At 39.9% G+C, this 144,179-nt stretch overlaps 3 protein-coding genes across 8 annotated transcripts; 1 reads left to right on the plus strand and 2 right to left on the minus strand.

Moving 5' to 3' along the window:
- Positions 1–10,323: 10,323 nt before the first annotated feature.
- On the minus strand, positions 10,324–60,638 carry LOC124407628 (homeobox protein extradenticle). Of its 5 annotated transcripts, none has more exons than XM_046883926.1 (8): positions 59,026–60,638; positions 58,293–58,366; positions 23,010–23,263; positions 18,835–19,025; positions 18,444–18,579; positions 17,524–17,620; positions 16,423–16,610; positions 10,324–13,023 (listed from the first exon to the last, which is right to left on the minus strand). In XM_046883926.1, exons 1-8 carry the CDS (start codon positions 59,256–59,258, stop codon positions 12,895–12,897), a joined length of 1,302 nt encoding a protein of 433 aa, XP_046739882.1. In that variant the 5' UTR covers positions 59,259–60,638; the 3' UTR covers positions 10,324–12,894. The 5 variants fall into 5 exon arrangements, with proteins under 5 accessions (XP_046739882.1, XP_046739886.1, XP_046739887.1 ...); XM_046883930.1 differs by having other exon boundaries at positions 10,324–11,410; positions 59,026–60,637; XM_046883931.1 differs by having other exon boundaries at positions 10,324–14,511; positions 59,026–59,843.
- A 1,217-nt stretch (positions 60,639–61,855) lies between these two features.
- On the plus strand, positions 61,856–63,266 carry LOC124407629 (surfeit locus protein 6 homolog). Its single transcript, XM_046883933.1, has 3 exons — positions 61,856–62,157; positions 62,253–62,303; positions 62,494–63,266. Exons 1-3 carry the CDS (start codon positions 62,022–62,024, stop codon positions 63,213–63,215), a joined length of 909 nt encoding a protein of 302 aa, XP_046739889.1. The 5' UTR covers positions 61,856–62,021; the 3' UTR covers positions 63,216–63,266.
- Positions 63,267–67,140: 3,874 nt separating this feature from the next.
- LOC124407630 lies at positions 67,141–111,917 on the minus strand. 2 transcript variants are annotated; one of them, XM_046883934.1, is made up of 5 exons: positions 111,609–111,917; positions 79,309–79,417; positions 71,584–71,769; positions 68,280–68,451; positions 67,141–67,430 (listed from the first exon to the last, which is right to left on the minus strand). In XM_046883934.1, exons 2-4 carry the CDS (start codon positions 79,391–79,393, stop codon positions 68,306–68,308), a joined length of 417 nt encoding a protein of 138 aa, XP_046739890.1. In that variant the 5' UTR covers positions 79,394–79,417; positions 111,609–111,917; the 3' UTR covers positions 67,141–67,430; positions 68,280–68,305. The 2 variants fall into 2 exon arrangements, with proteins under 2 accessions (XP_046739890.1, XP_046739891.1); XM_046883935.1 differs by having other exon boundaries at positions 68,260–68,451.
- Between the last annotated feature and the right edge of the window lie 32,262 nt (positions 111,918–144,179).

The raw sequence follows: 144,179 nt of genomic DNA on the forward strand, positions 1-144,179 counted from the left end.
AAAACAGGGACTGACTGATTGACTGGGTGTGATATCGATGCTGTGTGTCTAAACACATGCCTGCTTGCTTGAAAGAGCTCGTGATCGCTTGCTTACATGATACGTCGACTTAGAATAAGGCTAATCGGAGAAATTTTGGCGTAAAATTACTCCTGGTATCAGGAGAACATCTCGGCCGAGGAGGTCGATCAAAAACAGGGACTGACTGATTGAATGCTTGTAATGTCGATGCTGTGTGTCTAAACACATGCCTGCTTGCTTAAGAGGGCTTGTGATCGCTTGCCTACATGATACGTCGACTTAGAATAAGGCTCATCGGAGAAATTTTAGCGTGAAATTACTCCTGGTATCAGGAGAACATCTCAGCCGAGGAGGTCGATCAAAAACAGGGACTGACTGATTGACTGCTTGTGATCTCGATGCTGTGTGTCTGAACACATGCCTGCTTGCTTAAGAGGGCTTGTGATCGCTTGCCTACATGATACGTCGACTTAGAATAAGGCACATCGGAGAAATTTTAGCGTAAAATTACTCCTGGTATCAGGAGAACATCTCAGCCGAGGAGGTCGATCAAAAACAGGGACTGACTGATTGAATGCTTGTAATGTCGATGCTGTGTGTCTAAACACATGCCTGCTTGCTTAAGAGGGCTTGTGATCGCTTGCCTACATGATACGTCGACTTAGAATAAGGCTCATCGGAGAAATTTTAGCGTAAAATTACTCCTGGTATCAGGAGAACATCTCAGCCGAGGAGGTCGATCTAAAACAGGGACCGACTGATTGACTGCGTGTGATATCGATGCTGTGTGTCTGAACACATGCCTGCTTGCTTGAAAGAGCTCGTGATCGCTTGCTTACATGATACGTCGACTTAGAATAAGGCTAGTCGGAGAAATTTCTGCGTAAAATTACTCCTGGTATCAGGAGAACATCTCAGCCGAGGAGGTCGATCAAAAACAGGGACTGACTGATTGACTGCGTGTGATATCGATGCTGTGTGTCTAAACACATGCCTGCTTGCTTGAAAGAGCTCGTGATCGCTTGCTTACATGATACGTCGACTTAGAATAAGGCTAATCGGAGAAATTTTGGCGTAAAATTACTCCTGGTATCAGGAGAACATCTCGGCCGAGGAGGTCGATCAAAAACAGGGACTGACTGATTGAATGCTTGTAATGTCGATGCTGTGTGTCTAAACACATGCCTGCTTGCTTAAGAGGGCTTGTGATCGCTTGCCTACATGATACGTCGACTTAGAATAAGGCTCATCGGAGAAATTTTGGCGTGAAATTACTCCTGGTATCAGGAGAACATCTCAGCCGAGGAGGTCGATCAAAAACAGGGACTGACTGATTGACTGCTTGTGATATCGATGCTGTGTGTCTAAACACATGCCTGCTTGCTTGAAAGAGCTCGTGATCGCTTGCTTACATGTTACGTCGACTTAGAATAAGGCTAATCGGAGAAATTTCTGCGTAAAATTACTCCTGGTATCAGGAGAACATCTCAGCCGAGGAGGTCGATCAAAAACAGGGACTGACTGATTGACTGCTTGTGATATCGATACTGTGTGTCTAAACACATGCCTGCTTGCTTGAAAGAGCTCGTGATCGCTTGCTTACATGTTACGTCGACTTAGAATAAGGCTAATCGGAGAAATTTCTGCGTAAAATTACTCCTGGTATCAGGAGAACATCTCAGCCGAGGAGGTCGATCAAAAACAGGGACTGACTGATTGACTGCTTGTGATATCGATGCTGTGTGTCTAAACACATGCCTGCTTGCTTGAAAGAGCTCGTGATCGCTTGCTTACATGATACGTCGACTTAGAATAAGGCTCATCGGAGAAATTTCTGCGTAAAACTACTCCTGGTATCAGGAGAACATCTCAGCCGAGGAGGTCGATCAAAAACAGGGACTGACTGATTGACTGCTTGTGATATCGATGCTGTGTGTCTAAACACATGCCTGCTTGCTTGAAAGAGCTCGTGATCGCTTGCTTACATGTTACGTCGACTTAGAATAAGGCTCATCGGAGAAATTTTAGCGTGAAATTACTCCTGGTATCAGGAAAACATCCAGCCGAGGAGGTCGATCAAAAACAGGGACTGACTGATTGACTGCTTGTGATATCGATGCTGTGTGTCTAAACACATGCCTGCTTGCTTGAAAGAGCTCGTGATCGCTTGCTTACATGATACGTCGACTTAGAATAAGGCTGGTCGGAGAAATTTCTGCGTAAAATTACTCCTGGTATCAGGAGAACATTTCAGCCGAGGAGGTCGATCAAAAACAGGGACTGACTGATCGACTGCTTGTGATGTCGATGCTGTGTGTCTAAACACATGCCTGCTTGCTTCAGAGGGCTTGTGATCGCTTGCTTACATGATACGTCGACTTAGAATAAGGCTAATCGGAGAAATTTCAGCGTAAAATTACTCCTGGTATCAGGAGAACATCTCAGCCGAGGAGGTCGATCAAAAACAGGGACTGACTGATTGACTGCGTGTGATATCGATGCTGTGTGTCTAAATACATGCCTGCTTGCTTGAAAGAGCTCGTGATCGCTTGCTTACATGTTACGTCGACTCAGAATAAGGCTAATCGGAGAAATTTTGGCGTAAAACTACTCCTGGTATCAGGAGAACATCTCAGCCGAAGAGGTCGATCAAAAACAGGGACTGACTGATTGACTGCGTGTGATATCGATGCTGTGTGTCTCAACACATGCCTGCTTGCTTGAAAGAGCTCGTGATCGCTTGCTTACATGTTACGTCGACTTAGAATAAGGCTCATCCGAGAAATTTTAGCGTGAAATTACTCCTGGTATCAGGAGAACATCCAGCCGAGGAGGTCGATCAAAAACAGGGACTGACTGATTGACTGCTTGTGATATCGATGCTGTGTGTCTAAACACATGCCTGCTTGCTTGAAAGAGCTCGTGATCGCTTGCTTACATGATACGTCGACTTAGAATAAGGCTGGTCGGAGAAATTTCTGCGTAAAATTACTCCTGGTATCAGGAGATCATCTCAGCCGAGGAGGTCGATCAAAAACAGGGACTGACTGATCGACTGCTTGTGATGTCGATGCTGTGTGTCTAAACACATGCCTGCTTGCTTCAGAGGGCTTGTGATCGCTTGCTTACATGATACGTCGACTTAGAATAAGGCTAATCGGAGAAATTTCAGCGTAAAATTACTCCTGGTATCAGGAGAACATCTCAGCCGAGGAGGTCGATCAAAAACAGGGACTGACTGATTGACTGCGTGTGATATCGATGCTGTGTGTCTAAATACATGCCTGCTTGCTTGAAAGAGCTCGTGATCGCTTGCTTACATGTTACGTCGACTCAGAATAAGGCTAATCGGAGAAATTTTGGCGTAAAATTACTCCTGGTATCAGGAGAACATCTCAGCCGAGGAGGTCGATCAAAAACAGGGACTGACTGATTGACTGCGTGTGATATCGATGCTGTGTGTCTAAACACATGCCTGCTTGCTTGAAAGAGCTCGTGATCGCTTGCTTACATGTTACGTCGACTTAGAATAAGGCTAATCGGAGGAATTTTGGCGTAAAATTACTCCTGGTATCAGGAGAACATCTCAGCCGAGGAGGTCGATCAAAAACAGGGACTGACTGATTGACTGTGTGTGATATCGATGCTGTGTGTCTAAACACATGCCTGCTTGCTTGAAAGAGCTCGTGATCGCTTGCTTACATGATACGTCGACTTAGAATAAGGCTAATCGGAGGAATTTTGGCGTAAAATTACTCCTGGTATCAGGAGAACATCTCAGCCGAGGAGGTCGATCAAAAACAGGGACTGACTGATTGACTGCGTGTGATATCGATGCTGTGTGTCTAAACACATGCCTGCTTGCTTGAAAGAGCTCGTGATCGCTTGCTTACATGTTACGTCGACTTAGAATAAGGCTAATCGGAGGAATTTTGGCGTAAAATTACTCCTGGTATCAGGAGAACATCTCAGCCGAGGAGGTCGATCAAAAACAGGGACTGACTGATTGACTGCGTGTGATATCGATGCTGTGTGTCTAAACACATGCCTGCTTGCTTGAAAGAGCTCGTGATCGCTTGCTTACATGATACGTCGACTTAGAATAAGGCTAATCGGAGAAATTTTGGCGTAAAATTACTCCTGGTATCAGGAGAACATCTCAGCCGAGGAGGTCGATCAAAAACAGGGACCGACTGATTGACTGCGTGTGATATCGATGCTGTGTGTCTGAACACATGCCTGCTTGCTTGAAAGAGCTCGTGATCGCTTGCTTACATGATACGTCGACTTAGAATAAGGCTAATCGGAGAAATTTTGGCGTAAAATTACTCCTGGTATCAGGAGAACATCTCAGCCGAGGAGGTCGATCAAAAACAGGGACTGACTGATTGACTGCGTGTGATATCGATGCTGTGTGTCTAAACACATGCCTGCTTGCTTGAAAGAGCTCGTGATCGCTTGCTTACATGTTACGTCGACTTAGAATAAGGCTAATCGGAGAAATTTCTGCGTAAAATTACTCCTGGTATCAGGAGAACATCTCAGCCGAGGAGGTCGATCAAAAACAGGGACTGACTGATTGACTGCTTGTGATATCGATACTGTGTGTCTAAACACATGCCTGCTTGCTTGAAAGAGCTCGTGATCGCTTGCTTACATGTTACGTCGACTTAGAATAAGGCTAATCGGAGAAATTTCTGCGTAAAATTACTCCTGGTATCAGGAGAACATCTCAGCCGAGGAGGTCGATCAAAAACAGGGACTGACTGATTGACTGCTTGTGATATCGATGCTGTGTGTCTAAACACATGCCTGCTTGCTCAAGAGGGCTTGTGATCGCTTGCCTACATGATACGTCGACTTAGAATAAGGCTCATCGGAGAAATTTTAGCGTAAAACTACTCCTGGTATCAGGAGAACATCTCAGCCGAGGAGGTCGATCAAAAACAGGGACTGACTGATTGACTGCTTGTGATATCGATGCTGTGTGTCTAAACACATGCCTGCTTGCTTGAAAGAGCTCGTGATCGCTTGCTTACATGATACGTCGACTTAGAATAAGGCTGGTCGGAGAAATTTCCGCGTAAAACTACTCCTGGTATCAGGAGAACATCTCAGCCGAGGAGGTCGATCAAAAACAGGGACTGACTGATTGACTGCTTGTGATATCGATGCTGTGTGTCTAAACACATGCCTGCTTGCTTGAAAGAGCTCGTGATCGCTTGCTTACATGTTACGTCGACTTAGAATAAGGCTCATCGGAGAAATTTTAGCGTGAAATTACTCCTGGTATCAGGAGAACATCCAGCCGAGGAGGTCGATCAAAAACAGGGACTGACTGATTGACTGCTTGTGATATCGATGCTGTGTGTCTAAACACATGCCTGCTTGCTTGAAAGAGCTCGTGATCGCTTGCTTACATGATACGTCGACTTAGAATAAGGCTGGTCGGAGAAATTTCTGCGTAAAATTACTCCTGGTATCAGGAGAACATCTCAGCCGAGGAGGTCGATCAAAAACAGGGACTGACTGATCGACTGCTTGTGATGTCGATGCTGTGTGTCTAAACACATGCCTGCTTGCTTCAGAGGGCTTGTGATCGCTTGCTTACATGATACGTCGACTTAGAATAAGGCTAATCGGAGAAATTTCAGCGTAAAATTACTCCTGGTATCAGGAGAACATCTCAGCCGAGGAGGTCGATCAAAAACAGGGACTGACTGATTGACTGCGTGTGATATCGATGCTGTGTGTCTAAATACATGCCTGCTTGCTTGAAAGAGCTCGTGATCGCTTGCTTACATGTTACGTCGACTCAGAATAAGGCTAATCGGAGAAATTTTGGCGTAAAATTACTCCTGGTATCAGGAGAACATCTCAGCCGAGGAGGTCGATCAAAAACAGGGACTGACTGATTGACTGCGTGTGATATCGATGCTGTGTGTCTAAACACATGCCTGCTTGCTTGAAAGAGCTCGTGATCGCTTGCTTACATGTTACGTCGACTTAGAATAAGGCTAATCGGAGGAATTTTGGCGTAAAATTACTCCTGGTATCAGGAGAACATCTCAGCCGAGGAGGTCGATCAAAAACAGGGACTGACTGATTGACTGTGTGTGATATCGATGCTGTGTGTCTAAACACATGCCTGCTTGCTTGAAAGAGCTCGTGATCGCTTGCTTACATGATACGTCGACTTAGAATAAGGCTAATCGGAGGAATTTTGGCGTAAAATTACTCCTGGTATCAGGAGAACATCTCAGCCGAGGAGGTCGATCAAAAACAGGGACTGACTGATTGACTGCGTGTGATATCGATGCTGTGTGTCTAAACACATGCCTGCTTGCTTGAAAGAGCTCGTGATCGCTTGCTTACATGTTACGTCGACTTAGAATAAGGCTAATCGGAGGAATTTTGGCGTAAAATTACTCCTGGTATCAGGAGAACATCTCAGCCGAGGAGGTCGATCAAAAACAGGGACCGACTGATTGACTGCGTGTGATATCGATGCTGTGTGTCTGAACACATGCCTGCTTGCTTGAAAGAGCTCGTGAGCGCTTGCTTACATGATACGTCGACTTAGAATAAGGCTAATCGGAGAAATTTTGGCGTAAAATTACTCCTGGTATCAGGAGAACATCTCAGCCGAGGAGGTCGATCAAAAACAGGGACTGACTGATTGACTGCGTGTGATATCGATGCTGTGTGTCTAAACACATGCCTGCTTGCTTGAAAGAGCTCGTGATCGCTTGCTTACATGATACGTCGACTTAGAATAAGGCTAATCGGAGAAATTTTGGCGTAAAATTACTCCTGGTATCAGGAGAACATCTTAGCCGAGGAGGTCGATCAAAAACAGGGACTGACTGATTGACTGCGTGTGATATCGATGCTGTGTGTCTAAACACATGCCTGCTTGCTTGAAAGAGCTCGTGATCGCTTGCTTACATGTTACGTCGACTTAGAATAAGGCTAATCGGAGGAATTTTGGCGTAAAATTACTCCTGGTATCAGGAGAACATCTCAGCCGAGTAGGTCGATCAAAAACAGGGACTGACTGATTGACTGCTTGTGATGTCGATGCTGTGTGTCTGAACACATGCCTGCTTGCTTAAAAGAGCTCGTGATCGCTTGCTTACATGATACGTCGACTTAGAATAAGGCTAATCGGAGAAATTTTGGCGTAAAATTACTCCTGGTATCAGGAGAACATCTCAGCCGAGGAGGTCGATCAAAAACAGGGACTGACTGATTGACTGTGTGTGATATCGATGCTGTGTGTCTGAACACATGCCTGCTTGCTTGAAAGAGCTCGTGATCGCTTGCTTACATGATACGTCGACTTAGAATAAGGCTAATCGGAGAAATTTTGGCGTAAAATTACTCCTGGTATCAGGAAAACATCTCAGCCGAGGAGGTCGATCAAAAACAGGGACTGACTGATTGACTGCGTGTGATATCGATGCTGTGTGTCTAAACACATGCCTGCTTGCTTGAAAGAGCTCGTGATCGCTTGCTTACATGATACGTCGACTTAGAATAAGGCTAATCGGAGAAATTTTGGCGTAAAATTACTCCTGGTATCAGGAGAACATCTCAGCCGAGGAGGTCGATCAAAAACAGGGACCGACTGATTGACTGCGTGTGATATCGATGCTGTGTGTCTGAACACATGCCTGCTTGCTTGAAAGAGCTCGTGATCGCTTGCTTACATGATACGTCGACTTAGAATAAGGCTAATCGGAGAAATTTTGGCGTAAAATTACTCCTGGTATCAGGAGAACATCTCAGCCGAGGAGGTCGATCAAAAACAGGGACTGACTGATTGACTGCGTGTGATATCGATGCTGTGTGTCTAAACACATGCCTGCTTGCTTGAAAGAGCTCGTGATCGCTTGCTTACATGATACGTCGACTTAGAATAAGGCTAATCGGAGAAATTTTGGCGTAAAATTACTCCTGGTATCAGGAGAACATCTCAGCCGAGGAGGTCGATCAAAAACAGGGACTGACTGATTGACTGCTTGTGATGTCGATGCTGTGTGTCTGAACACATGCCTGCTTGCTTGAAAGAGCTCGTGATCGCTTGCTTACATGATACGTCGACTTAGAATAAGGCTTAGCGGAGAAAATTACTCCTGGTATCAGGAGAGCATCAGAGTCGAAGAGGTTGCTTGAAAACAGGGATCGACAGATGAATTGCGAGCTATGTTGATTCTGTATGTCTGCTTGCATGCATGCGTGCTTGCTTTAGCGAGCCACGGATCAAAAGTAACGGCTGAAAAGAATAAACTTTGCTCCAACCGTTCAAAGAGGAGGGGAATATAAATCATACACTCACATGTCGAAAATTTCAGTTTTAGTTTAATCAATATGCCTTAGTCGTAGTACAAGTGTTCTGGTGTCAGTGCAGAGTATTTCAACAAGTTGCAAACAAGTATTCTGGTGGTAGTAAAAAATAAATGCATAAGAATCATCAACCTTCACCTGAGAAATCTCACTATTCTATTGCAACATAAGCTACATATCCTAGAACCCAGAATAAAATCTAACTGTTATATTATATGACAAGGAAGAAGTGTAACATACATCACCTTAGGCAGAATATGAAATTTGTTTTACGAGATAGTTATTATTGTAGTTTGTAAGTAGAGTTCAAGCTCCCTCGTGTAAGCAGATGCAATGGCTTTCTGCGTGAAACGATATGCATGATATTGTGTTGTTAATATTTGATGTAACCTTTTTTTGAAATAACTCAATGAATTAAACGATTCTGTCTTCTCTTCTAAGCTGTTGCTGCCACGAATTTGAAATTCCGTCATTTATATTCTCGGGGTTGACTTGGTCTAAAGAGTGTACTTTGGTTCGATTTAAAGGCAAATTGTTCCTGAAAATTTGGATGATTTTGAAACATGCGAGGAATCAATTGCTCACAATCTGAATACGCTGCGAGCAACGCATCGAGTTACAGCCAAAAGACTAAAAACGTAATTTCGTCATTTCTCTGCTGCTTGTCTTTCCTTTGTAGTTTCTCTGCTGTTGGTCCTGTGCACTTCTTCGCGCGTTTTTTGCGTTCCTGACGGTCTTATTAGTTAAGATGGGGTCATACAAATCGATTCTGGGATGAGAGATTTTCGCTGAAAAAATCGCAAAAAATCAAAACTAACCTTTTGAATCTTTTACGAAATATTTCGTTCGTTTTTAAAAAACGCTCGATTCGATTTATATGAGCGCTATCCCGGCGTAATTTTGCGCGAGAAATCAACTATGCATATCTTCAAATTGCTGGTATCAGCGAACCGAAACATTTAGTCGAGAAATTAAAAACACTCGATCTGTGTTTCCAGCTATGGATGCTATAAAGTAATGCCAAACGGCCCGAGTTGAATGTTCATCTCTTCTTTTTGAAAAATCAGACTGAGAAGAATGTGTGTAGAATAGATCCTAATAAATACGGACTTAAGAAAACAATATGTTACGAATCAGTGAATCCTTAAACGGGATTCAATCATATCAACAATGAGTATGTATGCCCAAAGACCTGCAATATGTTACATCTGAAGTAACATCCGATCTCATATTTTTCCTATGCTGCGTTTTTTTTCCCTCGAGGATTATAATACGTAAAGAAAGCAATCGTGAACTTGCTCTACAGGAAGCTTTTTAAGAATCAGGCATTCATGTCAAGCTGATTAGAAGTATTTTTCTGCGCGGAATCAATTCACATATTGCAGTTACATTTAGCGAACTGTCTATAACGTTTCTCAAGTCCCATATAGTTTGTGCGAGGATTTCTTTTAGGTTCGATCAGTCATATTAACTGAACTCATAGTTTACAATCAGAAATTGTTACATGCGTAGAACCAACGGTTATTTTGTCAATGTTTTTATTTAGATTTATCGTAATGATTTTAATTGATACAATGTTTTTCTGGTATACCGTTGTGTTGTTTGCTACCATTCCAAGGTCCAGAGTTGAGAATTAGCACATTAAAATTCTCTGTAAATAGGTTTCCTTCAAAAACAACTTCCACCACCCTAACTTATATTGTCTGTGCGCTATATCACATTAGTAAATTCCACCATTATGTATGTACATTCAACACAGATTTCGAAAAGGTGTCTATTTTCAATAGGTCGTAGTATCACTTCGTATTCCAGTACAATCATAATTCTTTACGCCATTAATATAATTGAATGAAAAAAAATAGTCAACCAACTTGTCATTTTACACTCAAGGACATTGGAATGGTTTTAAATCGTATAGTATAATGTAAATTCCTAAATGCATTACAGCATAAAATTTTTATTGTTTATTATGCGATTCTGATGAGAAATATGAATATAATGTTTTATACGTGAATTCGTAAACGTTATTTTTTCTTTTAATTTAATCTTTTTAAATGTTAGATAGTGCATAGTCCCAAAAGTGCACTTTAAGTGCGCGGTTGGCTCTTTTTTGTCGTATACTAGCTGTGCGGAGCGCACTTGTACTGGTCGCAAACGGCAGAAAAATCGGCTAAAATCGACTACTTGTTGAATATCAATAAAACAGAACATCAATTAAAAATACTGCGTGTATTTTATTCCGGTATATTAATATAAGAATAATGTAACGGTATAACTCAGGACATTATATTCACTAAAATGTAGTGCCAGGTTCGCGGGTTATAAAGAATAAGGCTAACCGATATAAAAGAAACTGTAAACGCCAAAACAGATATATTTTTGTTAAATATACAAACAGTGAAAAAATTAAAATATTTCATCTAATGAACTATTTAGCCGATAGTACTTCCAGCGACATGTTATAACAGTGTTATACCTAATCGTTCGTAGTTTCTTTTTTTTTTTTTAGTTTTTTTTTTGCCATTTTTCTTTCAAGTTTTATACAATTGAAGAGATATTTTCCTATAATCTAAATATATCATATTCAATAATTATAATCAATTAATAATAATCAATATCGTAATGATCTCAACTAATCAATAATGCAAAAATTCATAATTATAATATATATAATGATGACCTTAACTATATAGATGCCTAAGGACTATCTTTATATTTAATAATAATATATAATTTTCATGTTGAAAAATCGTATACATCAGTGTTTTGCAGGGCATTGCTTCATTTGGGCAAGGGACATAGATAAATAAGAACATTGCTGGGTGGCAGGAAGAACGTTCGTTCATCTTCCCGATACCCAGCATTTATCTTTAAGCTATATTCTCCGAATTGTGATTACATAATTTTAGTTTATTATATTTTATCGTTCGTATACTCGCACTGGGGCAAGCCTTGGATCACAGATAGTGAGGTGATCAAATTTCGATAGTTTTTCAATTTTATTTTCCTGTATCTTCTAAGGATTTCAGGGCGACAGCTCCTGAAATCAAACATCAGTTGGCCCATGTACCCCGTGTGTTATCTTATAATAAATAATATCAATAATTATTTATTTCCGAAATAACTTAAGTATTCAAATTATTATACTGATAACGACTGTAGAAAGATATAAGGGGTTTTATACGATAGCTAACTAATGATAGGCAAGCGCAATCAAAATTAAATTTCAAAAAAGTAATTTTAATATAATAAAAATTCATTGCTGAATTACATAAAGAATTTGTTTATACAACCATGCACACAATTTTCCAACATAATTCAAAGGGTGTTTAAATCTCAGTCGCATGAACAATAAGAAGACTCCAGAAATGTATTTATATTTCAGGGCACAGAAGAAAAAGAGGTCTTCTTATGGTGCATTTGGATATTGCAAGGTAAAGTAATGAGAAGTAAAATTGAAACAGTAACTCATAATAATCAAACAAATTAAGCTTAAAACATAGTTCGTATAGGTGAAATAACCATTCGCTAGCATACGAAATACAATGTATAATAATACGAATTAGAAACAATTATTTCGTAATAAATTCATATCCCCTAGTATCTAACATAGTAGTAACTAATTCATACGTGATGCTCTTCATTATTGGACAATTCGATTTATGCTATCTTCCTACAGACGATTCTATTGTATTTCCTTGTATTTGTTCAGTATATCATATGCATTAAGGCAAGATGTAGTGCAAAGGGTACGTAAAGTTATCATAGGGTATGGAACTGTAATAGGTGTTAATTTTTTTGAAGCCATTTACACGAAATAAACTTCTGGTAGATCTAAAATTGCAAAAATTGTAGTAAAAAGATCATAAAAAGAACTTTTCCTTTGTAAACTATTTTTGCACATATTCTTCATTTATGAATACCGAGAGAAAACACAATTTCAATTTACCTATTTTTTATTTCGAAGAATCTTAGGCAGAACGCAACGTTAGAAAGGTAATATTATAGAAGACAACGTCGTTGCGCTTAAAAAGTGGAAAAATTCAACTTCACTAAGAGCCGAGGAACAATTCAATGATAATACATAACTGGAGAAGTTTCCAGTGATTCGCAGAAACGTATACAGATCTAATCGTTCGCAAACAAGCGTTCCTAGTAACAGGTATAGAACGAAAATAAAATATGAAATATATTGTTTAGTGCATTACTCTGTTTAAATAACAGAGTATTACAATATTCGACACTAAACAATGAGTGATACAATTCGTGTTCACCACATGATACTGACATAGTCAACTTGGTGCATTAAATTCGTCGCTGTTCTACTATACCGTAGGCTGCGACCACTCATCTTACTTTAAACAAGGTTCCATTCCCTTTGAATTCTTCAAAATAATAAACACCCAATTTTTGGCTATAAATATGGATACAAATTTTACCGAATTATTCAGTTTTTTGTAGTCTTATTGAAATTCATTAGCTTTTATTGTGTGAAATCGAGAGACAGTTTACTCTCTGGACCGATTACACTCTGGGGCGTTTTTCATTTTCCCGGTCGGAATCAGAGTCCGCCGAATCGTGGAGTGGTGGAAATTCTGGAACAGCCTCGCGCTGTGGCATCCAACCTGCTCCGCCCCCAGCCATTGCCTTGCCCTGCGTGATTCGATTCATTCATTTATCCCTTAGTTACAACTGCCCCATTATTAATTTTTTTCTTCTAGTAACAAATGCCATTTTGTCAAACTTTATTGCCGAATCAGTCCCAAAATCTCTACAATAACACTATTTTAACTACAGTACGCAATCAATCTACAAGTTTTTCAAAAATTGGGAAGAAATAGCATCATTGTCTCGATCCTTCAATTTCGTTATTCAGTGAAAGGGTTTTGGGTCATTGACTATATAAAATAACAAAACCAGATAACAAAATATTGCGAGTAGACAGTAAGTATTTATCTTGAAAATGCTGTTTTAACTGTAAGGTAAGAATGACACATTTCTAATTTTGATAATTTGATAGGTATAATTTATAAATAAGCTTTATGAAAAATCTCTATGAAAATTACATGTAATGTACATTAGATCAATTATAATTATTGTGTGATAAAATCAATTTGGGGTGTTGATTATTTCAAATTTTTGATCAAGGAGACTAGTATCACAAACTTTGACAATTCATCGGGTTCGAAAGAAAGAATCAAGTCCTACTTTTTGATATTGCTTTTTTAGATGAAACGATCGATTTGTCTAGGCTCTTAGTCAATTTCCCGTAATAATTCGTATATCTGCAGATTTATTGTTCTCTTCTATGGAATCCTAAATTCCTGAGATGCAAATAGCGATCCCAGTTAATAAAACGAGTCCTCAAAATAAAACATAAACTTATAACCAATATTATAATTCTACATGCAACCATGCATGCTTACAGACACTCGATACATAATATCTAATAAACATTTATCTAAAATATGCTAATCATATCTACTGGTTAAGTATCAAAGCCATTAGCCGATATGTACAAAACCTGCTTATGTAGCTGCCGCTAAATAGCTGCCGAATCCTACTTTTTAAACTTAACCTAATATTCTAAATCTAAAACCCAATATTATTAAATTCTTATTGCACTCTGAAAGTAGAATTTTTCTTAAAAGGCCATCTTCGTAAGTTTTCAAGTTATATTTCCATGTATGATGGATGTAATAGGACGATTGAAATCTGTTCAAGGCCTGTACATTTCACGCAAATTGGAAGGGATTTTTTTTCTCTTCATTGAACACCTAGTGGGAAAGCAATCAAAAAATTGTAACTAAATATTTAGACTAATTCGTTACAACGATACTCGCCGTATAAAATATTCATGAATATTATCAGGCTTCTCTAGCCGCCATAAAATAATATCGCCAATATATTGCACTTTAAAACGCACATACATGTATTATACGTGTAAAATGTAGAACTTAGTCGGATAGGCTTCAGTTAATTGAATCAATTGAAGACTTAAGCTTGCCACCTAAAATTTCTATAATTCATACTCATTAAGTTATCTAAAGCTGACTATATTTAATTCAAACATGTGCTTGTTGCAACAGAGGCGATCCTCTTGACGCATCTACTGTTGATTATTTAAGCTGCGTCGCATCACTGCAAAACAATTGACGAGACATCAGTCTCTCTCTTTTCATTTAATTATATAATTTTTTAGTACTAATCTAGTAAAATTGCAAATATGCTAGGCTATGAACTGTGCTTGTGACAAATAATATTAATCTCTGCTTCCCTGTGCTGACTGGTATGCGTACCGAGTGATAGTGAATGAGTGTTGAGGATTTAGCAGACACAACATAGAAGAAAAAGTAATACCAAGGTTGTCAAAAAGCAAATATTACATAAGTACGAATGCAATTCTGAGAACACTTGAAAAAGCAGAGTGGAAATTCTCTGCGACTGAAATAAACTCGAAATGGCTGTGTAGAAGAAATGTTTTTCAATATTTAAAAAATAAAGCAAATTAAAGAGAATCTCTATAGACCGAGATGATGAAAATAATTGATTTAAATGGTAAATTTGAGTTCCCCTTTTCGAATTTATCAATACAACCTCGTTGCAACAACCACAGTTCATTATTCTTCATGGAAGGATCTTCCCGAAGCAATTTATACAGATAAATATATAAAACAATATTAGATCATATTATACTCGTTCAGGCGAGTGCCCAGATGCAAGCAATGTTAGAGAAAAAGTTAGTATTGACTTTATGCATGAACAAATGATGCGCTTAATTTAAAAAGAATTAAGGGAAATACCGAAATAACCATGGCAAGATTTTATCTATTGAATCGGCCATTTTCGAAATTAAATACGATCATTTTTTTTCCTGTGAACCATATTCACCATGGCAGTTGTTTTGGGGGAGAGATCAATCGGCGAGCGTTTTTATCGTACTATAAGCTGCTTCTTTTTTAATATACAATTTAAAATCAGTCTAAGAGAAGAAACAAAACAATAAGAGACTTGCTCCGGATTTGAGGTCGACGTATTGGCGAGAAACTGAGGCTGTCAAGATTAGAAAATAGATACGATGCTATTTCTTATTTGCAGACACACACAAAGGCTTCGAAATTCTAGAATTTAATGAAATTAATCATTAAAATTGAAGTCTTAGTGATGTGAATCCAAGTTATTATTTCTCGTTGCGTTTAAACAAGCTGCAAACCGAAATGCAAACAATCTTAATTCCTGTACCAAGACCAAATTTATGGCATGCATTTTAGTTCCTTCATTTCAACCCTGCAGTCCCTTTAGGCAAGAGCATAATTCGATTTTAATACTGACTCGCTTTTAATATCAGAATCGCTACTAGTAACGAAAATTTGACACGGTTTCTAAGGTAACTCTCCTCTAGCCAAATTTATCGTAATTACAAGACAATATACTCCACCAGGTTATAAATACTGCAAAACTACACCATGCACATACAATTAAGGGACTTTACAGAAGCGGTATTTTGGCTTGAAAATTGACTCGCAAAATGAGAACCATTAATTGGAGTGGACAAAAAGTGTGAATATTTCATGATAGCTACGTCAAATGTGTTTCTCCAATTTCACAATTTTGAGGATAAATAACACTTTTCAAAAAAGTACGTCAAAATCTAGATTTTCGTGTGATGAATTTGAAACAAGAAGAAACATAATACTTGGGAGAGATAAAAATAGTCAAAACCGTACCGAAATAAAGTTAAATTTTTTACACACGTCAATATTTTTGTTATTCATATTTGAAAAGGTATCCAAAACAGTCATTATTGGGAAATGTGAAAAGCCGACAATGTAAATTAAAAAAAAAAAAAAAAGATAAAAAAAAAATGAAACAAGCAGAAGCCCTCTCGATTCTAGGAGTGCAAGCAGCGTGCAAACAATGTGAATAATCAAGCTGTTATGTATCATTAATAAGTATGTGCAAGAGTTTAATTCTTGCCAAGGCATACTTTATAGGCATAGATATATATGTATATATATATAAATATATATGAATGTATCACTTCTTCCATACCTGGTGCATGGGATCATAGCCCATCGAACCGTCGTTGTATGGTTGAGAACCATAGTCGCTACCGTTAATGCCCATGCCATATCCAGCCATATCTTGTGGACCTCCTGGTGGCGCAGGTGACATCATTGGTGTCGGTGTACCTTGGCTGGCTCCACCCATGCTGTACGGTGATGCTCCTGCAAAAGCTGCTGTAGAAACAATCGCGGTGCATAGAGGATTCGATGGTTTAATCTATCGAGAAAATAAAACAATTGGAGGTAATAATGTGAATGCCTAGCAGCTATGGTTCACCTTTCACAAATACCAACAGAGAATTGTATCAACATTATTTTTACAGTTTAAAACTGGAACACGGAAAAATCGTACTTGTCTTTGAATCAATTGCATATTGCAACATGCCTGTCACCTCCAATGGTTTATTTTCTTCATTAGAATTCATTTGTAATTTTCCTTTCGGGGTATAATATTCGTTTAAAAATTTGTATCAGCTCGATTTGTTGTGAACCTTATACTCGAAAATTGATCGAGTGAGAGAAATGCTTATAGCACCGTTTCAAAGGACGCGAACAAGTGCAAATGTTATTCAGAATTTACTTCTTTATTGCCCAGAGGATAACTCGGAACTATCAGAATTGCGTTAAAAAAAACTCCATAAATTTTCAAATACATCGATTTCGAACGGCGTGGCGCGATCAAAACTTGTTTCAACAAAACTTTACCGAGTCGTCTAGAAACTTTCTCGGGATCGTTTATAACTTCGACTCTCTTGTCACGAGTACACCAAAATCCCGTCGGGAATTTACTACGCGTGAATTAAATGGATTATAAATACACGTCAAGGTTTGCGATACGTTTGCTACACACGCGAAATATTGTATGGATCCGTAAAATAACAAGACATTGGTTCCTACCAATTCGGATGATCGTTATAAAATTGGGAAAATGAAAATCAACGTATAATCGGCTTGAAAATTTAGAACTGCCATCTTTGATCGTAACCTTTTTTTTTTATCGGTGTATACCACAACGTTTATATTACTGATCTTTGATCAAACACTTTTCTCAAAGGATATTGATTAACAAATATTCAATTCGACTTACCAGCAGCTTTTTTGGCAGCGTAAAGGTTCGCTTCCTCTTGCGCCTTGCCAATATTCTTCTTGTATCGTATCCTTTTGTTGCCGAACCAATTAGACACCTGAGATACGAAAGCGATACATGATTCAAGTTCCATAAGCGATTATATGGAATGGGGTTTATGATACGTAAACGTCTATTAAATGTTTCTAACAAGCACTGAACGGTGGTGTAAACCCGAAAAGACGACATAGGCATTGCGTAATTCGTACATACAATATGTAATTTTAACGTCGCGTGGGCGGCCCTATTCCTTGATTGTAACAAGAGACAAAGCAAAAGTCTTGAGAGCGGTTGTCAGTCGGTGCCTTGATGGAAATGTCTAATCTCGTAAAACGTCTTTGCCTTGCAAAATGCAGACATTTCCACGTTTCATAGATTCACGTTTTAGTGGGATTTTCTTTTCTCAGATGGTTGATATACAACGAGAACGAGCCAATCAAGAAACCATTACTCTAAAATTTTCTTGGTCGTAATAATGTTTGTTTTTAAGGATATAATAATCGTGCATTTTGAATGTTTAATGCGATAATTTAGTAACTACAAAAATACATTTCTCTGGCTTTCCTTTAATATGGTGGTCCTAAGGATTGAACTGAATGCAAAAATACGTAAAATAGTTTATCACTTCACAATGCGACGTATCAGCAATATTTCGTCAGATGGTAAACAAAATTTGGACAAGTGAAAACAAGATAAAAATAATTAATAAACGGAAACAAGAATAATTGCATCGCAATGAAAATATGCGGAATGATAACTTATTGTTCATCTATACTACTGAAACAATATAATAAATAAAAATATCTTGAAACGTGCACGAATGTGTGTATCGTAAATAAAGCAAGACCTTTGAAGTGAAAAATTGTTCGACAGTCACTCACCTGACTAACCGTAATGCCACACTTTCGCGCCAATTCTTCCTTGGCTTCTTCGCTGGGATAAGGATTACTCAGGTGTGAGTAAAAGTATTCGTTCAGAATCTCGGAGGCTTGTTTGCTGAAGTTCCGCCGCTTGCGTCTGGTCAATTGAAGAGAACGTAAATAAGATTATTCGTCGAAAGATTTATACGTAGGCAGTAATTCTGCGCTTAGCAGATCAAGCTGTTGAATTTTTCGACCGACACGCAGCGAAATACGATTTTACAAATTTCATAAATTTCGTAGACAGAGTGATTTACGTGAGGTATATATAACAGATTTGCTGCAGCTAATCTTGACGACTAATTATACATACATATTTATAAAGCTCGGATTGAGGTAAGCTGAAAATTACCTTGCGTCGAGAAATCGACTTCTCAAGATCATAACTGCCTCACACGTCGACTGTTTTAGCTGCATCTGAATGCTGGAAAACTTCTTGTGTATGATTTGAACCATTCTCTCGATTTCCTTCGGCGTAATGGGCCTGGTACGACTTTGTTCCCTCAGGAGGTTCATAACGTGTGTCGTGAATTCGTTGCATGCCTGAAAATCCACATAATTTCCATAAAATAATCCAGGTACGTTAACGAGCCTAGAACTACGTCAATATTTATAAACGAGAAAATCATCAGTACAATAGGAAAAACAGAAAAAATTGTCAAACTAATTCTTCATCCAATGAACGTGAGTGGACGCATCAATTTCTACAATTCATCGGCAAGTACAGCCGCATGTTCGCAAATATTATTTTCTGCGGCACCAATAAAAACTGCCCATAATTCATCTATCTGTGAATATCGAAAGTTTGAAAGTGTTGAAAGTCGACCATGAGAATTGTAATATTTGGTAATCGTCTAGAATTACTCGAAGAAGACTTCTTATTTAAAACTCGCTGTGGGATTAAGTGCGGTGCAATCGCGTGCGAAAGAAGCAACAAAAATGTCCTGAAAACCATGAAATGACAAAAACGTAGAGGCTTGGCTCGACTGTAGGCCTAGATAGCGGCGTAGAAGGCGGGCGAGCGTCGCGACGGAGACGACGGTATCAGTATTCGGGACAGGCACGCGACGACGCTGGCTTTTCCTGGGGGAGGCGCGGAAGGTACGATAGTCAGGAGAGTTGGTTCGGGGGTCGGGTGGGTTTGCAATTTCGGAATGGATTCCGCGACCGCCTCTCCTCTCCTCTCTACTCCTCCGCTCTCCTGTCCTCTTCTCTTCTCTTCTCTTCTCTTCTCTTCTCTTCCCTTCTCCGCCCTCGTCCCATCTCATCTCCGCTTCTCTCCTCTCCTTTCGGGGCGAGCGGACGAGAAAAGGCGAGCGGTGAACACATCCCGACGGCAGCCTCTGCAGCCTCGACAGGGATACGGGGGGATACGGGGTGGGAAGAGAAGGGAAGGGAAGAGAAGGGGGAACGGATAGATTGGATGGAAAACCTGAAGCTCTCGCCTCTCGTATCTCTCCGCCATAGCTCTCCTCGATTCCATCGGCTTCGGGTAGGACTGGTATCAGTATACGTGTGGACGGGTACGGGATATAGTATAATGTGTGCGGTATCATCCGCGCGTAAGAGAAACGCTGACATACAATTAAAAACGAGCAAGTTTGCCCGTCGGTTTCTATATATGCAAAAATTTTACCCGCGTGGATAATTGCTTGTTGTTCATAAGAAAATACAACCACGTGTGCGCTGCAGCTACGCGATTGACGTATCCATATGACTGTTTTTCTATGCACGCGTCAAGTTTTCCTTGACGCGATAATGACCGATACATTTCACGTACAATCTCCATTTTTCACCAGAAATTACAAAATAGTAAGAATTTCTGATCAACGATTCAGTTTTCGTACCGCACAGCAATTGCTTTTATTTCATTGCATATTTTTTATTTTAATGACGACCTGATTACGGTTTAAAAAGTTAAGTCAAACTCGGTACATACGCGTAGTCTATGTAATAATAATAATTTGGCTATTGGCGCGTTTATGGGGAAATAGCGATCGAGGAAAAAGAATAATTGACTTCATGCTAGCGAGTCTAATAAAGAGATCGCTTTAATATATTCTAGGTAGAAATTTGCAGAAAGGTATAAGGCGTCAAGTGAGTTGACTAGATCTGGTTAACTGAAACGCGGTCGAAATCAAGATTAAGATTAATTGAAATTTTTGTTCAAATGCGATAAGGGTTGCCGCAGGTTGAGGTGGAGAAATACGATTCGCAGCACAGCAACGACTGACAGCCAACCTGCGATACCGAAACGCACTGCTTTGTCTTTCAATCGAAAATCTCGGATAATCTGAACAAAAGAGCTCCGGTCGTGTTCACTTAGCGTCGCTGCAGACAAGAAAGGTGGAACGAGAAGGGGAAGAGAGCGAGAGCGAGAGAGAGAGAGAGACAGGAAGAGGGAAGAGACGAAGAGCAAGGTAACGTTACACCGTGACGGTGTCTGACGTTCGAATCTCTCGCTTAAAACGCCATTTTAGATCCGCCAACCCAACCTCGAGGAAGAATTCAAATGCCGAGAGTTCTTGCAGCGTTGAAGTTTAACAAGAAAATTAGACAGAAAGTGTAAACGATCAGCCATGTCAACAAGACCGAATGAATAGCCCTAAATCCTGATACGACGATAGGACAAAAGTCCATACTTTCTTCCTCTTTCTTCCTCTGTCGAACCACTTAGAGTACAGACGTCAATAATCAGAGTTGGAAAGGACTCGCAATCATCGAGCAGCCGCTACGAGCCGAACAAACTATCCCAAAGAAGGTGAATTCCTGAAGGTATTGTAGAACGCGAGGAGCTAACTCAGGACACTCTGTTTAATTTATTCGAAAACGGCGACAGCAGCCTCGGCTTTGAAGTATGTTAATGACCAAATTTATCTGATAAGTGGTCGAAGCAGCACGCTACTGCACGCAGACGTCTAAGATACCGCGAGGCGGGAAATTTTCGAGACAAGGATTATAAAGGTGTGCGTGTGTGTCCGGCGAACAACGCGGTTCGTCGTACTTTGTTATATTATAATCGTCGAGAAGTCTGACGTAGGCTCTGTATAGTTCCCGTGTGGCGTCCATGGCAGCAAACGAGGGCCAACGCGATGACGGTGGCTAAAAATACTCGCAAGTTTTACCTTATAACCTATACGGAGGGAGGAATGCAAGCCGTTGAGAACTGAGCGTTTACAAGAAGAAGGGAAATGCTGCCGATGAGGATGCCGCGGCAGAGCCGAAATTATCGCCTCGATCGCGCGAGTTGAGAAAATTGAAGAAATCCGATCGCGTTTTGACGATTTTTTAAAATCACCGATACAACTGTTCCTACAACGTTCCTCGATCGAACGGCAAACAACTGAATACATAGTTGTAAGGTATATTCATGTGTGATTTCAGAAATCACGAATCAATAGTCAGGCCGTTGCGTCATGCGAATTTCGCAATCTGCATAGACACTGAACGCTTTACACATGATACCTAACATACGCCTGTACAGGAATGAAAACGAAGCGTGTTTCTAAAACCCTTATCTCGGCTTATACGTTAACCAGGAAAGCTACATATAAAATACATATTATATACAAACAAGACTGTAGAAATTTATGTAGAAAATGATAATACGTTTTTACGTTTTTAGGCGGAGCCAGTTTATACTGCGTACGAACGGCACAATTTTGCTGTCACGCCTTCTATCGCGTGTAACGAGAGTTTGGCGCGAGTGCAGGGCACACACGACATTATACAATGTCGCATTATACAACGGCACGCGTACTCCTACTATCGAGGTATACGCTTGACATGCAAGATTTTACTTAGCGAGGCAGGCCGGTTCATTTGCACACAAATTGTCTTTTCGTTCGTTCGGCGTATACTCGGCTAGCATTTGCTCGTCGAAGCGACGGCGACGAGCAAACCAGCAGCTCGTGCCACCCGGCATTTTACTCAAAATTAGATTTCTTATTTTACATGTGTGTGCGTGCGTGTGTGTGTGTGTGTGTGTGGGGCCAAGTTCCTCTCTTAACACGCGGGGTGAATTTAAAATTTTATCGATACAACGTACAAATTACTCCTTCAATTAACCAAACTTAATTAATACGACCTCGTTTGCGGGTCACCGTATATTATTATTATTATTTTATATACATGTATATTACACTCACTCCTACTATGCTCCAAGATAATGGAATTCAGAAGATTACGGTGTACAAGTTTACATTCGGTCGAATTTTTGCTGAAGCGTAAAACACTGATACAAATAAGAACCAAATCCAGGAAATCTCACGATTAGTGTCCGATTGTCACGACGATGCATGCGGAGTAAAGGTGAAAGTGCTTAAAGAAGAATCGATCTTTCAACTTGACTATGCAGATATCAGTCGTGACGTCAGATCACAATTCACCTGCGTGAATTATACGTAAACAACGAACAAACTTCTTCAATTCTGACTGCAATCGATCACGATTGCACAATCAAAGAGGCATTGGGTATACATAAAGCGTAAATCAGGTAATCAAGACCTGATTATCACTCCCTTATACCTGTTCGTATTTCTCGAGCTCTTGGTGGTAGATTTGTCTGATTTGTGCCAACTTCGCTCTGTAATCCGAGTGCTCGATGGCGTTGTCGGGTTGTCCGGGTGGACCAGCGGCCGCAGCCGCAGACGCCGACGCCGCGGCACCAGCACCGCCTCCTTTCTCGGGTCCAGCAACGCCCTCCGCAATCAGCATGTTGTCCAAACGCATCAGCTGAGGGTCGGGAGGTTCTTCTTCCTGTGTGTTACGGAGGGAGAGAACTGGAAGCAGAAAAAAAGTCCGGCTTATTAATTTCTCGTCGAAAATTGTACGTGTCTCGTGCATGAGATAATATATAATGACGTGAACATTGTCGTTCGAAGTCAATTAAAATGTACTGTGTAGTCATCGTAATCAATAGCATTTAATAAACGATATATCGAGATGGTGATTATAGACGCGGGATAAACGATGCTGCAGTAATAATATTGATTTATTCGAATGATTCTAATCACGAGTTAATAATGGTCGTCATATTTCGTTATTCCTTTTTTCGCCTTGTGTATCAGCCGTAAGACGTTTCTTGTATAATATAAAAAAGAAAACACTTTGCTCATTAGTCGAGCGTTGAAGGAAATTTTCATTTATCGCTTTATTCGAGCGTTCCGTTCGCCGTTTGTACTTCGGAATTCGAGTCGTTCGCTCGTCGTAATAAACGTATCAATTTTCGTTGCCTATCGAGAGGATGACGGGACGACGATTTTGGATGTTTCGCATCCCCCAGCTCCTGCAGGAACGTAACGCGCAGTGGTTTAGCCGGTTTTAGTACAATGCGGGGGACGCTCTCGCCAGTAACAGCAGTTTTATTGTATTTTTACGGCGCATGATGGACCTGGACGAGCCATAAAACCTGGGACCTTCTCTGCTCCTCTTCGCCGAGAGATACAAGCCCATCTTCGCGGCACTACCACCGCCTTCACGACGGTGTCAAAGAGCTCTTTCAAGTGAATGTCGCGCACTTTGACCGGCCGTAAACTTTGCGGATAGGAGATAGGAGTGGCGAATGGCAAATTAATACTTCCTGGGCGATAGACGCTCTACCCCGTTTTATAGGTACAGCTCTTTGCCTTTTCCTCTGTTCTACCATGAATTTTAAACATTTCCAAGCGGTACGTTCCACTTTAAAAGACCGGGGAAAATTCTCGGCTCACGTAAGTAAATTGTTGCGCTACCGGCATGGAGTGTGATAATTATTATGCGAGAGAAAATCAACCCTGTTAATGAAGCAAAGAAAGGATGGGGGTAAAAATGTAGAAAAAGATCGACAAGTAAACGGGCCGTGAATGCTTAATTTTTAACAAAGCGAAAATTTCATTTACACTGTTAAAAAATAGGTTAGAATACAAAATCCCAAACTATAGAATCGTCGGAATTATCCTGATTTTTTGCTACGTGTTAAAATTCTATGCATCAGATTGTCTCGTAGTTGAAAATTCTATTTCATCCTACTTTTTCATACTCACCCACGAAAAAAAGATTAAACATATGACTTCCAGGTGGTTGATTCTTATTTATATGCCGACGTATTTATATTGACATTTGATTCATTTTTCTTTCATACATACGACGGCAAGTGTATATTAAATTTTTTTTTCATTGAGATTGATGAATGCAAGGTGAAGGGGAAATGATAAGACCGAGTCACTGCAGAATTGGACAGACCGACGGATGAATAAACAGCTGATATATGGCTATTCGCAACGGGAAAAATCCCACACGAGACGGAAAGACAATACGCAATACGCCGAAAAATTCGTTTAATGTAGCTGAACTGCACCGCAGGACGATATTTTGTATGAAAACGGTTATCAAAGTACCAACTTGCGTTTCATTCGACGATATCGAAGTTGACGTTGCGATATCATTTTTTCTCCTTTTGCGGCGAAGGGATATAAAACGGTATAAAATCGTCGTCAAAGTAGTAAGCTGCAGAGTACAGTAAAGAAAGAGGGTTCAGAAAGGTAAGATCTCTCAACCCGAGCAAGCAGCGGCGACTGTTGCGGGTTTAGCGGCTGTTAAACGGTTTAGGTATCCAGTAAACAGGTTTATTTCATTCCTTCCGAAGAGAGATCGTTCGTAGCTAACCGGCAGATTCGAGTTGTAGATCGTCTTGCTTTTAATCGCGCACTTAGGACGGGTAGAAGTACAGACGTAAAAAAAGAAGAAGAAAAAACGAGATGGCAGCAGTGCCCAGTCAAAAGGACAAATGGGAAGTGATCTCGATTTACGATTTTATCAAACATTAATTGTTGCTAATTTCACCCGCTACCGATAAAGCGAAATGGGTAACTTGTTCCCCTCTATCAAGCTCTGATCGTCACCCCCCGCATTCTGAGGTAATAAAATAAAGTGTCGATTTCCCCGGTCGTGAGAATGAAAATTTATGAAAATTACTCGCCGATCGTATAACCTTTGTAATACATATATATATATGTATATATGTATGTACGCCTACTCAGCTCCGCTTCCATTCAAAATTGCAGTCAATCTCGAGCGAAAAGAGTGATTCTCGAGATTCAAGTAGGCGTCCAGGGCTGCAGTAAGAATCCTCAGCCCTGCAGGCGGGCGAGCGTGAAATGAATGCAAGAGGGTAATGCATTTATACGAAGTGTAACCCTGTCTTCCCAACTAAGGCGATTAACTTCTGGAGCGACTCCCGCAGGACCCGAGGTGTAAAAATTTCGAAATTATGTTCCAGGCTTCGCTGCCCGGAGGCATCCACGTTGCCGATTCTGTGGTAACCAAACTTTGACTAACCTCACCCTTCGGAGTGCCGCAGATATTATGTATGTATATGATATAAAAAAAAAATATGGTATTTTGATAATCATTTTGATGTCACGAAAGTTTTGCATCGATGCAGTGAAAATTCTATTGCAGTCGGGAAATGAACGCGATGATATTGGCATAGTTATTATGCAGATTCCGAAGAACGATAAAGACTTACAGAGTCGCGAACTATAAAGTAGAAGAATAATAATAATTATGGCAACAAATTGATTTCAAGTGACGTGTTATTCATAAAACGTAAAAAGAAAATGATAGAAGAGTGAACTGCGGACGGCCTGCAGGTAATTGAAAATCATGGCAACAGATTCAAGATGTAGCAGGTGAGAGATTATATTAATAATGCAACTGCACTCTTAACGAGTTAAGCCATCGTAAGCGGCACTGTAACTACAAGCGGTCGCAATGAACCGTTCTGTCGTAACGCACAAAATGTTCATGCAATAATTATGACAAGAGCTGGGACGATATCGGGCGCGACAAAAATTTGAAAGACGAAACGACAACGAACGTAACGAAAAAAAACTAAACTGCGAAGAACACTATTGTTTATGTTATTCGACGAGAAATATAATATATATAATATTAGAGAGATTATTACATTATATTTATTTTTATTTATGGAGAGAGATAAAGAAATTGATTGATAGTTGTATTTTACTCTGGGGGTTAGCCCATGAGAGCAAGCTTTTACAATTGCGATCACAAATATCATAGTTACATATATATTACATATATAATTCATCTCTCAGTCTCTAAAACTTCCTCGCAGCGAGTTTTACGAGTTGCATAAAAATTTCGTAAATAACTAAATAACATAAATAGCGTAGAATTCAATATCTTGAAACTAGGCTCACCTTGGTTTACAATATATGAGAGAGAGAGAGAGAGAGAGAGAGAGAGAGAGTAAGAGAGTACTCCTTTCACCCAATAATCTGGCCATTAGGGTGTTAGGCAGGTCCTTATGCTCCTGGCTGCTGGCTGCTGGCGGTTCGCGAGGGGTTCGGGGGGTGTTTCGGGGTCGGAGGTCCTTACAAGCACGTAAACTTGGTTTTACTGGCAGTTAAACATTTTACGACAGAGACGGTCTGCCCCGCGTGTACATAGCGGCATCATGGTAGGTGCCACCTATACGATGCGAGAGCGACTTGCACCAGCAGTGCGTGCGACGAGGGCACGATGCAAGGGTGACGGGTGAAGGGTGCAGGGCGAAGGGGAGGGGGAGGGGGACGACGCTGATCCTTGCTGAATGCAGGACGACTCTCTCCCTCCATCGCTCTTCTTCCTTCATCACCGACTGTGAATAACGTTTCGCGATTCCGTGTCAACTGCGCTAATTTACCGGCCCGTTTGACGCCACGAGAATTCTTCGCCAGCAATTTTCATAACTTTTCTTCTCGTTACGTGTTCTTTTCCTTGTTCTTATTCATCTTTTTTCGAGAGAGGATGTGGATGAAACCCGAAATAGTCGTCGCAACATTACTTCGTCGTGAGTATAATAGGAATTATTTTTGTTATTATTATTATCATTATTATTATACCGCATACTTACTTACTGGAAAAACTTAAAGTCAAACAGTCGAGATGATGTATTACATATGGGGTAGTCCAACTCACTTCGACCTGCGTACACTCCTTGAACTCTTGGATTCGACCCACAATTTTTTATATATGATTGTTTTCACTTTGAAAAGTTCTAATTTTCTTTTTTTATATTTTTACGACACGCTTCGAATTTTCTACAATTTTTCAAAACCATCTTATTGATTGACAAAATTTTAAAATCTGATAAATGATTCCCGTTTCTAATTTTTTCAATAAATTTTTTTTTTTATCAGAAACAGCTTGAAAACTATAAGAAGAAAAAATTTCCCCATTCCGGCTCTAAGCTTGAAAATTTTTATAACTGACTCATGATTCTTCAGATTTTTAAATTGTGTCTATCAATAAGATGATTTTGAAAAACTACAGAAAATTGGAAGCGTGTCGGAAAGATATATATATATAAAAAAAAAAATTGGTGCTTTTCAAAGTGAAAACAATCATATAAAAATTTGCGGGCCAAACTCAAGAGGTCAAATTTCAAATCGGTCCCTTAATTTATACCAAAGTCATACAAAACGAAATAACTGGTTATAAAAACTACACGTATTTTACATTTTTTTAAACTCTCAAAGCTTAGCGGCACGCGTTCCAGTTGACGTAGACTTGAAACTTTTCACTGATGTTTTTTTTTTTGTTTTTGAATGATCTGGAACGGATATGCGGCAAGTCCCAACTAAGATTTTTCCTAAACCAAAATAAGGATCAGCCTAATATACATATACATACACGCCAAATGTTGAACCTTTATTATAGTCAGATATTATACGCCAGTGGAGTCTTGCGAGTTGAGCAAATCGTGTATTATAACTAGAATCTTTGTGTTGAATTGGTCTAAATTTCATAAGCGTTATAGCCGAATAGGTATCTATGACCCAGATGTACAGATACGGTACAAGACAACGGCAGAGAATCGGTTATGGGATACGTAATACTGCTTTTCACGTGTAGAAGATGAATTGGCGTAGATTGCGCGAATACGATTACAGCATCAGGAGGGAGAGAATGAAAGCCGATCGCTTAGCCCAGCTGAGAATGTCAATCTCGTCATTACAATGAAAATATAGCTACAACAATTACCGATCGCGTTTAATTTCAACAGTATGATTAAAGGTGAAGGACAATGCATGGGGGATGGATGAATTACTCGTTCATGGTTTGTTCTTACAACGCGTTTGCCGAAAGCTTTGCAGTGAGAACCAATCCTCCACATTCCGCGTCGTTCCTTAATACAATATGAATTTGTGTAACAGTGCAAGCTCGTGGTATTGATCTCAATGGCGAGCATGAAAGCAATTAAGATAAGGGGCGTTACAAAGGGTTGCAGGGTGCGCGCCTGCCGCCGGTCTGCCTGCCTCTGCAGAGATATCCAAACGATGGAGGGAGAAAGAGAGAAAGAGAGAAAGAGAAAAAGAGAGAAAGAGAGAAAGGGAGAAAGGGAAGGATTGGAAAATTCGGCTACATTAATCAAAAAGGCTTTCGCCGTTTTGTTATATTAGAAATTGGGCAATTTCAATGGATACGTAGCAAACAATAACGCGCGCGCCCAGTGTCACCTGTATTTCGAAATTGCACGTTGTCTCGTTTGGATTCGAATTTTGACATACAGACAGAAGCATAATTGATACAAATTATTATACAGTCGTCCCAAGATTAACGATCTATAGCTACGCGATATTCTCTGCATTGACGAGTTACGGCGAACGATCTGCGTCGGGCAGTATAAATTAGGTTATCGAACGATTGTTAAAAAAGAACAGTCTGTTTCAACTGCTGCAAATTTTAAAGAAGAAAGAGAACAAACATCGAATTTCCCTTTAACAACAATCCTAAATAAGAAATATTATCCTCATATAAATACGACTGTAAAAATATAATTAATATTACGGAATAATAATAATCGATTCGTTTTTATATCGACAGTCATTTCGAAATTCGCAACTATTTTCAATGATGAAAGTTTAGCTTTAGTCGCCTTTAAAAACGGGGAAAGAAGGCTATAAAAATCGTACAGCTAAGAGTTAATATACGCATTATACGGGCATTGTTTTAGCCTCTGAACGATCGAAAGTGCTAATCCCTCTCCCCCTCGCCGCCATTAAGGAGTGAAAACTTTAATTACAAAAAGATTTGACCTCGTAATGATCGTAGGGATATATATTTAAATTCGTCCCTCCCTACCACCCGGGAGCATTTCTTCACCCCTCTTCAGTTTCCCTCCTTTCAAACTGCCGGTGGCTGAAATCTCTGAATCCTGCAGAGGAGTCGCCGAACGAGCGAGCTTCGGGACCTGTTCTTAATTAACTCCGGCGGAGAAGATACGGGGAGAAAAAAGGAAAAAAAGAACGATGAAAAGGGGAAAAAGAAAGGAAAGAAGAAAGAAAGAAAGGAGAGGAAGAAGAAGAGGAAGAAAAAAAAGAGAAAAACTCAATTTAGGTGGATTCCGCGCCAAGTCCTGCAACCTAATCCTAATTCCTTCGTAAATCAAAAAAAGGATAGAATATCCTATCTTGCACCCTTGGTGTCAATATCGCTTTCTCCCCAAGCGGCTGCCCCTTTCCTTGCTTTACACCCCCTCCACGCATTTTACTCTCAGTCTTTCGCATTGAGAAACTCATGCTGTGCAGGCCACCTCGCGTTCTCGCCAAAATTTACAAAGTTTTCCCCAAAAACTGCATCTCTATAGTGACGCGGGTAAAATATGTACATACACGTGTCGAAGGTTTGAAAATCGGAATGTTTATCAGGAAATTCCGCTAGTGAGAAATTAAATAACCAAAACAATCAGGTATGCACTTATTCCGCAGCAGTACAAAGCACATTTCGCACGAAACCCATGATGCTTCACCAATCGTGAAAAGTTTGCACTCTCCGAGCTTCAGATGGCAAGTCAAAAGCAGAGAATGAAAAATTAAAAGCAGCAGCACTCAAAAGAATAATATTGCGACAAAAGTTGGTCTTGTTCGGGGTGTAATGACCTTTCCTATATACATATATATATACGTCTAAATAGTCGGTGGTTACAGTTGCCGGTTAAAATATCGTTGAAAAAAAGATGGAGTTGGCTGCATCAGCACGGTGGGCGAACTTGGCGTTATTTGTTTTTCATAAATCAAAGGGTGCGTCGCTATCGCGCCGAGTCCCTGCGAATGTACATTACAATATAACGCGGTATAAAAGGCAACGGGTGCTTCGAACGACTTCAGTTTGCGCGATGCGGGGAAAAGTGTGAGGGAGTGAGGGGGGAAGAGAGGTGGAGAGGGAGGGGGGAGGGAGGGAAGGGCCTCAAGAGTTGGTTCCAGAGAAGGGCGCTGCTTCGAGAGGAGAGGGAACGGATCTTTTCCAGTTTTCACCGCCTGCAAAACTTTCCCAGCTTCTCTCTTTACACCCGGCCATTGCAGCCCACCTTTTTCTCGACCGAACGAGGAACAAAATACACCGTCGATTATATTGCACGTCTGGCGCAGTGAAGAAAAGACCGCTTTTAACTACTAGGACTTAAAAGTGGTTTTTTCAGTACTCCGCGCATGCGCTGTCACAGCAGAGTCACTCTGCGATTTTTTTTTTTTTTTTAATTTTTAAACAGGGTAATTTATTAAATGAGATATTGATAATATTGCGTTTCGACAAAAGATGAAATTTTACGGTCTCAAACAGCAACTGTCAACAGCATTAGTGAAACATGAAAATTTTGTTTCAGTCGATTCGGCTATCGCACCCCCTGTAGAACCTTCTTAAGCTTCGCGTTTTAGCAAGAGACGACGTTTCAGCGAGCTATAAGACGCGAGTCGTTTTAACGATTTGATAACAGACATGCGGAGAGACAGGAGGATGGGAAGGTTAGCGAGACGGCGGAATTTGGATGATTTGCACTTAATTTGCAGGAGACTCAACACGTCGTCAAATAAGCAACCCCGGAACACTTTGGCGCGTTCCTGTCGCGCCTCGTCTCAGTTTCATTAAAAGACCCTCTCCTCGCCTTTCTTGCTGCTGACGATGAGCGTCAGCCCCGTAGGTTTGCCGACGGTAAGTAAACGCAAATCGCGATCGGCTGACAAGCGTGTATAACGCGACGTGAACGGATGAAAGATTGCGCAGGATTTGTGTAGGTACATAAAAGTAGATGCAGTAATATTTTACAGTTTTCCGGATTAAAGAGAAGAAGAAAATTTGTGAACCTTTAATTCAGCCAATGATTATAAATTTTAAATTAAGAATTGACGTGGAAACTTACTAAATTCCAATACGAGGTTCAAGTTTTAATATATATATGGGGCATTCCGAGTGAAATCGAGGAGTCATTTGCCTCATGTCATCAGATTCTTTCATAACTTTTTTTTCGCATTGATTTCACTTCAAAAGGCTGATTTTTTTTTTTTTTTAGAATTTTTTCACTTCTCCTTCAGGTGGTGCGACGATAATTTAAAAAAAAAAAAAACCATTTTGAAAATTCTGCAATTTTTCCCACAGATTCTGGGTAAAAAATAAATAATATCTATTGCAACTAGAAAGTGGGCCGCGGCTGTCTCACATTTTTTTTTTTTTTTGAATTTTTTTTTAATTTCTCATAAACATTACCCTGATTGTTACAATAGCGTTACCAACTCATACACTTCGATTGTGTACACAAATTTACAAACTGTTTTCGACACTCAACAACGAAAAAGTGACTTAAAACAGGCAACACGTACGTTCAAAGTATAACATAAGAGACTTTTAGGGGTCGACGATGAGCCGTGAAAAAGTGAAGGAAAAAAAAATACCCATGATGCCCATACATCCCTGTATGTATAGGCGTACCACCGAGTAGGTAGGTAAAATTTTTTCCTCAACTTTTTCTTCACAAAAACATCTGTTGAGAAAATGCAGCGTGAAACCGTTCAGTTTTCAACTACACATTAAACAAATCTTAAATGTACGTCACGTGATGTAAAGTAACTTACGCGAATATATAAAATGCGTTCAATGTTATAATATATTATGATCTATTCGTGAATTTACGTGGCTACAGTTATCTTATATTTAAATGCAATGTATGTACGTATATAATATTATAAATAATTTAACGATGGGGTTTATCTCGAATGGCGGCGAAACTCCTCGAATCAAAGACGAAGGCATGCATGGATGTATGCGTTTGAGGTAGAGCTCAATAATCAATTTCTATAAATGTAATCCGGCAATCAAATTTGTAACGCGTGTCTGCGGGGTCCTGCAAAGGGAAACGAAACCCCCGCTGAGAAACCCGTCGCGGAACGAGAGAATATCTCCCGCTGAGGCAGAGGGCCCGAGAACACAAAGGGCCCCCTTTAACCTAGACGAGAAACTCATGAATATTAATTTGATATATATATATATAGCATATATATATATATATATACCTACACGCTATCCGACCTCTCAACTTATTTTTCTGCCGCATTTCATCCGCGTTTCGGGTTTAGGGTTGGTCGAGATAGAACTCGAAATAGCTGGTTGGGTTGGGTTACGTTGATTTACGCATACCAGGCCTATTATTATCGCATTTATTTTCATCGAGTGGTTACTTTTAAAACAATGATTGCTAAGAAAATTAATAATATTATTTCTGCCTGCGCGCATGTTTCTTGTTAACGTAATACTTCGCGAACAAAGAAATTAAATAAAAAAATTCGTACAACGAATGATAAAATAAATTTGTTCAATTTATCAAAAATAGTGAAAGAAATGTTTGGTCAATTCAAAGAAATGCAGTTTCAACTGGTAGAACAAATTATTGTGTTTAGATCGCTGTTCAGTTGAATAAAAAATAATATTTCTCGACCATTGAGAAGAGTTTTGTAAGGGACTTCATGGCACCAAGTAAATTTGAATGATAATTATTATTTCTTGAAATGTATGAAATATTTTTTTATCGGCATACGGATCATATTTTCACGTTCTTGAGAATTTCACATGGCGCAGATCCTTCTCTTTCTTCCGATCTTTCTTCATTTTCATCCCCAACTTTCCTCCGCCGGTGTGTTTACCTTCTACCTCCTCCTCCTCCTCCTCCTGCTCCTCCTGGCGGGTGATTCCTTGGCCCTACGGAGACGCGGGGTTTTACGACGTGTTTTACGCGATCAAAGGCGAGCCGTAACAATTATTGGGCGATTTCGCGGCAGTAAAATTCGCCGTCGCCCTCTACTTCGCAAGTCAAGGGGTCGGCTGTAAGGCTCGTCCTGGCTCATCCTGGCACGCATCTCGAGGAGGGTATAAACGAACATCCCGCAAATTTGCTTCGCGCCGTCTACTCCTAATTACAATTATAAATAATAATATACCCTCTCATCCCCCTCGTATACGGAATGTTTTTTTGCTTTTTTTCTATTTTGCAACCGTGTTATTGCAATTTTGAACTATGAAATTACCGACCATGTGACAGAAAATGGTGAAATGACGAGTGACGATGTCACTGCAGACTCAAATTTGAAATCTACAAACACAGAAAAATCTTGTTGAATTTACCAAACCTGTGCAAGGGTTGCAAAAATATTTTAATCGTGCGCATAAAACTTGATGAGACAAATCATTGTTCTGACTCAACACTTTTCTATTCAATCAACTGACAATACTTTGAATATAAAAAATAATTTCTTCCCTCATAATTGGTGATTTATGTTCAACCGAACAATTAAAGGAAGTCACTATTATACAGGATTTATAACAAAGGAAATGCTGAAACGAATCATACAAGCAGACAAAAAAGTCTGACGAAGAAGCAGAACTAACTCTGGAGTAAATTTAAATTGTACCGAATGATATGATGAATGAATAAACAAATGTAATGAATAATGAATAATGCAATAACTGATTAAAGTGAATAATATATAATGAATGATTCATCAACTGCACGCCATATTCATTATTTTTTAGCAATCACTCAATCACTCAATCACACGCGATATTATGATATTATACGAACACCAAATGCATCATCGATGTATACGTTTATAAACTGTATAATTGACCGGCGATATGTCCGCGCAGTGATTACGAAAGTGACAATAGAAAATAGAAAGCAAAGAAGCAAAGTAGAAGAGCAAAGGTTGACACCATCTCTCGGACGTTATATTAAAGAACTGCGGTCTGGTCTATAAAAATGATGTCATAAAATGAAGGGGGGAGGCTTAATAAAATCTTCGAAGAAGGCAGAGGAACGGAGGGGATTCTTATTGCTTGGTAAGTCCAGTGTTTCCGCAATATACACACACCAGGTGTATCCAATGTCTCTTCGTGCCGCCTTGGTGCCTGGATTGTGTGTCTGTGTGCGTGCCTGTGCCATCGCCGATTCTTGCGATGACGTAGCCGGCATAACCTCAGAAAATTACTTTCACAGCCTTGTGGATCGAATATTCTTTCCAGAAATATGTACTCTCAAATATTTCATTTATATAATTTTTTTATATAAATATATGTATAGTAAAGAATATAAGTATGTACAGTAAAGGGGGCAGAACGGATAATTATTTCTCGTTTTCACATTATTTTAAACTTTAATTTCAACCATTAAGTATATTCTGAGACTATTTTAACGAAACACGGATTCTCACATCTTCGACGATGTATTACTGATGAAATACTTTTGATTTTATATGGAAAAAGTCCAACATTTATAGCTATAGAAAGGTGATCTAGTACGTATAACGTGATTTACTTTATTCGGAAGTGCGAAATACAGTAAAAAATGGGCGAAAGCAGCTGAAGAGTATTTTCGATTGGTAAAATTCGATGTACAAAAAGTTTTCGATTTAACGGTGAAATTCTCTAGAGATTCGTTTCGATTTTTTGAAAAATCGTTTTTCCTACAGATGCGTCTGAATGTAATAAGTGCGTCGGTGAATAATTAGTAATAGCGAGATCTATATATAGGACGTGTATTGTAGGTGTGATATTACGCGCAGCAACGGCGTTGAAACGTAACGGATCGTTGACCGCGGCAAAGATAAATAACAATAACAACAATATTATTAATAATAACAAGAATAAAAATAAGAACAACAACAAAGGTTGATCGCCGTCGTATAACGGGCATAAATTTAGAAAGGATATCATAAAACCGGCATGCGCGCTTGATAAACCGTTTCGAATTAGTACATAGAAGCACTTTAATTATACCGTATATAAGATAAATTTTTAACCTCGTTAAGACAACGTCGTAAACGATAAAACGCGCCAACTTCCTTCCTCGGCGTCCCGCGTAGTCACATTACAAGTAGGTATACGCATTATTATACAGTCACATCCAAGCATAGAACGACACAAAAGCGTAACGACACGGCGTGCCGTTGCAAATACCCCAAAACATCCATACATATATAGGTATACATACACACGTAAATCCACCGCTCCTACTTCACCCTATATTTTATTTCTCTCGAGTTTAATTTCAATTCGATGTAATTATTTTCGTATTATTATTTTTTTTCTTTCTTTCGGTTTTACGTTTTCGAAAACGTTGTGTTCACAAATAGAAAAAACGTAGACAATTCTTTCAAGTATAAGCATTCAGTTATAGCAACGGCACGCTGGTGTGAATATTACATGGATGCTTTAGATGCATATAATACCTCATTTCGTTGCTACAGGTACGACAAACGCGAGCGAGGCAAGCAAAGCGAGTTTATTTTCTCCGAGCATATCGCATGTATGTACGTACCGCCGTTTCGTCCTGTTTTATATAGATATATATATATATACATATGGACACACGTAAGCGATACGCGATTATACATGTGTGTACTGCAGCGAAAAGAGACGCACACAGTATATGTATGTATGTATATATATTTATATATATATGCCGCCGCGCATGCATGTCGTCCTCTCTCTCCATACCGGAGAGAAAAGTCGCGTAGTTGTGTGTGTGTGTGTGTGTGTCGGTTCGTCGGAGAGCCACTCGATCAATACACCACGTAGCCTCCTGCTGCCCCAACCCCCGGAATCCACCACCACCCTCGGCTCCGCCGCCCCCGCGGAAAGGGGATCAACGGAGAAGACTGCACTACACGAGCAGACATCTCTTCTTTTCTCTTCTCTTCTCTTCTGCTTCTTCTTCTTCTTCTCCTTCTTCAATGAAGGGAGGGAGATGAAAAATTATGTTTTATTTTTCTCACCCTGGTGCAGATGCGTGCTGGTGCAGAGTGTCGAGGCATAAGCGATTGATAAGACCGTTGGATGATCAACGGAATAATTGGACGAATAAAGAGGGGAGACCTACGAGTATTGTATTATTGTATAGGGTAACCAGTGTTGTCTGTATTGTGCTGTGCTTATTTAGTGGCGGTGGGTTGTCGCGTAATAACGACTGCGGATAATCACGGAGAGAATTTTCGGACTTTCGTTATTTTCATGGTGATTGCCGCCTCATCGTTGTAAATACTTACACAACTGTGACCTATCCAGCTCGCTCGCTGTATATAATAATATTATTACAGCTGCAAGAATGCAGTTTTTCACCTAGTTTGAAACTGTCTATTTTATTTACGCTGTTTTATTATCTACGTAACGTCGAAGAACGAATGAATCTGAACTTGTCACAAAAGTAAAAATGTGATATGTATATCGTATGTACATATATACCTATATATACACAGAAACGACACTGCACGAACGTGTCGCAGACATTTTCTTTTTATACAAAATTTTCACAGCGTTTCAAACTTTAACAGTTATTTGGTCGAAAGGGTTGTCCAGCTCTGCACCCCTGCAATTTCTACGTATATAGATACACGTGTGTGTGTGCGTGTTTGTGTTCGTACGTATGAGGGCACTATGTAAATTCCATTCTTCGTTTAACCACTCACGCGATACTTCGAAGCGAGAATTAAGGGAGGGTGAATCTAGAAGCGCGTAACTACGTGACGAATTCAGGAAATTATATGGGTCTACATATACACACAGTTCTAAAATGTCCATGGAGCTTGGAATCGCCGCGATTAGAAGTTTAAAATCATAAGTGATAATTCCGATATTTTTCTTGCAGGTTAATTTTCACTCATCTTATAAGTGTATACTAAATTACTTAACTCGTAATTTAGTATACACTTATAAGTGTAATTCGTTGTAATTATACGGTGAAAAACAAAAAAAAAAAAAAAATACGCGGGTATATAATTAAGGTTAGAGTCTCGAGGATTGGATAATTCTCGAATGAATTACAACCGTGTCTCAGTTGTGAGATCGGTCTAGGGGCGATAGGAGAATGCAATTCCGCTGTGAATGGCATTATACATATCAACCCTCTCGTTCAACGTAATTCCGGATAATAATTATTGTACCGAAGTTCCGAAACATCAATGTCTTTGGATTTACAAGCGTCGTCGACTGTGACGCCGATGATAATTTAAAGATATAGGTATTCCCGAGGTCGGACCATCGTCGCTCGAATAAAAAAGGGATGCGAAAAATTCGCACTTGGCATCTGGATGTAACCGGTAGCGCGGATAAGGCGGGAAAAATTTTCTCCGCGTCGTCAATCGCTTCGCCCTTGGGCAACTGGATATGAGGGAGAAAGAGAGAGAGAGAAAGAGGAAGAGAGCGATAGTCCTGAAGGGTGGACGTAGCCTGGACCACCGGAGGTCTACTCCGTTTCATTTCCTAGCCCTCCATCTCGCCCTCGCAGCATCGCCACCCTGCATCCGCCCACCTCCACCTCCACCTCCACCCCTATCCTCATCCTCATCCTCCTCCTCCCCCTTCTCTTCCCGGCCCCAGGGAGCCGTTACCACGCGCCGGGCTACTCGGCTACCCTTGCAGGATAATCTACGGTCTTTTTCCCGGAGAACGCCGCGCGACGGCGTTACGGGAAAGATCTTTCCAACGGCGGAAAAGGCGAGGCGAGGCGAGGCGAGGCAAGGCATAGAGAACCTTCCAAAACTTACGATAACTCCGCGCTAATGGCTTTGTCTTGTAGTCAGATTATTTTCGAGACCATTCTCCTCTTCTTCTCCTTTGCAGCGGAAATACAACGAAGAAGAATAAGAAGAAAGAGAAGAAGAGACGCGAAGAAGGAAGAAAACTAAGCTCTGGGTATAAGCCCGATGGAAGTTGCGGCTCTGACGACGCGACGTAAAGAGGATCTTCAATAAACCTCCGCGTTTTTCTTCACCTTCTTCTTCTTCCTCTGGTTCTTCCTCCTCCCCTTCTCACTCCGCTCCACGCCCGCACCGCTACTATTACTACTTTGATAAATATGCAGTGGCGAGTTCGCGTCGCGGTAATGAATCAAGAGGCACACGTGCTATGATATTATACCGACGTCGCGTCGCGTCGCGTGGAGAGGATGAAAATTTCGCACCTCATTACTATGCGCTTTACGAGGTGCATACGTTGGTGTAGCATTTCTTGTTTTCGGCGTAAATTGTGACTTATTTTCTCCTAACTCCGCACATCACTTGCAATTATATCCAATTTAATCTCTTTCTTGCCGACAATAAGCTTCTCAAGAACTGGGACAAAGTCAAAGCGTGAAAATAATTGTTCAAGTGGTTAGGTAGAAAACTTAGAAGCTTATATTTACCTTAACACTTCAAAATACCTAATTGATAAATCTTATAAGCGAGTTTATTAGCTATTTGTTTATTAAAGATGGAAAACATTAATCTCACGCAAACGATTCCGCAAAGAATTTTATGCTCTGTACCTGGAAAAAAATTAATGCAGTTTAAAAAAGAAATACATTTCAGAAAATCTTTACCTACAAGTATTTTTTTCACCAAACGATTCGACAGCTAGTTTTATAAATTTACAGAAATGTAATTAAACAAATATTTTTTCCCTAGGAATAAAAGTTTCTTTTAATTTTCACATTTATCACGTGCAACATAGACGACGGAATTTTATCTTAGATATCGTCGAGATAAAATAATGAAATTAACGATAACAATAACATCGATATAGCAAAATTTAACGAGTAGATATTTCGAAGCATGTTTAAAAGTGTTAAACGGCGCGGCGTTTTCAAATGGATAATAAAAAAAAAAGAGTTAAAAAAAAAGTACAACTACAAGTACCTACAATGAAAATGGTTCTGCGATTACGAAGTAAAATAAAATAATTAGGAAAAAAAAAAAAAAAAAAAAAAAAAAAATTACCAAGTAATCAGAACGGCGTTTCGTTTACATGGTCTAAAGATTCAAAAGCATCGTGCGGAGCAACGCGGGGATGAAATTCAGTCGGTGTTACACTGCTTTCTCGTTTTTCGAGAATTTGATATCGAGCGGTTGCCGTCGAGGGTGAAGCGAGCGAAACGCACCGGCGACCCGGACGCCCTTCGCCGACGGCGGAACGCGAGGGTCCCGCCTCAACCCTCCACCCCCTCTCGAGGCATAATACATATGTATATGTATATAAATGTGTACATACGACGACGACCAGGCGGCAGGCAGCCTGGAGAAGAAGAAGGAAGGCGTGTACGAGTCGCTAAAAATACAAGGGGGCACCGCTCGTTTTCCGCGAATGCCTACTTTTATGTATACATATAGGTATGTATGTATGTATGTATGTATTTATGTATAGCTATAGCGCAGCTTGCAAAATATACAAAAGTGTCAAGTGGTCAGGTAGCTGAGAAAACACGCCCGTTCCCTCGTGTCCGATAAGAATTTTTCCTTGCGGTTTTTACCCTGAAGCACGCATTGACGTTGGTATGAATGTGCACACATGCATGCATTATAGGTAGATAAACGTACAGTTATAATAGGCGTCCAAGTCGTTTTGCTACAATTTTTTCTTCGCACGGTGAATCTGATACTTTTTTCAGCATTGTGCAAAAATCTGTCCCAGGTTCGAGAGTACGTGAATTTCATCGAAGAGAGGGGTCGCGGGTGGCGGGGGGGGGGGGGGGAGGTATCTGCTGCTTATATCCGTTCTGCTCGAATTGCTCTCGCCTCCTCGACGCGTCTGGATATACATTATGCATATAACATATCGAGGCAAGCCGAGAGACAGAAGAGACGCAGGGCCGAGACGAGACGGTTTCTTATGTACTCTCTAAGAATTTGAAAAATATTTTTACCCGACGTGTATTATCGTATCATTTATTTTACATTCACCGTGTGTGTTGATATACCTACAGGTTGAAAAGATAATAGACTTTTTCATGTTGGACGATGCTTTCGTAAGTTTCATCGACGTAACGTGTAGCTTTTGATAGCAGGGCACGTGGCGTTTGATTTAATTTTATTAAGATATGCCCGAAATCATGATGAGATGGAAAAGACGATTGGAAGATAATTTATTCAGAATAATTAACATGAGAATTTTGGTATAATTAAATCCGAGGATCAGATTGGAATGTTTTTGTTTTTTTTTTCTTTAATTATACACTTGCTCGCGACAGTTTTGGTGAACCGATAAATTGTTTACACTCGATTAACCATTCCGTATTTTATTACCAGCATAAAATGATGTAAATGCGACAAAATAGTTGTCAACGATTTATCGAGTTGTAACTTCGATTAATTCATTCTGAGGTACTAGGACAGAATCAAAATTCGTAACCTCGACTATTACACGTATAACGAATCACTGAAAGAAGTAGCCATTCATAGGATAGACACACGAGGCTGAAGCTATCAGCCAAAAGTTCTAATGTTCATTCGAATAAGGTAGTAAGGTCCAAAAATGAAAATTTTGTGAAATATTTAGAACCCCCGATATTTTTATAGAATTACGAGGACAATAGTAATCTGCGTTTTGTCTATTTCAAAAAAGTTCAAAACGTTTGACTGCCAATTCTGGCTGCTATAGCTTCAGCGTCATGACAGACATACGATCAACGATAAACGTTAACACGGAGCAAGACATTATACTTATTTAAAAAACGATATACAAAACGAATCTCTGAAAATAAAATAATAATCACCAAGTAGCCAAAAACCTATTTTTTCTCTCTCCAAATATTCCGTTACGTTCCGTTAACGTCATACGACGAACTTCCAACACAAATTCTTTTCTTCATCAAGTTCCGCAATCCCGGTGAAAATACGATCAATTCCGGAACTCACGAGTCTCATCTATTAGAGAGGATCTAAACGCTGATTTTTCCACCAGATACACATCGTAAAGTTAAAAAGCTCCCCCGCTGCATAAAAATAAGCGGGTTCAGTCTCATTCCTCCGCAGGAATGGACGTACATACAACAGTTTGACGAGCCGCGATCCCCTGACGCATTTCAGGCACGTGGATATAACCACTTGTTCCATGGTCCATTTCTCTCCCCCCCCCCCCCCCCCCTCCCCCCTCTCCTTCTCTCTCTCTCTCTCTCTCTTCTAGCTGTACGGCGGGAGCAGCAGTGAATGATTGAAATGATTTGCCGAGTCTTTTTTCATCTCCTTCTAGCCTCTTCGTCGCGTGAATTCGCATAGGTTAAAGATAAAGAGGCAGCTCGCTCTTTCGGTGGTGGGTGGAGGAAGATATCGTTCGCGGAGAGGCGGCTGTCCCGGAGCCGGCGTGATGCCGGGGGTGCAGGAAGGGGGCTGTAACCCCCGGCTGTAACGCCGCTCGTAAAAACACCGTAAACTCGACAGCAACAGGTCTCGTGGCTGGCTGCCGCAGACGAGCGACCCCCTCAAATATGATATTCGTCCGAGAACGGGGCCCCGGTTGATAGTCACGACCCTGCGACTTATTTCGACCCGATTAGTTGAGCGACGTTCTTGCAGTTTAATCCTCCGCCCGAATCGGAATTTCGCTGCGTTGATACCGAGAGGTCCGATGTTGCCTCGTCAACCCCGAAAATCCTTTCTCGTGAGTGGAGTAAAATATATAAAAATATGGAAAAAATGTAAGGGGCACAGAATCGAATTTTTAAAGGATCGGACATTTTATTCGTTATAGAATTTAAGGAATGAAATGTAGAATGGTCAATATTATAATTCGTCTCGAAGAACATAGAATCGTATATGGATTCTAGATTTTGCTGTTCTATATTTTCACTTTTATATACTCGGACTTTCTACGTTTCGACGATTCAATTAATTGGATTTCCGCGTCTGAGAGAATTTTTAAAATTTACTCCTTTTTTCGATCGGCCATTCTAGTTATTTACCTCAATACGTTTTTTGCAATAATTTATTAACGGAGGTTCGAGTCTCCGTTATTCTTTATACTATCACGATTCGTGTCAGAGTAGAACGCAAAAAAAAATCATTGGGTTTAATTAATGTGTCTGTGATACAATTTGAGTTCAATGTTTATGCAATGCTCAGGTTTAATCCCTGCCCAATTAATATTCCGATTGAATATTTTGTAACTGTTGATATTATTGCATGTTGCTATGCATCGTTTTCCATAGACATTCATGTTGAAGTTATAACGTCATCATCGTAACGATTTGTGATGAAGAAAAATCGTTATTTTGCAACTATGGAATTGTTTTAAATTCAGTAAACCGCAATAAACCAAAACATTCTTATATTTTGAAATCTTTGATTCTTCAGTTATTGTAAAAATAAGAAACTACTGAATTTTTTCCCCAACATTTCGTTACGATAGCGTTACAAACTTCAATCTCCTCACATTTGTAATGTCGACTATTATAACGGTGCAGTCATTCCACACAGTAATTTAACTTTACACGGTCGAAACCGATTTCAAACCTGTTACTGATACCTCGACTTTTATAACGAGAACGATATTTTGACTATGAATTTACCTCGGGAATTGTATTGAAAAATAGTTCTTTCGCAATTTTGTTACCATCTGTAATCCTTGAAGCCATCGTACGTTTATGATATTTTGCAAACTCAACTCCAGCTTCAAAGTCATTCGACGTATAATAAAGTTGCGAGATATACGTAGTAGGTAAGGTTTTTTTTTCAATGTTTGGTTTTTTGTCCTTTTTTTTTGTTCTTTTGCCACACTTAAAATTTTCAACAACCTGTCGTAAATAAACACGATGAAATTCGGTGTAAATAAGAAATGTGAATGAGGATAAATTTTTGTTATTCAAGTGATTTTTTATTTTTGTAATACGAATTGTTTTCTTAACTGAAAAATCAGCATTTATACATATATATATATATATAACTGAAAAATCAGCATTTATACATATATATATATATATAAATATATATATATATATGTATAAATGCTGATTTTTCAGTTAAGAAAACAATTCGTATTACAAAAATAAAAAATCACTTGAATAACAAAAATTTATCCTCATTCACATTTCTTATTTACACCGAATTTCATCGTGTTTATTTACGACAGGTTGTTGAAAATTTAATATAATGCTCTTCTTAACGAGAGAAAACAAGCTCTAATTTTTATTATTACATGCATAAATTCATCGTCTATTTTTCTCAATAAAGGCACTTTCAAAAATACTTTCAAACATATATGTATGTATATATGGACAATTTTTCTCTATTCACGTTGTACCTAGTACCGAACAATTGTTGCGTAGCGCACCAAATCGTATAATTTGGTACCAATGACGATTATAGATATTCAAGAAGAATAGAATGCAAACCTCGATCCAAGGTGAAAAAGTGTAAATAAATATTAGTTTTCACGCCAGTATAAGGAATACGTCGTCTGACGTCTGTCAACATTGGTATTTGCCGTTTCGGTTTTGCGAAGCTCGACGACCGTGTATCAGATTTGGGGTATCATTGTGCCCCTGTCGAAGAAATGGCGTAGCTTGGTATAACCGTGTGGGTCTCACGCAAAAGACAACCTCGACTCGTAGGCTGCGAGTTGATCAAAGTTGGCGGGTCGTCGGGGGTTGGCTGGTTCCTTGCGGCGGTGGAGGGGGAGGGGGTGGTTGACAGGTGAATGGCGGGCCACCCTGGGGATATTCCTCACTCCTGCTTAACGTCAAACGTGAATTGTGATATCGTTTCGGTAACTTTGATGTTGTTACGTCTGATCGCTAAGTAGAATCTAGACGTACCTAACCGTTTATCGTTAGTCTAGGTGAACGTGACCTCCGAGATGTTCAGGCCCCCGGCCTCAATTTTTCGAAGCAAAGAAACAACGCTTACCCCTCTGATACCGTGGATATAATAATAATAATAATAATAATAATAATAATTTGACGACATTCAAATCCGCCGATGTTGGTGAATTTGAATTTTATTAGCCAGAAAAGAAATAAATTTTGGGGTTGTTTTATTATCCAAATTTGTTCTACGCTTATTTTTTACATAAAAATTTTAATAAACATACTTAATAAAATTTTCAATTCGATTCATATGTGAAAACGAGCTCCGATATTAGGTTACGAGAAATTTTTTTTCAACACAAACCCGGAACCAAGTACCATTGACAGAGAAAACTTTGTCAAGTACTTTGAAACCTGTTTTCAATTTCAACGATTTGTATAAAAGAATGTTTTTAAAATTTTGTTTCAAATCTTCCACGATACTATCGACATTCAATAGTTGACGTTTGGAAAAAGAGAGAGAAAAAAAAAAACAAACCTTTTAAAACGGCAAAATTGTTCCCGATTAATTATACCGTGCATAAATTACCATCGCATCGTGTGTTTACAATTAGATATATTTATGATAACAATTTAATTGACGTACAAAACTCATTGATCAAAAAAGAACAACATCGATTTATATATATATATATCTATCCATAAATTCCTAGAAGGAGAATAAAAATGAAGCGCTGTCACCGCGGGTCCGAAGAAAAAAGCACAAAACGAAAAAACGAGTCCAAAAAACAAAAAGGTGAACGTAGGTATAGATATGCATAGAGTCCCTAGATATACCTTTCCGTTCGGCTTTTATACAGTCTCGGAGTAGAAACAAAAAGTAGAGGAAAAAAAAGAGAGAGTAGAGGGGGGGGGGGGAGGAGAAGAAGATAAAAGAAACATATCAAAGATCGAATATCTCGCAGGCTGGGCTCGGATGGAGCGAGAGATCGTAGAAAGACAAGACAAGACGAAATTCCCACCAGAGCCTCTCACTCTCCTCGCGTTCCTCGTGCCGTTTTTTTCCACTAAATCAAGTTTGATCCGACACGAATCGTTGCCTGGTTTTCTAACTCTTTGTGCGTGTGCGTGCGTGTGTGCTTGTATTATATATACTTTTGGGTCGTCTCGACGCGAGGCGACGCGACGCGACGAGACGCGACAAACGTCTCGGTGTCCCGCATCTGTCTTCTCAAGCGACTGCAGGTATCCGGCCGAATCGTCCAAGAGACAAGGTAGGCACACACGCAGACCGTATATATAAACGTAACGCAAACATTTCCCGAAACCTATCCCTGCAATTCGTTGTCACGTTTATGAAAGAAATAAATTTAGGGTGTTTCAAATGCTGTATAGATAAAATCGGGACGAAAATCGCAATTTTTTAAAACCGTCAAATTTTTTTTTTTTTTTTTTTTTTTTTTTTTACAACTACGTCTGCGATGTCTACTTTGTCTTACACACGCATTCATTAGATAGTTTTTGACGCATAAAAAAAAAAAAAAAAACAAAGAATTCACTCGCATGTTAGAGAAACTTGAAATCGCCCGGAGGGATTGTACCGCTGCAGTAGGTACACCTTGTAACCGAGTATATTAAACGGGTTCGTTCAAACGTGAGAGTAAAAAAGAAGTGCATACCTGTACGTGTTGTATAAAAAATTCTAATCCTTAGATTTTTATAACGACAACTCGCAGGTTCGAGCCATATATTTTATACGCACGTAATTCCCACCGATGCGATATACGGGATCCGAAAGGTGCGCAAGAGATGCTGTTGGCTCTCGAATTCTCTTCATCTTATATATGTATATCTTCGACTGGCCTCTGCGTTTGAATTTCAAATGCACGTGTAGCCAAGATCAGCTCGGTTATCTGTACGGTAAATACTAAATGTACATCATCGCCACGATATTGCCGTATATTTTATGTATATGTATATGTATATAATATATATATATATACATAACAGATACCAGAGGTGAGGGGATAACGAATTTTCAAAGTACACGGAGTACTCAGTCGGTCGGTAAATGGAAAGAGAAAGAGGGTAAAAAAAAGTTGTATATTGCGTTACAAGTGCGAAAAGTGAACGATTTCTGACGAATGTAAAGTCGGCAGCATTACTGCGGTTTGCAGTCAGATATCGCCAATCCGGACGTGTGACACACGCTAATTTTTCTAACATCTGAGATGGGAATTTTGATTTGAGAAACAAACGAATGTAATACAATGTAATAATTTAAAAGAAGTGGATCGAAGGTAATCAAGAGGTCGAGAGGCACAGACCTAACCGCGCAAATTTTAGTTTGTACTCAGCACAATGACGTCACTGGCTGTGAGTAAGGTCCGTGGGTAAAATTGATTAATTAATAATTGCGCGTGCGCCAGAATAGTTTTGCCGCACCGTTTAGAAATGAATCACTTTACGCACGCTCCGCAGGCATTAAGAATTTTATAATCTTCCGAGCATGTGTTGAATAATAATATTGAAAAGAATCGAGGCAAAGTTGGCAAAGTAAAATCGCGTGCAGGTATTTATCGGAACATACACGAGTGTGTGAATTTATACAACTGCACACAACATGATAGAATTATAATAAAATAATGATATGCATAAAATATATAATCGTATAATAATCTCGTAACGCAACAGACACAGAGCGACTCTGTCCGACGGCAGGGACGGTGATGAAGGTACGAAATATGGTGGGCAATGGTCGTCGGTGATATATATATGTAAAGAGGATCCTTGATAATTCAAAATTTCATTAAAATTCATGAGGCATTGGCAACTTCGAACGAACGCCAGGCGCCTCTTCTCCTCGCGCTCTTCGGTTATAGTCATGCCTTATATATATATATATATATATATATATATATACGATGAACGGGCAAGTTAGCAAGAAGAAGAAGAAGAAGAAGAAGAAGAAGAAGCGGAGCAAGCGCGGGCCAAGATATGAATAATATAGAGGAAGTTCTAATTGCTTGGCCCGGAACTTGAAGGAAGAAAGTTTTGCGCACGCCTAGCCAGCGGGTATTAGCTTTGTACAGAAGAGGGCATATAGTGCCGCCTCCTCTCTACCAGACTCGACTTCTGAAACAAAAGTTGCGCAGATGCGCTTGTTTCATTATACGCTGTACACGACGTCGTGTTGGTATAATAATGTCTGCATAGATATTCTCGAGGAGCGGACGGAATGCGAGATTGAAATTCGTAGGAGGAAGAATCATTATTATAGAACTTCGTAACTGTTTCATATATATTCGGCAAATCGTCGTACTGCAAAAGGCACTAATTACGTATTCTTTGGACTCAACCTGTTCAAAGTTTTTCCTCACAATTTTCATATGCAAAACACGTATTTTTTGTACACTGCAGCGACAGGATTTTGATTCATATTATAATACAGATCTGCAACGATATGGTGCGAGTTTTCATTCTATGACGTATCAAATTCCCTCACATTTTTCAGCTTTCCAGACGAAGATGAGACATTTTTCTGGGACTCATTTCAATCCAACTTCACTAACAAACTCACTATCTTCGTGTAAATTATTTGAAAATTAGACATCGGATGTCTCCGTCGTAAGTTAAAATAGTACAATTTTTCTTTCGTCTCAATTTTGCGTAAATTCAATTACCAGATGTATCGAAAAACACTTTAATTTTAAGAAACTATCTAAAGCTTATGATTGCCCATTCTTTCTCAAGATGAAGGCAGAAACATCAGTCTGAAAGTATAAAGTGTTTTCATAAACTTTAGAAAGTGGTAAACATAGATTTGTCAATTCTTAAAATTCCTCCCAAAACCGCATTTTTTGTTACTTATACTATTTTCGCACTAACTCGTCTCACGGAGAGTAATTTTCTACATCTCGAAGAATCATATACTAGTGAGTAAGGAAATACAAAAATTCCACGACACATTCTCGAATTCGCATGCAAATTCCCAAACAATTCCCGGTTTTCCAACTTTTTCTGATCAAAGTAAAGAACCAGCGCAAACAAGACTCAAGGTGCAGATATTATACAGATTTTGAGATAATTAGGCGCTGAACTTTCGGAAATAATGTTACGTAGATTTGACGGGCGAATAAGTTGAGAAAAGAACGTCGTTCTCGTCGTCGTCGTCGTCGTCGTCGTCGTCGTCGTTGCTTTGCTTGCTCGCTCCGGGCTCTGCAGGCGAAACGTAAAACGTTCTCCCGAGCGAAGCCTAATGACCTGTAAGATGAGGTTCTCTGCGCTCCATGCAATTTACATACAATTAGCATACGATTAGCGCGATTGGTTAGCTCGAGAATAAGTTGAGCGAATTATTTGTCCGTGTCCCCAAAGTTTCGATGAAAGTAAAAAGAATCGCGTCACAACTTTACAAGAAAGAAGACAGATACCTAAAAATTGTCGAGGCGTAGTTTTCGTCTTTTTCGAAATAGGCCACGGCGTATATTTCGTACCAAAGAACTAATTAAGTTAGGCTATTCTGGCTTGCAGGCATCTAATTTTTTACCATTTCAACATCATGCGGTTCTCCCTGCTATCCCCAGCTTCATCATCACCAGAACGCGAGGAAGGAAAAGGAAAGAGCTCGAAAGCGTCTCGGCGAAGTTTGCATTTGCATATCAGAAACTTTGCTCTTTGCGCGTGAAACGACAGCCATGTTCGCTTAACATCGCAAGAGCAAAAGACGAAAATTACGCTTTTCGACGTTGCAGCACTCAGCCGTCTGCGCATGCAGATAATGAGATATCTCGTCCTCTGAAAGTGCAGCTGTGCTGCAAAAACGTTTAAAGAGAATTGAAAGGACACGAGAAGCGTGAAAAATGTTGCTCGACGCTCGAAAGAAAAAAAAAAAAAAAAAAAAATAGAAAGCCCGTCAAATTTTGACAAACTCTACATCTTCGAAACCGTCGACGAACAGCGTCGCTTCGCTTCGGTTGAAAGGAAGGAGAAGGAGATGAGAGAACACACAGGTCGAGCCATGCAACGAAGCGTGCGACTGCGGGGCGAGCGAGCTCTCATTTTACGAGGTTATTTTACGGGATTTTTATGATATAACATACCTAGTTTCTCGAGTTTATAGGTTTGTGAGATTTTATCGTAGTAGGTAACGTATGGTTTGTTAAATCGTCCCCTTCTATCCCCGCCCTACGTAGATACACCCACACATCACCCTATGCGTGTATTCATCCGAGTTGATTCTCTCAACTTCACCGGAACGCGATATTTTTTTATACAGCTTCATGGGTAAATATTTCCCCGTTTGTTGTGCCTATCGAGTGAAATTATCCTAGGAAGTACTGTAATAGACGTTTTCTTCTCTTCGTTGTACTTCTTTCGTTTTCGTGCAGTTAAACACGACGCAAGTCGTGCGTAATATTGTCTTTTGGATTTTAATTCCTTTGAATTGAAAGAATTGTAATACATGTATAGGTGGGTGTAAGAACTTGGAAGAGTCAATATTGCGAATGGACGATATATCGAAATTTCAAACATGTGAGGATAAAATAACGAAAGATGAATTAAGTGTTCGAAGTCTTGAGTCATTGGTTAGGAGTCATTTTAATCAGCGACACTTTCAAAAATCAAGATTTCGAACAATTCATCTTTCGTTACTTTATCCTCGCATGATTGAAGTTTCGATATATCGGCCATTCGCAATATCGACTCTTCCAAGTTTTGACCCCAACCCACATATATGACACAGCGATGGTTCACTTACATTCGAACTTCCAAACCTTTAGGAAAGCTAATTGATGTCCATGTAGCATTTAGATAATTTCTAAAGTATTATAAACAACGAGAAATCGTTGAGCCCTGATTCACTAATAATTGCAGTCTAGCCAACGAGGTCCGTTGCACTTAGTGCGGTATAGAAAGGCAAGGCGCAATCTCCCGAATGCAGCGGACAACGATCCTCTGCAATTACCTACTGCAGCGGTGCAACAGCCGCCCCTTATAGAGTCGACGCATCTAACGAGCGTCGAGTTGCCGGCTGCATTGCCCAGATTCGACTATAGCGATGCGTGTAAATACTCGGGTAGTAAACCCGAGCGAATGACCGGAGTCGTTGTTTCAGAATTTGTCCAGATTTTTGTTGAAATCTATGGTCTATCGATAAAGCGTTGAAGCTGGCCATTAAAAATAGGTTTCATAAGATATTGAGGAACGGAGAACTGCGCAGATCACAAGGATGCTGCGCGGTATAACCTGCCCTTAAAATTTTATCCACAGTATATTATACAAATATGGAATTGTTTACCACGGAAGATTGACGAAGGAAGATTTTCCTGCGTTTTGGTATTGATAGAATTTCTTTTTCTATGGAAAATAATTTGTCTTGTAACGTTTTAACCATCATCATGCCGCTATTGACAAAAGAAAATAAAAATCATTATCCAGGAAATTTCTTTTCTTTTCAAACGCGTGTCTACAAACCATGATATGATTGGTAAAGCAATTTAATAACAATATAAACGAATTATAAAACAACATTAACAATAAGAAAAGAAGCACCTTGTCAAACAATTTTCTCTTCTTTTCTTAATAGTATCTTGATAATTGTCGGCTGGGCCAAGCATATTTTTAATAAAAATTCTACCACGACGAAAACCGAGTAAAATTTTCCTCCGTCGATTGTATTACGAAGGTACACTGGGTATACGGATTTACACCGTGGACGCTGCCCCGAGAATGCGGCCCTGGACATGCAGATGGGGGTCCATTCAAGGTGAACCGCCTTCCGCGAGTGCTCGGGTCGAGTCCGGTGTAATTCCGACCCGAGCTAACAAGGGATTTCTATTTAAATACTCCCGCCATGATACGACGTCGAGTTGACCAAGGTGAAGGGAAAAACGATCGAGGAATTATTATCGCGCGTTAAAAGATGCACGAGAGCATCGAGGCGTCGCCCGGGTCTGTGCCTATCTCTCGATAGGCGTAACTTGGGTCCTAATCTCCTATAATACCAAATAAAATGTGTACGAGCTCGTCGTGCAACGCGCAAGTACCTACAAAGTTGTGACGTAGGTGTAAGGCGCGATCTATATATATAATACAGCTATCCTATACGGATGCTTCTCTCAAAGTGTGTTTAAACAAGATAAAAATATAACTCGTGCCCATGTTTGTAGTATTTTTTGTCCTGCATGGTGTGATGGTATGTAGACCTTACGCGTAGACACCTGCTGTATTTAAACTATTACAATGCCGTTCCGTGTGTATTCGTCTCTGCGTAATATACGTGGCCGCAGAAGGTGTTTGACAAGAGATAAGATAGGATCGTCTTGTATGTGTTTGTCATGGGCTTCCAATATTTTTCGACAGGTAGCCTCTATAAATTCTTCACAAAATACACGTACACGTAAGCCAAATTTTCGACGACGGTATTCAAGTCCGTAATCATTACTTTTCATTATATATATTAGGGTGGTTGTGGTTGTTGTTGGTTTTCTGTTTTTTTGAATTTCAGTGTTGGGTGGTCGTATATCGGCTTTAAATATATTAAAAAAAAAAAAAAAAACATCCAATTTTTTTCAGAATTTTATTTCGAGCCCCGACTCTCCTTGCTAGCCTTTTTTTATACTTAATTCTTGAGCACTATATTGGAATTTACAGCACATCTTCACCCTATACAAGCGAAAATAACGACGATTCGAAATTCAAGGAAGATAAGAAAAAAAAGTATAAAATACGACTTTACATAGCTTGAAAAATGATTGAAAAATAATATACTAAATTAAAACTCCCACGATTCGTGTGGAATGTAGGATCTCCAGGGAGACTAAAGGGTAAAGAATGAAAATCTGAAAAAATTAGAGTTCAATTTTTTATACATTTGGAGCAGATTTATGACCATCCGATATGATCTTCCATTTAACGACCACCCTAATATGTATATATATATATTCAACAGGGCCAAGTTGGAGGTGAAAAATCATATATCGAAGAAGTCTGCCTTCTTCCAAATCACCGTCCGGCCAAATAAGACTTTGTTAATCGAAAAGTTTAATTTTCAATTCGGAATTAGAGAAACGGAAAAAGGAAAATGGAATGTTACGGTTGGAAAGTCGCCCGCGTGAGAGGGAACGAATGTTTTAGAGTGATTGTTTCTGTTCCTGCAGGATGGATGCCTAATATTATACGTTATACAGGGCGCAGGAGAACAAAGGCCTGCAGGGAGCGCGTATTGTGCTGTCAAGTTGACGTGACGTTTACCGCTGGGCACGTTAATAGAATTATTCCTGCTGATTCCGTTGCCGTTGGCTTGTTCTAATAAACGTGATATCCATTTCGTTCCCTTTTCTACGTACCTACAATGTAGCCGAGGTACCGCGTCGAGAAAACTATACCGGATGCTTCCACGCAGTTGCTCGTAACTTTAATGATTCCGCCATGCAAATTTCTTTTTCGGGCAGTCGATACCGGTTTGCCTGATTTTAGTTATTATATCTACGCAGATACAAGCATCACAGCATTCAATCGCATGAATCATATATCTGAATTATAATTGCAAACCTGCGGAATCTTCTTCCCCCATTATAAATGAACAGATTTTATGTCGTTTGTCGAACCGGATTTTCTGCAATGTTCGCACTGCTGATCCGTACGTTTCGTTAATAATATTTGTTAAATTTTTGATCTCTCCCAAAATAAATGTGGGGCAAAGGTAATCGACGATTTAATAATATTAATACTGTTACATAGGGTGAAAACACGAGTTTTGCGCCCCTCTTTGATCCAGTAGTTGTCACAGATAAAAGACGCATAAAAGTTTTCATGTGTTAAAAGAAGAGTAAGTTTGCTGCGTAAACCAACACTATTGTAAAAACATTCTTGTTCCTGACTTTTATCTAGAAACTTGTATCGCTAATAAAACCATTTTTCACTGCTTAATTCAATTGTGCTTGTGGATCATTAATCCGTTATTTTATTCCATAACGCGATATCATTAGAGTGTATATAATATGTTATACATATACATACATGTAATATACATGCACAAGCGAATTTTAACACAAATACGAAACCGAAGTTGCAGCCTTGGCAAAGGAAGGTGCGGTATCGCAATTAAAAATCTATACTCCCACCGCGTACGAGATTTGGCGAAAACCCAAGAATCCAAGAATCCGAGAATAGCTGAGGATCTGATATAGAAAATAGTAATTCGCAGAGATATTTTTCGATGCGCTCGTTCGCGATGATCATACCGAAGCAAGGAGGGGTCGGAATCTTGCGGACAATGGAGCGAATGAAATTGCTGAGTGGGGGTAAAAAATTATAATGGCCACGCAAGTCTATTCAAGGGTCGCAATATCCAATTTTAATACCGGATAGTCTAATTCGTAAAATATCAGCAAGAAGAAAATTTCGGAATCTGTATTTTGGCGCTCTATATTATACTTCGACCTTTTCTAAAATCGTCTGCTCTCACACACTTCACCTGAATTTCCATAATTTGAAATTTGACGAGTTGGATTCTCTCGACTCTTTGAAAGTCCTTATACCTCCTGACTCACCGTCCCTGAAATTTCTCTGAACATCGCTGATTTTGGGACTTGATTTCTGAGACGCGCGCTCCGTTGATACGACCCTGGGTCCCAACCTTCGACGGCAGGCGAGGCGAAATGTACGCTGAGAGAATTTGCTGCGCATAGTTGGCATTCCCGCAACGCTCGGAGTTCGAGTCGCAGACTCGGCTGGCCGGCCATGGCATCCGTCGGCCGAGGGTTTCTGCTGCTTCAACGATACACCGCATAAAACACGATTTCCTACCCTTTCTCTTCGCGATAAATTTCCATTCTTCCCACTTTTGGATCTTTTTTTCTCTGGATATTAAAACGATAAACGCAAATAATTCAATCGATCCTTATAAAATATTATAAAGTTGATTGACTTTCAAGTTTTTCATTCGAAAATGCTTCATGTATTTCGATTGAATTATTCTGTAAGTTTGAGTCAATTTTAAATTTTCACTTTCATCAAAATTCGTAAAATATCCGTGTATATTATTTTGGATAAATAAAAAATCCTCGAGTATTTCAAATTTTACCGGGTTGATAATTTTTAGGGAAAGCCTGTTTGCAGATATTAACGTTTCAGTTTTCTGAATTGATACATACTGAAGTCAAGAGTCAATTGATGTGATTCTAAAACCACGTGTCATTTGGCAAATGGTTGTTGTTTCTATACCCTCAAATTATCACGAGGTTGAAGTAAGGAATCAATGAATTATTTTGCAATTTTAAAATGACTTTCAAAGAGTAGGCTTTTGAAAATTTACTTTCAGGCAATTCTGATGGCGCTATATAACTGAAGATTTTTCTTAAACATACATCGTTACATTATAAACGTAACTAACTTCAATCACAGAAATTATAACCACCGATGTTGCCATGCAACCATCCGATGGAATTTAAATATGTATTAGCATGATCGACGCTGCCGCAATTTGGATCGCGTTAACGGGGTAATAGACTCTATTTGAATTGATTACCAGTCGTTGATGATAGAGCTATACGTAATGCATAATAGACACGTTAAAGGAAGCCACAATCCGGCCATGTCCTTGATTGTATAACAATGCGACGGCACGAGACTAATAAACAAAACGCAACAACAGGCACGATAGTGGTGTAACAGTAACGTAACAAAGAGCAACAAAGAAGAAGGAAAAAAGGGAAACTGAGCGTGTAAACAGCCGTATATAAACATTAAAAATAGTTTTATCGCGGTCTCAAATATTTGTGATCTTTGCAGCGTTTGTAAATAATAATACCCCGAGTAGATTATATGATTTAAGAACAGGTCAATTCGACTGGTTGAACCGAGCAAGATTAATGACTCGTTTTCTAGACAAATTTTAGTTTAGGGAGGCGAAAGGCGTACCCAATAAACGGCACTTCAGCTCGCGGTGTTGTGTCCAATTAATTACTCTTCAATTAGGTACAGTAACGAACACCGTCACGGATATCTTTATAAGTTCATTGCTCATCGTCAACGTCTAATTGACAAACCGGTCAACGTCGAGCAGCAGGTACGGTATTAAAGTGAATCAGGTTTGAAATTCAGTTGATATTGTTTCCTGCGATCTCAGCGCTCTTTTTATTAATCTATTTCATAATTCATGGTTCTTGAAAGGATATCGTCGTCGAAAGCGGAGATCGTATTTTCACAATTCGTACGTCTGGATTGGCTCGAAAAAGTACAAAAAATCAACAAAAACATTGAACATCTTTAGAACAGATTCTCACTCAGTTCGAGGCGGGTTGCCTGGTTGTTGAATCCCACGTCTTTCGTATTTTTACACCAATTTTTAATTCAATCCACAAGCACAATTGGAGAAATTTTTATCGTATCGGTTCCCAAAGTTTGAACCGATTTATTTATCCCAGAGAGAAGAGAATCGTAGAATCCGATTTGGTCACTCCATCGGCACTCCAAGCTCTCCTTCCAATTAAATTATAACTACGAGTTCCGGACTGAACCAGAAATCACAATCTCCTGACTCGTCCCTCGAATACCGTGATATTACATACAAAAATATTATAGTTCGCGACGGTTGAACGCGCGACCCGTAGCCTGAAAATATATATATTTTTAGCCGAGAAACCGAGGCAACGGCGGCGCGGTGCGGAGAAGAGAGACTCGAAGTAGTACATAAGCCGAATGAGGCCTCCTTTTTCACGTGAGTTTCGGCACCGCCCGCTGTCAGGAGAGTATAATGTAGAAAAGGTAAGGGCGAGCGGTATCCAGGGCCCGAAAATGAATAGGACCCTAAACGCCGTGACAATGGTGGAAATTTAGGGGCTGTATTTCCCTAGGCTAGCAGCGTGCGCAAAGCGCGCAAGGTGTTTTTCTCACATTCTTCAACGAGCCAGAAGCGGAAAGGACGCGGTCAGACTAGACGGCTGTCGACGAACCAAGCAACCAACCAACCAACCGCGGGACTCTTGGGCAGAAGACTCACACACATATACATATATACTCGGAAGGATCGCTTATACGCCGAAGAACGAAGAAAGAAAAAGGGTTTTGTTTATCTCCGAGGAAATCAAGTGTCGGTGTGTTCCTCCTCGTTGATGGCCGGTCTAAAGCTCGGCATCCAAATTGTGTCTTGGCATATTATCGACGTCTTTGAGAAATCCCGGACGATCATCGAAGTAAATAAGAAATAAAATAAGGACCTTTTATTTGCAGATTATTTATCGTATTTTGCAATATTACGAAACAGAATGGATAGCTCGACTAATTGTAAGTAAGGTATGATTTCGGAATGGTCTGCGTTTGCTTTCCTTCTTCGTATCTCCGCTCGTTGTCAGCTTGGACGAGTTTATCGTAATCGAAGAAAAAAATCTATCTCCGACGGCGAACGATGATCGGTTATACGGGATTCACGGGTCCCTAATTCGAATCTATCCTCGCCCCATGAGAACCCTGATTATATTAAGTACGCGGGGAAAACGGTCTGCTTAACATAGCGTTTATCTGCTCTTCTCCATTTTAGTGCTTTTTCACTGCCTCGTCAGCCATTGCCCATAAACTCTGTGGTGGAGCGGCGGAGTTCAGTTCTATCCCCGGTTTCTGTGTAGGCGTGTACGGATTTACACACCGACATCCATCTACCACATGCATGAGTAGCTCTGCATCGCGCCGAGCTTTTAATACACACGACGACGCTGCTTCACATGTAGAAACCTACGAGCGCGCACGTTCACATATACATACATATATTTATATGTAGTTATACCTGCATATATATATATATATGCATATACATATATCCATATATGTGTATCTATATATAGGTATAGGTTACATAGCACCAAACGCCACGTCGCTCTCTCGGTTGGGCATACAGCGGGACCCCCAATACCAATTCGAAACTCGTAAACATAATTTTTATGTGATGTTTGGATTACTTTACGCGTGGATAGAGAGACCGCGAAGTGCGCAATTATTTTGGGGCTCCCCTGTTTTCAGCCCCCTTTTCCGTCGCCGACGGCTCTTCAGCTTTTCTGTGCCGACTCCCCTGATGGGAAAAAGGGAATGGGGATGAGTGGGGGGGACGCGCCTGCAGCAGCATCAAGGGTCGTTCACCGTCGACGGAACCGTCTGTCCGTCTCTCCATCTTCTTCGGAGCCTAGTGAACTACGAGAAGAGAGACATTCGATCCAAGATACAGAGAAGGAGAGAAATCAAATCCCGTCAATTGCGGAACACGTCGTTTAAATCGAGTTCGCCGCTACCCACGCGCTCGGATCAACATTCAACGAGTATGACAATCAATCCATGCTGCGAAACATGGGAGGGGAGGAAGAAAAGAGAGGCGATGAAAGAAAGTTGAATTGTTTTCCTTATGCGTGATTGAATGAATGAATGCATGAATGAATGAATGAATGAACGAGTAAGTGAGAGAGGTGATTCACGAGCTCTCGCTTCTACAGGTACTTTTCCTATCTGTTTTAAAATTTTTTTTTTTATCTCTCCTTCTTTGGTCTGGTCGGTCGTTTTTAGTTATACTCTTTATCCCCTGGCACATTTTATGTAACGTATTGTCACACTGATAGCATCGCGAGATAAGGTGCGATAAAATCGTGGCCGATCATCCATCATTGCGGGTGACATTGATACGGCGTGACAGCCTCGCCGGTGCCTAAAGCCCTTCGAAATTCTTTTTAAACTAAAATGTTCCTCGGCGTGAGGCGAAGTATAAACAAACGAACGTGTGCATGAATGTCTCTGCATGTAGCATGTAGTGTGACCTTCTTTTTCGGTTCTCTGTACGGATGACGACAGTCGTTGAAGAATCGCGAAAATGTAGGTAGGAATGTATCGTGTATAGACAATATATATGTAAGAAAGGTGTGAAATTTCAACTCGATAATGCAGGTATCAGATCGTTAGCTTACCAGTTTTTTCTTTGATTTCGCACAAGACGGAGAATAGGGCCGGTTTCATTCTGTGGCAATTTAGCGTGTGTTTTCTGTGGACAATAACAAACAGAAAAGATGTTTAACTATTATTTATACAGACAACGTACACATATTCGATATCATATCAAAAGCGTCTCAACTTTCCTGAGAGTGTGAAATTGAAGACGACGACGATAACCCGCGGTAAAACGGTAAAACCGGTACATTCAATTGCAAAAGAATTACCAAACCGATCGCTCGTCGTAATATTTTCATCCTCCTTCTTTTTTATTCCGTCCGAATTATTCACAGTCAACGTTTAACTAACTCTATTAATAGACACTTATCGTTGCTGTAATCGGCACCGGTTTTCCGGTCAGAATGATAATAGCGACACGGAATCAACATTTCTTTCGCAGAGAACAACTTCCCGACGGAAGCAGTTCGACTCGGCGTGACGTTCATATTCTCTAAAAACTGAATGAGGCTGTGTTTAGTAGCGTTAACGTAGCGAAACATCAGGAAAAAAATCGTTATCGCCCAATTTTAAGAAGAACTTTCGAGAAGTCGGTTTTTCAAAATAAAAGTATATCTTGCTTGCGACGGTTTACTAAATTTCGAATATCGCCAGAGGCGCGAGGTAACGATTTTTCCTAAACATGCATCGTTACCCCAACCAACGTTACTAACTTCATACTCATCGAAATTATTGAACTCGGAATTTAATTACCTAGCCTGTGCCTCGTCCAAACTTTGGTCCGTTATGTTCATAATCTGCTGTAATATTTCGCCGATGTCCTGTTTTCTCGCCTCGACGCTCTGGTCGGGGCCTTGAGCCGCGCTTCCATCGACGGGCCCCATGCTGCCGTAGCCCCCCGTGTTTTGGGCCCCTTGACCCTGGTTGCCCCCCATCAGACTCACACCTGAACCACCGTGTTGCAGCATCCTTCCAGTTTCATCCATCAACTGAGTACCAACTCTGTTCGCGTCTGGCGGTTCGTTCGAGCACAGATATTATTTTTTCGCAGTTTCTGTTTTTGTTTATTCTTTTTTTTTGTATTTTTTTTCGTGATTCTCTCGGGATTTTATCACGACTTCAGAGGGACCAACGACTGATCTCGATTAGTCTTCTTTAAAGATTTAAAACAACTAAAAACAAAGAAACACACAACAATAAACAAACAATCGCCAACCGAAGACGCGTTTCACTGTCTCATCCCTCTCAGATTTTTGCGATTATTATTGGACTATGATGGTGACGATGAGGATGATAATGATGATTATTAAAATACTCCCATCGCGCACAAACTTTCGTTGTTGTATTAATTTTTCAACACGTGTTCCACTTTATCCGTAACTAACAACGAATCTTATATCGCGTACGTGTGTAAATACGGCAAACTTCGCTGCCTTCGTCGTTCACTTGATGAATATTTTCAAATAATATATACTCGTGTCTATGGTAATAATAATGATAATAATAATAATCACTGCAGTTATTATTATCGGTTTGTTACATTAAAATGGGATTAAAAACTATCATCATCGTATATGTGTGTATTTATGTGTATATGCATATAACAGTGTAGTCTCGTATTAATTTCCTTTGTCTCGAATTTCCAACTTTCACGCTTACTTTTATTCTTATATTTTATCGTATTCTCTTTTATCCTTTATAATATATATACATATATATACATATACATATATATATATATTATCTCTTATGTTTTAGGTTCGTAGTTGGTATGATGTAGAGTAGGGTCTAGTTGACGGATTGTCAAAGTGTTACGTATACACGGTTCGTTTTATTACAGTTATTCGTTTATGTATCTATTTGTTTTATTCTTTTATTATTTTCAATTACTATAAACTTATGTCATCCTCCTTACTGCTTAACGGAGACTCTCTTATTATTGTTTTCAACGATGTTTCACGGTAACCCTAGGCCGACTTGAAAAACTCTTGCCATTCGTATGGCATTACTCTGTGCCTTACAAGGCAGCGCGCGGCCCGTGTGCGTTCTGTCTCTAGCAATCTGACTTTGGATTAGTATGGAACTAGCTTCCCTCGGTGCCGAGTCTGCGTGCGCCAGCCATACTCGTTCCCGCCAATCAGAGGGCCGCATTCGCACTCCGTCCTCCGACACGAGATATCTCTCTCTCACTTGTTTGCTGCCCCATGCGCGACTCTTCGTTGACGCTTGGTTATTTCTCCGAGCGTCAAGTTATCTCGAGGATTAATACGGTTTCGTTATCGCTGTACGTTCACGAACTATTGCCAACACTCGGATATTCACTAACGTCTGATCATTGTAGAAAAGTTTTTCACGTTAATGCTTGTTGTGTTCACGTAAGGCAAGTTTAGTCTAGCACGTCGCGCACCCGACGCTCGTTCCTGACAGTTGTCGCGGCGCAGACTCCGCCCACATTGCATTTTTTATTCTACCGTTCTTTATTTATCTACTCGATTAACCGACGTGTTGATACGTTTTTTTCCCACCGTTTACTTGTTGCTGAAAAATAATATTTTTACTCGCGTTTTATCCGCAAAATATCACCTCGCAAGCGTCTAATCGGAGTTTTAATTTACCAAACAAACCCCTGAGCATGCGCGATAAGTAAAAATGGCTTCCATGGCGGCCATGTTTGAATGCAGTTGTTGATTGGAATTGGAACTGGAACCGATGTTGCAGGATTTCTTTTGCGATTGCACGGTAATGTTTGGTATTTGGGAAACTTGTATATTGAAAATTTTTGCCAACAAAATTAACCGCTGTTATCAGGTATTGAATTCATTACCGTTCTGTCGAAAAATTTCAGCTCAACTTTTCTGATTGTCGTTGCTGTTTACCACAATCAACAATAAATTAATGAATACATGCGTACAATCGTGCGTATAATTATGTACGCTAGCTGGGATAAATCAAAATAAATAATGGAATCATACCTGTGTTACGGAAACGTTACATTCGTCAAGATTCACCCATTAAATTGTAACATAACCCAAAATAACCTCAACTTAACCTAATCTAATCCAAGTGACAACGAGGCTTTGACGTCTAGTCGTCTATCCACGTTTCCTTGAAAAGTTTCCCACGTTTCTTTTCGTCGATAACAATGCATGCTGATGATAACGGTATAACAGTTTTTATCGTTAACGCTGCGGCTGCCTTACTACTCCCTCCCTCACTAGAACGGCGTTTCTCAATTTATAGTAACGCCATCTGCACTTCATTTTATGATACTAAACATAGACTCAATAAGTCTGATGTTTCCGTGAAATAGGTTTTTGGCACTGATTTCGAGGTGCTTGGTCAGTAAGCGCATGTCGGTAACCGATTAATATCAATGAAATGCTCTGCCGAATTTTAAGCCTCACAAAAGCATTGAATGTCACGGAACACGTTTACGAATATCAGTCGTCAAAACAGAACAAATTACAAAAAAAGCAGCTAAGAGCACAGAGTGCAGCTAAGTGACCGACATACGTTCACCGTCCAGATATCTTGAAAACTAGTTCCAAGTACCTACATCGTGTCAGATAGCGCTAATTCAGCGGAGACACGAAAAGTGCAAGCGTGGAATTTCTCAGGCTTTTGTCTGCTCCTCTCCTCTTGAGTTTCGTGATTTAGCCACGCGGCGGCGACTGCTGTTGGTCATCGTTATTATATTTACAAACTGCAGGAGGTGCACGTGAATTTGTGTGGTTAATAAGGAAGAAAGGATGCAGTTAACAGAGACGAGTAATGCTAAATCATTCGACGTGAAGTTGGCGAAGCAGATATTAATAAGGGAAAATAAATATATAACAGATTTGTTCTCTCGTATGCCTATACCATTCTCTGCCCTGCACAAAAACGGTTCGAATTCAAACTTAACCTAAAAATTTGATAATTTCTATGTTTTATAGACTCATCTGATTGATAACGAGATATAATACGGTTTTTTTTTGCAGATGAATTCCAAGACGATGATGTCAACCACGAGCAACAAACTAATGACAGAGGTATTAGTTTTTTTGCAATAAGTCTGTTAGAAAACACAATTGTAGATTATTTAAGGTTCTTGGTTAGCAGCCGTACGCCTGCATGTCGAAAGACTATCTGATTGGTATTTCCAAGTCTTCTGTTAAAAGATCGACGAAAAGTTCATCCTTCGTTGTTGATAATCAAATACTCTCTTGTTTTGGGTTATAGAAGAGAAATTTTCGGCTCTGGGATCAGGCACGTCGAGAGCAAATACCTTGATGGAGCTGCATGAAAAATTAGAACAGATGAAGGGAAAGCGATTAGATTATAAAGCAAAACTTTTGAAAAAGGGGCTGAAAAATAGGCTGAAGAAAAAGAGTAAAAAAGAAGAGAGATTAATGCAGAAAAAACTGGCCAAGACAGAGTTAGCTGCGGCTGGGGGCGCTAAAGTGAAGCACGAGAACGGAGATGTGCCCAAGTTTACAAGACCGAAACCAATTTTTAATTCAGAAGGTAAGATGGTCTTCAGTAAGTTTGATTTCTCGGAAATTGGTGCTAAAAAAGTACAGCCCAAAGTAGAGAAGGATCCAAAAAAAATTCTGCAAAATTTGGAAAAGCAGAAGATGAAAATAAATGAGCTACAGCAAGCTGGAAAAAATGATGCGGCCGAAGAGCTTCAGGAAAGACAAGCTTGGAAAACTGTTCTAGCCAAGGCTAGTGGGGAAAAAGTAAAGGATAATCCAGAGTTGTTGAAAAAATCAGTTAAGAAAGAAGAGCAAAAAAGGAAACAGAGCGCTAAAAAGTGGGAGGATCGAAAAGAAAAGGTTCAGAAAACGCTTGAGGAGAAACAACAAAAAAGACAAGAAAACATTAATAAACGGAAAAAGGAAAACAAGATCAACAACCTGAAGAGGGCTTCTAAGAAGGGTCGAATCATACCTGGATTTTGAGTAGCTTTCTTTTAATCATCAACTTAGGATAAGAATTGCCACTTTATGTAACAAACGTGGTTTGAGATCAAGTAACGTTGTTCAAATATATTATTATGTTCACAAGTTTTAATGTTATTTGCAACACAGTCTCCCTGGAATTCAAACAGACTATTTTCATCGTGACTTGTTGCGGAGTCAAATGAAGGAAGTGATAAATAAAAATGGGAAAAAAAGTCAGACAGCAGCGCCGAGATTGTGGGATGATTTTATTATTAAAATATATAGTTTATTCAGCGAATATCTTTGGTACGTACAATATTTTTGGGAAACTATGCTAGTAAAATTAATATTCATAATATTACACTCTATGAATGTGGTACACCAAAATTTTTTCTCAAGATCGTATTATGCGCTTGAATTTAAAACTTCTTTTTCTAAAATTTAGCTTCGTCGATTTAGTTAGGACTACTCTACTCCTAGCCTCAAGCTTGTACCGGCATATGTACAAAAATTTTATCACTGTCGAATATCTAAAACATTCGACACGTTCTATTTCAGTGATTGTAGCTACTGTTATCAGATTCTTGCATTTGTTCTTCTAATTCTAATATCAGCGTTTTGTTGGTCAATATATAACTTGAGCCGTAACTTTAACGTACATATTCATGCAAAGTCTACTACTTTGATATGGTATTTTCGCAGTTTCAGTGTTTCGCTGCTATTCTCCACTAATCAATTGCGAACTTCTGTACTCAGCATTACGTCTTTAACGAACTAGTGTAATTGAGTTTGAATCTGCTAGTCTGTTTCAAGGGGCCACAGGTAGCTGATTTTCATTCACCAGATATTGCAACGTGATGTTCGTAGTGATGAAATTTTGTTCTTAATTTTTGTACTGCCTATTCAAGTGGATGAAATTAAACTTCTTCCAATCCTTCAGACATTATGAAATTAATGGGGCCCTGATTCAATCATCTTGGTATTTCCACCAATATAGCAACATTTACAACGTAATGTGCATCATAATAAAACTTGACAATACACACAACAATCTTTCACAATTATACATACATCATTCTTACAACTATAGTTTATTATTACGCTTTTTCGGTGTTGCCTATAAAATATAACATGTTCACTTGATTTCGATTATAGTTTAGTTGTATGCAAGAATTGCCATTCGCCGCTGTGATCGTTGCAGTACGCCAGTCGCAATTATCGCGCATTTTGGGATATTTGAAATTATAAATAGCGTGACTAACGCATAAGTGCTCGTCGTAATTAAAAAACCGAATCGAGTGGGAATATTTAACGGGATATAAAATGCACTCGTGCCGTCGAATCGTCAGGATTTTGCCAACGTTCTCGGAATAAGTTGAGTTCACATAATCATATTTTATTGGACTGGAAAATCCGTAACGTGTGACGCAATTGAATCGCAAAGAGATAAGTTACGTACCTGGATAAAAAAAATATTTGCATGTAATATAATTGTAATAAAGTTGAACGATATATTTACACTCGACTTAATTTTATCTCCGTATGAACTTTGTGCCTTGAAAGTGCTTCTGGAAGGCATAAATGGGCTTTTAAATATGCGTAGAACATCTTTCGAGTTTACAACTTGTAACACTTATCAGCATATCGATAAGGTTGGCAACTCTCTTCCTTATGATTTTTGCCTACCTATGTATATATATATATATATATATATATATATATATACTCGTATATATATATATATAACATACTCTACTCACTTATTACCGAGGCGTGAGAATAAAAATATTTACTCGACTATTCAGCATATTGTTATAATTTTCCTCTACAATATCTGACCAATTTATATTATCTCTCCATCATACAATTCTTTTGATACGTTGGTCCATATGCTGCCATTATTTTGTAAACACCTACATTACATCTATTTTTCACATTTCACGAGCAACCGTAATTTCTTGAATTTATAAGTACTAGTTAGCATTCTAGATTCGCAAACGAGGTTGAAGTTAGTAACGTTATCGTAACGAAACATTTTGGAAAAAATCACTATTTTATTAATGTTACAATGATTTTTAAGGAACTAAGATTTCGAAATACGAATGTGTTTTGTTTCATTACGGGGTTTAATGAATTTCAAACAATTCAAAAATCGCAAAATAACTATTTTTCCTCAGTATGAATCGTTACGATAACGTTACTAACTTCAATGCGATGCTTCGCAGCCTGTCAACACTGCTTCATACTTTCCTACAATCCTTCATAATTTCATTTATTTGCAGATTATATCTCATCAGTTGCTTAAATTATGATTTTTTACGCGACACTTGTTCGATGTTGATGATTGGAAGAAAATGATGTTACGGTAACCGTTACTTCAGCACAAGAGAGATAAGCTTCCGTAGATCAGATCTTTTGATCTACGTCACGATTGTTTTCCGATTCCCGCATGTAAATTAGCGACTACCTTACGTACAACATCGGTATACCAACGACGTGTGTATTATAGTCCAAGCAAAGCCATGTCGGTACATTCTAACATGAGGCATCGTGTAAGAGGGTGATCAATTTTTTTCTTTTCATCAAAAATTTTGTAAACGAATGAACATGGGAATTAAGTGCTCTTTCGGTTCGATTTTTGACGTGGATTTGCTAATACCTATTATACATGAGTATCTACCTATAATCTAGAGTATTTATTATACATATACATATATGCCCGTAATCTGATATTGGCCTTCGATATTTTTTACTAACTACGTGACCGACAGCTGGTAAAAAGAATTAGATTATACTCTGTCACTGGATACACTGATTATACCCATATAGGGGTACATGCGATTCTTTAGCGAGCTATTTGTGTGCATCATGTTCATTGAAGGTATCTATTAGGAGAGGGTGAGGCAAAGTGGGCTCCTTGAAATTTTTTAAATAACAAGGGATATAATTAACCACCTGAAGTTTTTATGAAATATGAATTATTCCAAAATCATTTATTCGACTAATTGCACAGCTCATAACGCGAAACGTTTGAAGTTGTGCTTTACTCTCAACTCGTCAAAATCAAATAATTTTCCGGACTTGAATCTATGTTTAATTTTTCTCGAGAAAGCTAGATAATAATTTAACATATATGTTTATATGAAAACTAAACGTTTTATTATGATTTTACGATTAGGCATTATTTTCTTAAGGGGCCTAATTTGCCCCGCCCTCCCCTATACTATGCTGTACAGTGCAAAGGTTATGCAATTGAAAAATCTTGCCTTAGTTATTTTAATTTGAGAGTGGTAACCGGTATAACCCGATTAAACCACAGTTGCAGTATATTCTACGTATGGGGAAAATCAATATTCGGAATCAGAATATACGGATGTGTTTTGAAATAGGGTAATTGTACGTAGTTATGACCGTATTCCAGTAATGCAATTTATAATTGGTAATGTTCAGACACAACAAAATATAGCAGTAACTGTACGGTGTGGTATTTTCTTTTAATTTGATTTCAATTCTACAGTTGTATAAAAGGTATAGTATCGACACCAATACTTTAGAGATACTGGAACGTTTAAGTTTTTCAAATTCCCTACAAACCTCTCACAATTTAAACCTCCTAATTCCAACTATATACACATATTATATAGATTATTCTACTTTCCCGCGCAATATATTATTCATATACATAGGTATACTGCACTATGTAGCAATTGATGATATAATAATTAACAGCTGTTTCTACTTTGTACAAGTTGTGCATATTCGTTCGAGACTTATTTCTTTCGTTTATATACGGTGTTACAGTCAGTCTTCGAGAAACCGAAATCCTTTCGTCGCGTTTTAGCGAGTTCATAATAGCTATTCAATAATTCATCGTCTAAATTTTCGATTGTGCGCCAAGAGATTTCACCACCTTATCATATGACGTATTGTGCCAATTAATCACACGAGGTGAAATGTTCACTGTAACGTCGGTGAACGTCAACTTCATCTTGGCGCAGGTTATTCGAAGGTTCGAAGACAGCGGTGGAGTCGATGTCGACGTCGTTGAGACTCCGTCGTCAGTAAATAATCGGCAGCTCAAGAACCAGCGCTTCGACAAAACCGCTGTCTTCAATTTCCTGCTAGGTGTCTCCCAGCACCGTTGTCACGCTGTTCGCGTGTGTCAGGGCCGTCCAAAGGGGGCTGCGATCCACTGGGGGCGGCACGACCAGAACCGTCGATCCCCTCGGCGATCTGCAATACGTAAAATACTGGATTATGGCGAGCCTCGTTCGTAGCGTGTCTTTCCACTTCGACAGCAAGGCAAGACATATTATTTAAATTGATATTGTACGAAACAGGGTTAATCCGTGCAGTCAGTCATAATGATTAAATTTGAAACGATAAATCATGAATTACATTCAAGTATTACTTACATGAAAAAAATCTAATTTTTATCAACACCTTGCAACGTGAAACTATTTTAATCTCAACATTAATACCAACAACAATCATATAGCAATGTCACTACGGCAATAACGACAATGGAATAATGCGGGCCTAGAGAATACCAGGCAGTCTTCATAATGATATTGAAAATTCAATTTCTGCAGTCGATGCCGTCAGTCGAACATCCAAACACCGCAGCTGTTTCTAATTTCATGTCTCCTCCCTTACTCGCGAAGGGACTTAATAACGTGGGTCGGGTGGATAAAACGAGGGGCGTCTAATGGCACTAAGAAAGTACCTACTCCCAACCTTGATGGCCGACAATAATGAACCTGACGTGGTGGAATGAATTTTACTCGAATTAAACTTATAGTAAAAAAGATGGTTGTGATACGAATCTTGATAAAGATGAAAATTAAAACCCACATTCTTCCTTTCAACATGAAAGTCGCGCGGCTTTTCTTCCTGCGGGAGTACAAAAGCTACTTACAATAACGATAGTTTCTTCAGCCAGATCACTAATTCAAGCAAATTTCTCCGTTAGAAATACCTTCAGTCATATACCCAGTAAAAATACGATGCACACATATATCAGCAGTTTACATTACTGGTAAATGGACGAAAGGTAGTTTACTTGGTTTTTAATGGTCCCACCTTGGCGGTGCCGCAAGAGCCGTATGCTAGTCAGGGCTACTCAATTCCAGGGCCGTACTTTGTTCGGGGTCCGATCGCTCCTCGACGACTGTGTCCAGTTCGAGGGATGGAAATGCTCGGGAGCCCCTTTCGCTCCTCAGAGATACAGCCCTGTTGGTTCTCCCGACTCCAGCTGTTGGCAATGTCGGAAAATGATCGAATTAATCGCTCGCCAAATATATTAACCGCAATTAATTCTTCTCACATATACGATTTTTAATTTTTTTAGTGCTTTTATGTACCATTTGCTGAAACAGAAAGTCTCAAATGCCGATAGAAGATTCACCGCGGCAATTAAAATTCGAAGGAAGGAAAATCCTCGTTTGTCGTTGGATTAATGGACGTTTTCAAGTAGATGCAACAAGTTGTTGTTTTCCCACGAGAAACGAGTTATTAGTAATGAAGAATTAATTGCTCGGACGGCACGATCTAATAGCGTGAACTTGCTGTTTCGATCCACTAATGACCGATCCCACTATAATAACGACGGAACAAATAATACGAAGTATAACTATCAACTGCCAAAGCAATATCGGATATACCTAATTGTAAGCTAATCGGTTAATTGCTCGGTGAAAATGGAACACAAACGATTTTACAATAACATTGCTAATGCACCAGCAGCTGCTACGATAATCAACTTATCTCGCTTTACTTTGAGTTTCACCCAATTTTACGCTGCAATCAACTTTCCGGTTTGTTACATTATGCATCCAATCCAGAGTCAAAAATCTAAAATTTAACATCCTTGCACTATAATTGCAACGAATGTATGAACTCTGTTTGCACAGAAAAAAAGAGCAATAATAGCGGTGACAGAAGCAGCAGCTACTACGGCACACGTATGTTGCGTACTCTGTAAATTTATTTCACCCATGTCTTCTTTTGATGCTGTATGCAGGGGTAAAAAGTTCGAATTAAAGGTATAGCCGAAAGTTGGGTGAAAAAAGAAGGAACAAATAAATGATAGATGTCTGCCGAAACCGTTGCTTCAATTATGAATTTGTTAGATACTTTGTGCGATTTTATTAAAGATGAATGATTTTATTTTTTAACTAGTCAAATATATATAAAATAATTCACCGCAGATGTAAGGGATGAAAGGATGGAAAACCGCGTAAAAAATTTTAAACAATCTCGCCGTAAATAAAATGTCAGCAATTTGCGGCTTGAAAAATCAATAAATCAGTTAATTCTCAATGAAACATCTGGGACGATTTTTTTTTTTTTTTACCCAAAAAAGACTTTAGGGGGATCATACGTACGAAATGTACGGCATCATCAATGTAAACTCCGTGACTATCCTTACATTGTTCAGCTTAAGAATGGGATGATGAAATCGTGATGTGTGAAGTTTTAATTAATTCAGAAGCGAAGTGGATCGAGTCTAAATGGAACGGATCCTAAATGATCCTAGAAGCAAATGTCGGGGAGAAGCTCTAAGGCGGATCTTGAAACAATTGTCGAAATCGTTAAATTCGAATATGATCATCCTGTTATTCTGTCAGAAATATCCTGCCTCACGGTGCGGATCAATGAGATGCCTTATACAGGAGTACGAAACTGGGTTGAAGAAAAAAAATGTAAAATATTAGATTAAATTTTCATTCGCATCGTTCGTTTGATCCCACATCTGCAGTGGAGTAAACTTTGGAAATCCCGACGTAATTTCCCGCTGGTCAAATAGAATCTAATTTCGAGGGAATAACAAACGCGCGGCTACAGCAGACGACGTCATGTATAATGTAATACGTTTTTCGTTCAACGACGAAAAGGCGAAGGTAATTTTCCACCCACGCAACTGTATCTGCAGAGTTGGTGACACGGCGAATCGCGCGGAACCTTTTCGAGAGACGATAGAAGGACTATTCGCGAGGGTTGGAAGCCCATTAAAGCCCCGTAAAAGAATATTTTTCGAAGTACCATCAACAGAATATTTACGGGATGTTAAACTTGTTGACAGTCACTTTGGTTATCTGTCTTGAGCACGATGACGGGGACGTAGGAACGTAACGATGTCAACGTCCGACGTTTAGCGTTCGGAGATACGTTCTTAGGGGAGAGTTTCAAAACGCTTGTCTGTAACCACCCGTCGTATAAAAATCTTTCGAATTTTTATGAAGGCTGACGCTCGACTCGGCTTCCGAGATTTAAGTGTACTCTGCCCGAGACTCGATAAACATCCACGTCGAGGTGTAGCTTTTCATAGTATCTAAACGGTGAGAAAAATCTGTCTTCTTTTCACATTTTCAGAGAAACTGAATATCGGGAAAGTAGACCAGTTGAAATAGGTCTGGATTCAAAATATTCGGCTCGTGGCTACATTTTGAAACACGAACGAAACACGAATTTGACGTCATTTTTGAGCTGCATCGAAGGGGATTTTGAGAAAACAGCCAAATTTGAGGTTTTTGCCATTTTTCTCGAAAATACTGTCGATAGACTAAAAATGATTTGATCGTAGAGCGAAAAATTCTACATCGAATTACGTTCTCATATGTACGAAACCAAGTCCGATTAACAAATTAAAAAAAAAGAAATTTTACTTATCGACGGTATCTGGGGAATTTTGGTGAAATAATTTCGTTCTTCTTAATTAGCTGATCCGGCTTCGTTTCTGATATATAAGAAAATAATTCGATGTAGAATTTTCCGCTTTTCATCTATTGACAGCGGTTGTTGAGGAAAATATAAAAAAACGTCAAATTTGGCTGTTTTCTTTTCAGAAATTTCAAATTTGACTTCCTGAGGGTTGAAAACCCCTATAAACCAAAATGTAGCGACGAGCCGAATATTTTGAATTCAGACCTACTTTGCGTGGACTAAAAGATACCAACAGATCGGTTTACTTTAGCACAAATTGTACCTGACTTTCCATTTCGTCGTCCCTAATACCTTCGCCAGGTTTACGACATGTAATTCGAACGGTCACGGCGATGGGATAAACACGGAGATCCTAATAATGGTCAAACGTCCCCGTCGCTTCAATTTCGAGTGCTTAAAATAGCCGACTCAGACACATCGGTGGAATTGAAGGGATGTTATGTAATCTAATCCGGCCAAAATCCAGAGAACGTAGTTCCAAAATCGTATTAGGTACCTAATGCGATGCGATTGTAAACGGAGAAGTTACTCGATTGCAAATATTTCATCAGCAGCAAAATTTCAACCAGATTATTATTACACCCGGTAATGGAAAATGGTTTTGTAACTTAAAGAAGAGGGAGAAAAAGGTGACTGACAAAGAGAATGTGGGTTGGCTTACCGAGTCGATGGATGGGGCTGAACCTGACAAGACTCAGCGCTCCGTGGTCCATGTCACAGTTTCTCCTCCTGGCTCGTTCTCTCGCTAGTTTCGCACGCCTCCTCAGGCAGCAGATGACCAGAAGAGCGAGTAGAGGGAATCCAAGTATACAGGAAACAATAGGCACTATAATGCTCTCCGGGGAAACTGCGAAATGAGAAAGTACCATCAGAGCTCAGATTCTCGCGAGAACAAGGTTCTTTCACCTCCTGCGGGGTTGCAATTTTTTAAAGCATAAATCACCATTCTAGATCCCCGGATGGTCGCGATCACGTATGTTTTCCAATTTATTCGTGGCAGGGAGATTTTCAAGGAACCATGAAAATGTTCTGGGAGAGTTTCTTTTTCTTCATAAAGACTTACATTGGTTTAGAAAAGCAAAAAAAAATTTATACATGTATTTTTTCTCTTATTTTATATTTTTTTTAACTATAATAAAAGAATTGTTTTAGTTAAACTTTAAGAATAGAAAAGAAAAATGTTCGAACACTATTTCGTGAAGTTTTGTTGAATAGGACAACAAACATGATAGCTTTATCTGAAATGAAAAAGACAAATATTTTTTTTTAGTAGGTGAGTATAGCTCGTGATTTTGAACGAAAGATTTTCTTTTTCTTTGATCATAACTTATTTCACAAGGCAATATATGGTCTAGATTTGACCGAAAATCGTACTGCTTTGCATACAACTCTACGAAAAAATCAAAAATCCAAAAATTTCGAAAAATCGAAAATTTCATAAAATCTTGTTTTTTTTTTATATGCTTAAAGTTTGAATAAAATAATTCTTTCATTATATTGAAAAAAAATGATAAAAAATAGGTTTTTTTTTACTTTTCAAAACACATGTATCCCCAAAGTTCTTAAAATTATCGACATTTTACCTGCACGGTTTTTCAACTCACCGTCATATCAACTGGCAGCTTTTCGAAACTGAAACTGCGATCCCTGGATTCCCATTCGGTTTGATCTAATCAAAATGTACGATGGTTGATTTTGCTGCCGAGTCTAATTATGCGTATACAAAACGACCGCACTCGGAATTTGGCTGAGTTAATCTCATTAACTATTCAAAATGATCTCCGATGGCGAATAACTACACGGTCGGTTCCACTAGAATGTTGACACAGCGATTGTAAACATAAGCTTGACTCAGTCACTTCTGTTTCAGCGTTCGGTGCGGTCGGAACAGAAATTTAACGACGCGTGCTTATTTCAATGGTGTAAATCCTCGTTAGAACTGTTGAGTGCTCGCGATCAGTGGGTGATTCAACGTAAAGTGTTTAAATGTAATTGGAAATATTCCACCCGTTACTTGAAATGATAGTGCAGTCCAACCATTCCGGCCATATTTACGTTTCAACAGGTAATGTACATTATAACTTATTATCGATTGTATCACATGCTGCACAAGAATATCACGGATATACACACAGCATGATGGGCATATCTATGAAATTGGAGTTCTGACATTTGGTTCATCTTCGCATGGATCATTCATTGGAAAAGGTTTGCTCATTGTACGGATTAAGGGTGTTTAGGAGGTATTAGGAAGGGTGGAAGTAGCGTCTTTTATCCATTCCTGTTTATAGATCAGTCCCAACATCCTTGCATAGGATAAATCTTTATTTCCGTCTCGAAATTTCCTCAAGTACACGAATGTTTTAACTGTTAAATTTTTAGTTTCGAGATTTGAAGCCATTGCTTCACGTCATCATCGATAACTTTGATAACGTCGATCGTGACGCACATTCGCAGACTAACGACGCATCGATGCTCAGAAAAATAAGCTCCTTATTCCTACTCCGCAGCGGAGACAAAGGGATGATCAAATGTTTTTACAGTATCATTATTTCGCTTGTTCCGCAAAAGCTGAAGTCAGTCACTCTGCGATTATAAAATAAAAATAATGTACCGTAAAAAATTGACATCGGATATTCAAAGGATGAATTTTTTTTCGTTTTTTTTTTTTTCTTTTTTAACTTTTTAATGAGACGTAAATGACATCTGATATCTCTGTTGAAAAACCCTCTCCCTCATTTCGCGTTACAACGTCTACTTATACATATAAGATGGATTGAAAGGCACAAACAAATACTAGAAATTTTATGGAACAGATACGCGTGTGATAGAGTACATAATCAACCAAATGTTACTTTTGCGCAGTTTTTCGGCGAAGATTCCATGAATAGTATATCCGAAATAAGGGTAACCGCAAGATAGAGTTATGACGTTATAAACTCTCATCATCACCGCCAAGACGCGAAGATACGACGACCCGAGATGACGACGACGGGCTCGTCGTCTCGGCTTGAATGAGGGTATTGTAATTTCACGAACACCCGAGGAGCCTCAAAGTCTGAAAAAGGGGACGCAAGCCTGCAGCTTCAATTTACAGACGACGTTGCGTGACGCGTCTGGAATCGAGACGAAAATTATGAAATATTTTTCATATGATGTTTTTCATAAAGAGAGAATTTCTGGCGCGCCGAATATGGGCAAACAGGCAGACCATTATTATCAACTCTTTATACTTGAGGAATCGATGAAATTATAACGCAACTGTGCCCGTCTTGCATACCCTGTCTCTACATCCATTTTCCCACCAACATCCGATCTCCATTTGAAAATAGCCGCCGTTGTTGTAGCGTGATTTTGAGTCATTCGTCCTTTTCAGTTCTCTTATATGACAGCTAATAATAAGTATAAACTGGCTGCATGCACTACTGGAGTTATGAATCTTCACGATGTAGGCACGTCTCGTTGTCACGCGATGACTGCGACAAAAGGAGTTAATGCTTGTGGCGAAGTCACAGAAGCCTTCCATTGTTTCATTCTTGTACCCTGCGGGAATTATTCTGAGTGTAAAGATAATTCGAAAATAACTGATCATACCGGGTTAATTAATATTGAAACACGGGAGGACGATATGGTTTTTCGATTAATTAATCCAATATTTTACTGACAAATGATGATGAGCGCAGACTTGAAAAAAATTTCAGTTATTTGCTCGAACCGCAGGGAAAAATTTTTCCCGAAAAAATACCGTGGAAAGCGTTTGGAGAATTTAAAATCCAATAAAATTCACCGTATATATGTATATAAATATTCACTCTTGTTTGTAAAGCGTGAAATTAAAACTTCGGCATCGTACCAGCCTGTGAGTTATAAAACCTGCTAAGTAGTACAGCTCAGTTGTTGGTCAGGCAGAAACGTGTCGTTATCCGTAGGCAGAAATATCATCAACGCGAAGTTTATATATATATATATATATATATATATATATATATATATATATATATATATATATATATATATATATGTTTTTCAACTAACGAGTATAGATTATACCAGCGATACATGGCATGAAATATATACGTACTATTCCGGGTAAAACGAACTTGTAATTGGGTGTTTAATTCGCCGGCCATTCACTCGGCTGCTCAGTCGTAAATGATAAATTCGTATTTGAAGCGCGAATTAATTACTGGCAAGAATTTGTCGGGCAAATTGCTTGTTTGTCTCTCCCAGGCCTCGAACAATTCCGTTAAATTACCTTCACTCTTCCGAGCTCGTCTAATCGGTTCCCTTTACCCGTTAAAGCATTTAAATATTTTCTTTCCAATTTCCATGATGAAGAAACTCTAAATCGTTTAACTTTTTCAACAGTGGGATAAAAGACCGTTTTATTGTTCCAGACGAAATCCTACGAGTTTCTTGTCGCCTTTCATGGTCAAGCATCGATTGATTCGAGACAAATAACGTCGAGGGAGGTTTCTTCTCAGCCAACTGGTGAGTTTTTTACTGATACATCACCGATTCAGGCGAGAGGGAAAAAGAAGACATAAGCGAGTAAATAAAAATAGATTATTTACTCGTAATGTAAATTCGGATTCCTGCCTCTATGAGCTACTCGACACACAACTAAAGCTCACAGTGCAATTAACCACGTGTACTCGCTATGATTGCCACGTGTAAGGCGAGCTTTTTTACATACTTGAACAAAACTTCACTCACACTGTCCCCTCTAGCACTTTTAATTACGCTTTCAGAGATGATGGCAATTAAAAGACGCATCATCTCAACTCGGGCGTCGTTGTGTTATTACGAGTTCAAATTAACCAAGTGCCAACAAATTACTTATCGTAGGTTTAATTACAAACGAGTGGGTGTGTTGGGAAGAAGTTTCAGACTTTCGTTCTTCTATCCTTTATACGTAAGAAATTAGTTCTTAGCGGATCGATGCTTCTCGTTTCGATGTAACGCACGCATCATGCGTGTTATTCCTTTCTTGTTCGCGAATTGCGTCGCCGCGAAAACCTTATTTGTTTCGTCCCACATGGTTGTTGCTTCTCGTTTCGATGTAACGCACGCATCATGCGTGTTATTCCTTTCTTGTTCGCGAATTGCGTCGCCGCGAAAACCTTATTTGTTTCGTCCTACATGGTTGTTGAAATTTTGACGAAAATTTGAGTTCTGAGTCAGGCTTGAAGACACTGACGTCGGTTTGCTGACGTATTGTACTCTAACCAAGTACTGCCTTCGCCTCGAATTACACTTTGGCAAAGGTCTTCGCCAGCGAACTAGAATGGTTTATACACATCCATGGTCATACATTATTTACACGGGAAATAGCGTACTCCGTTCACCCTTCGGCGTTGAATATTCTGCCTACGACGGTGGAGGATCTTGAACCCAAAGTTTACCGGGTAGAGTTTGAAATTACCGCTCAACGTGCGCGTTCCGTTGTTGTGTGAATTTTTCTTACCAACGGTTCGTTGCGGATTCTCTCTACAAGTTGTTCCAGTTAACAGAGACCAAAATTCGCGAGAAACTTCATCTTATAAATTTTTTCGCCCCTCTTAGAAGTCGGTATTACAAATTGAACGTGACAATGCGATTCCCTAAGAATGCAGACGGCAGACAGGATAATGCAATATAAATGATTCAATCCATTTCCATTTCAACCGTACGCTTCGTCCAAAACCTTAAGTATAATATCACCGTGTACAGAGACTTCTGACAAGACCAGAATGGTTGGTTAGGTAGACTCGTATATCATCGGCCTGGAAGGCAGAAGAGTGACAAGACTTATTCTTCTTCGGTGTAAACCGATATTGCAAACTCTGAGCCCGGCATTAAATTATAGTATTCCTACTTTGCACGAGACAGACATTCAAGAGATTCATTGTAGGAAGTTTCAACTAGTTTCCATTTCATGCTTCTGTTTTATTCTAAGTGCATCCTTTCAAAGTGTTCTGACTGTGAGTTACCGAACGACGCGTTGAGATGAAATGCTTTGATATTTTTGTTCCTAATAAATTCGTAACGCGTAGTAATGGATTGAATTACTACTCGGACACCTCAAGGATCGATGAAATTATTCAAGTTAATCTTTTTTCACTTACTAACAAGGATCGCGAAGTACAAAAGCGTGCAGAATTCTTCTCGCCTTCGAAATATTTTCTCTACAGGAACATGATGATTTTTTTTTAGTATATCAGAATTTTCATTTTCCGCTTCGAATTTTACAGTTTTTTTCATTCAATTTAAACTGTGCAACAATTCTATGGCATAAAATGCGACTCCAGCCCCGGAAGTATACAAAATTTTAGATAGAAAATGTGATGAGAATTCTTCCAGCATTCAGTCCCAACGATTGGTAACTTCTCGCATCGCATAACCAACCAGGGCATACCGACAGACAGGAAATTAGCTTTTCCGCCCTGCTTCCATCTCAAAAGATTCAGGAGCACAAAGTGTAGTTCTGTAAAATCGTGGCATTATATGGAGGCACCTTTCAGATGGAAGCGCGAGGGACGCGAGATCCAATACCGGATCTCTGGGGAATTTACACTCGTCTCGGATTCGAAAAGCGATGTACAAGTCCGGAGGTCACATAAGACACAAAGGTTTCGGGAATTTCGAAATACCATGGAATAGTTGTTCGTGATCTGTATTAATTCACCTTCGAACTGGCTTTATGCGATTTTCTGTTTCCTCGCAAAAATGGCGATAAAAAATCGGCGATATCACGTCAGAGAGGAAATCATGAATGAACGGGATTAATTAGCCGGAATTAGCGGGTGATTAGATTGGACTGTAGCACTTGGAGGCAGGTATCAGCTCTGTTGACTTTATTCAATTCGGACAGGTATATATTCAGGTCGACATCGGTAAAACAGATTTTTAACTCAATTATTCGTTTTAAAATTATAATGGTGTTTCGTAGAATGAATGAATAGCGGGAATTGGCATTGAATACTTCTTGAATGCCTTATCAAAGCGGCGGAACAAATGATTAATCCGCCGGCTTTCAATATTAATGTAGCTACAAGGAAAACAAAACCGTCATTCACCTCGGCTCGCAGGGTGAATTTGATTTTTCATTACACACACCCTTCGCTCTTCGTTCATCTCGATTTCATTATACATCTCGTTGCCCACGCGCATTAAGCATAATAGGATTACGAAAGTCCCCATTTGCAGATAATAAATTAAGAAGCGTGTAAAAGACCCCCATTGTGCAGCCTCCACGCGTATAACACACGAGCTATACGTACGTATAAGCATAAAAGCTCATACTTCATATTTACATAAGGGACTGCGAGTTGCACTCGTATAATATGCGAAATTTTTTGATTTCTTATGCACTGAAGAGAAAAATCAGAAACAGAAATATATGTGGAAATATAACAGAATATTTAGTCTTGTTCTACATGTCAATTTTTGATTTCTTTCACGTGACTAATAAAAGTAGAAATAGTTTGATTAATAAATTTTATGAATATACGTTTGCTTTTTAGTGAACCAGGTAGGATCTTGGAAATAGAATAGATTTTTGGAATTTATCAAGGATAAAGTTGGTTAAAGTTGAATTAGCTTTTTATTTCAACGTGCTACTACCTGCTGCTAATACCATCCACCAAAAACTTCAGTACTTATTTATTAACGTAAAAAAGACAAAAGCAAACCTTGTCAGTAATAAATGAAAATTTTGTTTAATATTCGATGCATGAAATCAAAATTTATTCCGAATCCCTTTTCTCGATTTGGACTCATCATAATTGTCCTGCAATACGGGAGATCTCACTCGTATTCTAATATACAAGGGTCAAAGTACCTTATCCGAATTAATTTTAGGTTAATTAGCATGAAGTGCTGTTCAGCTTGTAGAAATGATAATAATCGAAGACATCAGTCCCAGAGGGAAAGGGGGAGGGAAGAAATTCCCACTTCGAAGGCGTGCCGTATCTCGATCATCAAAATAGTACGTTTCACATCGAATGATGGCATAGCTGGACCCAAAAACCGCAATGTGCCGCGTCCTAGACAAGTGATTAGGACTTTGAAGGACTCGGTACCCGCTCTAACAATAAAATGGATTAGCGATTGCCGCGCGTGTTCGGATAAGAGAAGTTAAATGCAATCGCGTGAGAATTACGGACATTCTTCCGATTGCGCAAAATGCGTTTCGGCGCCTCGATTTTTTCGTCATCGTACGATTTTGTATTTTTCACTCCGGATGCAATCGCGAGATGGAAAATCGCTCATCGGTTTGTCGGATCGCTGCAATTTCTACGGATTGAACTAGTTTCGACTTCTCGACGCCGATGAGAACTTCGATACTTGAGCCTCTGGATTAGGTCCTTATTGTTGGACGAAGAATGCCTGGCAATCAACTTACCCGTTGGATACACCAGGATGGTGGGTCTCTTCGACTGAGGGGCCGATGGCACTGTGGGACGTCCGGCTCTCACCTCGACCGACATTTTTCCGATCCTCGTTGAGCACGTCTGGAACACATCGCGTGAAAACACAACATGAATTACAAGTTATTTCCAACGACTACGTTTCAACGTCGCCCATTAGCTCGGATTGACACTGACGTGATATAGAAGCTTCCTATTTCCGGTTGGCCGACTCGGCTTTATATTTTTTCTGTCTAAGGTCGAACTTATGAGGCTTGAATCGACTGAGCAGTGATTTTTCTTCGGAACAATAACACATGCCTGCGAAATATAACTTCTAATTTCCCCCTTAAGTAACAAAGCTTTTTTTTTAGGTGTTTAAGTATGTTGAATTAAAATATAACCCTAGTTTTTCTTTTACAGTATATCGAGATTTATTTTTATGCTCGTATTTACAGATTTTTTAACAATTTTTATGAAACAAAAAATATAATGAATATAAAATTGAATGTTTAGGTACAAAATGAACAGCGATAAGTTCAAACAAGATTCAAGAGACTAGATAAATCATAAAAACTTATATCTTTCTCTACTTTCTTCAGAACTTCTTTTCAATCAAATCACCATAAACAACAACTAATAAGGGTAGATAATATTTAAATATTAATACTACTATTAGTATACACATTTAACATAGAAACTGGAAGTGAACTTTTGTAGTGCTAAGAAAATATATTTTTTTATAGATTCGTTCGTACCTAATATCTACCGAAATTGCTACTCAGTTTTGTGGTGAGGGGGGTGGTTTAGAATTTACATTTAATTTTGCGCATGTGACGCAGCCAAATTACCACCCTGTTACCTTTACGCTTCTCACTCCGTGCCTTCGATTAATCAATAGCACGGGGCGCTCTCACCGGCGCGTGTTCTCAAATGCTCAAAGTTGAATCCGGCCGTTTATCTCTGTCAAAATTGAATGATTTGCCGATCGTATGCGCATCCAAGTTGATAACATCTACGACACGGGATGAGTCGAGGTTGATTCAAATTTGAACTTGGAATTCAAAGCAACGTCTATCGGATCTAGAACTAAACACGGCTTGTATAACAGCAGCTAGTTATTTTCGTGGGGAAAATCTTTTAATAAGTTATATTAATAACTTTTTCTTCCTTCGATTTTTCTTTCTTCCAGTCACGGGGATACGCCAAAGTGTCAGGTGAATTGAATATCAGATGACGACTCGATTAGCGGAGTCCCAATTACACGATGGAAAACTTGGCTGATGTTTTTCTTCCTCGAGCTTTCTTTCCCTGACATCATCAAACTTTCACGGAGATAAAGTCTCTCAGCGTATTGCACGAACACATTGTTACGAATTGTTGCCGATAGGAAGAAACTTAGTTACATGGCTATATTGTTGAGACACTTACGTGTAGAACGGAGCTACACTTTCTGTGCTTGTGCTTTAAGAATGCAGTTTGTTCAGTTTCAAATTAGGAATTGTTGTCTTCGCTACATTTTTATGTAGTTACAACATGAGTGTGCTAGTAGTTGATACTTTGATCAAACTTTGATATTAGGGTGTTGCAGAAAAAAAAAATTAATTTCATTTTCTTCCAAACATGTTCAAAAGTTCCATTTAGAAATAAAAATTCGCTTACTAAAATTTGAGTTGCTAATATTAACATTGAAGTTGCACATCGCTTTATTGGTAAAAATGGTTTTTGCTTCTTCTGATTTTTATGACTAGCTAACGATGCGTTGTACAGGAAATTTACAGACAGATTTTCGTAGAGAATAAAAAAAAATATATATACATATATATAATATAAAAACCAGAAGGAGCAAAAACCATTTTTCTCAATAGAAAAGTGTGAGGCACAATCTCTTAATGTCAAAATTGAAAGCTGAAATTTTAACAGGCATATTTTTCATTCCTAAACGAAATTTTTAAGCCTTTTGAAAAAAAAAACTCTTCTTTCAAAACACCCTTTTGGAATTTTCTGTTCAAAGGACACATATTGTATTCCGCCTCCGTCGAGGCCAGTAGCATCTTTTCCCTTCGTCCAACGATAACGCCTTTACTTAACTGCCTCCAGCTACGAGAGGTGTCGTCTCACAGGTCCTAACTACTACGTGACTATCCTTCGAAATACTGTTTAGCAGCTGATGCAATAAGAGCGTATTATTAAAAAATTCTCTCCGGACGTACCAGTCCTGTAAAAATATTCTGTTCGACTCTTCGGTGGGTCATGTGAGAAATTTTTTTTCAGAATCTTCTTCAACTCGTGCGAGATCCCCGTGATACCACGAACATGAACTAATTTCATCCGTGTACACGAAGATAATTTCAATACCGCTTCGTTTACTATTAATTATCCACGGTAGCAGGGCCAAGTGAATGAACAAGAAGTGAACGCAAAAGTTTACATCATGCAGTTGGTCTCTATAAGTATCATTCCGGCGATTCGGTGTGTTTCTTACGAACGATAAGCATATTAGCCGTGATTTGTTACCAGCAATAAGAAAAATAAACACCTCCAGTTACGGAATGAATGGCTCTGCGCAGCTTTGTAATTGGAAATTAGCGTCACGATGAACTAAATGAAGACGAAGTTTAATTAAAATCAACTTCGGCTAGATAGTAGATGCTATACGGTATACCAGGTGTATGACGAGGTATCCTAGTGCGTGGGTTTGCCCGACCCTCTTCACAATCAGATGTGTTTGGAAAGTAATTTAATTTAACAACCGTGCCTGCGATACAGACGTTGAAACGAAAACATGGATTAGCACTCACCCGCGAACGTTCCCTTATTGAATCGATGATAAAACACTGAGAAAACAGGACTTTAAGAAAAAGTAATCAAATTTGGATTGTTATCATTAACCGCGTACCTCGTGATCCCTGCAATGCAACTCTAACGTAGTTCCCATCAGTCGTTACTTGTTCCAGGAATCTATAGCCCAGACAGTTTGCTCCAATTATGAAAAGCTTAACTGGCAGCAATTAGGTGCTCTTACGGCGGCGCAAATGGTACCGGCTAAGTCTTTCGTTTGTTCAGTCTGTATATCGCTGGCATTAGTTTGCGGTACGTTTCGTGCCTGGCGTCGACAGGATTAATCTAGGGTGCGGCACGAGGCCGTTCACAAACTTGACCTTCCAACCTCGACTCCAGACCCTTTCTTCCGGATGATGCAAGAAACGAAGGAGTCGTTTGCCGTGCACGAGATCTCCAGGGAGGGAGCCTTGAGACGGGCACAAGGATCTATAGAGGAGCGAACGGGGCCTTGGATCTGATGTTGGGAAGAGGCGAGGGAGTCCCTTCGATCCAAGCATCAATCAAATGCATGATACGAGGGCATGACTAACGAGGGAAGAAGACATGAGCTAGTCTGGACCAGTGAAAAGTTGAGGCAAAAAATATTGCACATAGATTGCGGATAAACCGCCTTACATCGGCCACGATTTCCTCCCGAATGTGTGTGAGGAGTTATATCCACATCAGGGAAGTAATAGAAACTTACTGTCCAGAATTAGATGAAACTTTCGTGACTTTGTTCGCCGTTTATAGAACCGAGCATATTGCGTCTATTTGTTCAACTTATTTCTTTGCTCTCTCAAGCGACTAGACATATATGATCCTACTGAGGTATTTGTCCGGAGCTTCACTGTTTTGACAGGTGCACGTGCTCTGGAAGTTGCTCAGTATATCAGAAATAAAGCAGTAGAAAAATTGTTTGGGAAGAAAACTATTGCTTTCTTTCTCTAAGGAAGATCCACTCGATTCGGGTGAATCCAGTCGTGAAGTAGATAGGTTTGGGGTCACCTGATTGAACCAGGACAAAGTAGAGGATCGCTCACCGCCAGATAAGGTACCCACATTGAGGTCGACCATTCCCGAACAGATTCAGGGCTTGATGGAATGTTTTAATTGCCTGATAGTGCAGAAGTATTTCAATTATCCACAAGCTATCGATAATTGATATCATCGATGATGCAACGCGTGTCGTCAAACTTTCGTTGGGAAAGTGAATTTTTTCTGGGTTATGTTTAAATTAACTTGACAGCAACTGCATAGTTGATTTTTTGTTGCAGTTAATACCGAACTCCGCAAGTTTAATGCCGCATAATTACACTTTCCGAAACTTGGAGGGCTTTTGACTTAGATGAGAACCTCGTGCCATTGGTATTGGAAATGCGGGTTTATTATTTCAGCATAGGGCTGAGTAAGAACGATTTAAGCACCGAGTTCCATTGTTCTCGCAATGGACTGTCTTCTTATCGTTGAGCTTATTCCCATCGCTGAGTCCTTCCATGGATACGGGGTTGGGCTGTCAAAGGTTTGCACAAAACCTCCAAGTCAGCCCTGTGGCACGGCCTACACGTCTGTTGATCTTTCGGCAAAGCTTTGACAAGAACTGGATATGTTAACGATATGAAAACGCAAGCGTTGTCCGGAGTTTTGAACCAGGCAAAAAGATTGCGTTGGACTTTGAAATATGAATGTCATTTTAATGCTTTAAAATGCAGATATTTCGGTTCAAGCAGCGTCTCTCACACCGTGGAAGGAACAGACATGAATTTAGCACACGGTTTGAGTATCGATCTTATTTCGAAGGCGCAACTAAGAGTGACGAAGGAACAGCTCCGAGGGACTTTTCTGTCCGAGATGGTCACACGCTTCTCCTACTTCTCACGGACTTATCCAACTTTAGGTGGGTTTTGCAGATGGTGAGAAACCAGCTGAGTCTTACTTTTCGGAAGTAATGTCAGCTCGGCTTTTATGGCTTAGAATCAGCTCCGCGTCCCGACTTCCCTCGCCGCGTACACGCTGAAAAAAATATAATTTAGATTTCATCTTTCCTGTGGTAAATATCTGAACAGCACTTTTTTCGAATCAAATCTACATCAATTGCGGTGGATCTATTTAAGCATATTTTAGCTCTTACTATTTTGCTTTTCGAACTCTTGCCACAATTGGTTTAGATTCAACTCTGCGAAAGTGCTGTCCATGCATATATGTATCCACCACAGCAGACGTAAAAATCACAGCATTTTTCTTTTCGTACACACCTTTCATCGTGATCCTGCATTTGCGACTAGCCCGGTAGCCGACATGATTAAACTTAGCACGACGGCATATTCACTTGCATATCTACTATGGTGAGATATTCATGAAACCCACCGATATACGTGATGTGTCTTTAGCTTCGGATTATCCGCATACAAGCTCAATTATCGGTGTGGACCTCAACCCTATGCTCATGCTGTTCGTAGTTACCACGTATTTGCTACTACAGTACGAGGCGAAATGGCTATACAGGGTGTTTGCGTTTGCGAGTGTACAGGGCACAGGTGTGTGCATATACGCATTGGGTATTCCGGAAATATCCCAACTCTGGTGCATCGAGGAAGATCTCAAATTCATATCCTCTCTCAAAACGGAGATGGTATTTGTATGAGTGGGTGAACGGATCACTGTTCCACGAATCTGTTATCGACGGTATGTGCTCAACGTTGAACCGTCCACAAGGACGGTTGCGCTGGCTTGTGTCAACTCGGCATAATATACGACGCTTAAAATATCGTACCTACATTTCTCCGAGTCTTTATTCACCGTTTGATAATCACGTAGATATGGGGAGCACCTCGCACGTGCATTATTGAATTTTTGCGGCAACGCAATGTCTGCCAACTCTAGAATATACAAATATGCAATCATGCGACGTAATTCAAACTCGGCATTAACAATATTCAAGATTTGTGCGGGGCGCATGAAACGTAAATAAAATATTTTTAATACACGCTGTAAGGTAGGGTCAATATTAGTTTTCCGGAAAATGGAAACAAATTTGAAAGCTGCTTAATCGAATAATCGTTTTCGAAAACAGATTCATATGTGTTTTTATTTTGTTTTTATACCCCCGTTCATGACATGATTTCATATTACATTAAAAAAAGCTTACATCTTGCGTATCATTCTCGGTATATGAGAATTTTAGCAATATTGTTTGATCTCGTTGAGCACCTAAGTAGATTCGTAACTCACTCCAACAAGCATGTTCTTGAAAAAACGACGTGGTTGAAAAGATCTTTTCTAAAAATAAGATCAATTCCCATTTTGTCAAAAGTGATTATTCACGCACCCGCTAGGGCTTATGAAACAGAAACGAAACGTCTTTCATCGCTCAAATTCGATATTCGATATGTCAAACTGAAACTCGTACTACCGATCATATTCGCGAATAAAGGCTTCGAGCCATGACAGCGATATTTCGAGGTTCCATGTGACATTTTTTTTTCACCTGGGGAACGTTCCGTGCGACAATTGATGAAAATCCCATTAAACCGCGTTGATTGCGACTGAATAACTTCGTTGTAACTGTACGCCATATGACCAACCACCTGCCAATAGAATTTCGTTTCATCAGAGATGAAGCCTTTATCAATTCGTATCCAATAGTCCAACCATTATCAACTCGTATATGAAAGTACACGTAACAAAGGTGATGCTTTCCCACGGAGATCGAGAAAGTTCACAGATACCCGTACAATAGACTCGAAGTAACGTCAAGAAAACCTCGAGTATTCTGCCGTTTACGGTAAAAATCAATGCAGTAAACTTTTTCAGCTTATTAAATTGCTCTCCAGGGATTGGATTTGTGCTAATCGCAAGTTTTAGTACTTTTTCATATAAATTCGATTCTAAGGCAGGAGAAGAAAAAACCGTTTTTTTCGCAGAATAAACTCGTTCGTTTCGATTCAACTCACAGTTTTCTTGATGAATCGGAAAAGCTTGCAGAAAATTGCACAAATCATCATGTTACCCCCGACGAAATGGAAGGAAGCTGATACCGAATGACGTAGTTCAGAGCTAAGGGTTTTCACACCAATTTATCAATGCATCCTCCGGGACGGATTTTTCCTGCGTGCCACAACCTGAGAGAGCTTTTTTGCCAGTCTGGTTAAGTACATTAAGGGCCGTGCGTGGACTGGAGATTGGCGATTGCGGCCTGGATTATGGCCTGTACAATATTATACTAACGGTCATGGGTGCCGCGTGTTTGCGGAGTATCGTTAACCCTTAACAATTTCAGATAGGTATATAGGTACGTATCACCTACCCACCTATATGCATATTAGGGTGGCGCAAAAAACCGACTATTTTTTTTTTTTTTTTTTGAGTCTCGTGTGACAAAATGTTAGTTTTTGATGTTTTAAAAGCCCACTCCAAAGGACAGCTGAAAAAAAAAATTTTAAGAGGTCGCTCCAAATTTTTTGATATGTCAAAACTCGTCAAAAAATTAAATTGAAAAAATTGTATTTTCAGTATTTTGTTTGATTTTTAATTCATGTCGTGGTGTATTGTTATCGATTCTTTCTTACTGAATTGAAGAAAAAAAATTTATGAAATTTTAATATGAATATTAAAAGTTCGCTCGAAAAGATCTACAGAAATGCACCAAAAAATTGAAAAAAAATTATGAGCGACTGTTCAAAATTCAAATTTTGAACTGAAACTTTCGGAAACTTATTTTTTTTTTGTCTATAAAATTATACCGTGACGAAAAAAAAAATTAAAAAAAAAGAAATCTATTTTTGACGATTTCTGACGTTTTAAAAAATGTGGAGCGACTTCTTAAAAAATTTTTTTTGAACTGTCCTTTGAAGTGGGCTCTTAAAACATCAAAAACTAACATTATGTCGTACAAGATTCAAAAAAAAAAAAATAGTCGGTTTTGTTGCACCACCCTAATGCATATATACACCAAATAATCTCCTCGGCAGCATTAAAGTTTTACATTTTTCCACTGGTATTCAGCTAAAGTTTAGGGCCATACCATTTTTCAAAAATTTCAAAACTTTTCCTCGAAGATGTATATTTCCTTCACTCTTCTTCTGTGCATCTTTTTTTTTTACATTATTGTCTCCATTATTAATCGTCCAAGTGGAGTACAACAATTCGTTTCTTTGCCAAACAGACCGCACGGAAATGAAGTGAGATATGAGCTTACATTAATTCTGCCCAATGGTATGCGTTAGCTATGCATGGACATTGTACGTATATATATATATATATACGTGTTTATACGTTGTTGAGAATTTACCGCAGAACACTGCGAAACTGAGTGTGATAATTAACTGGCTCCGACATTGCGGGACAAGTAGTTAAAGTTTCTCTACGGCCAGCGTAGTCCACAGTAGGTTGTGTTGACACATAGAAGTCCATTTTAGAGGATATCCTTGCAGAGCTTAGACCAAAGATTTTTCAGGCCAAAGAGTATTGCTTAATTGTTTCTTACTGTTCCATTCTTGCCTTGCGTTTGCGAAAGCGAAGAACCGCGGCTGTAGATACCGGGTGATGCAGACAGTCCGATAAAAAGAAGAAAAAAAATGGTGAAAATGAACCACTCAACGATAATGGTGCTCGACCAACGGTGCCATCCGAAGAGGGGAGGCAACTCGAGCTTTTTATCGCAGCCACAGCAACCTTGTTTCCTGTCGACGCAATTTTCAGTCCTGTTAACGACGACGTCCAAGCTCTGAGAGCATTCTGTCAGAAATCTTCGGACGAAATATAAAGGTTTCGATCCGGGGAAAACGATCCTCACGAGCCTGAATTCTGACAGCTTGACGTTTGATCCTTTGCAGCGGAAGCCGTTTTATTAACGTCTTCGTCCAAGAAATTTCGATTGCTAGTTAACGCCTGCCAGATTTTTATTTTTTTTTTCATCAGGCTTATCAGGACTGATAATGTTCTCGGTCTTGTAAGATCGGCGGCAAAATTTCCCGTAACAACTGCGTTACGTAAGTATAGAAGCTTTTTCAAAACTGGAAGCAACCTTCTTTGCTCGTACGTTGGACTACGTCTAACCTGAAATTGCCTACCTAGTTGACTTCTAGTTCCGAAATTCCTAATTTTCAGACTTCGAATCCCTAAAATAAGAAAGAACATTTATGAACTATTGGGAACCAAGACGACGGAACGCGCGAGGAAATTTTCGGGCTACTTTTTTTCCACGTGTACGCTTTATTCAGAGTTCAAAAACAAACCAAAACTGTGATTAACTTACGATTCGATTTTCCGTAAGGATGAGTTGAGACGCTCACGAAAAGTTTTTTTTTAAGTTTTGCTGTTATTTTTCACCTTTGCTCTTCACGTTCTTCTTTATTCGACCCAAGCGTACCATTTTTTTTCTGTCTTGTATCCGCCATTCCTATTCTTCCTATGAATGTTTTTGTTTTGTAGAGAGTTTCGGTATACTGCTCGAATTCCTTGAGAGATTTAAAAGTATTCACGGAAAAATGATTAGCGCGCCTTTTTCAGGGTCTGCAAAGTGGCAAAAGTAAAATCCGAAGCCGCGGAGTGAGAATAAGAGGATAAATGTCTCGAACTGACTTTGGTCATGACTTCATAGTAGATACTGAGGGTTCAATTCATGCAAAGTTTTTGTTCCGTCTGACCAATTTTTAACGTTTTGTTCCACGTCTCTGTGACGCTTGACGAAGTCAGGAAGAAATTGACTTCTTCCCTATGTTGATTAATTACCAGTCATGACTTACACGCTGTAACTTACAAGCCAGCTCTTTATTCAATAAAAGAAGGAAAGTCATGAATCTCTTACACGTCAATCGATGTACCAAGTATGCTTTGATAAAGGAAATGGTTGTAGAAAGTTGAGTTGGAGTTGGGTCGACGAGTCTTCGCATGTTCTTTTCATACATGACTGGAATATTGCAAAAGGATCAAAGCTTTGGGAACCCGTGGATTAATATCGGTACCACAAAGCGCTGTTGACCTCGTTTGGGATTATCTCACCCGCGCCCCCGACATTCTGTCCTTTGATTCACAACCCAGGTTAGATTTACACTCCTAACGAGCAATGCACGATCTCTATGATCTCAACAAATTAGATTTACCTATAAACACGAAGCGCCTTCGCCGATCAAACAATTTGCTCAACAATCTCGCGTGGCAAGTTTCTTTTAAAGTCCTCTCATACCATTCGCTGAACGTCGTTCATTAGCCACCCTATACGTCTAATGAGAAGCCGTTCTAGAATCAATTAGCCAGGTGGATGAACTTTGGCCTGAGTTTATCGCCCTATTTTCAGCGTGTACGAATTTCCTGGTAATATAACAACGATCGGCCTTTCCAAGGCGTTTTCACACTCCTCTTAAATTCACCTATAATATCGAATAACGAAAGGTGTTTTATAAAGCTCGGAGAAGAAATTTATAGAGTTTAGTTTTCGGAGTATTCCCTGTCCTTTTTGCTGTACGAGAAAAGTGTCTCGACGTCATGTTTTAAATATCTGCTGACGTAGTGAAGGGTGTCTTTATCAACGCTCTTTCGACTGTGAGAAGACTCTTCAGGCGCCGAGACAAGAGTCTGTGGCTAGCGAATGGTAACCCGACGAAATAAATTTCATTCAGAATTCTCCCGAGAATATACTCACACTGTGATAGTTCTAACACCGGCTTTACGCAGACAGAACACCACTGTACTTTACACGACTACAAGAACATTCTCGCAGGGTTGTGGGTACCCTAAATGACGTGAAGTTACGCCGCGGGAACCCTTCTTACTTCTTACTTTGACGGCTTAGTTTAGGATACGGGTCAAGAGGAGCTCCGGTGTCGGAATTATAGAAGAAAAATAGAAGAAAAATTTCTTAACAATTTCAAACTTCGTTGTAGACTTTACTTAGAATTACGAACCATCAAAGTACGGATTTAATATAACGTTGACTTCAGATAAGAGAATCACGCTGGTTCATTACCGTCGAGAAATATTTTTAAGTAAAAATTTCGTCACGTTTCTTGCGATCAGTTTCATTAAAATAAATTGGATAACGTGATCTTGATGCAATGGAAATTAAATATCACTCGCTTTTCCGGCCTTTGAGAGATGTCGTTCGCATGTTTTATCCGGAAATCTGTTACACGTTCTCCTTATATAAAGTATTTCGTTTAACATGTGGTATTTCGTCTTCGCTGTTAAACTTTTCGTGTCTAATGCATACGATGCCAAAACGTAACGAGACTGGTTAAAAATTTTCGAATCAACATCTGCTCCAAACTTATCCGCATTATTTTCCCTAGCTCGAAAGCCTTTTGACAACCGAGTTGAAACGGTGTTCAAACGTATGTTGAAATCGGAAACGTACAACGCCTGAGATCGAACGTCAAATCTGGGTCAGTCCGTACAAAATACTCAATACCGATTTTAGTGGCAAACGTAACTTGACGCCGATTTCGTTGGTAACAACTCTGAGGAGCCAATAAAGCCATAATACGACGGGACACGATGGGCGTCTCGCTCAACCTCCACTTGTGCACGTATCGTAAGTAACGCACGTCCAAATTGCCTACGCGTTTGTTATCTCCTATAACGTAACACAAGCGCATGCTTGTATGTTTCGGTATACCTAAATTTTCACTCACGTATGCACGGTTTGTACGTATTTACTGACTCTCGTAACCGGGAAAGCAGGAACCCCGAGCTTTCGAGCCTTATTTGCAATTAGTACTCCTCTGCGGAGGCAATTTCGCTTCTGTGCGTCGCGTTGAGTAGCGTCATGCGGAAATTTTGGTGCTTTCTCGCCTGGAAGCTTGTATGTTCATAAGTTAACGCGCAGGTTTAAATTTCTTCATAAATTGCGTATTGTTGAAGAAAAAATTTTTGAAATCAATATGCTTTGCAGGCAGCGTGTAGACGCGTGGAAAATTCGCCCACGTTTTGTTTGCGATAAAATTATCTGCACAAATTTTATTTATACCGAATACGTGTCATCGGCTGTGCGCTTGTGTTAATTATTACGAAGAAGTTTTTCCGCGAAAACAAAATTCCGGCTTTCATTTAAACAGGAATAAATTTTTCTGAAAAACTTAATTATAAGCGACGCTTGCGACACGTGAACTCGACAATGTATATGAATGAAAAAAATACCAGGATGAATGCATTTTTACAAGCCATGAATGAAAAAGTTACGTGTGATCGTCAAAACCTGCCGAAAAATTCAGTCACTTAACGTTGACGCGGGGGAGGAACGCACATCGCATTCGCAACATGCGAGGCAAGGGTGCGGTGACAAAAAGCCCTTTCACACGTGACAGTGTGTCTATAGAGTTGGGCGGTTTTCCCCATCTAAAGGACTCATCAGCCGCTGTAACGAGCTCTGCGTATGGCCGACATGACGAAATTGAGCAAAATTCTTTCTATTCAATTCGTCTTTCAGTCTGGAGGGAATTCGCGGACCTCATATTATTAGTATTGATTTTAATTTGGGGGTAAGTCAAGCGAAACCTCATCAGTACAAGCGGCTTATCGCTTGAGCTCGTAATAAAACCCATCTAACAGGTAGCTAAAATTGGTTCCTGTGTTCCTGTTTCGAATTTGGGATCGCTGCTTCCGCAAAAAAGAAAAAACGCAGACAAACTCCATTTTAAGCTTTTTTGGATTCGTTATTTCTACCTAATTATAAGATAAATTGCAAAAACTTGAAGGATTTTTTTTCGAGTTTTTTTCGAGTTTAATGCGATTTTCTGCCCCGATCGTTGAGCAGCTATTTTTATCGGTGTAGCATTATACCAGAACTTTCGTTTTTTTGCTGTTTGGTCTGAAAGGTACATTTTCGAGAGAAAGGGTAAAAAAGTTTGAAAATGACCAACGTATCGCCCACGCTTTTCAGCTTCAGGAATTGAGTCAGCAGGAGGGGTTGAGAGGCTGGTTTTATTCAAATTCCACGTCCATCACGAGGCAAAAGAATTTTCGGCTTCTTATAAAAGTGAACTTTCCGCTTTGGTTGAATGATTTATTAGGTTGACCGTCGGATTGAGCCCTTATCAACTTTTTTGTAATAAAATTTCTAATAAAAGATCGGCGTCGTCATGTCACGATACATAATCAAGTTTGAAATTCGAGGGTAAAGTTTCGCGTTCATCATTTCATGCTTCGGTGATATTGCTGAAATTTTTTATTGCAATTGAAGTGATAAATCTGATTTCGTGGTTGAAAATTGAATTTTCCTAATTCGTGCCGATTGAGTGATTTAAACTTTGGGATATAACTCATGTAATATGTTACCTTATCAGCGGGTAAAGAAAAGAGGGCATTGAAAATAACGTCCGCGAACGGCCATTATATGAGAAAAAGCTCGTTGACTACAAAAAATGATCTCGATAAAAGCCTTTGAAATACTACCAACCGGTAAGAATAATTTCATTAGCTTTGTCTTGACTTTCCAGCTGTTTATCCTCGCACCGTTACATAGAAATGCTTTCACCGAGCTGGACTCACAATTAGCTGGTAGCCAACGTCGGAAACGTGCAGCTGAAACTTTTTTTCCCACTCAAACAACGAACTTTGTAAGCATCAGCAAAAAAGCCAATGCCAAAATTATACTCAACTAGGCTGATCAATTGTCTTTTACGAAGGAATGGTTGAAGCATCGTTTCGACTGTGATAAATCAATACAAAAGGAAAGTTTTTGTTTCGATAAACACGTTTCGATTACGTAGATTGAGCGTGAGAACAATTTTTGCAGCAACTTTAAGGCTATGGACAACAATTTTACCCGTAGCAAAAAGCGTTCACAATTTCTGCCTGGCACATCTCCCTCGATTCAATGCCTTATTCAGTTTGGCACTTCCCATTTTTCTCTTTTCCAACTTTCCTAACCGTTAAAAATCAATTCAGGGTAGGTAAGGAACCCACCCGATCTCCTCAGTTGCGTGAATATATGCATGCAATTTTCAGGAAACGCGAACATTGACGAATCTTCGTCGCCCGTTTAAAGTCAGCTTGGGAGCAGCGAAATTACCTCTTTTCCGATGACGGATGACCACAGAATTTATTCAACATTTATCGGCCAACCGAGCAAGCATAATTCACTTTACACAGCAGTTTTCTCTTGTATTATAAATCTCCGCAAGCTCAGACCGCGTGATTTAACCCAACCGAAAATAAATATGGCTTTTTAAGTCTGGTCTTGAGGACACCAAGAAGTTTCAAACATTTACCGTCTCTGCGTACTTTACGACTTTCGAAAAAGTTATTAAGATTCGACGATAATTTTTTTCTTCTCATCTCCTCGCCTCTGAAGCGACGTCATTTTCTTATATGTATCGCATTCTTATCTAGTATTCCGTCTTACGATTTCATCTAGAAATAATTAGCACATTCGGTGTACTGAAACGCAATTTTAATTCTTCCACACGCATGTGCATCCCACAGTGAATCTACGGTTCAAATAATCTACGAATTTGACTCGATAGACGTGAAAGTCGGGGAAAGAGTGAAAAATAAATTCCATCCCATCGTCCATTGATTTGTGAAAATCTATATCTGGAACCAGGGTGGTGGAAAGAGCTTCGCCTCGGTTATGAATCACGATACACAGTCAGCTCTCTCTACAGGCTTAGGTTAACAATTTGTCTTCCGGTTGGCGGGTTGAAATTTTATATTCCTCGCTCCCTGTTTTTTTTTTTCCCTCCCCATCCCGTGGGGCCAAGAACTGACCTACATATAATATGAAATCAATTGCCTGTATATCCTCCAGAATTCCGCTGAAATCACTTGACCGATTTAGATGATATTTGCAGGCTTATGCACTCAGCCGATTTGGCCAAGATATATGCCGCGAAACTTTTCAAACTCGGAGAACTTTCGGTTATAAATTGGCAATGAAATTTTACGCCCGTGAATCAAGTGAGTGGAATTAGGTACGCAAACTTTTTGGCTAACCAGGCAAAGCATATAAGCATATCGTAGAATTTCTTACACAGTCTTTCATTGTCAATTTTTGTTTAATTCTTTCACCACTTCTTGCGACACTTTGGATCGTACTGCTGTTTGCATCCACGTATCGTTGATGGATTTTCGTTGTAGTCTCGATGGAATTACTTGTAAGTCCTTTGGTTCCTTGGCTGAATTTAGATTCCGTATAATGAATGGAATACGTGACGCTTTCGGAGTTCTGAAAATCTTGTACAAATATTGGTTTGACGTGATCCTGGCTCGCGACAGATTTACTGGGATCTTACACCGAAATGAGACACACTGGTCATTTTCCGACGGATCCTCTATAAAACGGGATCATACTATTCCAGCCCCTGCTTATTGTTTAGTCATTTTATAACGGTGGTGTAAGGGTGGCGCTGAAAATCACGTCGTTCAAAGGGAAAACTGGGTGGAAAGTGTATATGACGAATTCTCGTTCATTCCCAAGCAGCTCTTTACGATTTCGAGCGAATATTATATGAACGTGTGTGATATTCGCTATGCAGTTGGCAAATTAACGATTTGATAATTCGAGTGGAGAATTTGATACGTCAATGAATTTATCGAAATTGCAAAACACTTCATGCGGCAATGTATGGAATTTTGGAAATACATATTACAGAAATTCACAGCGTTCAGTTATAGGTATGGAATGGCATACCGAACGGTTCATGACGTGCAATCAGAGCTTCATCGGTAATCTGTTGAATTTTTACGGAACCTGACTCCCTGCAGTAGTTGAAAATTAATATAATACCTAGAAAGCACATTTAAAGCCAGACCAAATTACTGAACGCAAAACCGGAAACACGCAATGCCGTTACTACAAATTACTACCTTTTACAAGGCCTGTAGATACATTAAGAAGATTGAGATACTACCGAGTAAATTTTGCTGCTGCAAAGTAGTAAAAGAAACTTTTACGACGCTCTTAACACTCTCGCAGTATTTCTCTGGCTCATATGCGAACTCATATACCAACTCATATACTTCGAGCTTTTTCTCCACTGTATTATTGTATACAGTAAGTGTTCCGCTTCTTTCCGTCGTAAAAACTACACACACTACTTATCCTGGTGTTGAAATAAATTTTTCTCTTTCGAGACGTACCGAAAACCTGGGAAATAAAAGTCACTCGATTGCGAAGCTCAAATAGCTTTTATCCAGAAACATGCGGGGCTCAAATGAGTTTTCGCATTGTGTCCAGTCGGAAATTAGGAGCTGAATGCTACGGCTGTTCGCCCATCTGGTGGTCAAATACTTCCGGTTAAAGTCTAAGCTCCGAGACCGAAAACCAACGCCATGATAGCGATTCTACTTTGCGGGACTATCTGCCGCTGATGCAGAAAGTCAAAACTCGCATCACGAAGTTTCGCGCTTCTCCGAAGACCCATAATACTGTTCGTAGGTTTTCAATTTTCTCTTGAGAGGTCCCTTACTGTGTACGAGTAGCAAAACTTGTGCTACTTCTTGATGGAACAAGTGGAGCCTCGGCTGAATAAACGGGGATTGATATTACGTGAAGTATGTAAAACAACTTTGTCAACAAATTTTCTAAACAAATCTCGAAGAACCTGAAGAACTTGATCAGTTCTTTTGCAATTAAAATTATACGCGCGAATTACAATCGTCAATTCGAGGATTATAGTCGTCACATTGAAGATGGTAAAGTTTTATTCGCAGTAAAAAATTTGGATTTTGAAACTTCGACTTATCTAATTCCAGCTCGGATAATACCTCGCGAAATAGGAGGACAAAAGTTCGACTCGAGGTGAATGGACGAAAGTATTTTTAATCTTTTAATCTTTGTTTCACCGGAAATTTCCGCGCATGTCTTACACGTTGTACAGGAAAGTCTCTGGAGGTTGTACAGCAAAAGCAACATGGCTGCATGTCTTAGCGGAATGGGAAACTGCAGATGTCATTCTTACGACGCTAAGGAATTAGGACCTCGGCTGCATTTAACGACCAGGCAAGAAAATGGAACGCCATGGTTAATCGCCTTTTCGGAAGGTACAGCTTCAGCCAAGGTGAAATGGCAATTAAGAACAGTCTTCGTTGATCGCACAGCTTGTGGAAAGGTCGATCCCACAAAGCTGTGGGAGTCCTGCGAACGTCCTTCAGCCTGGATCTGGAGAGACTTCCCGACCCCTATTGTACCTACGCGTTACGTGGTGGTGGAATATCGCCACGAGTTACCGGGGCGCAAAATTTCCTCCAAGAAGAAAGAAAAACGGAGCCGAATCTTGCCAGGGAAGAACAACTCGGACCACCGCCGGAAGACAACTTGAACGGTTACTACATAGTCTGGAGTGTGCAGAGTAAGGTCGACGGCTGGGGGAAGAGAAAATGAAATCAGAGATGAAAACCGAAATGGCAAAAGGAGAGAAAGAGAGAGAAAGAGAGAGACAAAACATGGAACACAAGATTGTTTCCTCCCCAATATAACAAGCGTGTGTTTTACCCTCACAGACACACGATACATCCATTTGTCAACACAGGATACAAGCAGAACCCTGAGGGCTTTATGCCTGAGGGAAAATATGCGATACGTACATACCTTTCACCGTTTTTAATAACTTATATTGCCGCGGTGCCGTTGCTCCGGGGGATCGAATGAATGATTAATCCCAGCTAGCCTGCTAGCTCCTTACCACCATAATTTAAGGGGTCTCACGTGGTTCAAGGTAGGCGTCTGCCTCCCGTGTACTTCGGAGCTTTCACCCACCTCCCCTTTGCCCCCCTGCGCTTTGCCACCCCTCCTCAAAGTCTCATCTCCAGACTTTTCAGCCCTGTATTTTCAACTCCTATCGACCGTAACGACGACGGGACGGGACGGGACGTCAACTGGGTCTAGATGTGCAAGTGTGTAATCGGACGTTGGCCTACTTCGGTCTATCTTTGTCACATGATGCGAACCGCCTTCCGGTTTCGGTACGCTGCTGCACCCACACCGACTCCTTGAAGCGTTTATACATCTCCAGGACCTCGGATCGCACGCTTACCAACGACACTCGGTCTATCTTGGTGTATTTTGAGCCTAAGCATGGGGTGAAAACGCTGACAAGCCGCCGCCATCCCCTCGAAGATACGACCCAGGGGATGCAGGAACATCCTCGATTTACAGTTGCGTGTCGTATCTTTTCCGACTGAAAGTCTTGCTGAGAATTAACAGAATGAATATCTAGATCTGATTTTCCGATTTCTAGGATCGATACGTTTAGTCGCTGTGATGATGGTACACTTGCTTTTCCATACTGCAGTCTCTGGTTCTCCCCCTGTGGTAGGTCACCTCGGGTCTTTCACTTCCGTGACTTGCTTGCCAGCTTTACCTTTATTCGTCGCGATTTTCGAACAGTCAGTCTTTTTCAGCTACATTGCATATCGCTTGCAATTTAGCTTTTACAGTTAACAAACCTGTTCATCAAATTTTCAAATCACTGCAGCTTAGGAAATGAATATAAATATTTTCAATAGCATTTTAACTTTTTTACAATCGAGAATTTATTCTTCTCCTACGTTGCTGTCTGCAAATTTTCAACACGTGGTTGTTAAACTCTTCAGAATTTTACGCAGCAAAGTGAGCGTGACTGAGGCGAGTTTTGCAGGGTTGCAGATTCGGTGTCGTAGGGCTTTGTAAATATCATTTTCTCAGTGAAATTCATGAGTTTATTTTGGCTCGAAACAGCAGTTGTGTCTACACATATAAACGCCACGCTGCAGGGTATCGGCTCGCGCTATAAACGCAGACGTAAAATCATTAGCTCTGCAAATTTAATTCGCAAAATCTCTGCCTGAGATACGCATGCGAATGCCTTGAATATGGCTTCAGACTTTCGCATCCTTATTAACAAACGGTACTTGAAATTTCACTCCCACTTTACTAGTCGCGAAGTGATGAACTCTCGTGTTTTAATACCTAATACTCCCTTTGAACCTGCCGAGGAAAGTTAGCGTTCGGGAAATCCGATAATGATCCATGACGCAGACACCAAGGATCCGCTGTGAAAGCCTTGTCTGTCGCACTTTCTCGTCAATCATCGCAACTTGCGTTAAAATCGATGCGGCATGCTCGCCACTGCAGCTTTGCACGAATACCGAACATGGTCATCGACGCCCCTTGACCTACTCCTGGGAAAACAGGTGGATACTCACTTTCAGATTTACTCTCCAATGACTGCATGATCATGCTAATTGCACGTGAAGTATCAATTGCAATTACGAGTATAATTAGCCCGCTGATTTAGCGACACGTAGGGTAGCGGAATTAAAACTGCAAGTTTCTTTTTATTCGTCAATTTTACTTTCACACCCAATGTCATTAATTTTCTCCTTTTAATAAAAGCGAAATACGAAATAATTGACGTACCGACGCGGTTTTTCCCGGCCAGAATTACCTCGAGCTCGTTAAATTTAACGCTTCCGATGCCTCCTACACCGTGGTTGGACAATTTTCGCTCGAGTTTGGAAACCTCGCTTCGATTATGTAGGCTCTATCTGGTTTCAACACATTCTCGTTCCACTGACTTCAGAACGCGGATTGATCGTGTCAAGATCGAGGAATAAGTATCACGTAGCGAAGCTGCTGAATCAACACCGAAAAGAAATAAGGTCTTGAATTTACTTTCCGCTCGCGTTTTTCGGCAAGTACGTGCAGACAATTTGATCCCGTAACACCTAAGCCTTCCTTCCTAAGTCGCAAGAGAAATGAGGAAAAAACATCTTGTCCCTCGAACTTGGCATCGAGTATCACTCTGTGTAGGTATTCGCCTCTGTAAATCCGCACGTTTTACCAAATTTCACTGCTTTTTCACGATACGGAAATATCTGGCATGTTCGCGGTGAAGAATCGCAGAGACGTCGGTGCGATTCGAACGTATATGTAATGTACATGTATATGTATGAGGTAGAAGAGTTACGGTTTCGTGTACATCTCATAGAAACGTCTATAAATAGGTGGCATAAGGACTCGGTGGCCTAGTTTTCTGCTCTGCATTGTATACGTGTGTAAAGCACCGCAGCGCGCATTTCCTCTTATTTAGACTCGAAATTCAATTCAGATTTCAAAGTCAAGTCCACGAAGGAAAATTTCAATCTTAACAAGGAAGGATAAGTCTTCGTTTAACAAAGACCGTGTCACCTGTATTGAATATTTTTCCTGTCATCTACGAGAACTGCTGTATAACAATTCACTCGCTTCGCGTATCCAGGATTGAGAGTCCGGGACGATGTCGATAGGATCAAAGAGGACTTGTGTAAATTCGTCACTTCTTCGAGCGAAATCGTAATTGCTGGAAGCCCCCTCGGTTTAACTTTCCTCGGTATATAAATTATTCATTCTTGATCGTTTCCGTTTCGTCGAATCGTTGCGGCTCTCTAGCATACCTAAATCAAACCCTTGATCTTCTTCGATCGATTTTCAATTTTGCACTCCTCTTTCTATACTTTGCATCCCATTCCTCCTGCTTCACTTTATTCTACTCTCTCATGCAATTCACACATTTGGCGATACAGCCGCCATGCGCACCAACGGAGCTTCGCGATATTGACATTTTCTTATTTTACTTCAACCGTGTAACAGTTGAACTTGACGAAATAAATGAAATTCTGGGCTCAAGTGAGGACTTTTTGTACTTATAATTTTCAGTTCGCATCAGTTCGTAGTCCGTAATATAACATGGATCTTCTGGACCTTCCAGCCATGGATTTTCAGTGAACAATGCTGCTTCAATCAAATTCACTCTGATTACTAAAATTACTAAAATGCTGATTGATATTGTCAGGTTTAGCTTCTAAGGGACATTTCGAAGAACCTGGATTGCAGTCACGGTCTCGAGCAACGAGTGAGGGGTTTCAGCCTGGAGTTTAATAAAAGAATTTGAAATTCCATTCAGGATTTCTGGACCGGTTGAAGGGGGGAGCATCAAGATGGAGAGTGAAACGGAGCGAGTATAATATGTATATATGCCTCCTCGACGCCGTGCTGACGTATTGAAAAAATTAAATCCTCGATTCGACGATTCTTTTATTACTATTGTTATTGTTATTGTTATCGCCACCGACGTCATCATCATCATAATTTTTTTTCCTTCGCAAAGCCACCAAATCCTCAAACTTTCTGTAAAAAGTCACTTCTAGACCGTGCTAAATCTGCCATTCATTTCTATACCTAGCGGTACTGAGAAAGTGGCAAAAAAAGAAGGTTACAGAAGGAGGGTTCCGACAGCGTGAAGGTTATAGAATGTCGTATAGCCGTGACTTGCAACTTGGTTTTTCTGTGCACGTGTTGCGGGGGTTTGACCTGATGATAATCCTGACGCGGAATGAGGTGGTAAAGTTGTACATTTTTCATCGCAAACATCGTGATTGCGAAAAAAAAGTGTGAAAAGAAATGCAAAATAGTGCAAAAATGATCAATCTGTCATATTTTTTTTTTAATTGGAAAAATTGCCTTTACTAAGTATATAGTATTCCAGCGACTGCACAAGACGGATTCACACAATCGTAATATCGATGAAAGGAAATCTTTTTCAGCGACAAATCACATCTGCATATAAAAACGGAAAATATAGTGTTTGAATGAAATTAATTCGTTACGACATAACGGCATGCAAAAATATTTCTGCGTAAAAATTTTTATTCTGATTTGATTATTGGCCCTCTACTACCACGAAAGTACTACGGGGGCTGAGAAAAAACGAAGGGAATATTGCGCGGATGGTGGAATTATCTCGAGGGCTAAAATAATGCGCGAAGTTCTGGAGCAGAGCTTCATCTTTTCAGTTAAACTACACGCAGCACGTATCTGGAAGCGACAATACCTGACTTTACCGTGGGGCTGCAGGTGGAAATAGGTATTCTCCCTCCCCTACTTACAATTAGGATAGGCGTAATTGTTTACAGCCTTTGATGTCGGGACCAGATATTGCCGTTTACTTGGAGGTAATTCCCTCTACATATAGGTTGCCCAAATGTTATCGGCAACCGGAAATTGAACGGGTTTTAACTCCCCTGTCGTGCTCAAGCCTAACATCGTTCACAATAGCTGATCGTCGGGGAATCTGTAAAATAGACTTTTTTCCCAGTGGCTAAATCATTCCGAAAAAATATACGCCGTGGGCAGAACTTTGATCGGAATCGATATGTTATTGGCTGCACTAGGATGGGATATAATATTATTGGGGTATTGCAGCGTCAAGATGAACGAGAAAAGTCTTGGTCTTGACACAAGTCTCAGCCTCTAACTTGATCCCGATGCTATTTTATGTCTTACACTCGATGCTTGATATTTATTTTCAAGTCGGATACGTTCGTTGGACGCATATTTTTGATTCTACAATTTTCCAAATGGTTGTAGAAAGTTTGTTCTAAAACTGTGCAGCGTCTTGATCGTGTAGTAGGTTGTTTTTCTTAGTGAAAACGAATGAATATCTTGGGGAACGGATTGTAGCAGCATGGATATCGAGATTTCATCGTAAGAGCGATTATCGGATATCTGTGACGAAAGTGATAGATCGAGCTCCGATTCATCCTTCCCGCTGAAATGGCTACTTTAGAAGAATATTTTTCTAAAATCAGAGTGCGATTCGTCTTATCTGTCACTCGGCACAGTTGCAGATTCTGGGTGGCAAACATCAGCCGTTATTTTTCGTTTTCATCACGTACTCACCTACTTACAACTTCTCACTCATACGCACCGAGATTCGCGTTGATCATCCATAAGTAAGTTCTGACATTTCGCGCACTCCAGGGGGTACGAAATGTTTGAAAAATTCACATCTAAGCACCCTTTGAATTTCTATACTCTTATTCTACCTGCGACTGAGTGAAATAAGGAGCAGATTCACGTCTTCTGAAGATCATAAAATTTTCGCCTCACGTGCCATCAGTAAATAATTCTGTACTGAAAAATCGTGGGAAATAACGACGTTCGAAATGAAAGATCGTCTCTCGCTGCCCGCACCAATTAAATCAGCTAGGATATCTTACTGCAGGTAAAACGAATCTGACTAATTGCAAATTCACAGCCAGAGACCAGTAACGAAGTATTACTTTTTTCTGTTCCGATAACCTATTTTTCACCCCTAGAGAGATCCTCTTATCGCGTAAACTCGACCCTGCGTTACCTGATTCCACTCATTAAAATTTTCTCTCTAATCGGTGGAGCTGCCCGGTAATATTGAAGAAAAGTTAACACTGTATCATACACTTGCACTGTGCTGATTGGCATGCTCTGTGCAATCTAAAACATTTGGATCACTATAATATCAACGGTAATGTATAATAAAATTTCAGTTTAGTTTCGTATGCAGTGGTTAATCGAATCTCACCAAATATCGTTCTCAACATTCTTTTTCCCGTACTCTTTTCTCACTTTCTTGGCTGCTTGATTCCGGGATTCTTATGTAACAGTATAAAGCATTGCCCGCGATCAGATATGCGGAACCCTGGCATCCGTTTTGCAAATAGCATAGATTCGCGATGGAATACCGATACACCCAGCACTCACGTGGTTCTGATCCAGGATCCAGATAGCAAGGATTGTATCTAGACAATGTAGATGAATTTACTCAAGGAAGGCTTCGTCGTCGCCATGTTGCTGCGTCCCAATCTCATTCGGTCGACCAGCTGACTGTAACGAAATGGGGTTAGGACTGTTGTGGTGGATGAAATTATTTTGGAAAGTTTCGATACTAGCCCAATTCCTGGACGTCGCTTTCTGTTGTCCTAATGTCAAATGGATAAGGTAACACGAGTCTCGGAGATACTAATGAGAAACCCATTTTTACGAAGACGTGAGGATAAAAACATGCTTTGGTGGTGGTTTTTTTTTTTTTTTTTTGTTTTTTTTGTTTTTTATCGAAAAACAAGAGGTAATTTAGTTTTTTTAAGCATCTCTACAAGCACGCTTCGCTTTGTGAGCCAAGTACAGAGGGATTGATAATATTTTCATTCACTTTCTTTTCAAGAACAACGAATAAGCTTCTTTGAACTTCGATCATCTTCATTTTGTATCTCGATCCCGGTTACCGTTTGATTTACTCACGGCACAGTGACTGCAATAAGACGACACGACGTATATAATCACATGACCGGGTTCACGATACGAAACGCGACGCTAATTAGATGTCGGTTCTCAAATGTTATGGATATCAGGAGCATAAATTCTACCCTTAAATATAATACGGCTATGCCAATAACGAGCCGCCTTAGACTCGTCGCGTCGAGGATGTATTGCAGGTACACGACAGTAGTGACAGTACCCATTGCCTCTCCTCAGCTTATTTCATCCTCTCAACCACCCAGCCAACTTCCGCTTTAACCATCTTTCAATCCTGCACCACCTTGCGACGTCTCGTACACGGTTTAATCCACTTGTCTCTTGATATTGTCAACGTCTTATCACTTATGGCACAGTGCCATTCGAAGTACTGCTGCAGAATTGCGATAAGAGTACATACCTACTCGGTGAATTGTATTAACAAGGATAAACCAAGTCTCCCAGACACATTCTCAATTGAAAACGTGTCTTAATTGTGGAAGGGACATCAATCGCTATTTTAACTCAAATTCTTTCTGGCTCATCTTTTCGTGTGAAATTCAAGTTCTTACCGAAGCTCGTGAGAAGCAAATTTTACGTTTACAAAACCGATCGCCAATCATTTAACAGACGGGCAAAATCCTAAGCCGAGATAATTATCGTGTGTCCTCAGGAGGAATTTACCATCTGTTAGACTTTCGAGCGAGGGGAAATTATTTTCCACTGGTTTTCCTCGGCGGCACGTTACTTCTACCTCTTATCTTTCTCTTAACAGGTTGCACTCCGGCGTAGACTACCCCTCGCTTGCAAAATGCTACTACTACACGCCATCGGCACACTCAACCTACGCTGAACTTGAAACTTACCTCTTGCAGTATTCAAACTTCTTTTATACGAATAAACCTTCTCAAGTCTGAGGCTACTCGTCTCACTACCACAGCGGATGACGTCCTGGAGAAGGAAAAAGGTACACCCGTTGTCGCATTCGTAATCGTCTTATACACCATCCAGTGAGACGTAGACTGCAAGTTTCAACTGACGTAGAAAACGTATCGATCTTCGTCGTGACGCCAAGTTTTACAGTGTAACTTGAAAGGCTGTCTGCAAATGTTATCCAAAAAGTAATTCTCCCGCTGTTATTATGTGCAAGGATTTTAGAAACACACCACCGGTACTTGGGGGGTGAATGAAAGGAGCAAAGTCCTACCTACTAGGAATGTTAACTGAAGAGATTTGTGTCTGAGAGGCCAACCACTCAGTTCGGACTTTAATAATGACCACCCCGTTAGCAGTCGTGCGTTACCCCTTTCGAGGGTGGATGGAGTCAGACTGTATTATGTTACTTCCGTTATTATGCAAACTAAGGTACGCATTTTGCACTCGATTCAAGGATGGCAGTGACTCGTTTAAAATAGAAGTGGGTACAACAGAACACTAGCTTCGTACTATGAGGAAAGACTCTTTCATATTCTATTTCCGTTGAACTGTGTATACTTAACCCGTAGCAGCGTGGCATCTTACTCTATCGTTCAACCGTTGAATATATTTATGTCACACCATACAGCGTTACATGTAAATTATTACTATACCTATACCGTGCTGCTACCGCTGCAGGAGACGAAGCTGGGGTGGGTGAAAGTAATGGTGTCCTCAGGGTATGACAAGGCCAGATATAAAATACGCAGGATTTCGATATATTGCAAAATGCAAAGTTCGTAATTAAAATAAGGGGTGGGGGGAGGGAGGGGAGGGGGTATAGCTCGGAGGGCCTAAAATCGTACCCATTTGTAGGAATCTTTTTTTAAAGAAAATGGTAACACTGAGAGCAATTTGAGTTTTAGGGGTTTATTATTTACAGTTTCAAAAATATTTTAGAGTTATTTTATTAAAACTAATAACTAACATATAAGTAGCGAACGGCCTCGCTTTCAATCCGGTGGCGCAGATTCTTCGAACAATTTTTATACGATTGACTTGAAATTTTGGTACAATCTTTAAAAATTGCTTATCGAATCGAACTCGTGGCTACATTTTTTAATTTAAAACCGAAATTTTTTTATCATAATTATATATATTTGAAGACATTTTTTTTTAACGAGCCCGAATCTGAAAAGATATTTTTAACTCAAAAAATTTGTATATCAGTTAGGTACAACTTGGACAGTGATCTCAAGAGATGCGCCATCACAAAGGCTCTCGGGTTCGGAGTCGTTCGGTATATGCGCCGTGCCGCCATTTTGTTACTAATTTCAATTAATAAAATTTAAAAAATTTCTAAAACTATAAATAATAAAGCGCCCAAACTCAAATCGCTCTGTGTTTTCATTTTCTTAAAAAAAAAAACAAAAAAAAAAAACTCCTAAGAATAGGTATGATTTTAGACCGTCTAGCCGTACTCATCCTTAAAGGGATATTCCATGCACACGCGTGATGGAGCAGCTTGAATTTGTGCAACTGCGGCGTGATCAGTCTCTTACCGCCAATCTAAAGAGGCTATCTTTACTTTCCGGGAACTGAATTAGATACTCCGAATCCTCTTAAATTGAATTCCTGCTTTGACGATTTGTCTCTGTACTGAGATTTGCCGCGGGGCAAAGTTCCACGCAGGCTTTTGACAATGGAAACCCTTGAAATCCGAAATGTTCTAAGACGGTATGAGTCAAACATCAAAGGACATGTGATACGTGTCTTTGATGCTTTGATTTGATGTCTAAGAATCAAGCTGAATGATCTTATGCGATTTAGAATCATTAGAAAATTATGGCACTCTGGATGTTTTACGGAACGACTGAAACCTAAGACAAAGTAATATGTTCACTCGAAGTTGAATCCCGTTTCCCATTCACATAATCTTCTCGAAACTTGTGCCGCTGCCAGATGTGGATACGTGTATCTATGGATTCCTATATCTTTGTAATGGGCTTGGATGTAGTAAAGTCCGCGAACATTTTCCATAGCTCTGGGTTTCGTGGCTTGTTCTTCCATTGTATGGACGGAATGGACTTTGCAGAATTTGCCGACTTCTTCTCTCGCTTCTATTTTCTTTTAATCCAACTTTAGCATAAAGCCCCTGTTCCACTCTACTCAACCCAACCTCGAAGATTCGATGATTGCTTTCTTACGTCTCGTGTATCCCTCTTACAGATAATATCAGAGATGAGATGCATAGACGTTGCAGCTTTCAGCTGAAACAAGCTTTCTTACCTTCTTGGTGTCAACTCACGACACGTATTCACTGCGAGCTTGAATGGTCTGAAGTTTTTTCACTTGTCAACATGTGTGTTTTCAATTATTTCTCTACCAGTCTATTCACACGTGACTTAGTCTCTCTGTACGATTGAAGCTACACCGGAATTCGATTGTTGATTCGTTTTATAGCTATATTCTCGCGTCTCGGTCAAATGGAACTAACGGATACCGAACTGCCGCGTACGTAATTGATTGAAGCACCGCTCAGCGTATCTCCAAGAAATTTCATCCTGCACCTCCCTCTCATCTAATGAAAATCTATCGTTTCTCATCATTTACTTTTCCTCTTAAATATCTCTCGAGTATCTCGAATCGAGAAGATTTAATGGTAGTGGTTCGTATTACGGTTCTCTCATTACCTTATAAAGCATTGATCGTATAAAGAATTGCAGGAAAAAACACCCACGCAGGATATTTCGTTCTTCGATTCGCTTCGTTTTGCTGCCACTCGGGGTATGGAGTGGAAAGAGTTTTATGCACGTAAATGTGAGTAAACGCTACGTGTTTACGCCCACCGTTCCCAGAATCAATTTCGAGCTCCACAATCAGTTGAATGTGATACTGCGTGCTTTTGCGAAAATAAAAAACACGATAAATGCAAATTGCTATTGATCGCGTTCGTCGATCCATACTATTCCCTGATTTTGGATTGACAGTGAGCTATTTACGGTGGATGATATCGCGACGAAACTCGTGAAAATATGCGAGATCACTGTGACTGAAATACAATACTTGACTAATTCTATTTATTTAGTAACAAGTATATTTTGTTTATCTTTACACGGGATGTCTATCTGAAGGTATTTGTTTGGGGAATCAGGCGAATCAAGCTGCATGAATATTTCAACATTCCCGACTTTCTCTCTCTCTCTTCGTATCGCAGATGAGTCGGGTGACTCGGATGGCGTGAATCCCCTTAAAATTCGAAACAAAAATATCTGCATTTCATTCATATTTACATTGGATACATTATACATATTCAAAGCGGAAAATATCCTGTCAAGAGTCACCACGATTCGTCGATTTTAAAAAGTTCGTCACCCAGCTTAAACTCCGTTACGAAAATAATAGGCGGTATCCCAGTTTATCTGTGGCTCAACTTCACGTGAACTCGGGGTTAGTTATATCGGTATGTGATCTCTCAAACCCCGAGTGCCCAACTTTTCTCACACCGTACTACGCCAGATCAATATAGAAAACAGAGATTTAACAGCCCGGTAACGAAGAACGTTTTCAGTCGGCTGAGCATGAGGCTTCCCAAATAGGCAAATCAGAGAGACAGAGAGAATCCAAGATTTCATCTGTCTAGCGACCCGGAAAAATCACGCCTTTGTTCATCTGAAACTCAACTGAAATCTGTATACAATACAGATTATACAGTGTACTTGATCATCAAATTTGACAATCTCGTTTTGTGCGTAAAATTCATTAATTACGACAGATTGATGCCAAGAGTTTACGAGATGTAATTACGAAATCCTTCTCCCTCCTCTCTGACTGGGGTGAGAGAAGAAGAAAAAGAAGTAAAATAAAAAGAAAGGCCGTAACGACAGAGTTTGATAGAATGTAATTGAGGCGCAGGCATACAGTGCGAATTCGAAGTGTCGCCTGGTGCGTTGGAGGGTGAATTTTCAACGGATTCGGCGATCGCCAATTTTATTTGAACTTTCGACAGGGCACAATTTATCGGCACCCGTGATCGTATCAATGGACTTCGAGCCTGTGATTATCAGCGCGAGGTGAATATCGTTAGTGAATTTTTGGACGTCTCGATAATTATTATCTCGCGGGTCCCTTTTTATTCAAAGCAGTGCCGAGGTCATTGTCTATTTTAAATTCACCCACCAGATCAATCGAGGTCTCTTTTTTTATACAGACTTTCAACAGCTTCAAAAGCTCACTATATTCCCACGAATAAGCGCGACATTGAATACTTAGTTATTTGATTAGTAAACGAAATCAATATTACATATTGTGTAAATAGAGTAAACAATCTCCGGCTCGCCTACAAAAAGCGAGAAATAATTGAATTTATAATCAGCAATATTCAATTTTGTGGACAGGTCGAAACGAACTCGTATCGCTTTATTATCGTTCAGTATCGAGAACACTGCAACTAGAATCCTGTTGAATGAGTGCACATCCTATTCCTAAAGTTCCGTGCATGGGTTCCGATTACACATCGAGTATCGCAGTTTTAGAAAAATCTGTTCACCTTGATTTAGCCACATCATGCAAGCGCGTGTAACAATGAATTACGCATCGTGGATACGAAGAAAAAAACATCGGCATTCATCGCAATTTTACACGTTCTAAAATTTTTCAATCAAAGATTCTGACCAAATAGTTAACTACTAAATGAAAATAGGGAGATGAACCAATAGGTCCTACTTTCTAAAGCCTTAAAATTCGCTAACGCTCCACCGTTGGAATGACAATCAGCTCAGGTCATCAGGGTTGATTAAACTTTCGATGGGTGCGTAGTTCTGCATAATTAATTCCGTATTAATGCGCGGTGGCAAGGTGAACTGCGCCGTATCACGGAGACAGAATTCGGATCGCAGAAGCTTTTGAAACTATTCGCTATGTATAGAACTATAGGTATAAAAACTATAGCAATGCTTATAGTTTCTGCCGAAACTTTCGACCTGTGTAAGAAACAGTCGCAATCACCTCGTGTAGCTCTTGGGAGTGAAGTTCATTATCCAAACGATTCGGTGGCCAAGAGATTTTCCACCCAACGGAGAGAGAGGCGAAGCAATTTCAATATCTACCTACCGAGGGTCGCGAATCGCTTCGAACCGTGCAGACATTCCGCTACATCCGCTTCTTCACAGTTTTATATCCATTTGCCAAATGAACTTGCAACGCTTAATTTAACGCGTTACTGTTCCGTCGTTCGGTTCTTGCGTTTCCAACGCCTACACGCACTTCGATCGATCATTCACTCCACTGACAATGAGGCAAGGCCCCTTTGAGTTTTGGATTTTTGGTCCAGCCCGAAGCGCAGCGCCTTTGCCACTGACGTGAATCCATCATCCGGATAATCGGCGTCCTGCATGGTTTGCCCGTCCCGATCCATCCTTCACAGGACCTTTGTTACAATCTATTATCGATCGCGTTACCCGAGGATTTCTTGCTCACTGGATATACTGTATAATGTACGAACGCATCTTATTTAAATACAACGTGTTTTTTTTTTTTGCTTCTATTCTATCTCCTTGGAGAAAAAATGTCTCGAAACGCCCAAGTTTTTCGTAAAATGAGTTCAGACTTGCCCGCCGTTGCTACTCCCGTATCAACCTGGTAAAGGAATTCGAATCTTGCAGGCCAATAAATAATCCCACGCATTTCTGAATAGATTCAAATTCTGAAGACAGAAGCTCAACATTAGGCTGAGTTTAGATTAAGTTCACCTCTACCGATGGTATATTTAATTTAAGAAACCAAATCATTCAATGTGATTCGAATGACATGATCGGGAAGGTGTTTGCATCGATAAATGAAAGTAAGGATAGTCACGAAATTCATTAGGATCCATTAAACCATGTTTAAATCGCTGCCAATTTTCGAATGGAAATTATTTTTTTCTTTTTTTTTTTTAGACTGCATGTCGCTGTAGAATCGATTACTACCTTACGTAATGCTGTCTCTGTGTGAGTTAATTGTAGTTGCTGAAGAAAATAAAACAATTTCACTTATATTTGCATTCGCAATAAATATTGAATGTATATTTAATTCTACAAACTTGTCTGACTCATTCGACCATACAGGAAACTTGGTGAGGGCCGTTTAGATTATAATGGGAACTTGAACGAACGAATTGAAAGTACTTAAGCCTCCTGATACGAAGCAGATCTTGTGATCTTGGTCAAATACATCGGATGTAGGTATAGGAAACGTTGAATGAATTGATCGAACGAACTAAATCAGTTAAAAGTCTCCACACTAAGCCCTGGGTGAGTTATCTGCTGGATTTTAATACTCCTTGGAAATAAGAGATTTCCAGAATTTTGAATGGATTAGCGTAGGGCTTCTACATTGAGAGTGTATACAACTTAATTCCAGTTGAAATAGCGACGTATACCAGAATAATTAACTTCTGTACTATATATCAGTATCTATATACCCAATTCCAACCTTACAATTATCTAACGCAAAATTTGCACCCTTGCCTCACCTACCGTCGTAACTTGAAGGTGTAAGTCTCGTCACCTATAATTCACGCTCGTCGGGATTCTACAGCACCAAACCGCGGGTTCTTTGGCAAGAGAAACGCGACAGACAACCTGAATCAGCAAATTGTTTCACTTTGATGCGGGTTAATATTGTCGAAGTTACTCGGCTAGTCTGCAATTTGAGCAAGTATTATGGATCTGCGGGCCCTTGTGGCTTACGCATATTGATCCTTATCGCTTTTTTGCATTTCGTCCATATTCAGGCATGGCATGGCTATTGACACGGGCGCAAGAAGTTCAACTCTTTCAACGAATTCGCCTTCTTGGTTGGAGGAAACTTGTTTCAGAACGGATGAACTTCTATAAGGGACTCGAGTATGGCTCGAAGAATTTTTTTAATAACGCTGTTTTATTAGAAAACTTTTCTGTGACACGCTCTTTTCAAGTATTCGATATTTCGGCGGGTCATAAGTACAGTGAAAATGATGAGAAAGACGGCCTTAGATAAATTGAAAAAAGACCAAGTGTCAATAGAAGAAAACTTAACTTCAAACTGTTTGAATGAATCTTCTGTATTCAAGGCTACGTTAATTACAATGAGAAAGCTGACTTATACTTATGAGAATACATCGGTCACCAGTCATTCACACCTTAATCAGTTTTGCGTGAATAACGCGGATTTATAATGTCAGGACTTTACGTCCGGTTTCAAAGTTAAGAAAGGTGAGCCGGATTCGAGAGTATTACTTGATCGGAAGATCCTGGTCGATAAACGAACTCAATCATTCAGCGTCAAATGTTCCGCGAACAAGGGATTACAACTAATTCTTCAATCTTTTGGATCGAGTATCTTAACGTTAAACGGTTTTTCATGAAAATCCTTAAGCTGATCAAGTAATTGATTAAACGCTAATGAAATAACGCGCAAGTAAATGTGAAGTAGGTGCGTGCAGCGCCACGTTCACCCTGATAGACTCCATGCACGTGTCAAGATAGCAAACGATAAACACGTGAGGTGAAAAGATTTGAATTTACATACCTAAACGACGATCAAGTTGACATTGTGCTTTAACAAATTAAGTTAAAGAGTACGCGAAAACAATGGAGGAACGAAAATTTGTTGCTTCAGATCACTTCCAGCCGGTGTTTCAGTCTTCGATCCAACTCCCTTTGATGCCCAAAACATCCATCTTCAAATCCGCACACTTCGGAGGATTAGGCACAACTTTTAATCGGCAGTAATTAATTCGTCCTGTAGGATTTTAAACGAAGAATTGCTTGGCTCGTACTAATCCGTGAATACAAAATCCAGTCCCTTCGAATAAAATGCAAGAAACAAATGAACAACAACAAAGAAAAAAAAATTAAATTGGATTTTGGGAGGGGGGGGGGGGGGGGGGAGAGCAAGGTCTTAGTACAACTTTGTTGGAGTTTCGAGCCGATTCTCTTGTTCCGTGAAAATTATTTATTTATTTTTCCACCACGTCACTTTTACTCGCTGAGTAATTAAAGTTTCTTCAAATTTAATACCGAACTGCAGATCACGGTAATTACGATTAATCGTAACAATTTTTCGGTTGCAAGTCTGCTAATTCACACATTTCCTATACATAAGAGTTATAAAATGGTTATTCGTAAAGGCGTGGGCTTCGTAATATTTTTTAACATTTAAACTAATGTATACAACACATTCCGGTCAGCTGGCCATTTTCACGACACCAGTTTCAAAGTGGACGCGGTTTTTTCTACTCGACTTCCCTCAATTCATCCCGTGCACCTCTCGGCTTCGGGTGCCCTCGTGTCTATCGTCCAGAGACCGACATCGACACGTGTTCGCACGTTCGCGTTGTTTCCGCGACTGAACTTCGCCCGAGAGCTTTCAGGTACCGAAGCGCACGCGCCATTTGTCCAGCCTATTCGAGCTGGCTTCGTCTTATCGGGCTTAAATATTCGCTGCCACTTCCGCAAATACGAGCTGCCAAAGTATGCTACGTTAACTCGGGTTAAGAATACCGTCTGCGGGTTGACATGACGTGTTCCGTTTGCAGTAAAGGCAGATGAAATATTGCCACCTGTCATAATAACACACCCGGTATTAGTTCCGAACTCAAGCTTTGCTCATGGGCACAATCTGAATACAAAATGGGAAACGCAATGGTCATAGAATCGTTGTAAATGTGCTTTCGAAACTTTTCGACAGGTACAAAGCGTTGTAAATGTACTGTGGACATTCGAACAGAATTTTATCCGGCAATCCGAATTCAAAGGTGTGTTTATTGAATTTTCATATTTCAATATAACTTATTAAAATTTTCGATGGAATCGGGACGGCAGAGCAACCATTTCCATTTAGGATGATACAAATTTCATGAGGCTATTGCTTCTCCATCACCAAATCGAAGTTTTATTTTAAACGTGAAACGCGCGTTCAACGCTTACTTTATTTTCTGGAAAACGGGACCAATGAAGCCAATTCGCAGCGGTCTGACGAACCCTCTATTTTTTCACTTCGATTAAAACTTGCGTGCGATTGATCCCCTAGCGTTACAGTGGATATGTTTCCCATTAGGGGAACATGGTAATCCCCCCCACCAAAAAAACTAAATTCCGGTCAATCGCATTTGGGAAGTGAAAATCCAACTCTATCCAAATTCAAAATATAACCGCATTTCATCAGCCAAAATTGCGTTACAACTCTAGAATTTAGTCTCCGTGAAAGAAATAGGTAAAAGTGAAGGTAAAAAATGAAAATTGAATGTAAATATAAAAATTTCACCTTTCGAAAGACCATCTTTTCAGTCTGTCGCGATTTATCCACTTCCACGATTTCGCAAGTTTAAGAACGCTGAGTATGCTTCACGGGAGTGAGCTTCAGCCTTAGGGTCCAAGAATAGATTCTTTGAAAGTCTATCAGGTGGCCAAGTTTTCTCTCAAAGAGTTGCCGCGAAGTGTTCATCCGAAGTTCTTCACAAATCGATGTCAAGCTAAACCCTTTATAAAGCAAGATAAGATGAAGCCACTCTCTTCAATGTCTCAACTTTTCCTCGACCATAGACACGCGTGCAGCATCCACTGCCAAAGTGCTTGTCAACTCCCGCACTACTAGCTTCTATGAAAGGTGTTAAAAGCTTCTGCGGCAACATGTTTCCACGAGAGTAAAATTTTGCTACGATTACGTTGCAATTACGCGATACTAAATGAAAGGATATGTAATGACTGAAAGGACCGCTGCCAGTTTACGTGAATTCCATAGGTGAGTGAAAAATAACTTGTCCTAAAAAACATGGAAGTCACGTTGTCGTCGCTTTCCGGTTATAAATAAATCACGCCACGATTTCGTGTCACTTTTCAATTGCTCAAAATATTCGAGTTTTCAAATTATATTAGCCACCGTTACCAGCTGTTACAAATCTTCAATCGCTAGTATCGCAGTCTTTTACCTAACTGCGCATCTACCGTTGACTCCGATTATAATCGTGGGAGTATATCGCACAATATAAGCTGCCAATCATAGTTGGATAGACTGTGTTGAGAAGAGATTAGTGAATCGCTAAACGTGGGCAGGTTACGAGACGTCGGTAGATGGATCGATGTAATTAATGCAAAGCATGGTGTATAAGGCGGTGAAATTTCCTATCTAGTCGAAATTCGAGGAAGGGTAAAGATCAAGAGGAGGGATTCAGAGGGTCTGCCTTGATAAGGGAAAGCCTTCCTTAATAGGGAAAAGTTATGATCGACGTATGACAAAGGACAGGACGCAGAGGTCGTGCCTGCGAAGCAGGTAAACACCTGTTTTCCCAAGATTGTATTCTCGTGCGGTGGAAATAAAATTTTTAATTTTTCACCTCGTCACCGGTAGGATTATGGGATTTAGCGGATATTCTATGAATACTTGAGGACTAGACAACCTTCAGTTTATCAGACTATTCATACTAGTTTGTTGTCAAGACATGAGATCAGGAAACACCAGAAACCCAATTTGGGTTGTACAGGAAGCTGAACTCGTCGTTTCAACAGCTTGGTAATTGCCAGGGAAAAGGAAGAGCTGAGAGTTGTTCTTGCGAAATTTGGCGGAAACGTGAGACAAAATGCTTGAGGTGCAGTTAGCTGTTGGAAACATTCTACGCCTGCGAGTAATTACACGTACATTAAATCTATCCTGGATGCCTCGAGGAAATGAACCATTCAGATGGCATTGTCGGGCCGCTAAATAAGTCTGCTTCGCCAGAAATTTTATTCAGTAAGGTCGCGTTCCGTAGGTGATTTTAATGGATTCTTGAATCATCCGCTTACTCAGCCCAAATAATGCAGCGACGTTGCACGCTAGATATTACAAAGATATTTTATATTTTCAGTAGTATTAGATAAAAGTTTAATTTGCTCCTTCTGTCAGTTTTTTGCTTCGAATTCATCACAGACGACTAGTCAGAGTGAATTATGGTATTAACGGAAGTGAGACGTTTGATCGTTCCTCTGTCTCCTTCGCTTGAATAAATCGCTCGATGAACGTTTAATGAAGAAACCTTTATGACATATCTAATATAAATCGAGGGTAATATGCAGCTTCAGATATATGAGAAACGCTGCCTCTTCATATCTCGGAAGCTCTGAGACTTACGCGGAGACTCAGGAAGTAATATTCGCATATTCACTCGGTTACAAATTGAAAGCCTGTATTTACAGGAAGGTCTAATGTCGCAGCATAAATCATTACTCAGGTTTAGATGGCGCGATAAGCGTCGTAGGGCTTATCGTCGAGACATAAACGCGGGCACAATTCATCCCGTGTGTGACTATAAGGTACCTAAAGGGAGAGCCTAATATCTATTTAGCTTCACTGAAATCCACGTCGAAGAGAATTATCATACTGGCAAAGTGTCGAGCTTCCTACTAACGCTACAGGAGCGTTTAGTTTTCAACACATTGGATGTTGATGCGTATGGAGATAAGCAGCAATTATATGTATAACGCTTGATGTAGCAGTAATAATTAGATCGATAGTCGTTACGGCGGACAAAAATTAACGACGAGAATATTTTTAGCCCCTCTTAATGCAAAAGAACGCTGGCAAACGTTATACTTTTTTCACCGGAGCGTAAATTATTTTCATTTCGCATCGATGAATCCAGATTATTTCGGTGAACGTGAGAGTAGCCTGCAGGCTATGGTAGGTTTGTCGGTCGATTTTCAATCGTCGAGAAGAGCGAATTAACTCGCGTGAAATTGATTCCTCCTCATGTCAACGTGCCTTTGCTGCTGGAAAACCAAGGAGACAGGATACCAAAGAAATTGGGAAAAGCACAAATTGATAATCATTTTTACGCCAAATTAACTCTTCGCATTCTAAGGCTTGGAACTATTTACGTGCTACAGTGTTTCTTGCTTTTTACATATATTTATTGATTCTACTTAGGTCGTCATATACGTATAATATTTACATAGATCTGCATAACAGGGGTTGCTAGGTTTGCGTGAAATTATGGATGACTTACGTGCACAATTAAACTTAGCTCTTAACTAATTTTTTCTCTTTATACAATATTCGGCTTGTATAGATAATAGATGGTTTACCTCGATCGCTTTTTAGGTGTGAACGCTATTTTCAGTAGATTGACGACTGGAGCCTCCAGGGCGATGGAGATGCAGAAAGACAGGAGGTACGAAGCCACGAGATTTCCAAAATAGACAATGAGCTGAAATAACGAAGAACTTTGAATTAGATAATCAATAAGATATTTGGAGGCGAGGGCATCCAATGATTCTGCATACAAGTTTATGATCAGGTGTGGGTGAAGTGAAGGGGGACGAATGAAGTCATATATTACAGGTATAACGTATATCGCAGGGACGGGCGGTGCTTACGGCATGCAAAGGTCTTGGCGTTCTTGTAGCGAGGGTATAATATCCGATGAAATTACCCTCGATAACGGCAGAATGTGATTCCTCCGAAAAACTGGTTATCAAAATCGCATTATTCGCGAAATGGTGCAGTAAAGAAATAGTCCAGCTAACGCGAATATAATGATAAAGTTATTTGACAAATTTTACAAAAACAGGGTTAGAGCTTCCAAAGTCTCTGCGGGGATAAAGCGTAACCAGAATTTATAACAAGTCGTTTCTACTTCTTGGCGGTTTGCCTGTAACGCACCGTACAACAATAAATTACCTCGCCTGTCTTTGATTCTTTTATTAAAAAAGACTAAACTGAAAAAGGCAACATACTTGAAGAATTTTTTGCATCATTACGGAATCTTGATGTAGGAAAAAAAAGCTCCAAGATACTGAGTCCGTTTATCTTACCACCATCCCATTATGCAGATGTATCGGTCCGTCCATTTGTGCCGTGGTGATCACCATGATGATTGGATGGACCAGGTAAGCACAGTAAGTGAGTCTCGAGAGAGGATACATCAGTCTCAGGGACAGCAGACTGTCTACGACGGGCGCTGATCCGGTGCAACATTGTACAACAATGAATGCCACTGCGAGCGCCCATGCAGTATGGCCTAAGGAAACGTAAACTGAGCTCAAAGTCACCGTGATGCTGCCCGGGTAAAGGCCATAGACGACGGCGAACATGACGGAGGCGGAAAGCAGCCAGCCGATGACTTTGGCGTACTGTTGGAAAACAGGGGTAAGAATTAGCTCGTGATTAACGGTTTGCAGAATGTCCGGAAATCGATCAACTCGACTCACCAGAGGTGTTCGCAAGCCACAGTCGGTCTTGAACAGTATGTACCCAGTGATGGTGCCGATCAAGTATGGCCCAGCCCTAAGCCATGGTTTGTCGTAGAGCTCATCAAATAGGGCGAACGGTTCCTGAATTCTGATTAGGGAAATCGAATAAAATTAGTTTAATGGGGCACTTGGTGCCGGTAGACTAAAAGTGGTGTCTGCCTGTGCTATTCACTTGCCTGGCCACGTAGTCGTTTTGGTAAGCGACGGAGAAGGTAGTAAACCACGACGAGACGATGAGGAAAATCACGGAAATTGCCACGAATTTGAAATACTTCACCGACAGTAGAAGCAGGAGTATCCCCAATACGTAGAACTGGGTGTCGTTGGCCATGTACCAACTCCAGAGCATGCACTGGAAATTTTAAACGATAATCCATGAATCTTTCACGCTGGTGATTAACCTTTCAACTGACAAAACTGGGTCAGAAATGACCCAGGTGATTAATTAGGGAAGGAGGAAAAAGTAGTGCAACGCTTGAATAAATGGACGCGGCACAATGTCAACGTTTGACATTCCCAAATGGGAAAATGTGGATGAAGCGTACGCACGGTGAAGAAAATCTCTACTTTTTGTCGGGGCTTTGTCAGGTTACGTCGTGTTACGTGTAGGTATACCAAAATAAAACACCTCGCTTTACTGCGGGTATTATGAACGTTGTTAGCTTGTTACCCGACTTGACGCAACGCTTCAGGTGAACGTTAAAATCGTGCGAATTGCATCAACGTCGCTCTGCACGTTACCCGACTATTTTCATGGTCGAGAGGTTAATTAACGTGGGGACGATAATGTAATATTAGTGATATCTAATGAACGATTGATTAATTCACACTGTCGTGAATATTAACGAACGAACTGTCGACTAGGTGGCTGCAATGCCCTGAAACTCCCAGTGCCACTGTGGAGTCCAATTGTGAATAATTTTCCATTAACTCAACGGATCACACTGTGGCCAAATTACGGAACATTTAGCTAAGCGCCGTGGGGATTTAATTTCAAAGGCTTTGGAAAGGAAAATTTTAACGAGGCCTGGCTTCTTTTATACCAGAAAATACTACGGGACCGTTTGTTTTCTCCAAGGCTTTACTCTTGAATCGAATACGACGACGAAAACCAAGTACCCTGACTAACCACCCCGGATATAAGAGTTTTTCCAGATCGTTCTTCAATAATTAAATCCATTTCTTAGCGTACCGACTCAAAGACATTGTCTTGGGGAATAGAATTGACAACATATGCTGTCAAAGTCACAGGAACAAATTCATGTTGAACTGATCAAGACGCCTTTGGCTAAGACATTTCTGTCCACCTACCATTTCTGTCCGAGGGTAGAGTGAATTCAGGTAAAGAGCATTCCTCCACCAGTACTTCTCGCAAGTTAGGTGATCCATGGTGGCTGGGAAAAACACTGTTCGAGCTTGCACGTGTCTGACGACGACTTCGTTCATTCCCAGTGCGAACAAGTAAGCTGGCGTCAACCTGAGGAAACAGTACTTGTTCTCTTATTTCGTTCATTCGCTGGGATGATTTGATTTTTCAAACTTACCTGATGAACCTGTACAGAATCATGACTGAGAACTTGAGAGAACTGGATTTGAAAAAGTGATTCTTTTCCGTTTTCACACTACCCAGTGAGCGGTAGTAGAGCACTGTTACCAGGAGGCCGCTGAAATAGTTGGAACGTGAAATTAGACCCGGGTAAAAAGGTCGGGTAGTACCCGTGGGCCATCAAGACTATTACATAGTCTGCTAGTTCTAATTTTCACTTACCTAATGAAGAAGAACGTGTCTACTGAGAACGTGGCGTTGCTTATAGTTTGGAACATGAAGTTCCTCTCTGTGACCGTACGCAACATTTTATTCTCTGGAATTTAATAAAGTCGTACATAAATTTCAAGTAAGAAAAGAGACCCTAATTGTCCTACGACTTCCTGAAAAAATGATTTAGCATTTGTGCCTACTATACATCCGAGCCGACATCCATTTCAATTTAAATTCGTTGCTTCTTAAGTACGGACGGGGTGCCCAACTTAAGAGAACCATGGTAGCGAAAAAAAGTACAGAAAAGTGACGGGAAGCGAGAAAGTGATAACAGAGATTTTAACTTGAATCGCGCGACACATCTGCGAAACTCATTCCGCACTCATCTCCACCGAAATCAGGAGATTTGAAAAGTTTCCAACTCATGAACTCTGGTAAGTTCACTGTGACTTTCCTCGAAATGTTGAATACTCGTAGGGTCGTTTTTAGAGTCAATTTCATGGTCTACGAATGACCTTTGCACCTCGTAAAAGGATTCTGTATTTATGCAATACCTAAACGTCAAATTTTCACCACGATCGCCGTACTGTCACGGTTGATTTAATTGAATGACATTCAGAAAGAGCATGGAAGGAAGGCGATGGTACGGACGGAAATTGGGTTCTTTTTTACGGTAGCCATTAATCAGATTCGCAATCAGAAAGCGTTGCGAAAAAGCTACTTAATAGCGGCTTAGAAGTCCCGGATCCCTTACTGACCCCCACTTACCGGCGATGGAGAACACTTGTAAGTAGGTGTGGACCATCACAACCCAGCCCAACGAAAAGACCCTTAATCCATGGAGGCAGGTCAGACTGTCGCTCGCTGCTGGTTCTGTGCTAATTATTTTACTACCATTGGTGATCGGGTTGAAAGCCAGCAAGCATTTTGTCCAAAAACCTGTAACAATATATATATATATACAAATCTGTATCATGATCCGCTATTTTTGTTACAGTCGTAACAAATTTCGAACTGATTTACTCCGATTTTAGACCGTTGGGTTCACCACTTTAATTCAACGGCTTATGAATCGCTCATCACGAACTTGCCCAGGATTATTCAAACTTCTAATTACGAACCAAATTTACTTGAGATTCAATTAAGATGAGTAGGGTTTTAGGGCGGGGCTTATCAGATGTTTACGAAAAATGAAATCCCACGGACTCCAGCAGAGTTCCGCACTAATCCATCCAACTTTAAGTCGGCATCACTGGCGGAAGATTGCGCAGTGGTTAGCCAAACATTAACATCGGTTATCCGGGGTCGCAGCTAAATTGCTTTGAGAAAGCCAAGGCTGTCCAATCATGCACCCTGCCGATGACTCGCTAATGTTCGCAGAAAATCAGACCCGATTATAAAGATTGAAGAAAAAGAGATTGGACTACCTTTTTCAAGCTTAGTTTCCTTCTTCCTTTGGTCACCGGCCCCTTTTCTTTCCATCTCGGTCTTCTCAATCAGCTCCTTGCTTGTATCTTGAATGATAGATATTCGCCGTTCGTCCAGAAAATTTTTATCCGGATACGTGCTGATGTTTTCATTGTTATTCCCGCTGGTTGAACTTTCCACATCTGATTCGCGGCACCGGGTTACCTTGTATTCGCATGCTGTAGCGAGAATCATCAACAGCAGTATGACACCCGCGACACCGCTGAAAATAAAAAATTCGAAAGGTATCCATAAGCCGTGCTGCATGTGTGAAGCATCTTGGAGTTTCTGTCTGGGAATAATAATGCGTATAATTTGATATTAAATTTAACTCTGGTATTCCTCTTCGTACAAACCCGAGTCTCTTCCGGCAAAGAAAGCAATTTGAATTTATAGCTTCAGATTCACCCCCGACCACCTACTGGACGGATAATTTCACGTTCAAATTGCTGAATCCAAATTGATCATAGGGCGCGCGATTGGACAGACTGCGCCAATTCGGGTATCACATTACGCCGCTGTTACGCCCTGAAAGCTACTCGAGTTACCGCTCTCTGAGTATCTCTTCCTCTACCTCTAATTTCTGCTATTCTCCAGCCTCAATATGTGATTCATACATGGATATGGCTATTTCTGCAACTGGTATATAGTTGTTAAACTTTGTCATGAGCAGTGACTAAAAATTAAACTTAAGTCGATTAATTACTGGCCAATCTAGTCAAAGTTCAATTTTTTTAAACAAAAATCACGCAAATCCGTCAATTTCTTTCACATTAATTTACGGTCGATTGAATTGATAAATTTGATAAAAAAAACAAAGCGGCAGTTCTGCTGGAAGAAAAATTCAACTGATTTGTATTATTCGTGTAAAATTTTTTCACGGACAATTCTGAAACGTGGATTTCTTTAAATCTGTCAAAGAAACGACAATTTCTATTTTCGAAATTCAATTGACTAGTTGACGACAGTCAATCGCGATCCGTTCTTTTTCGCCTCCGTGTATCTACACGTGTTTCACCCTTGAGCCGGTGGCTCTTTGCATTCTTGTGATTCAAACTGTAATTTTCCGAGGTCCCAGAGTGCTCGTGCAGGCTCCGGTTTTACGACACCTCGTTCGCGTCCCGCCTACAGAGTATCAACCTTATTACATTCTTAGCTCGGGCTCTGGCTCCGGCTAGCGATGGCGCAGTTATTCGATGAATTATTTCGTTGTTAAAGTAGCGTAAAAATGTTGACTCGTGCAATTTTAGCCACGGGGTTCTAGCGTTGTAGGGAAAATTCTGTGGCAGGACGGACTGTAGATGAGTCTGCAGTAGCCTCGCGAGACAATGGAACACTGGGCTCTCTGTTAATTTTAGTATTTTAGGACCAAACTTCAGCGGTTCCTATCCCTTACCCTGCCATTCTCGACTTCGTGCTTTTCGCACCCCATGAAATCTATCCAGCGATAAATATCCGCTTAAAAATGTTCCTCTTATTATGTTTTGATAAAGTATTCATTCTCCGTAGGAATCGAATACAAATTTGTAAATATTCTGAATGTAGCTGTTATTTATGGCCAGGAATATCCACGCAACAAGGGTGTGAATTTAATCCAAAACCGATCAGTGTATCAATATTGGCGCAGTAAGCTGGCGTCCCTTATGTTGAAAGGATTATGATATGCGTGTAGAGCCAAAGATACGAAAGTTCAGCTGCACGTTCTCGTAACAGTTTAAAACGCGATATTCCCACAGAGAATTTTCAACCTGAAGTTGAATAAAAGTTGTCTTACGATGCGTGAAATATATGAGAGGTTCGCTATCGTCTACCTCATGTATATACGTAAACTACGAGGACTTCCAGGATAGAAATATTCACGTGAATTCTGAAATGAGAAACTTATGAAACGGAGACAAGTCTACAAGCCCATAACCGACCACATTTTGCAAGAACATCGTCGTCGATCTTTGAACACGCATGAATTTTATGACAAGGAGGAAAAATATATAAGTGTATGAAATGACTGAGAAATGTTTCTAACGAATTTGTGCAAGATCTAGTTAACTCTAAGTCTATGGAATCCAAATCAACCTCCAAAGTTCATGTAAATATTATAGAATTAGACTAAAGGGTTTTCGCACAAATACACAGGTACTGCAGACATCTACCCAAGGTACAACAGAAGTTCGAAATTTATTTGGGGGATGTTGAACGAGAAACTTTCTCTCCTCTCCGAGCGAGAAGCTAAAAATAAGTTAATGAATTTCTGACAAAGCAATTGTACACAGAACAATGAATCGGATGACCGTGGCGTGGGCTGCAAAATGTAGGCAATCAACCAGAAAGAGATTACTTATAAATTGGTACTAAAAGTTTATTATTATTGTGTTAAATAAAGGAGGACGAATCGTGCCTATTTTATAGGAGAGAAATTTTGTGCCGCGCTTTCTCTATTGCTTCAATACCGAGAAAATCTTTTTTCAGAAGCTATTGCGAGTACATGTACAACATGCGTATACGATATATCTACATACTATGTTTGAAAAAGAGAAGATGCAACACCTTTTAGGGCATGTATGCGGTGTGTGTGCGCAGTTAAAGGATTCCCAATCATAGTATGATGTAGCTACGCTAGTGTCGCATAAAATCTGCATATTCTTTCCGACCTTTTCGCCCATGATGGAAGAATTTCCCCACATTTGGCTCCTCGTTTGAAATTGAGTCGCTGTCTGTGCGAATGATTGCTTGGAATTCACTTGAGAGCTACCGACCGCGCTACCCTGGATAGCGTTGGACTTTCACGAGTGCATACGAGCTGCAGTATAGGCTTTCTATTATGCGTTTACGTAAGATAGGTGTGAGCAGTAAGTGCAGTCTGAAGTAAACGCTCGTTGTTAAGTCATCGAGCTGCAAGGATAAAGGACAATCTTTGTGTTCCAACGTTGACACGGCAGCCTGCATTCGCAGTTTGCCAACACCATTTACCGCTGATTGGCTCATCGATGTTTCGCGGGATTGGCTTGGATTCAGAGCCATGCATGACGTCACGAGTTGTCCCTTGGCCATTTTCAGGCAAAACGTAGGCTCGTCTTTCCGTCTATTTTTAGAACGTTTCGTTTTATCGCGAGAATTTGACGTGGAGAAATTAGCGAAATACGAGTACCCGTCATTTCGCATTCCCGTGAAACTCTGCGATCGATAAACGTGATCGATTCGCACCAATTTCGAACAGTTATAACCGCAGTGATTAAATGCATTCACGTCAAGCCTGAAGCGCCCTCGTGACACACACAGACTGCACTGCCTGTGTGCAACGGACATTCGTCTTGAATCTGGAACATAGATTGTAGCCTGCCTTGAACCTCGGCAACTGTTATGCCATCGTTAATAACCCGCGCTCCGCAAATCCGATAACTGGATTGCGAATGGTTGCTGATTCCGTGTACGTTGCACTCGGTATTATAACTGTTTTCCTGGTGCAGATGAGCTGACGGCTCGAGTAGATGCGTCTAATTACTCAACTTTTATATCCGGTGAATCACATTCACCTACCAGTCATAGCTTTGATTGGGTTTGATAACGCGCTGAGAATTCGATCATTCGCCGCAAACTGAAACACGATTTTCTCTGAATGATATGATTTTCTTGATAAACTAATGAAAAACGATTTTTCAGAGAGCTGCGTCACGTTAACAGATATATTTTGCCGAGAAATTTTCAATATCGTATGGAAATTATAACGGGAACAGTTTACTTTTCCGTGATATGTCATAAATGAGTAATTATTCAACGCAAGGGACGCGAGTTGAGAATAAAAAAAAAGTTAATTAGGAAACACACAATTTTACCGCTTTATGAAAGTGTTGGATTGTTTAATTGTCTGTAAATGAACAGAGAAAAAGGGAGTGAAAGAGAGAACTCAGAGGAGAACACATCATTTTTTATTTTTCATTCTTTGCGCCCCTTGGCAGGTTTAATACTTTTATTTTTACTGACGGGGTTCATACGTTGCATGTTCATGCGAACCCTATTTTCAAAGGTAATTCATTTAGCACATATATGTATAGTCAGAGTGTAATTACACGTCATAGACTAACAAATTGGTGTATTCGATGTGTTTATCGTTTTGACGCTGAGATAAAAATCACTTTTCAAAGATACACATCGTTGCCAAAAACTTTACACAACTGCAAAGTACGGAGTTGCGTCACCGGTTAATTAGGCTCCGATTTTTACACTTCAGAGCTTTACCGTCTATCCGGTAAGCAAGCTTAAACTGGGCAGGAAATAATCGCGTTATTTATTCCCGACTTACGAAAGTAAAAGACGAAACGCAAAGTGTAATTACAACTGGGAGCTTTTGTCGCGACTCATCAAAGCAGGTTAGCTTTTTGCTCGTTTAAACTCTTTATTTCGGTTCGTTCATTTGACAATTATACCGCGTTGTCACTCAGGGACAATTCGCACAAAATTTTTTTCTCTATCATGGCATACCAATGAAGTTGGATCAACATTATACGGGGGCTCAAGAGTCCCGAGCTGCTGAGATTTCTCGTTAACTAACCGACCTGTTTGTCTTTGTGCCGATAAAATCTAACGATTTAACAATATATTATCCACTCTTATACCTATATATTATGCTTAGGTATAGGTATGCGCAATTTCAAAGTTTAAGTGCCTTTTAACAACTATTTAGAATCCTCGTTTAATTTTCAGTAACACGTAGATAATGCACTTTGAAATCATTTAAATTTCCTCAACTTCATAAAACATCTACGACTAAACTTTACTACAAGCACAGAGTTACCGAACTGAAGTAGCAAGTATTATTTGCCGCTGTGTCGAAAGCAAACATGTAACAAGAATATCGTGTACCTTCATGTCGATCTGCGAACTTTCCATAATCGTGTGGTTTTCAACCGAACTTATACTTGCAAATTTCACAACGGTGAAATACAGCTGCTCGTTGGATCGATTGCATTTCAAATTTAACCGTGCTGTGCTCAACGTCTCCAGTTTTTTATCCCCGAAACTCTCCTCAGAATATCCTTACCCCCCCATATATCTGCATTTGCAATGCGTTTATGCCAGCGGTTTCCAGACATGGAATCGCACGAAGCCTTGTCGGCATCGAGTTTGATTTGTATCCGGTTGAAATTTGCTACCAAATATGAGGTACGTGGCTGCATCTAATATTTGAGGTCTGGTTTCATCTCGCGAGGAATGCTTACTGCAGAATTTCACTGATATGGAGTTCAGCCGTTCGCTATGCTCTCCGTCCCAGCTTCATCCATCTTCCTATTCATCATTTGTACAGGAATGCTGTATTGAGCTCTCTCTTTGCACCCATGGAATTCGAATTCAACGTATCTTCCTATAATTTTTGTCAGAAAATATCGTCTCTAAATTCCCAAATATTCACCTTACGTCGAACCTGATATTTATGCCATTTATCTTTCAAAGTATATAGGATTCTGGAGGATTTAGCACAGTGGCAAAAAAATCTTTTAAATTCACCTGCAAGAGTTTGTGTCTCGAGTTTATATTGGATAAAGCTTAAAATATGCTGTGCCGGAGGGAGTTGTTCATTTATCGTACCACAGTCACGTGGTATTTTAATTTAAATCATATCTGCACTTTCAAAACATATCAACCTCATTTATACGTCATTTTTCAATAATATTAAATCTCGCTTGAAGTTCATTGTTAATCTGAGGAAGTCCTCAGCCTCTGCAAAATGAAAAAATGTCCATACCGTAGAGCGGAACGAATTCTGAGCTGAATGAAATGATTCTCAAAAAAATGTTGAAATTATGGATGCAAATCAATAAGTAAAGTACTTTACCGACATAAACAGGCAGAAAAATCAAAGTAATTGAATTACTGACTTTGTGATGACTACGAATATTATCCAATCTGTAGATACGTTTCGCTACTTTCCCCAAGCATGAAAATTTCATACCCAGCGTACATCAAGTATGGATTACTACACTTACTACACACTGATCATACCCAAGTCACCGCCTGTGAAAATATGCATCCAAGGCTTTCGTCGATCCGTCTGGGCGCCAGACGACCTCGGATAAACCTGAAGCCAAAGTAATTCCGTATTCCCCGAAAGAACTGCAGGCGATCACGTCACCCTACGAACAGTAACGTAACCGTACTGCGGTACTTTGCGTAAGTTGAAGCTTGCAAATCCGCGAGGAAAGAAAGTTGGAAGACGTTCTATACCTGCAGCACATGCCTGAGTGCATCTTATGCCGAATCCATGATCAGACTCGCAATGAGTATCGTGGAGAAATTTCACTCTCTCGTGTTTTTCCGATGATTAACATAACCGAATGGTGAAAATTCATTCCAACCTTTTCCTTCTTTTCGCTCTGAATATTTCCTGCGCTCAGCTCAGCTCGCCTTTTCTACGTTCACCTATCATGGTCGTTTTTCTTCAACATATTACAACATCGACTCTTATTTGCCGCATCATCTTTCAAAGCGAAAGCATCGCCAGTCTTTCTCACTTTCCGCGAACAGATACGATCTCGGGAAGTCTTTGGCTTTCCAATTCAAACCGGGTCATTGGGCTCCTCCGAGTACTCGGTTAACAAGTCGATTTGTTTGTTGTGCGAAGAAACGGGTTTTCGTAACACAAGATAATCGAAAGTCCTTGAAGTGTCGGAGCTTGGCATAATCCATCTTATCAAATATTTTCGCTTTCTTTTTACCCAAAAACCGGATAATTTGTCGCAGTTCATTTACTCGCGGTACGGTAGGGCGTTAAAAATTAATGTACATCTCAAGTAACGGAAGCTCGTAATAAAGACATCTGAACAAACTTCGCTGGCCTGAAGAAAGAACATTTTTGAAAAATGCTTTTATACGCCGTCACAGTTACATTGCGCCTCACGTATGCACCGGGTATCCATAAGGTACCAGGTCCTCGTACCAGACAGCCACTAAGTTTCGTCTCTGAATCCCTAGGTAAATTAATTCAGATCTTGAGGAAGCTTGCAAGCACAGCAACGATAAGACCCGAGTACTCACGGTCGTCTCTACAACCCTACTTATACATGGAACGGGTATTAGGACAGCTTCCTCTGTAATCCGCGGGAGAGTTAATTTACAGCTGGTATCCATTTAGCATGGCCATACACTTGTTCTATAGATAACGAGACGTGAAAGAAGTAAGAAGTTGCAAAAACAGATTACAACTACGAATAGAATGTTACAAAGCAGAGCACTGCAACTCGAATAGCCGTCGTGAAAAAACGATCTTCGTAAATTTTGCACCTGTATAGTGGGGCAGTCGGAACAGTAACCCCAGATTTTAGCTGGGGATTCGAGTAGCCTCGATATTTACTGCCCTTTTTATTTCCGGGAAAAAAATCTCTACCCCGTAAAAATCCCCTCGGATATTCCACCAGCGTTATATAGAGTGTAACAAACTCGCTTGATCCATAAATTATGACAAAGTCGGTATATTGCAGGGATGAAAATTCACAACGCCGCAGTGTTTTCAGGGTAAAAGTTTGTTCATAATTAATAGAATGCCTCGGTTTTAAACTACGATTAGTGGGATATTCGCGGTTAGTCGCAGTTCCGAACTGATGCCAACTTCCGTTATACCCAGCTGCGCAAATTTATTCTTACAGCTCGATTGTAACGTAATTATTGTTCCAAAGAAAGAATAAAAATGCAAAAAAAAAAAAAAAAAAACCTACACGAAAATTGTCGACCACTTGCGAACACGCCAACCACGATTTGCAAAACGACATTTTCATTTCTTAGTTGTACGAATTCCACTGAGAATTTACAAAAATGGAAGAAAAATTTTTTTTTTTTAAAGGTCAGGCTGGTTTGAATCGAACATGTGACCAGTGGACTGGAACTCCAGTGAAAGTAAAGGTGATGTGGAAGAATGGAGCGTGTCTTGCGATGTGAAATGAATTCTCCATCTCGATTGCGGTGGGACCAGCAGCCTCGAGGCTTACCGGAAAGAGGAGTGGCCGCGATTGGTCCTTCTACTTACGACAAGACGTGCACCTTTGGATCCAGCCAGGGAGAGTAGTTGCTCGCCGGAACAGACTTCACCTTGGCAATGTGAATTTTCGGACCTGCTGAGCTGTGCGTCATGTTTCCCTCCCTCTCGACTCTGTCGGCAGTCGCCCTCAGCATCGAGGTTATAGAGACGCGTTCGCAGGATGTTGGTAGACAAAGACCAAGGAAAATCTGACGGGTCTGTGGAGAGAGAGAGAGAGAGAGAGAGAGAGAGAGATCAGAGATTCTTATTGCGGAGATGGAATGGTCACGCGAAATATTTTACGTGGCAAGAAATTGTCATGCTTTATTTTGGCCTTCTTTGACGTTCAGTTTAGTCTATCCGAAGCCTCCTGGAGAGCCCTTTCATAAATTTCAAACTCCTTGCCTCATACCTTCTTCGAGTATAATGCTTTTTTCCCGATGGGGATACCGATAAACAGAGTATACTTGAGTATATTTCAGAAAGTCTAACCATATCAACCATTTGTTTTTATTTGACTAAGGAAATATTTCACAAACGCGGTTCGGCTCGCATAATTCTTTACTTCTTTACCATTTTTACGTGTCATATTTTTCCGCGACTCACTTTTATTTTATTTAACAATTTTCAAACCCTCCAAAGTGGGATCAGGGCTTCGCCGACCTACTTTCCTCCTAAAGGTGAACCATGGATCCACGTTAATCTTTTGTAGGGTCTTAAAGTTTTATGTAAAAATTTTTATGTCCTTTGTAAATCTGCCGATTAGGAATGAGTCTCAAAGGAAAAATTTCAATTTGAGATTATTATTACACCGCTGAAATTTAATCTCCATTTTGTCTGTAGTTCACGCGGAGCTAGAAATTTGGGGAGATTGGATTTTATTCCAGAGCATGAAACCAAACGGGATAACATATGATATTCATGTAATACGATATGGATGTTTTGAGTTGCTGCGTAAAAGGTTTTTTTCCTTACCGAAGATGCGAGATCGGCAGGCAAGGTCAAGTACATTCGGGCGACGTGAAATTGCACGGGATACGGAGGGGAATCCTCGGGCAGACCGGCCGGCTTAATTTCTCCCTCCGCGTTGTCCAGTTCTCTGCAGAGGGTGCTCGAGCCGAGCCAAAAATCATTTCCAAAATGGAATTGGGAGGAGTAACGACCACTGGCGTCGGACACTGGGAGAGCAAGAGAAACAGGCAGGAAATGAGAGAGTGAAAAGCGAGCAAACATCCTTGCAAATTTACATAATAAACGAATACATTCCCGGCAACAACTCCAGTTTCGCACCTCGTTTTAAGAATAATTTACTCGGCTAATTTTACCGTCTTGATTTCAGTTTGTCCAAAGAATGTATACATAATTCATATATATATATATATAAATATATATATATATATATATATAAACAAATGGATGTACAACATATATATATATTTACCCTTTGCTTCAAGTTTCACGGCGTTTTCACACCGTAAAATTAATTTACTCGGTCAAAGTTTCACCCCTTTCATTTCTGGTAATTGTGCCGCTAGATTCTAACGAGTTCTCAACTTATTTTTACAAAATAGAAGGAGTGCTTTTTCCTCACCATCTGATAAAAGCGGTAAAATTTCTGTGGGATTGCTTCACGGTGTAGTAACAAGAAAAAGTGGCAATAAATGTAACGCTCCATTAAGCCTACAGCCATAAATGATCTCACGTTCATTCGAGGGACCTGAAAACTTACCGCGACATACGACCATTCATATCATCATTCATACGAATTGTGCCAAGACGTACGAAGCACTTCTGCATAAACGAAATTGGCTTTTACTCGACTGCCATCTGAATTTTCATTTCAAAAACTAATCCGCCATAATTCGGAGCAAAACACTGTTGAAAAAACATTTTTTCCCAATGAAATTTCGTTCCCGTAATTTTTAGTCAATGTTGTCAACGGTCTCAGTTTCGGTAAAAAAAAAAAAAATTGACATATTATAACGGAAACAAAATTCTGTAGTAACTTACGTGTGAAATATTAGCGTTTAAAAATTCAGTTATAGATAAATTTATAATAATAATTATTATTCACGATAACACGACGTGGTAAAAATCACCATTTCAACGTGATTCACACTGATCTATTACGCCGTTTTTAATAAAAGCATTTCAAGACTCGCCTTTCCGTCAAAAGTCTGATTATGCGTCGTTTAATATCTCTCCAAAAACTTTTCAGTCCCATTTATCATGCTATATTCCTCTCGGGGGCTGCATAAACACACGTGTATGATGAGGCTACTTTTTTATATCACATGGGATTTACGCGCAAATAAATTCCACTATCCTACCGTCTCTGAAATGGAAATTAACGTAGATACAGCACCAGCTACTCCCAACGTGAATGTAAAAATAAAAAAAGAAACCGTCCTTAGTTTTTTCTGGGATGCAGCTGTTCAGCCTTTCTCACATTTTTGACACCAAAAATTTTACATACGTTAGAACAAATTATTTATATTCAGAAAACCTGTCTTTAAGTTGTTGATGCTGTCTTGTTTGCACGACATACAATCAGAATTGTTACAGCAGACAAGAAATCGCGCAAACTTGCGGTTTCGACGCCTTGAAATGGGCGTCTTTGGTACGAGATAAAGAAACAATAATACTTCCTTCGTGCAGATACGTGACGATTGTTTCAGACGTGAGCCAGTTCGAAGAGACTCGCGAATTTCATCCTGCAGTACATATATGTATACACTGGCCTATATCGCGATTTCCATCGATGCTCATGCAACATCTGACTCTCCTATACGCGCCTTTTTCCGCCCTTATTTTCTCCAATAATCTCCGGCTGTGTGCCAATATACAGCCGGGCATTTTGCTCGATTCGAAACATTCTAGGAGGGAATCTTTTCAGTTATCTGAAAAGTTTTCTCGTTTATTAAAAACTAAGATATCGAGTTGACCACCTGCCAACTAGTCAGGGGCAAATATACAAAAAGTTTTAACTACGAAGTGACTTGAAACTTTTTTATCTAGCAAAAGGCCAACGTAGATATAACAATCGTAGATAAATTTATATATATATATATATATATTTTTTTTAATCAAAATAAAATGCAGACAAAATCAATTTAAAAATGGAAATTTTTTCTCGAGATGCACTATGTTTCGATGGAAATACTACAATCGATCAAATAATTACTCTGAGTTTACATAAACCAAAAAGGAATGGCCTAAATTTTTACTTTTGTACTGTACCTACAAATTTTGGCCTCCAAATAATTTTTGCCTCAGCATCGATTATTAACCACTTAATTTTCCGGTTAATTAGTACGTCAGAAACTCAAACAACACAACCGGAGAAGTGTAGGATGAAACACTGAAAAAATTTCTACATCAAGAAGACTGCGAAATGTTGTAACACAATCTCCGAAAAGATGTTTAAGAAAAAGCTGATACGGTAACAGAAATCTTTCACTACTGACCCATTCTTAATTTAGACGATATTCATATGGCAGAACTAGTTAACAGCTACAGAAGCATCTGCGTAAATGTCTGTATCTAACGTAGAAATTCGATACCAGGTAGCCGCGTGAAGCTCGGCTAGGAAGTTGGCAGGCCTGTCTTGCCAAGAGTTCATTACCAGTTACGTAAAATTACCGGTTAGCAATGCCGCTTGATTTGAAAAGTGTACAGAGTGTAGAAAGTGTGAACCTTCGATCTTGCTGCAAGTGAAATTAAACCAAGTGACGTGAATGGCTTTGAATATATATTATAAATATATTACAATTTTTTTTCTTTTTTTTTCTCCCAAGCAAACTATACGCCGCTGAATTTCATCGACATCTCTTATTAAAGACTGATTCCAAAACCACCCTAGCGATTTTTCGCAGGAATAAAAAAGGTCCGTCTCTCTCCCTTCGTTGCGATGCCTCTGTTAGAGTAATCGCGGTGAATTTATTCGTGAATTTTCCCTGTGATCGGGAAATTGGTTGTGTGTACTGACAGAAAGTAAATCGATCGATTGAAGCGAGGATCGTTGAATACTCGAGTTCTGATTAAATTTGGCCCGAGCACTCTCGACCCCATAAAATCGTGCCCCCTACCAGTTTGAATTCGTTATAACTTTGATATTCACTCGCCGTGTTGAATTGAAACGTCCGTCAAATTGCAGGACGTGCATCGAGCCGCGGATCTAACTGGGTTCAATTGCATAGCCAGATCGGCTAAAAGTGCAACTGAACTTTCTCTGTTATACTATGCATAAGCTGAAGCTATCGCAACGCGTTCCAAGTTCCAGGCCTTCGGAATACCAATATTACATTTCAACCCCTCAAACGGTTCTCCTTTCCTGCGCGTGTTATACGTTATGGCAAAAAGAAGAAGAGAAAGAAAAAAAAATTTCCCTCTTGCTTTCTTCCGTTTCCTTTCCGCGCCGTTTTTCTTTCATCGTCCCAACGAATAACTGGACCATAAAAATAATTACTCAAATCAGCGAAGAACTCGGCAATGGCGGTTCTTTCCCTACGAACAAGAGGAGAAGCCAGACTTGCGGAAATTTAATGAGATTGACGAAGATTTCATACAACTCGAAAGCTCATATTGCACAAACCTGCGGACTGGAATAATAACATATAATCACTCACGTAATTTTTAACAACTGTTCAAGCAATATGTAATTTCGATTACGTGTAACCGTCAAGTGACTGGTCAAGTGGTGATCATCTTTTAACGTTCCTAAGTAAAGAATGGATTGTGCAACCTTTGAAAGCGATTCAAGCGGAACACAAAGCGTCGTCCAGAGATTATTGCCCTCGCCTTTTGATGCAATCAAAACTATCAAACAGGATTACACAAAAAAACATTGATGAAACGTTAATGGACCGATTACACCGGCAGGGTGACGCCTCAGTGTAAGCCAGTAATGCTTCTTGAAATCACCGTGATATTTCATCACATTGCATGGCAGTTTCTCAATGTCTGTTTCACGTCTGACCGAGCAGGAAATGATAGCTTATTAGTTCGGATAATCATCGTACCGATGAAATATGAGTGACAAGAAACTTCGTTGCAATACCTGTAGCAATCAATTGATCTAATTTACCTGAATATCAATTCTCATCGACTCAAAGAGCGTAGAAAGGAGAAAGAAACGAGAGGCTGCTTAACTTTTTTTTCACTTACTTTTGGCAGCCCAGAGGCTGCCGTTCCTTAGAGAGTGTAAAAACATATCCATGTCGCTTCTGCAATTTCCACTCAATTTTCCGGGGATCTTTTTCCATTTCAGAGGATCGTACAGATCTGACAGCCACTGAATGCTGTTCGCAGTTTTAGCCAATTTCTCCTCCATGAAATCCAGATCCAAATCCCGGTCTATCTTCACGTCTTTCTCGGCTACCGTAAGGTACTTTTTCCAGTCTAGTTCTGGGTTGTTTTTAGAAAATCCCACCAACGGTTTCCTATCGACAATCACATCAGCTGTTTCTGTAAAGTCTTTCGTTGAATTCCGGCTTGAAATTTCTGGTGAACTAGAGCGTGTCAGATCAGGCTTACTGAGTCTTAATATGTTCGATTCATTTTCCGACAAAATTATCGCGACGCATTGAAACCCTACGAACAGCAACACGGCGTTTTTCAAAAGAGCCATCATTTTGCTTCCCAGTCGCAGATCTGCTGCCGATCGACTCTATATTTTTCGAGGATTTCCAAACACGCTATCGATTTCCTTTTTTTAAATGTTCACTGAACTCATTGCCGTCATGCAGTTTCCTCATTCGTGTATCAAATGCTGCAATAGCCACGTAAAAAAAAAAAACTTGTAGTGAGTATTTTTCCCTCGTTCGCAGGTGTTTTTATATTCCCCCTAACGTTACCGCAATTATTCTCACCCACGCATAGAAATTACTCAGCCCGGTGTACGTTGGAGATCTATTTAACGCGTTATTCTTGAACACTCCACGCTGTAATTAATTTTCTAATTCCCGTTTGATTCAAGTTTTATTTTCTTCACCACTGAATCACTTTTCTTTTAACCGATATTCTATTGTCTTTGGTCCATTGACGTGTTTAATCCAACGTTAAACTGATTCGGGATGTCATCTCTCCTCAATGAACTCACTTTAAAAGTGACCGGTTCTTGCCTTGCGATGGGATTATTGTTTAGCCTCTGACTAATCGTAAGTTGACGCGACAAGCGATACAGTGCCAATGATTTGGTGAAAGTCTCACCTGAACTGCATGTGCAGGTTATAACATACGCACTGCATCTAACGCACTGACGTGCCGTTGCATCGGCCCAAGCTATTCCCCTTCCCTTGCATAGATGCATTTCACACTCAAGTGTGCAGCCCAGTTTCCTCGAGAACTTGCCTCCTCTAAGCATTAAGACTTTTCCGTCACCTTCTTCATCCGCAAGTCTATGGTCTATGGAAGTGAAATGGAGACCGCTTGCAGGTATGACGTAGATGTGGCGCTACGTCCAGCAACCCAAGTAATACGGACGCTTCGTCTCTCTAACGTCAAAGGATGTTATTCATGATGCTGCAGCACTCGAATAAGGAAATCTAGCGCAATATTATGAAATCACCCTTGGCCGAACCAGTTCTGAGAACATCAGCGTAGAATAGCTATACTAGATTTTCGTCCTACGTTGTACAAGAGTTCTATAGATTCGACAGGTAGAAAAAAAAATGTTGATGCAGTTTGGTACATCAATTATATTTTCTAATATGATGGCGGGAATAAACGAACGATAGATAGAAGGAATTGTCCTAGTTAAAACTCGTGCTATAAGCTTGCAAATCACAAGTAAATGAAAACGACGTTTAGCCATACGTTTAAGCGTTCGCGATATGAACCACGTTAACCACAAGTTACACGGTTTACTGTATAATCCGTAAGCTCACGACCCCGAACCGGAGTGGCATTCTCGACGGTGTTGAAAACAAATGATTCTCCGTTGATTAAACGTTCCCGGACAAACAAAGTAAACAAGCGATACAAGGGACGTACCTAGGCAGATATATATGAGCTACATTCCATGTCAGTCGGACCCTCGTATTCCTGTTCCAAGCTCAGAATTATCTATCTGCCCGCCCGCTTCTTCTTGAGACAGGGGGGAGTTGTTCCACCATGGCATAACATCGTCTTACTTCCTGACAGCAACAATGGGTTCAACTATTCAAGGTGTACGTTTCATTGTAGGTATATGATATAAATGTGCGACGGTTCTCTCTGACCCCATAATCGAGGGTCTCATGCCACGTCCATATATTGCCATGGCTTGTGAACTGAAGCAAAAAATTGTGGTCCAAGTCAACCGACGATCACGGAATTGGAGCAGTGCCAAGGTGTTATAATCCTCGTTATCCTAGACGTACTTGCGGGTGTCTAAGGACCCGTGTCCAGGGATATGGCGAAGGATCTTTCGCCACGGCATGCGACACCGTTAACTGGGGAGATTACTTTTCTCTTATCTCCTCGAGCCTCGAGGACGGTATTAAATTTATCGCACTATCGCTTCACGGCTTCGCCGCCCTAAGGGGTCTGACATATCGCACCCTTTAGTACCGACCCATGGATAGCCCGACGGTAAATCAGAGGCTCCTGAACTAGTGATGTGCTTGCATCCTGTTTGAGTACTGCAAGTAAACGGGCGGTGTAACATCTGCGGTGGAACAGATGGGAGGGTGTTCAATATTCCTAGAGAATGTCTAGACTCTGGGCGATTGTTGGGTACAAATCACGATGGTCGATACTACCCTTGGCTAGTGCGAGAGACCGCCACTTCATCGCTCTGCATCGTGTACACGCGATCCTGCAGAGACGCTCGGGCTTTAACACGAGATTACATTGTTTCTTGATGGAAGGAGAACAACCACCCATACAGGGCATCGAGACGGGCAAACGACGGTTGAATGGGTTATCGATATCGCAACCCTCCCACCACCCCCATCCCAAGCAACAGTTTTACTTGTTACTCTTTTGTTTTATCCATGGTTTGCTTCTTTCATGGAGTCTCTTACTTTTTACTATCCTACACTTCACCCTCGTGTTTTATGAAAGTCGAAGTGTAAGGAAAAATCAACGCGATAGGAGTTATTTCTTGCTCACTAGGGCATTAAATTTTTTCCCATGTTTTAACTTACAAGATTGAGTCATCGTACGGTTCTTATAAGATTGACGAAACGTACGTTATTCTTTCTACCTTACGAATCAGCGATTGACTATTTTTATAGTCTACATCCACGCCTGCTTTCTGCTTTTTCAGTCTCTAATTAACGCTGTGCTCTTGTCCAGAACCGTTGGGACTCAGGGAATAATGAATGTCTTGAGGGTCCATATTAATCGGTGTTTCACCTCCACCCGTGAACGTGCTGTGACATCACATCAAGTCACGACTCATCCCTCCAGCGCAAGAGCAACTCCTTTTAAATCCTCTTTTGAGCAGGGGGCTTGAACTGTGCCGGCATGATGGTATAATACGCGTCCTAAAGGGCGTGGGCCTCTTGCTCATGGTTGGATCTGTTTCATCTATGACCAACCTAAGCCTGCTCCTTTTATAACCTGACCCTGAAGTTCCAGAACTCTAAGTCTCATTAGTTCAACGTAAACAATCTACCGGTAACGATCGATAAAATTACCAAGAACTTCATTTCAGAGGCGTTGAATCGATAACAGCTCGTTAAACTTGAAGCAATGCAAGGCGTACATACCCTTCTCAATTAATTGCTCCAATGGGTTTCCTGGATCTGATTTCACAGGACTGAAAGGGCTCTTCCATTGCAGCTAGAGTTCGCAGGCGAACAGGAACGTCTTACCTCGAGCTCAGGAACGTGATCTCTGTTTCTTGTTGCACACATTTACTAAAATGAATCCGATAGGTCGCAGAATGAACTGCTAACTCGAATCCTGGTTTGACCTTAATAACAAATGTAGTGTAAGAAGCTCGAATAAATTCGGATCTGCTTCTAGTCGAAGCGGATTCTCAGGCCTATAAACAAATTTCATTCATTTTTATCGACAATAATGGAACTAGGTACTTGAGGATTATCTGGTTCTGATTCATCGAGACGAGTTCAGGAAAGTTGACCCCGTCAAATATCACTGATTACGTTTCAATCGTGCTGTGATTTTCCGTATGGGAATTCCGCACTTGTGATTAAAGTCAGTCAAGCTATCATCTCTTGCGAAAACAGACTGTATATCGACGTTTGGAAACATTCAATTAATTCAGAGATGATTGTCTTCTGTTTTGTACCCAACAACAGTACATTAACCGGCGTAAATTATGCTGTCGATGCTGATCATTACTAATCTGCAGGCTGTAAAGGGATATTCCCACGAAACTTGCGTAAGACGTTCTTCACTGCGTTTTCTTCTTCATTTTGTTATTTTTTTTCAATCAGAAATTTAACCAACATTACACAATGTTGTTTCGCATAATACGTTCAGGGGGCTTATTACAGTTTTTCACTTTTTAGATTTCCACCCATCAAAGAATTCTGATTGGTTTGCAAAATTCAATGAACTAATCAGAATTCTTGGATGACGGGAAATGTGAAAAGGTAAGAAACCGTAATAAGCCTCCAGGAACACGCGTTAACATGTGAAGTTTTCGTAATAAAATATTAGATAAGAGCTTACGAAATGGTATATTTATAGTTTCTTAGAAGCCCTTATCGCACGAAAACAACTGTTACGTATCACTCGCTTTTCCCCTTGATATCCATTTCATAAGTGTCGTCACTTACGGATACAGCATAAATGTATACACTAGGGTGGCGCAAAAAAACCAACAATTTTTTTTTTTTAGTCCGTGTGACGAAATGTTAGTTTTTGATGTTTTAAGGGTCTACTCCAAAGGACAGCTCAAAAAACAAATTTTAAGAGGTCACTCCAAATTTTTTAAAATGTCAAAAATCGCCAAAAAATTAAATTAAAAAAATTGTATTTTCAGTATTTTGTTTGATTTTTAATTCATGTCGTGGTGTATTGTTATCGATTCTTTCTTACTAAATTAAAGAAAAAAAATTTATGAAATTTTAATATGAATATTAAAAGGTCGCTCGAAAAGATCTAAAGAAATGCACCAAAAAATTGAAAAAAAATTATGAGCGACCTTTCAAAATTCAAATTTTGAACTGAAACTTTCGGAAACAAATTTTTTTTTCTGTCTTTAAAATTATACCGTAACGAGAAAAAAAATTGAAAAAAATCGATTTTTGACGATTTCTGACGTTTTGAAAAATGTGGAGCGACCTTTAAAAAATTTTTTTTCGAACTGTCCTTCGGAGTGGGCTCTTAAAACATCAAAAACTAACATTTTGTCACACGAGACTTAAAAAAAAAATAGCCGTTTTTTTTTGCGTCACCCTAGTATACACGTATATGTATACTTTATAACGCTAAACTGGAACTCTGAATATAAATTTCCTACAAATTCTAAAAAATATTCTGTACTGATTTTTTCTTAGAGCCCGTAGCAAAGAAAACAGAGAAACGCATAAGTTATTGAAATCGAAGTCTCACAGAATGAAAAAGATTCCAGCAAACGTCAATAAGTTTTCTAACAACTTTCAGAAATTGTTAAATACTTACATACACTTATGTTGAAACGAACTATCAAACACAAAGAACGTTGCGATTCTTGGAAATATTGGCTGGAACACGAACCACTAGCGTGGTCCAAAACTTCATCGTTGTCGTAAATAAAGTATCTTGTCGATTCAGAAAAACCCCCGTCTCAATTCTTGATTAAAATATTATACGTAATGCCGTCTTATGAAGATTCTGGTTCCCGGAGATTTAGAGATATATAAACCGCAGCCGCACAGACAGTAAGCACACTTCGACAAAATGCGTAAACGATACAAAGTTGCTGCGTTATTCGTGTCTTTGGCGGTTAGTGCCGCAGCTCCAGGTAAGCCTAACTCCAAATTATTCTCAACTGATACTCTCAAACCTCACAAATCTAACGATAACCGCAATAATTTACTGATTCAACTCATTGCAAATGGTTGCGAAGATTGTTACCGAATCATTAGTAGTTTTCAACCAAGTGTCTCGTATGTCGTGTGTGTAACGTGTGTCAAAAATTCATTTTCAAGTATACGTCAATATCGGAATCCTTCTGAAAAAAATGGAAATGAAGCCACGAACATGGTATCCAAATGTTACTCGAAACCTAAAAATCTATCGCCCTCTCTTTTGCTCTAGATGTTATGCTTTAAAAATCAGTTTTAGTGTCTCTACTTCTACAGCGACTGAACATGTATCTTTAAGTTTTCTATACCATTTCAAATTATTGGAGACATCCAAGCAAATACTCTCACACTGATTTCCTACTTAAACGTTTACGGGTCTTCATCCTGAAATGTAAAATCGTTCTGTCCATCGGTCATCTTGTTTCACATATCCACCACCCAAATCAACAGAATTTAATACATTCTTAAACATGTGGAATGCGTAGTATATAATATCTTATCGCATAAAACTGCGAGCGGCAATGCTCCCAATATTAGACTTGAATGTTCTGAACGTCTATGCTGCAAACTTGACTTCCATAGACACAAGATATGATCTTTCACGTCCGTGAGAATAGATAAACACGACTAGAGGGCAATCTGTTTTGATGATACATTCAACAGTAGATTTAATAGTAGCAAATAGATTGAAGTGTTACACATGCAGACTTACTTGACATTAGCGGGCAATTTAATCAAAGTATAAGGGCAATTTATCTTTATAAATTACACGAGTATCTAGCTGGCATATCGTAACAATATCAGCTATAAACATATTTGAGAACATATTTGGAATTCTTAGGTAACCCTGGTGACCAAGGAAAATATGAAGGACAGGATGCTGTCGGAGGAGAAATCGAACCAACGCTCGGTGTCCAAAATGTCGAAATTCCAAGAACAGTTTTGACCGACTGTTTCTCGCACTCAAGACGTATAGATGATATAAACCAGGAACGTGATGGAGGTTCCACCTTCGGCTTAGGAAAACTAACCAGAAAAGATTAGCGAAGTTTCGCCGATCAAGGCAGAAACCAAGGAAATTCTGGACCTCCAGAACTTCCTTGGTTTCTGCCTTGATCGGCGAAATTTCGCTAATCTTTTCTAATAATTTTGCAAGGTCGACCAGACCATATCAAGTCTAAGAAGCCAGTATTGTGAATAAGGTGGTTACGGTGGTCATCTGACAGTTTTATTTTTAATACATAATGTAGAAACTAAGTAAAAACATTTATACAGCAATCAGAAACAATCTGATCAACCAACCATATTTACACGCATCTGTCACATTCTTGTGTCTGTGTATATATATTTTGTGTTTGTATAACTTCAGTCAGCATATTTACACCGTTTATATTTGTAATCGCAGCAATCTGTAACAAATAGTAATTCATAGTTTTACCAAGATGCTGCGTTTAATGGTTAACGATAACCGTGTATGCATACTTACAATAGAGTGGAACAAAGTTTTATTATACTAGGGTGGTGACCCCAAAGTACAGAGGAGCGCGTATACAGATAAAATAAACTGAGGATTAACTTAACTCAACTCTAGAGACTACGATGCATGAAAATTTAATTCAATTCATTACCCTTAATTGTTGAAAAGCACGAAGTTGACACAGCTTACATAAAAAATGAAACTCGAGTATTCTGATCAATGCTTTCAGTCTCAGAAACCACTACAGAGTCACTCTTTGTTTTTTTCTTATTTTTTTTTGTCATTTTTTTTTATGTACATACCATGCAAAACCAAGCAGCGTAGCTTGCGTGTCGTCAGGGTTAAGACTGAACAAGTCTCTGTCAGCCCAATCACCAATGCTGGATACGTCCTTGTTTATTCTTGTTACACATTCATCTACACGATAGGGTGGAACAAAGCGCATAGATTTGTAGCTCCGCATACTTCACGAATGCACAATTTTTTATAACGTTGCTTATGTCAACTGGGGATATAAAAATAATAATACCGGTCACAGGAATGTTCTGATGTCGAACGAGAAAAGTTGAGTGACGCTAATTTTTCTATCACTTTCACATAGTCAACAGTGATCAAGTGATGTGAAAATAAGTAAGCGGGAAAAAAAGTGTCTACGCGTTCAAGGCATCTGCGCGTTATTTGATTATTCACGCTCCTTCTTTACTTGAACGATCAAGACGCAGCCAGCATGACTCTCGTAATCGGTTATCCGCACGGTGGGTTCTCTATGTAAATTGTTACCGAAGCCAATTTTCAGCTATTACTGGTCGCTAATAAAGTTTTTGTACTTCGATGAAGGAGTGGTGCTGAGTAACACGTTATTTTTGTTCGAAAAGTGATTACTGGTCTTATCATCGTGCTCCGTCAATACCGTATAAGAAACTTGACGTGTTTACCTAACATTGAAGCCTGTAACGATGGTATTTATGAAATGCGTTAGCCCATCGGGTAAGACCTGCTGATACAAAAAATATCTAATGTTAGCCATCAGTAGGTTGTGATGCTTGTAAAAACTGTTAGGTACCTACTTGAAACTGCTTGAAAATAGATCCGTACAAATATGAATGTCAGGCTATCCTTTACCTCGTGAGGCATACATCGTTTTAACAAAGTGTTATTATCTTTTTATAGAAAATTATAATTTTTAGGAAATAAACGCGTGCGGTGGATTGGAATATACATAGTAGTCCATTGTATGGACGTCACTTTTTATCTTAAAAAAGTACGTCTCGCACGTTGCATTTCGTATTCCATTTCCTAGGTGATTCTTATTTGAAATAAGCTCGATTTTTTGGCTCCGTTAAGATTACTCAAGTACGGAGAAAAAATTCAGAAGATTTTCGTTAACGCTGGTAACATTAGCTGACGTATTTTGTGACAAGAGCTCGATTAATAGAATATAGATTTCCAGTTTGAATAGCCCAGAAAAGTAATTCAGAAATCGGCAAACTCCGGCTTGCAATTAGTAAGAAGTAAGAACGCTGACTTATGGTCTGAGTCCGTTGTTCTGGAACACATCCAGGCGAAGTGAAATACGCGGTTAACTCTTAGTTACGATATAAACCGAGAAGACCAACAGCGCGAGAAATTGCTTTCGAAGTGGATGCAGTATTACTCCGTCTATCATTTTTAGTAAAAGATTCGAAAACGATACTGGACGTTGAGGGTTACCGACAAACTTTTTTGCTCACTAAAAAGAAAAAATAAAAAGAAAAAAAAAATGAATAAACGAAAAACGAATCGCTCCAGACAGTGATTGATACGTGAACAGCATCGCCGCTGTCGGTTCAATCCCAAAATATTTCAAGATTCGAAACCACGGTGCGAGCCCACCGTGTCGGACCTCTTCGTGCGGAAAATGGGTCCAATATGTTTGTGAGAAAGGGTCGATATCGGTTCATCGGTACCATCAAATGGCGTTGTCTGCTACGCACTTCTTCCGAAACCCTTCCGAGTGTCTGTCTTACAGCCACTTATCTCTGTCGTTTATAGACCACGATGGAGGTTGATTCTGACTTCAGAAATATCTGAATTTCCAATGGTCACACCAATGCCGATGCAAAATTGAACCACTTTGACGGTGACCGCTGCTGCGTCTATATTTAAAGGCATTTGATCAAAATCGTGAGAAGCATTCCCCATAACCAGAACCATGACCAATTGCATTCTGAATCATATCCTACCGACGACAGTCCGTCGTCTATTGATCCCGGTGTTCTATATATATATTAACCAATTCGATACCCGGTGTTCAATGCACCTTGTAGGAAGTGCGTTGAAAACCATTTCGCTGTAAACGATCTCTCGTGCTTAATACATTTCCTCATGCAGTGCGCAGTCTTGCAGATACCAAGGTTGGATCACGGCGCCAATCTCGAAACCATGTATCCTCGTTACGTCTCCTAGATCCTACGCCCGTTCATTATGCGGTTATTAGTTCGAGCGCACGTATGCTGCTACCTGCGGGAGCATAACTTCGCTGCACTGCCGTATGTCGAACCCATAAATACGTGTTATGGGTATGATACTCATGAATAATCTAGCGACCTAGGCTCAGACTTAATCAGGCCACCACCGTGATCAAGGAATCAAGAATGATCAGCCCCTTCCATAAACGGCGGTTTTCTTTTTTTGTAAATAGTAAAATCGACTTTGTTTATTGAAAAAAATATCGTTTCTATTTGCTAAGTGGAATCCATCGAGCACTAGCTATTTGTATATTAATATATACACGCAGGATGTGAACTTTCTTCGAAATCGAAAGCAGCTGGACCTGGACCATCGAGGACACTCGATCAATGTGCAAAACTGTTCCGCTATCGTGTTCTCTGCCGGTTCAATGGTGCTCGAAGAATTTCCGCGCTCTCGGTGATAAAAGTTCACGAGAGTATCGAGTCATACCAACCTGAAACTCTCCACGGCATTTTACCCTCAGATCTCGCGGTTTTCCAGACAGCTTAGAGTTCTCCTGACAGGATGTCGTTCATATTTGATGTATAGACAGGTGTTGGATAAATTACTCGTAGGGCGGCTGAACAGACGGATACTAAATCGTATATAGATACTTTGTGCATGGATACGAGTCCTTTTTGAACCGGTCTCTCTCTGTTCTCGCTTGAGAAACCAGGTAGAATGCTGCCCAGCTGATTTAGTCCGGCTTG

Source organism: Diprion similis, chromosome 6, assembly GCF_021155765.1.
Source record: "Diprion similis isolate iyDipSimi1 chromosome 6, iyDipSimi1.1, whole genome shotgun sequence".
NCBI lineage: Eukaryota > Metazoa > Arthropoda > Insecta > Hymenoptera > Diprionidae > Diprion > Diprion similis.

Bases quoted from the DNA above. Each gene is read 5' to 3' on its own strand.
- LOC124407628 (XM_046883926.1), bottom strand. From the start codon at position 59,258: ATGGATGAAACTGGAAGGATGCTGCAACACGGTGGTTCAGGTGTGAGT. The intron at 58,367-59,025 runs GTAATTAAATTC...TATTGTCCACAG, and splicing joins TTGGACGAGGCACAGGCTAG to AAAACACACGCTAAATTGCC. The intron at 23,264-58,292 runs GTAAGCTAACGA...TTCTGCTTCCAG, and splicing joins CGAAATCAAAGAAAAAACTG to TTCTCTCCCTCCGTAACACA.
- LOC124407629 (XM_046883933.1), top strand. From the start codon at position 62,022: ATGCAGTTAACAGAGACGAGTAATGCTAAATCATTCGACGTGAAGTTG. The intron at 62,158-62,252 runs GTTCGAATTCAA...TTTTTTTTGCAG, and splicing joins CTCTGCCCTGCACAAAAACG to ATGAATTCCAAGACGATGAT. The intron at 62,304-62,493 runs GTATTAGTTTTT...TTTGGGTTATAG, and splicing joins GCAACAAACTAATGACAGAG to AAGAGAAATTTTCGGCTCTG.
- LOC124407630 (XM_046883934.1), bottom strand. From the start codon at position 79,393: ATGTCGGTCGAGGTGAGAGCCGGACGTCCCACAGTGCCATCGGCCCCT. The intron at 71,770-79,308 runs GTAAGTTGATTG...CTCATTTCGCAG, and splicing joins CATCCTGGTGTATCCAACGG to TTTCCCCGGAGAGCATTATA. The intron at 68,452-71,583 runs GTAAGCCAACCC...CATTGCCAACAG, and splicing joins CAGCCCCATCCATCGACTCG to CTGGAGTCGGGAGAACCAAC.